The sequence below is a fragment of the Bufo bufo genome, chromosome 10 (assembly GCF_905171765.1).
Source record: "Bufo bufo chromosome 10, aBufBuf1.1, whole genome shotgun sequence".
NCBI lineage: Eukaryota > Metazoa > Chordata > Amphibia > Anura > Bufonidae > Bufo > Bufo bufo.
Genome location: NC_053398.1, coordinates 130,566,495 through 130,705,502, shown reverse-complemented (window position 1 = coordinate 130,705,502; position 139,008 = coordinate 130,566,495). Strand labels below are relative to the sequence as shown.

General features: G+C 45.0%; 1 protein-coding gene across 1 annotated transcript; it reads right to left on the bottom strand.

Annotated features, from left to right (window-relative positions):
- Positions 1-23,798: 23,798 nt before the first annotated feature.
- On the bottom strand, positions 23,799-132,475 carry SLC9A5 (solute carrier family 9 member A5). The gene is made up of 16 exons (XM_040408953.1): positions 132,232-132,475; positions 119,426-119,728; positions 109,001-109,164; positions 97,072-97,150; positions 83,209-83,386; positions 77,907-78,127; positions 77,417-77,619; positions 57,898-57,987; positions 54,441-54,511; positions 52,698-52,827; positions 47,671-47,759; positions 47,349-47,475; positions 47,097-47,261; positions 25,476-25,545; positions 24,761-24,883; positions 23,799-24,268 (listed from the first exon to the last, which is right to left on the bottom strand). The coding sequence occupies exons 1-16, from the start codon at positions 132,473-132,475 to the stop codon at positions 23,799-23,801; spliced, it is 2,727 nt and encodes a 908-aa protein (XP_040264887.1).
- Positions 132,476-139,008: the final 6,533 nt, after the last annotated feature.

Here is a 139,008-nt window from a genome sequence, read left to right as displayed (position 1 = left end):
CGGACCGCAAAACACTGAAAAAGCCATACGGTCGTGTGCAATAGGCCTTACTGAATCTAAGTGAGAGACATCCCTTGTCCAGTTTTGGTAGCGTCATACCTCTCCTGCCTCTGCCTGGCATTGTGACCTCAGACTTGTGCGTTCTGCACTTTGTGGATCTCCACATCCTCCCCTTCGTTAGAAATTCATATTCTTGTCCGCAAAGCGGACAAGACTAGGACATGTTTTACTTTTTTGACTATTCGCCGCTGACAGATGCAGCTGAGATGTCTGAAACCACAAACTGCAAGGGGGTTCACAAACGTTTGGTTAAGTAATCAATATGAGATTGCCGAAGGTCTGACTCCTAGCACACAGTCATGTTTGAGGAAGGTGCAGAGCTTACTGGAGCTCTGGTGAGCACTTCGGTCTACTAGCAGCTTATCAAGCACAGTGTCGTCCATTGTATAGTGGTCGTGTTTGGTATTGCAGCTCAGCACCATTCACTTGAATGAGACTGAGCTGCACCGAGGCCATGTGACTGATGAATGTGATGTCACTGGCCTAGGAAGAGGCCTAAGCAGTCAAGCAGCGCTGCGGCCTCTCCATATAGCTGATCAGCAGGGCTGCCAGGAGATGGACCCCTGCAGATCCTTTTAACCTTTTTACTATTCACACACTAGGACAAAAGACAACACTTCCCAATATACAGGCTGCAATTTAAACATATGTGAGAAGCCTACTTTAAGAAAGTAAATGTTTTAATGCAGAATTTTTGATCAGACCCATATAGATATGTTTAAGATTTAAAGTAGAAGCTGGGAGTTATGGCTGTAGCACCACTGCTACCAGTAATATTCTGCTCTATCACTTTATAGTCAGTCTCAATGCCAGGGATCAGATCAGTCAGTTCTGGGTGTAGTGAGAACCACTGATGCACAGCTCAACACTGCCTCTAGTGGCAGGACAGGAGCACTACATGCTCAGAAGTTTCCAACTAACTTCTCCATCATAACTCTAAGGCCCCTTTCACACGGGCGAGTTTTTAGCGCGGGTGCAATGCATGAGGTGAACGCATTGCACCCGCACTGAATACCGACCCATTCATTTCTATGGGGCTGTGCACATGAGCGGTGATTTTCACGCATCACTTGTGCGTTGCGTGAAAATCGCAGCAAGCTCTATTTTGTGCGTTTTTCACGCAACGCAGGCCCCATAGAAGTGAATGGGACTGCGTGAAAATCGCAAGCAAGTGCGGATGCGGTGCGATTTTCACGCACGGTTGCTAGGAGACGATTGGGATGGAGACCCGATCATTATTATTTTCCCTTATAACATGGTTATAAGGGAAAATAATAGCATTCTGAATACAGAATGCATAGTACAATAGGGCTGGAGGGGTTAAAAAAAATAAAAATAAATTTAACTCACCTTAATCCACTTGTTCTTTCTTCAGGACCTGGGTAAAGGACCTGTGATGATGTCACTGCGCTCATCACATGATCCATCACCATGGTAACAGATCATGTGATGGACCATGTGATGAGCGCAGTGACGTCACCACAGGTCCTGAAGAAAGAAGAGAGAAGCCGGGCTGTGCGAACAAGTGGATTAAAGTGAGTTAAATTTTTTGATATTTTTTTTAACCCCTCCGCCCTATTGTACTATGCATTCTGTATGGGTACCAAACATGCCGATTTTTCTCACGCGCGTGCAAAACGCATTACAATGCTTTGTACTCGCGTGGAAAAATCGCACATTTTCTCGCAACGCACCCGCATCTTATCCGGGCAAAAAACATGACGCCCGTGTGAAAGATGCCTAAGGGTACTTTCACACCAGCGTTTTTCTTTTCCGGCACTGAGCTCCGTCCTAGGGGCTCTATACCGGAAAAGAACTGATCAGTTTCATCCCCATGTATTCTGAATGGAGAGAAATCCGTTCAGGATGCATGAGGATATGTTCAGTTCAGTCACTGAACAGCGTCTTGGACGGAGGAAATACCGCAGCATGCTGCGGTATTTTCTCCGTCCAAAATTCCGGATCAGTTGCCGGATCCGGCATTAATTTACATCGAAATGTATTAGTATATATTAAAAATAACGGAATGCCGGATCCGTCCTTCCGGTCTGCATAAAAATGTGAAAATAAATAGAAACAGATCAGTTTTTCCGTATGACAAACGGATAGACGGATCCGTTCTTGCAATGCATTTGTGAGACGGATCCGCATCCGGATCCGTCTACAAATGCTGTCCGTTTGCATGCAGATTGCCTAATCCGGCATGCAGTTCCAGCGACTGAACTGCTTGACGAATCACTCTCCCGCAAATGTGAAAGGGACAACTCAGGATCACATCACATCAGTCCCTTAAATCCAAGGAAAACTCCTATAACATGGGCATTTTATACCATTAACTCTTTAGGTGGTTATAAAAGGTGGATCCCTGTCTGCTGAATGGCTGAAACTATTCCTCCTCTCTCTTCTGTTCCATCCAGATCCCCCTGTTGCTTCCAGACTTCTCTGTCCCTATCCAGATCCTTCTCTTCCCGAGACTCCTCTGTCCCCTCCAGATCCTTCTGTTCCCTCCAGACTCCTCTGTCCTGATCCAGATCCTTCTGTTACTTTCAGACTCCTCTGTCCACCTCCAGATCCTTCTATTCCCTCCAGACTCCTCTGTCCCGATCCAGATCCTTCTGTTCCTTTCAGACTCCTCTGTCCACCTTCAGATCCTTCTGTATCTTCCAGACTCCTCTGTCCACCTCCAGATCCTTCTGTTACTTTCAGACTCCTCTGTCCCACTCCAGATCCTTCTGTTCCCTCCAGACTCCTCTGTCCCTTTCCAGATCCTTCTGTTCCTTCCATACTCCTCTGTCCACCTTCAGATCCTTCTGTTCCTTCCAGACTACTCTGTCCACCTTCAGATCCTTCTGTTCCCTCCAGACTTCTCGGTCCTATCCAGATTGCTCTATTCCCTCCAGAATCCTGTCTCCCTCCAGATCCCTCTGTCCCATCCAGATCCTTCTGTTCCTTTCAGACTCCTCTGTCCACCTTCAGATCCTTCTGTTCCTTCCAGACTACTCTGTCCACCTTCAGATCCTTCTGTTCCTTCCAGACTACTCTGTCCACCTTCAGATCCTTCTGTTCCTTCCAGACTACTCTGTCCACCTTCAGATCCTTCTGTTCCCTCCAGACTACTCGGTCCCATCCAGATTGCTCTATTCCCTCCAGACTCCCGTCTCCCTCCAGATCCTTCTGTATCTTCCAGACTCCTCTGTCCCATCCAGATCCTTCTGTTCCTTCCAGACTCCTCAGTCTCTCTCCAGATCCTTCTGTTCCCTCCAGACTCCTCTGTCCCGATCCAGATCCTTCTGTTCCATCCAGACTCCTCTGTCCACCTTCAGATCCTTCTGTTCCTTCCAGACTCCTCTGTCCACCTTCAGATCCTTCTGTTCCCTCCCAGGTAAAGGAGTATATCCGTGCATAGGGAATAGGACAGACTTGGTAAGATGGATGTAATTAAAAAGAAGAAACCACAGTTATTACCGGGAGGAAGTGCAGCATTTGTGCAGTGAACTACGGTCTGGTGAAGGCAGAGGTGTAGCTATAGGCCGGAAAGCAGCTGCTTTGGGGCCCGAACTCAAAAAGGGTACATCCAGAAGGAGAACAAAGATTTTATTATCAGGGCCCACTCAACAGTATTATACAATGACATTATAGATAGTAACAGTATATACGGTGACATGACATACAGTATATACGTGTAGGATACAGAGTGGCTGCCTGGCCTGATTTCAAAGAGCGATCTTGACTATCCCAGAAGTGGAGGTTGCATGGGAGGAGGGGGTTGCAAAAAAGTTGCTGGGAAGAGGTCGTTGAAAAATTCACTATGGGGCCCTATGAGAGGCATAACCTAAAGCTCCTGGGCCACCACACAAAATCTGCACCAGCGCCCCCACCTACCATGTGCCATTTATAACTCCAGGTCTTTGCGCCCCCATAAGTACCAAGGCCCCATAACAATTGCCTCCTGTTTACAAGGTACAGTAGGTACACTGCGCCCATGTGATAATGTTAGCCCGTGGTCGTATATCTATAAGCAGTGACTGCCAGCGACAAGTACAGAACAAAGGGATGACCTTGTGTGTCCTCTGCTGTCTGTCACCACCGTCAGATACTTCTGGGACAAAGGCTGTCTGACAACACCAATACAGCGATAAGACGCTCGCTATCATTACCCTCCCAGCATGTCAATGGATTGTTTCTGTAGAAGTTGTCACCTCTGGGATCACTGATGAGACGATGGTAAAGGGTGACCTGGATGAGACCCCAAGACTGCCAAAATACAGATAGAGCCTACTAGATACACCTGCAGGCTCAAGGTCTGATGAGACGCAGTCCTGATACTTCAATGTCAGTGTACAAATACCGGGACAAGACTCAGACGAGGTTATATGTATATCTGTGAGCGACAGAGTGAGACACTTCTCTAACACTGATTCCAAATTGCAGCTTGTACACACCAGAGCTGCATGCCCAATTTTTTGTGGTTGTTACTGGAAACAGTCAGCAAGCTCATTTGCAAACATGCCCCTAACAGCACAGCTGAACTTCTAAAATGCAGGATATTGCGCCCCCCCCCCCCCCACCTGCAGTCCTATGTAACACCACAGATAACACGGTGATAACTCTCTGAGTACAGATAATGTAGTAGATGGGTGTGAGGCCCCAGAATTCAGAACACGCACAGTGTGACCTGGAGTCCGGGGCCAGGATGCGGCAGTGTGGGCCAAATTCTATATCCACCCTCCCATCACTACAGAACATACAGGGTAATACAGCGCCACATACTTCTTACATCCAGTGATGTCTCCTTTGATGTAGATGTTGTCTTTCCTCATCTTCTCCTTTCAGACCAGACCGCCATTTTTCAGCCATTTCTCGTCTCTGCAGTTTGACCAAAAAAAAATCTTAGTTTACTACTTTTCCATCATCCTCCCATCTTCTGGACAAATCATCCTACCATCCCCAATACTCTGCCTGCCGTGCTCCCCAATATTATACTGCAGAAACAGATACACCCCCTGATAATAGTAGTACCATGCAGATAGAGCCCTTTAATATATATTGGCACACAGTGCCCTAAAATAACTGCACCCAGCAAATAGTGCCCCTGACACTAATAGTGTAAACATAACGTCCCCCAAAAATAATTGTGGTAAGCTGATACTGTGCCAAGGGGCCCCCACAGTAATAGTGCTCCCAAAAGTCCCACCAATAGGAATAATTCTCTGCTAGAGCACACATGGTAGTAATAGTGCTCCTACAGTGCCCCCAACATGTCCCCACTGTGCCCCAGAAGTAATAATGCTCCCATAGTGCCCATACTAGTAATCATGTTCCCCATAGACCCCCAGTAGTAATAAAGCCCATCATAATGCCCCCCAGTAGTATTAATTCTCCTTATAATGTGACAGTGCAAAAAATACCCCCTTTTAATGCCCCAGTTGAGCTAATGTCCCCATAGTGCCCCCATAATGTGCCAGTATAAAATACCTCCATAGTGCTCCTCTCCCCCCTTCCTCCTAGTGCCCCCCATAATGTACCAGTATAAAATACCTCTTCTTAGTGCCCCCGTAGATGACCCCATAGTACTCCTTTTTCCCCTCCCCCACAGTACCCACCATAATGTGCCCAAGTATAAAATGCCCCTATACAGAGCCCCCCATATAAAATACTCCTTCTTTGTGGCCTCAGTAGATGTCCCCAATAATGTGCCAGTAAGAAGTGCCCCCATAGTGCCACCCAATAATGTGCCAGTAAGTTGTGCCCTCATGGATGCCCCCGAATCATGTGCCAGTAAGAAGTGCCCCCCAATCGTGTGCCAGTAAGAAGTGCCCCCCAATCGTGTGCCAGTAAGAAGTGCCCCCCAATCGTGTGCCAGTAAGAAGTGCCCCCCATAGATGGCCCCCAATCATGTGCCAGTAGCCAGTATTGTACCATATAAAAAAATAAACACTTATACTTACCTCCATGGCAGCGATGCGATGCAGCCTCTTCCACCTGCACCGGCCTCTGATAGGCTGTCCTGAGGACGGTGATACAGATGACTATGGGGATGAGCGCTTCCACAATGGAAGCACTCATTTCCCTGTGACCTGCCGCCGCGCCGCCTGGGGCGATCGCCTCACTTTGCCTTATTGGCAGTGGGGTCCTGCTGGGGCCCCCTAAAATTTTGCGCCCAGGGCAACGGCCGCTCCTATGCTACGCCACTGCTCTGGAGTATAATACAGGATGTAACTCAGGATCACTACAGGATAAGTAATGTCTGTACACAGTGACTCCACCAGCAGAATAGTGAGTGCAGCTCTGGAGTATAATACAGGATGTAACTCAGGATCACTACAGGATAAGTAATGTATGTACACAGTGACTCCACCAGCAGAATAGTGAGTGCAGCTCTGGAGTATAATACAGGATGTAACGCAGGATCACTACAGGATAAGTAATGTAATGCATATATACAATGACTCCACCGGCAGAATAGTGAGTGCTGCTCTTGAGTATAATACAGAATGTAAATCAGGATCAGTACAGGATAAGTAATGTAATGTATGTACACAGTGACTCCAGCAGCAGAATAGTGAGTGCAGCTCTGGAGTATAATACAGGATGTAACTCAGGATCAGTACAGTATATGTAATGTATGTACACAGTGACTCCACCAGCAGAATAGTGAGTGCAGCTCTGGAGTATAATACAGGATGTAACTCAGGATCAGTACAGGATAAGTAATGTAATGTATGTACACAGTGACTCCAGCAGCAGAATAGTAAGTGCAGCTCTGGAGTATAATACAGGATGTAACTCAGGATCAGTACAGTATATGTAATGTATGTACACAGTGACTCCACCGGCAGAATAGTGAGTGCAGCTCTGGAGTATAATACAGAATGTAAATCGGATCAGTACAGGATAAGTAATGTAATGTATGTACACAGTGACTCCAGCAGCAGAATAGTGAGTGCAGCTCTAGAGTATAATACAGGATGTAACTCAGGATCACTACAGGATAAGTAATGTATGTACACAGTGACTCCACCAGCAGAATAGTGAGTGCAGCTCTGGAGTATAATACAGGATGTAACTCAGGATCACTACAGGATAAGTAATGTATGTACACAGTGACTCCACCAGCAGAATAGTGAGTGCAGCTCTGGAGTATAATACAGGATGTAACGCAGGATCACTACAGGATAAGTAATGTAATGTATATATACAATGACTCCACCGGCAGAATAGTGAGTGCTGCTCTTGAGTATAATACAGAATGTAAATCAGGATCAGTACAGGATAAGTAATGCAATGTATGTACACAGTGACTCCAGCAGCAGAATAGTGAGTGCAGCTCTGGAGTATAATACAGGATGTAACTCAGGATCAGTACAGTATATGTAATGTATGTACACAGTGACTCCACCAGCAGAATAGTGAGTGCAGCTCTGGAGTATAATACAGGATGTAACTCAGGATCAGTACAGGATAAGTAATGTAATGTATGTACACAGTGACTCCAGCAGCAGAATAGTAAGTGCAGCTCTGGAGTATAATACAGGATGTAACTCAGGATCAGTACAGTATATGTAATGTATGTACACAGTGACTCCACCGGCAGAATAGTGAGTGCAGCTCTGGAGTATAATACAGAATGTAAATCGGATCAGTACAGGATAAGTAATGTAATGTATGTACACAGTGACTCCAGCAGCAGAATAGTGAGTGCAGCTCTAGAGTATAATACAGGATGTAACTCAGGATCAGTACAGTATATGTAATCTATGTACACAGTGACTCCACCAGCAGAATAGTTAGTGCAGCTCTGGAGTATAATACAGGATGTAACTCAGGATCAGTACAAGGTAAGTAATGTATGTACAGTGTGACTCCACAGAGCACAATAGTGGGCACAAACCCCTAGTCCCAATTGCATCCATTACAGAACCCCTGATGTTGCAATCACAGGGCCAAAATGAAACAGATGTGTGAGTGCACAGGAACCTGGTCCTGCTAGAAGAGTAAGGAAGGAGTTAATTCCCCAGCAGACTTGAAATAGCAGGTACCAGTTAGTGATGTGATCAATGTGACACTGGGCGGCACCGAGGCAGAAAGAGGATTAAAAATCAGCAGCGAGCCTGCACTAATATCTGGCGTCCCTCCCTCCTTCAATTACATGCTGCTAAAGTTTATATAACCATAAGTGTTCAGAAATGGTTGGAGCCTGGGACAGAGGTCTGGGTTTTTAAGGGAACATTACAGGGACAGGTATTAAAATGATCCTCTCATTATTATTTTTCCCCAGCATTCTTTGCTTTCGACAATGTCTTTTTGTTAGAAACTATGGGGAATCTGGGCAAGAATTTGAGCGCCTCCACAGGAGAAATGAAGAGCTGCATGTATACTAGTGAAATCAATGGGCTGTCTATTTAATGGGTGGACATGCCAGGTCCTCCGGAGAGAGAAGCTCTTTGTATCTGCACTGTCTTGAGCAGGGTGACCCACTCTACTGACGTCCTGATAGGGTACTCGGGAAACTAACCTGATCCAACAGATGGGTTATATTCACATGCTATACAGTGGCGGAAATAATTATTTGACCCCTCACTGATTTTGTAAGTTTGTCCAATGACAAAGAAATGAAAAGTCTCAGAACAGTATCATTTCAATGGTAGGTTTATTGTAACAGTGGCAGATAGCACATCAAAAGGAAAATCGAAAAAATAACTTTAAATAAAAGATAGCAACTGATTTGCATTTCATTGAGTGAAATAAGTATTTGAACCCTCTAACAAAAAAAGACTTAATACTTGGTGGAAAAACCCTTGTTTGCAAGCACAGAGGTCAAACGTTTCTTGTAATTGATGACCAAGTTTGCGCACATTTTAGGAGGAATGTTGGTCCACTCCTTTGCAGATCATCTCTAAATCCCTAAGGTTTCGAGGCTGTCTCTGTGCAACTCTGAGCTTGAGCTCCCTCCATAGGTTTTCGATTGGATTAAGGTCCGGAGACTGACTAGGCCACTCCATGACCTTAATGTGCTTCTTCTTGAGCCACTCCTTTGTTGCCTTTGCTGTATGTTTTGGGTTATTGTCGTGCTGGAACACCCATCCACGACCCATTTTCAGTTTCCTGGCAGAGGGAAGGAGGTTGTCGCTCAGGATTTCACGATACATGGCTCCGTCCATTTTCCCGTTTATGCGAATAAGTTGTCCTGTGCCCTTAGCAGAAAAACACCCCCAAAGCAAAATGTTTCCACCCCCATGCTTGACGGTGGGGACGGTGTTTTGGGGGTCATAGGCAGCATTTTTCTTCCTCCAAACACAGCGAGTTGAGTTAATGCCAAAGAGCTCTATTTTGGTCTCATCAGACCACAGCACCTTCTCCCAGTCACTCTCTGAATCATTCAGGTGTTCATTGGCAAACTTCAGACGGGCCTGCACATGTGCCTTCCTGAGCAGGGGGACCTTGCGAGCCCTGCAGGATTTTAATCCATTGCGGTGTAATGTGTTTCCAATGGTTTTCTTGGTGACTGTGGTCCCTGCTAATTTGAGGTCATTAACTAACTCCTCCCGTGTAGTTCTAGGATGCTTTTTCACCTTTCTCAGAACCATTGACACCCCACGAGGTGAGATCTTGCGTGGAGCCCCAGAGCGAGGTCGATTGATGGTCATTTTGTGCTCCTTCCATTTTCGAACAATCGCACCAACAGTTGTCACCTTCTCTCCCAGCTTCTTGCTAATGGTTTTGTAGCCCATTCCAGCCTTGTGCAGGTCTACAATTTTGTCTCTGACATCCTTGGACAGCTCTTTGGTCTTTCCCATGTTGGAGAGTTTGGAGTCTGCTTGATTGATTGATTCTGTGGACAGGTGTCTTTTATACAGGTGACTAGTTAAGACAGGTGTCCTTAATGAGGGTGACTAATTGAGTAGAAGTGTCTAACCACTCTGTGGGAGCCAGAACTCTTAATGGTTGGTAGGGGTTCAAATACTTATTTCACTCAATGAAATGCAAATCAGTTGCTATCTTTTATTTAAAGTTATTTTTTCGATTTTCCTTTTGATGTGCTATCTGCCACTGTTACAATAAACCTACCATTGAAATGATACTGTTCTGAGACTTTTCATTTCTTTGTCATTGGACAAACTTACAAAATCAGTGAGGGGTCAAATAATTATTTCCGCCACTGTAGATACGCTGCAGATTTTCTACTTTGAAATTGCAGGTGGAAAATCAGCAATGTATTACAGTAGCAGAAAATGGATGCTATTTTGCCCAAGTGGAAATTAAATTTTTAATTTGCAGTATGTCAATATGCAGTATGTTTATGCTGATTTCGCTCCTGGATTAATGCATTGCAAACGGTGAAATCCGTGGCATATGGACAAGTAAGTCGCCACTTTTTGCAGAACTTTAAAATCCGTGGTGGAATTTTCCATGAAGCTGTATACTGAGGCAACAATGGAATTTAAGGCTAAAAAATCCGGTGCAGATCTGCAAGCGAATTTGCAGCAGAAATTTGAAGTAGACACTTGCATTTCTGCAGTGGATATGCAGTGTGATGTGCCCTGGATTCAGCTCAATCTGAAACGGATCTTTTTTCCGCAATGTCTATTTCAAATCCGAAGTGAAATAATCTGCGCTGTTTGAACAGCAGCACGGATTTCCCACTGGGGCCCAGGTACAACTGTGTATGAAATCCCAATAACTGTAATTAAAACCCTGGAGACGACCCTGCCGGATGGCTCCATGTCACTGTGCCATTCTTGGTGCTGGAGTGGAGCACACACATGTTTTTCAAATTTTCAGCTGCTATTGTGGATAAATCCTAAAATCAACATCTCTCAGCAAAAGAGAATTTCCTTTTCTTTCTACACCAAAAGTTGAACGTCCTCAGCTTCTATCTCTCCTAAACAGACTTCCTTTTCCATCGTGTCACTGTGTCTGTGCAGCTACTTGGTAGAACATTTCTACCTAGCTACACATACAGTTGCAAGAAAAAGTATGTGAACCCTTTGGGATGAGATGGATTTTTGCACAAATTGGTCATAAAATGTGATCTGATCTTCATCTAAGTCACAACAATAGACAATCACAGTTTGCTTAAACTAATAACACACAAAGAATTAAATGTTACCATGTTGTTATTGAACACCCCATGTAAACATTCACAGTTCAGGTGGAAAAAGTATGCGAACCCTTGGATTTAATAACTGGTTGAACCTCCTTTGGCAGCAATAACTTCAACCAAACGTTTCCTGTAGTTGCAGATCAGACGTGCACAACGGTCAGGAGTAATTCTTGACCATTCCTCTTTACAGAACTGTTTCAGTTCAGCAATATTCTTGGGATGTCTGGTGTGAATCGCTTTCTTGAGGTCATGCCACAGCATCTCAATCGGGTTGAGGTCAGGACTCTGACTGGGCCACTCTAGAAGCCGTATTTTCTTCTGTTTAAGCCATTCTGTTGTTGATTTACTTCTATGCTTTGGGTCGTTGTCCTGTTGCAGCACCCATCTTCTGTTGAGCTTCAGCTGGTGGACAGATGGCCTTAAGTTCTCCTGCAAAATGTCTTGATAAACTTGAGAATTCATTTTTCCTTCGATGATAGCAATCCGTCCAGGCCCTGATGCAGCAAAGCAGCCCCAAACCATGATGGCCCCCACCACCATACTTCACAGTTGGGATGAGGTTTTGATGTTGGTGTGCTGTGCCTCTTTTTCTCCACACATGGTGTTGTGTGTTTCTTCCAAACAACTCAACTTTGGTTTCATCTGTCCACAGAATATTTTGCCAGTACTGCTGTGGAACATCCAGGTGCTCTGGTGCAAACTGTAAACGTGCAGCAATGTTATTTTTGGACAGCAGTGGCTTCCTCTGTGGTATCCTCCCCTGAAATCCATTCTTGTTTAGTGTTTTACGTATCGTAGATTCGCTAACAGGAATGTTAGCATATGCCAGAGACTTTTGTAAGTCTTTAGCTGACACTATAGAATTCTTCTTCACCTCATTGAGCAGTCTGCACTGTGCTCTTGCAGTCATCTTTACAGCAGGGCCTCTCCTAGGGAGAGTAGCAGCAGTGCTGAACTTTCTCCATTTATAGACAATTTGTCTTACCTTGGACTAATGAACAGCAAGGCTTTTGGAGATACTTTTATAACCTTTCCAGCTTCATGCAAGTCAGCAATTGTTAATCGTAGGTCTTCTGAGAGCTCTTTTCTGCGAGGCATCATTCACATCAGGCAATGCTTCTTTTGAAAATCAAACACAGAACTGGTATGTGTTTTTTATAGGGCAGGGCAGCTGTAACCAACACCTCCAATCTCATCTCATTGATTGGACTCCAGTTGGCTGACACTTCACTCCAATTAGCTCTTGGAGATGTCATTAGTCTAGGGGTTCACATACTTTTTCCACCTGCACTGTAAATGTTTACATGGTGTGTTCAATAAAAACATGGTAACATTTAATTCTTTGTGTGTTATTAGTTTAAGCAGACTGTGATTGTCTATTGTTGTGACTTAGATGAAGATCAGATCACATTTTATGACCAATTTGTGCAGAAATCCATATCATTCCAAAGGGTTCACATACTTTTTCTTGCAACTGTATAACAATAGATTCTAGGTCTTAGCAAAATGTCTCCGGATAGAGATCAATAAAATGTAATGTTTATCAGTGACATCAAGTCTCATGCTCCAGTCACATCTAAAGCTGCATTCATGATTCATCAGCATCCTTCTTTTTGGGCAGGATCTATAGTAAGTGTTCATCCTGAGCTCTTGGGTGCAGGAGTAGAATTAGCAGACACAACACTTCTCTGTCTGGTCAAGGCCTATAGCATTGTTCATCCAGGGCGCCTGGGTTCAGAAGTACAATTAGAAGACACAACACTTCTCTATCTGTGCAGGGCCTACAGTATTGTTCATCCCAAGCTCCTGGTGCAGGAGTACAATTAGCTGAAGCGGATCCCTCCTATCTGGGCAGGACCTATAAATCTTGGTCTCCGAACTGTAACCTTGTAGCTAGTGCAAAACTATAACTCCCAGCATGCCTAGACAGCCTGCATCCTATGCAGGGTACCTCAATGGATGATATTTTTGGGGGAAGGTTCTTTATAAATGTTCTCACTTAATGACAGTCCTCCTCCTCTGCTAGTAAAATCGTTGTGCCCTGGAATTTACCATCCTGGACATGAGCAATTCCGCATCTATATAATCAGCTATAATAAAAGGACAAATAATAACCACGTATTAATCCCCCATGACATCAGATTTCCATGACTTCAGCTGAATTTACAACCAGCCGCTTGTGATGGAACCTGACACCCCGCGAGTTACAAGCTCAATTATAGCCGCAAACCAGGCAATTATGGCTCCGTGAATCAGCAGCCACTCCGCAGTTTGTTCCTGTCTCCCGGATTCAGAGAGCCTGCGGCTGGGGGGAAACTGCCAGAAAAATGTCTTCAGTGTGGACAGACCTGAGGGACTATCTCCTGGGAAGAGGCTGAGCTCATCGTCTGAATGCAGAGGGTTTGTTTCTGCAAGAACTGATTGGGAAAGTTTGTGTCATTAAAGCTTAAAGGAACACTCCAGATAGAGGTGCTATCCCTAGTCCAGGGTCTGAGGGGGCGGAGCATGACAAAGGGATTGCATGATAGCTGTACTCAGTGAATCAGTTTTGGTTGGAGTGTTGTATAAGAAAAAGTTTTAGCAACTTTGTGCTGTTCTTAGTTTTACTTCCTCACCATCTACGCTTGCTGTCAACGAATGGGAGGCGTTGCCCTCAGAATATACCACAAATGAGATCGGTGGGGGTCTGACATCCCACAACCCCACTGATCAGTTGTTTCCTTGTAGCTCCGACACCACCCAGCAACGTCTACTGTGTAGTGGATCGAGCTGGTAATTTAAGTGCTGCTCCTATTGAAGAGAATGGAAGCAGCACTAGGCTGGCACTTGGATGGTTGTTATTTAATGCGGCTAATCCTTGGCTTTTTCCTACAGGATGCCTGGAAATATGTAACTTGCCACTTATCTCCTGCGGTAACTTTTTTTTTCTGTGGAGCGCACAAAAATCTGCATGAAAAATTTTCATAGCCTGTGAATGAGGTTGCAGAAACTGCATTAACATGCATGAAGAAATCCGCATGGAACTCCAAGCTTAAAGGGGTTGTCTCATTTGAGACAATTGGGTCATATCTCTAGGATATGTCCCCATTGTCTCATAAGTGCAGGTCCCACCGCTGCACAGCCGCCCTCTATTTATTTCTATGGGACTGCCGAAAATAGCCAAGAGCTGGCTCTGCAATTTCTGTCGGCCCATAGAAGTGAATGGGAGCGGTAGCCGGTCATGCATGGTGCGCTCCCATTCACTTCTATGGGGAGTGCGCTTGGTGGTCGCCAGACCAGAGTCCTCCAGCCACCACTTTGCCCACTGCGTTCTTGATATAGGTGCGGGTCCCAGTGATCAGACAATGGGGACATATCCTAGCGATGCACTTGTACTCTATTATTCACAGGACTCCTGGAGAGGAGAATGGAACATGCTTGGAATTGTGGTTTCACAACCACTCCGTAGAGGTTGCTGACACCTGATATAGACATACAGAAAAAAAAAAAACTCAATTATTTATTGTAAAATTTACTGAGGACTGTACCGTCGTTTCATCTGAGGACGGGCACTACTTACACGGTCTTTAGCTTTCCTGCAGCCTCATGACACACTGCCCTATACATCAGTTACCAGGTGCCCGGCTGTGATCTCAGCCTCTTCCGGCCTGTGAAGCTTGTATTTACAATGACAACATTCATCATAAAGCCCCCCTACCCCCAGAAACAGCTGCTCCCATCATCAAACACTTCCAGCCTTCACAGCCACTAACAAATACATTCTCTAGCCAACAAGAAGGTAAGTGAAGAAATCCTGCAAACTGCAGCTGAGCGCCCACAAACTTCCGGGAAGCACACTTGTGTGGGAACCCCCCCCCCCCCCCCCCCCCCCCCCCCCTAGAGTGCTCTATTTTTTAAATTTAATTATTTTTTTAAAAAGAAGCTTATTGGATTGGAAGACATGAGTCTGCACCAGTTGCCAAACCAACGTTGAAAAAACGGGGTGTCCTTTAAAGAAACGTGCATTGTTCTGTGCAGGAATAGTAGAAAAACAATAATTCCTTGTGTAATGGATAGGGCAGGCTCTGAGGAGGTGGAGCATGACACAGGTTTATATCTTTGGTGTTCTTTGAATCCTTGGGTTATGTTCCGCCTCCTTAGGCTCTGCACTAAGTAGGACGTAGTATTGTGTGCAGTGTACCTTTAATGCACCACTAGGACCCCTGTGAAAAAAGCAAGGATGTAGAAGGGTCCCAGAGGTATTGGCATGGCAAAAGAGCAGACCTAGGGCAGTTTTCCTTGGGCTGATTTTGCGGTTAATTAACGGGTTGTCCGATTTACAGAACCCATTTCCACATATGCTGTTAGTGAGTTCTGAGGTAATAGAGAGGGACCCTCTGTTTAGGACCCTCATCTCTTGGCAGAGACTGCAGGGAAACTGAAGAGTTACTTCCAGGTTTCACCATAAATTACAGCTGATCATTGGGGGGTCGGAGGAGGAGTGACACTATTGTCAATGGCCCCTTCTAACAAGTAAGAGTTGTCCATAGCGGAGAACCTGTTAACCAGCGGCCCAAACATTTTCCACTAGTTGCCCTGCAAAACTGTGCAGTTCAAGGATTATAAGTGACCAAATCTAAAAGACTCCCTGACGAGCCATTACAATGAAAACCTAGACCTAGGCTTGGTTCACATAACCATTGTTTTCCTATTCTTCTGATCCATCAGAAGGACAGAAATTAAAAGAGGAAAACGGATGTTTTAATTTGAGCATCTGTTGTGCTCATTTTGCATCCGTTTTTGTCAGTTCCCTCAGAGATCCATTATTTTTGCATACAGGACTTTTTCTCCCATCAAAAGTAATGGAGCTCAGCAGATGGACCTGACACAAACGGATGCAGGATGAGCACAACGGATGCTCAAAATAAAGGATTTTTTATAATTTTTTTTATTTCTGTGCTTCTGACAGATCAGAAGAACGGAAAACAAAACCATCATGACTAAGAACAACATCGTTCGAAACGTGTAGATCGTGGGGATAAAGTGGAACTCAGTGTTACTGTTTGCTGTATGCACCTTTATCTTGGTGACAAATAAAGACTGGGATTTTTCACTATGTCCTTCTGGTGCTGGAGCTTTTTTCTATCTTGTGCAAAACAAGACCATGATGTGAATTCAAGGCTTATCTGGAGTTTCCCTTTAAAATAATAAACACTGAGGATGACGATGTGATTATTCTCCAATTCATTTCAACAGCAGAAGACTGCAGAACATATAAAGAGACTGTAAGCAGCAGGGTGGATTTCTGGGATCCTAATGGCCATGATGGCACCATAGGAATGAATAGGATCCATCCATGCACCCATCATGTCATGAAAAGACAAAGTAAATGTCAACGTGTTGCAGCTCAGTACCCACCAATCTATACATCAGTAATAGCAGCCATTCTGCACATACAGTAGACAATACAGTCATTCTACTCTGTAGTCTGGTAAAAACACATGCACAAAGCTATGTTCCTGTCTGCTAGTACAATGTGCACTATCCAAGGACTCATGGAGAGGGCAGACAGGTACGGAGCACTTCAGTCACTCACAGCTCGGTAGATTCTCCAGGCTTCCTCCACGAAGGCTCCAGCTCCTGACGTTTCAGCCCGGCCAAGACTTTGGGAAAACTTTGAATCCAGATATTAAGTCAGCGGCTGAGTAACCAGAGAGGAAACCTCCTCGGGAATAATTGTAGCTCTGACATGAATCACAGTCAGCCCGTGCTTCCCCCTCCTCACTTCCTTCTTCTACACAGTAAGCCTTGCTTTGGCTGAGTACACTGCAAGAGCCGTGCGTCTCTGTGGGTGCAGATCGCTGGGCAAATGGAAAAAGTCATTCTCTAACAATTACACTAATTAATGTTAATGAATTATCATAAAATCTTAAAAAATGACTGCATGCTAAAAACTTTGAAAACTTTCGAAAGCTACTTTCCCTCTTGCATTTAACTTTTCCGGTATTGAGATCCGTCATAGGATCTCAATACCGGAGAAAAACGCTTCCGTTTTGTCCTCATTTATTGTCAATGGAGACAAAACTGAACTGAACAGAACAGAATACACCACATTGCATTCCGTTTGGTTACGTTCCCATAATCTGTCCGGCATGGGATGCGGAGCAAGACGGATCCGGCATGACTCACAATGCAAGTCAATGGTGCTGGATCCGTTTTCTCAGACACAATTTTAAAGATAATACAACTGGATCCGTTCATAACGGATGCAGACGGTTGTATTATCAGGAACGGAAGCGTTTTTGCTGATCCCTGCCGGAGTGGGAAAGTAGCCTAAGATACTTTGTGTTTTCAATATCCCAGCTTCCTGTCACTGAATGAGAACTTTCTATTAAGAGGTTGAAACTGATCATGACCTCGTTCTGCTCACACATTTCTAGTCTGTTACATCAGTATAGACAAGGCTACTTTTATTTTACTGTGTTTTGTAGTCGCTCAGTGCCATTTGTGCCGGTAAAGCTCCTGGGGTGTATGTCAAGCATGCTTATAGCTTATATAAAAGACCTCTCTCGGCTGTATAACTTTATTCTAGGGCTCTGCAACTTCCAGTTCTCCAGCATTGACACTACAACTCCGAGCATGCTCTGTTCACTTCTACGAGGGTTTTGAGAGCAGCAAAGCAAATATGCATGCTAAGAGTTGCAGTGTTGAGCACCAGAGGCTGCTGACCCCTGCATTATTGCACATTGAAGCAAACTGTTACCGTGCGGTATATGTTTTATTTTATCATGGCAGATGCCACTGTAAACAAATTACCGTGGCATCCGTCAGGAGTATCCATTAAGAGTTCCTCTGATGGAAACCACCAGAGGATACTGCAAAATTAATTGTGAAAAGAGCCTATTAGCCGCCCCATGAGAAAGATTAGTGCTGTCGCTTATGGAGGATCGCTTACAGTACACTGATACATGGTAACAGACTGCAGCTGTGTGGACCACCACTGTCTTGCTGCAACAAAATACATGTAGGAGCATGCAGAGCTTCATTAAACGGTGTGGCCAGTGTCTCAGCTTTTGCATGCTGGGTTATGTAGCAGTGCTATGCTCAATAGGGATCACTGATTTTGTATAGCTATTGTTGAATTTGGCATGGTCTGTACACTATGTGAGTGCAGCTCCCGTGGGTGAAGGGAAGTCAGGCTTACAAAGGACAGGGATAAAAGTACCCGTTCTGGTCACACAGCTCCTCAGGGAAGCCCCTGCTGGGTACACAGCGCCTGGCACATAATCACTTTCTAGTCTGCTCTTGTACAAGGTAACTGGCTGTTTTATGAGCGGTGACTGCAGACAGGACAGATGTGTTTGCCATTAAACCTGTAGCTGAGGGTCAGTCAGAAGGAAATGATGAGGGTAGTAGGGATCTTGTTTCACGTCTTGCCATTGACTTCTAGTAAAATGATCTGCTTTCTAGTCATTAAAAGATCCTGTCTGGATTATCCCACACTCCCGTGACGCTCCGGTGAGGAGCTACCTGAAGGAGCTGTATACTGGACAAGAAATGTGAGGGAGCAGCTGTAGGGGTGTCCACGCTCAACTCCATCTCTTAGCCAGGATGGAGAGCTGAAAATTGTTTCCTGATGTGAAGAACCCAAAACAATCTTAGTTGATTGATTTCAATGGTCCTTCACGGGAACTGAATGCAAAAGGGATGCTCCACCACAACAGCTATACTCTGGGGTCCACCAAGGGAACCCTCTGTAGTCAGCTTGTCATTGAAGGAAGCGAAAGCTGGAGAGAAGTACTTTCAAATGAATGGAAATAGCACCAAAGGACTCGCGGAGCTCTAAGAATGCAGGAGGCCGATAGTTTTTCCTAAAATACACAACTGTACAGGGTTTGGACTAAGGATCACACGTCCCTAAATACAAATAGCCAGAAAAAGCTCTATACAGACACTGAATGGTCAGAGAATGTTGGGAGATTTCAGCTAAAAAATCTGCAGACTTGAGAGTGCAGCTCTGGAGTATAATACAGGATGTAACTCAGGATCAGTACAGGAAAAGTAATGTATGTACACAGTGACTGCACCAGCAGAATAGTGAGTGCAGCTCTGGAGTATAATACAGGATGTAACTCAGGATCAGTACAGGATAAGTAATGTAATGTATGTACACAGTGACTGCACCAGCAGAATAGTGAGTGCAGCTCTGGAGTATTATACAGGATGTAACTCAGGATCAGTACATGATAAGTAATGTAAGTACACAGTGACTGCACCAGCAGAATAGTGAGTACAGCTCTGGAGTATAATACAGGATGTAACTCAGGATCAGTACAGGAAAAGTAATGTAATGTACACAGTGACTGCACCAGCAGAATAGTGAGTGCAGCTCTGGAGTATAATACAGGATGTAACTCAGGATCAGTACAGGATAAGTAATGTAATGTATGTACACAGTGACTTCACCAGCAGAATAGTGAGTGCAGCTCTGGAGTATAATACAGGATGTAACTCAGGATCAGTACAGGATAAGTAATGTAATGTATGTATACAGTGACTCCACCAGCAGAATATTGAGTACAGCTCTGAGGTATAATACAGGATGTAACTCAGGATCAGTACAAAGTCATGTATTTATGAAGTGACTCAACTTTGTATGGAGATATTTCTATATGTAAACTTTAACTACAACATACAGTAAATGTGCATCAAAGCTTTGTCTGCTGATCACACTTTCCCTCTAGAACTCCCCTTCCCCAAAAGACATACAGAAATACAGTGACCTGGACCAGAGTAATCCACCACTCACAGCCAAGTACAAACAGAGGTCTGTGCACCAGTCATGTCCTACGTCTACAAGTGAAGTGATGTCCACTGCTGTTCTTGAGGGGCTTTCACTGCCTTACTTCATGCAACCATTTAAAAATATGATATCAACAATAAACTCAATGGGGATCATTTATCAAAGGCCATCTTTTTACGCTGGTCTTTAATAGCCCCTGTGCTGACGGAGGAAGTGCCTAATTTATGCAAGTTGCAGGCCCTGTCATAAATTAGGCGCATCTTCGGTAGTCTGCGCAACTGGAGCGAAATTTACTCCAGGCTCTTGACTAGTGTCGTTTTCACTTTCAGGCATCAAGTGTTAATAAATTAGCCAGGGCCCAAGGCTGGGCCTCGACCTGGCCTCCCTCACACCCCTGTCTCTCCCCAGTGGCGAGGACGGCATAAAAAAGCTGGATGTGACAAAATGTTGTTGCACAAGAGTTAGAGAGTCGCAAAAAGGGAGCTTACAACTTTTTTAACGCCAAATACCGGTGTAGTGCTGTTAGTAAATGACCCCCAATGTTACAAGAAACGAATGGGATCCAACAGATCAGTTACATTAATTATTTACCAAAATGCAGATAAAAAAAGTTAATGAAAATTGTAAACTCAACCCAAACACAGAGGAACGATGCCATGTTGTCAGTGAATGTGAACATTCTTTATTCTAGAGGCTGAAAAGGGTCCATACCTATTACTTCTCCCAGCTGAGAGTTTGTTACAGTTTTATCAAATAGAGGACTCTATCTTGGACTTCAGTCAGATGAGTCTAGGCTGGATACAGTTGTAGCAGACTCTCAGCTGTGAGAAGTATGTGGCTCTAGATTACATTGCAACACATTATCAGGACAGGAGAAAGATTTTTGCTCACAGAGGACTGTGTAGACTGGATACAATTGTAGCAAACTCTCCACTATATAATGGTTTTCAGCCTATAAATGCAAACAATGAATACTCCTGTTTGTTGAAAACAAGCAGAGTTGTTGAAATGATGAGGAATTGAAATAGAAAGTCTATTATAAAGTTGTAGAACTTTTTATCATACAGTAAATGTATAGTATATAGATAAGCCAATCCTACCTCCAGGGATAACAGGTGAAACGTATTCCCAGTCCTCACTATTCTGCACTGATCCGAAAATAGTGTAGACGGAGGATCCTGTGTACCGGCTTCACTGCTCGGTCCTCAGTGTATTTCTAGCTACTGCATGACTTAGGTTCCTAGGACAAGGAGGGGGAGGATTGGTCCGGCTGCTCAAGTCAACACTGCCGCCTTTGTGCAGGTGGTGACAAGGTATTTAACAAGTCCTCTACAAAAGCTTGGGATTTCTATCCACACTGAGTAAGTGGGAGGCAAGAAAAACAATATTCATGTTACTGAGAGTGGCTGCAACCTCTGACTGAACTGCGGTGCAATGACGGTGACATTTACCTGGTCAATTCAAGGGGGGCTGGCACAGGGAATGAGTTAAATCATTCCATTCACCCAAAGGTTTTATGCATGGTCTTATTGAAAGTCACTGGGGGGTCATTTACAAAGACCGGCTTTTTACACAGGTCACTGTTTCTCCCTTGCGCTGGAGGAGAAAGCTCCTAATTTATGACGAGTCTCCGGCCTCATAATAAATTAGGCGCACCTCTGGCAGTCCGGGCATCAGGGGGTGGGATTTACAATGGAGATGAAGGAAAGCATGACTGAAACTAGTGCTCTCCTTTGTGCATAAGATTATAGAATAGGTCTAGATAAGATAACTTCAGGACCTAATAACATTACTAGCATTACTGGAGGCTCAGAACACGCATGGGGTTTATTTGTAATCCATGGAGTCACATAGATATGCATGGGAGCTGTATACTCAGAACTGTAGATGTTTCAAGCCAAGTACATCTTTGAAACCATCTTTGCAACCACTGCATCTAACATGAAAAATTAAGCACTTTGCAGTAGGTCTTGATTAAAAATTCCCTGTTATGTTTAGATAGCGCCCATGCAAACCTATGCCTCTCCATGGTAACAGACAACAAATAAACTCTGCGTAGTCTGATCCTGATCATTCCCCTACTTCTAGGTGACCTACTAAATGCATGCTAGCAAAAAGTTGGGAACAGGTCAGGGGTGTAACTATAGGACGGTTGCACCTGGGCCCAGTAGCCTGAGAGGGCCTACCATGATGTCTCACTTCCCCATATGAGGAGACTATAAATGAAGAATGGTCGTTGAAGATCCTATTAATGATTTTGCATTGGGGCTCAGAAGCTACAAGTTCCGCTTATGGAACAGATGGAGGAAATTATGACTGCAGGGTCAGACTACACGGGGTTTGTTTGTAGTCTGTTACCATGGAGATGCAGGTACAGGTCTGCAGTCTTGTTGACCCAAAATTATAAGATAAGAACCTAAAGCAGTTGCTTAATATTTTATATTAGAATAATAAAATTGCCTGGCAAGGTGTACATAGCAGATGCTCGGAGCATTAAAAGTGGTTGCAAATGTGTGTGTGCATATGTTTTTAAGATAGTAACTAGTGATTGATGTGATACAGCCTTAAGTTTACAATGAACACTTAATGTTACCTGCAAAAATATGATTCTCATGACTCGTGTTGACTTTGCAGTTATTCCATTTCTTCTTCAGTTCAACAGAGGAAAGTCCAGCAGCTGCAGATAAGTCCACATACTAAACTTCCATCCCTAAAATACAAAAGCACAGCTGAGACTTCATCTGATACCGCAGTCTACAGGAAAAAAGACTCCCCAGTACTCACCTGCAGGAGCTATACAGAAGCCTATACAGATAGCAAATTCTTTATACTAGGACTGTCCCTTCAACATATTTCATATTAGCTTTCACCTGGGCGGCACTTTGTGCTGCGCTCATCAGTGCATTTTTTTTTTATCTTATAGGCTTATAATTGCCTGGGCAACATAAAAAGTCCAATCATGAAAGATGACAGGTCTATTTAATACTTTAAATAAAGAAGGAAACGTAGCAATGACGCATTAACAAACTTCTGTAGCAAAACAATAAGAAATAACGATGCCTAAAAAAAGACAAGAACTAAAAATACCAGCAGCTCTTCAGCGATAGCATGGGAATAAATAATACAGAATTAGTAGAATTGTAGCAAGAAAAATAGTAACTATACAAAATGATAGTATTAGAAAAAACAGTCCTTGTAAGACAGTAACACTGTCATCTACAAAGAAGAAGGCGACGCGCTTACAAGATGAAGAGGTTTCCATGAATGGACATGTATATCTGTCCACAATAGGTATACAATAAAAAGCAAATAACGGCAGAATGCAACATGGCAGTTCAGTGGGAAGCAGGATGGCCTGGTGGGCAGCACTACTCTCTTGCCACTGAATACAAAAAGGACAACATCTAAAAGGTGTTTGCATGTTCTCCTCATGTTTTCATGGACTTCCTTTAGGTCCAATATTACTGAAAGTCACCAGGAATGGCCACCATACTTCTTCATTTTGCGTTCTAATGAAGTTTTCAAAACCAATGCAAATGTGAAAAGACAAAGCTGAGATGAATTCCAAGGAAAATCTACAACGATGGACTCATCACCCGAGGATCCTGTCTACTCTGAGAACCTTATTCCTTTAAAATGTAACTAATTAGGGCTATACTGGTGCACATCCTAATGTACTATGCACGCCTATAGTGACTAAAGAACGTCAAGGAACATGGCATCTGCTGATGTCACCACCACAGCCAAGGTTCTCCGTTTGGTATGTGGCTACAGATGCCCCATCAAAGACATGAATCCACTGCCATCTTGGCCAGATTATTAAACCAGAGCCAACCCCCAACCGTAAGAGCTTCAGATTTTGGAAGTTCGATGAAGCTGCAGTCGTCTTTTGTTATGGTTCTGCCTGATAGACACAGGACTCGAACCAAAAACCTCTTCCGGGGGCATTAATGGTTGAAGTTCTTGTTGCTGGATGTCTGCAGAACCTAAATGACTTTTTATACCTTGTGATTGAGAACCAGTGAAAGGAAAACAGCTGCAGGTCTCTGGCAGAGTCTGAAGGGCTGGTGGACTGCAAATCTCCTGCCTCAAACACTTAGCTCCATCTGAGTTGGTGTCAGGAGCTGGTGGAGACCCAATGCTCTCTAAAGAGGAGATGCTTTGCTTCCAGGACTTTTGTAGATCAACCGGGACTATTTTTGTAGTCTCTAAAGAGATACGGACCATGTTTTCATCTGGCTCCCCTTTCCATGGAAGAACCTTCTCAGCCATAGTTGGTGATGGTGGGGCAATTCGAGGACTTTGACAGACTCCCAACATTCCTGTGGATATAATAAAGTTTATGTAGGCTATCATTTATTACATGTGCTTTCAAAATTTCTACTTCTATGGAAGAAGTGGGAGAGAAGAGGCTGTTATATACCCTTGACACCACTTTTGTGGAGAAACAAAGGTCTGAACCTGTGAGTCTGATCTTTGCTTTATCCAATATGTATAGAGACAGTGGGCTGTTTGCATATGCACAAACCACCATGAGTCTCACACTTATGGCTTGTTTAAAGAATTTTCCCACATCCAGTACTTAGCCCCTATCTGCAGGACTGGGGATAAATGTTTGATCAGAGAGGGTCCACTGTGACCCCCTCAGAACATTCATCCCTATGGGACTGCAGAGAGCTGAGTGCTATATATGGCAGTCCCATAGAACAGAATGATAGCAAACTCATGTGACCATGGGACTCGATTCTCGTGATCGGCGGCGCACACAGCAGTTGTACCCCAATTAATCTGGCGCTTATCTCCTATCCCCTTACCTGAGATTTTAACATTGTGGAGAATCTCATCTGTTGCACGAGCAACAAAGGTTATACCCTCGTCCTCTTCTATCATAACATCTGAAAAATCATCTTCTGAGTCGGCAGTGACCACAATGGATGCTGAGAAATTCAGAAACAATATTATTTGCCATTCATGTGCATTGTCTAAGAGCAGCACAGTAAGTATGCATGGATTATAATGAACTTAAAGTGTGCCAAAGCAGGAGTTTAAAGGGAACCAGTTATGGAGAGTAATTTGAATGCAGTGCGACTTTCTAATATACACATTGCTCTGTTTTCTCTCTGTCTTGTTATCAATGGCTGCAGAAAGGTAGATATCGCTCACACAACTGCTTGCTCTGGGGTTGCCATGGTAGTAGTAGCAGCAAACTACCTCTGCAACGATGCATGGTCATGTGACCTTCAGAACACAGGTCACCTGACAGGAAGTCCAAGCACAAAAGAGTTAGTTTGATGATGCTACTATGGCAACCCAAGAGCAAGCACAATATTAACGTATATATAAACAAGGAGTGAACATCACTATTTAAAATATGTCTACAAACCAGAAGCTTCGGGAAGACCGAGGCAGCTTCAGCATCACTGAGGTTTTGAGAAAGGGAGAAACTGAATACGTCTTTTCTGATTTGCAAATCCCACAAATTATGCAGATGCCTAAAAATTCCACTTGATGACGAGATTCAAGTCTTACCGGTATTTTTCCAGCTCACAGCTTTGCTCTGTCTTCCATTTCGTGACTCAAGCTCCATGCTAGTTCTTCTCTATCAAGAGAACAAATTATAAAAAATAAATTACTACATGTATAGCTTATGTTATATGGGCAACTCAGCTTAAATAAATGAGAGTGCACCCCCAAAGGGGTCGTCTCACTTCAGCAAATGTCATTTATCATGTAGAAAAAGTGAATACAAGGCACTTACTAATGTACTGTAATTGTCCATATTGCCTCCTTTGCTGGCTTGATTCATTTTTCTATCACATTATACACTGCTCGTTTCCATGGTTACAGCCACCCTGCAATCCAGGAGCGGTGGTCGTGCTTGTACACTATAGGAAAAAGCGGTCCCAGTCACCAAAGAGTCTGGAACCTTTTCCTCTAGTATGCAAGCACAGCCACCGCTGCTGGATTGCAGGGTGCTTGTTACCCCTGGTTTGCACTTCCAAAGGGAAAAATTATTGGCCCAACCATTACTGGGGCACAGTCAGGAGTGGACTGGCTATAGATCCCAGGGAACCGCTGAGCCCTCCTCACAGCCATCAGCCTGGTAAGTAATGATGTGACGCTTGCAGGGTTAATTAACGCTGGGAGTGTCAAGTACTTATGTACTTGGCCAGCAGCTGTAGATGCTATCCTGACTCCTGAATTCAACTGTATTGCCATCCTGCAGAAACTGGATTAGGAGAACAGAACATGGCAGCTGGTGCCAGCCACCACAGAGGAACAGCTTCAGGGGAGGTATTTTGTGCCGCTGGGGCAGTATATTTGGATGCACTGTGGTATTGTGTTCTGTTGGGGCAGTATATTTTGATGGACTGTGGTATTGTGTTCTGTTGGGGCAGTATATTTTGATGCACTGTGGTATTGTGTTCTGCTGGGGCAGTATATTGTGATGCACTGTGGTATTGTGTTCTGTTGGGGCAGTATATTTTGATGGACTGTGGTATTGTGTTCTGTTGGGGCAGTATATTTTGATGCACTGTGGTATTGTGTTCTGCTGGGGCAGTATATTGTGATGCACTGTGGTATTGTGTTCTGCTGGGGCAGTATATTTTGATGGACTGTGGTATTGTGTTCTGTTGGGGCAGTATATTTTGATGGACTGTGGTATTGTGTTCTGCTGGGGCAGTATATTTTGATGCACTGTGGTATTGTGTTCTGCTGGGGCAGTATATTTTGATGGACTGTGGTATTGTGTTCTGTTGGGGCAGTATATTTTGATGCACTGTGGTATTGTGTTCTGCTGGGGCAGTATATTGTGATGCACTGTGGTATTGTGTTCTGTTGGGGCAGTATATTTTGATGGACTGTGGTATTGTGTTCTGCTGGGGCAGTATATTTTGATGCACTGTGGTATTGTGTTCTGCTGGGGCAGTATATTTTGATGCACTGTGGTATTGTGTTCTGCTGGGGCAGTATATTGTGCTGCACTGTGTATTTGGCTCTGCTGGGGCAGTATATTTTGATGCACTGTGGTATTGTGTTCTGCTGGGGCAGTATATTTTGATGCACTGTGGTATTGTGTTCTGCTGGGGCAGTATATTTTGATGCACTGTGGTATTGTGTTCTGCTGGGGCAGTATATTTTGATGCACTGTGGTATTGTGTTCTGCTGGGGCAGTATATTTTGATGCACTGTGGTATTGTGTTCTGCTGGGGCAGTATATTTTGATGCACTGTGGTATTGTGTTCTGCTGGGGCAGTATATTGTGCTGCATTGTGGTATTTGGCTCTGCTGGGGCAGTATATTGTGCTGCACTGTGGTATTTGGCTCTGCTGGTGCAGTATATTGTGCTGCACTGTGGTATTTGGCTCTGCTGGGGCAGTATATTTTGATGCACTGTGGTATTGTGTTCTGCTGGGGCAGTATATTGTGCTGCATTGTGGTATTTGGCTCTGCTGGGGCAGTGTTTTGTGCCACTATATGGTATTGCTGTCTCCGACTACTTGTGTTGGCCTGCCTTCTGTAAATTTGGACTCGCCTACAAAATGGGGCCACTTTAAGTCCTCAGTTCAACCCTGGGCCCCGTGCTGTTAGGGCTCTAAAGAAGCTACAAAGAAGCCTTTAACGTAGAGATCGGCAACCTCTGGCACTCCATTTGTTGAGAAACTACAACTCCTGGCCTGTTCCATCCACTTCTATAGGAGTTTCAAGAAGAATCAAGCCAGTATTTTCACAACGGTTAGCATGCAGGAGGAGGTTGCTGATAGAACTAGAAAGACCATCTCATATCTTCACCTCAATATCTACAGCATCTAATAGTCTGTAAGGAGGATCATGCGCATGTCTGCTAAGGGGCAGGGGCTAATTCCTGCAAGCTTTTGACCCGCAGACAATGGAAGTGACCCGGAGTCCTGCGTCCAGAAGAAACGTCGATAGACTGATACATCGCCAATGATGGGTGGAGGACGTGGGTCAGACCAGAGCTGAGAATTTTCTATACACAATAGGAAACTTCAATCACAAAGTTAAAGACAAAGATCACAGTTTTCCATAACCCTTAAGACTCGTCGTGGGGTGATACGGTTTTATTAAATTCTGTCTGCAAAACATTGACACTGAGAAATCAAAGCTTTGCAGCTTATGAACACCAGATAGACACTGCTGGAAATAGGGGGCAGCAGACAGTGAGCCGCAGGGTGCTCAGATTTTATCCGAAGACTGGGGGGTGCAGGTATAGGGGTTGCAAAGAAACCAGTTACAATGCAATATCTTGCGGGGCCTATAGTCCACATGACAAATGTGTAGGGACTCCTGCATCATCAGTAACAAATACTAGTTATTATTTTATTCATTTATATAGAGGTAACATATTCCACAGCGCAGTACAGAGATTGTCATCACCCATTATCCCCATTAGGTCTCACAGTCTAAAGCAGGCATCCTCAAACTGCGGCCCTCCAGCTGTTGTAAAACTACAACTCCCACAATGCCCTGCTGTAGGCTGATACCTGTAGGCTGTTCAGGCATGCTGGGAGTTGTAGTTTTGCAACAGCTGGAGGGCCGCAGATTGAGGATGCCTGGTCTAAAGTTACTTCTCAGTATGAGTTTGAGAGGAAATCTGCACAAACACAGGTTTTGCCCATGGTCAGATTTGAATCCAGGACCCCAGCACTGCATAATAAGGGCTTATGCGCACGAACGTGTGCCGGTTGAGCCCGTATTGCGGCCCCCAAACAGCGGGTCCACAATATATGGGCCCCGGCCGTTTTTGCACCACATCACAAATGCAGACCCATTCACCTGTTCTATTTTTTTGCGGTGCAGACGGATGACGGGCCCATTCAAGTTGAACAGGTTTGGATCTGTTTGCGGCAGCCGCACGGATGTTGCCGTGCATTGGGGACAGCAAATTGTGGTCCCTCAATGGACGAAACAGCCAGGCAACAGCCGTGTGCATGAGCTAGCCACTGAGCCTCCTTGTAGATTCCCTACAGCCTGCCATTAGGCACAGCGCCCGCTTGCAGGGGGTGCAAATGGTAGTTCAGAAAGGATTATAGAGGGTCCTTTGACTAGGCTGCCACCTTCTCTACATGCCACAGAGCAGCTGTAGGTGCTGAATCTATAACACACACACACCACCAGATTATGTGGGGTACAGGGCTGGGGTATCTAGTCTGCAACCCAAAACAAAACTCCTGAAACTCTCATAGCCTCCCATGAAGCCCAGCACAATCCCTGCTCCAGTGAATACTCCACTGCACACAAAACCTATTTATCTCTGAAAGCTAATTATCATGATTGGAGCTGCCGGCAGAAGGTCATGCTCCATTTTGCACTAATGGATCCCAAGCTGGCAAGTATGCTCAATAAGATGAAAGGAAGAGGGGTTGAAGTCTTCAGGACCCCCATATAGTGCTCAGCGCTCAGTATAGGAGGACAGAATGAAGTCGCTGAGTGAGCGTCAGACACAATAAACAAGGCAAGAACCAGAACCGAGACCTAATGGGAATGAGGGGAGTGAAGCACTAATCACGGCAGCCGCTCAGACCTCATCCTGTAACTTTTAGGATTGCTTTTACAGCAGCTGCTGCATTCAATCCGGGGATGGTTGCCAATGTATTCAGGGACCGAGGCAAAGAAGAGGTTCAGCCAAGTTGCATCTGTTAGAAATACAGTTAGATCCTGCAGTGAAATAGATGCACATCTGAGCCTGTGCTGCAATGAGCATGGCCAAGGGATGACTACCATGATTTAGGCATCTTTCTAATATACTTTGGGGGAGATTTTTCATCCCCTGTGCAACAGAAAAATGGTGTCAAAAAGTGGCAAAGTTGGCGCACCACCACTTGTGCAAAATGTAGCACTTTTTTCTGGACAGCGGGCAGTGCGGAGCTCCTTTGCTGGTATTGCTTTCAGTTTGGACCAGCAGCGAGCTACAGAGATCCTCCACAATTATTCAAGGCGTGTCCCTCTTAATAATTGTGGCACGTCTGACACCAGCAAGAAATAGTGTAATACTCTGGTCTCAGTAATTGTCCCCATTTGTGTTTAATGTCTCTCAGCATAAGACCTTTATTTGTTGTCAGTGAATGGAAACCTTCTTGTTAACATCCAGAGACTGAAAACACGCTGATACCAAATACTATTACAGATTGTTTCAGTGGCATCTAGTGAACGTAATACGGTGCACATGGTCCGATAGTTTTCTACAAAGCATCAGTGCAGGTAAAGCATATGTCCGTATGTCTGTTCTGCAAAATAATAGAACGTGTCCTATTATTGTCCGCATTATGGACAAGGGAAAGGACTGTTCTATTAGGTGCCGGCTGTACCGTTCCACAAAATACGGAATGCACACGGATGGTATCCATGTTTTCCACAATTTATGGACCGCAAATCATCCAACATCGTGTGCATGAGCCCTTAATTTGGGCCTAGGCTGGGCTCAGTAATCAGGGAGGGCTCTGTGAGAGGGGGTTTGTCTGGGGTCTGTATTATTTTAGGTGTTCTGGGACTGTATTGTTTTCGGTAATCTAGTTTCTGGTCTGTTCTGGGGTCTATATTTATCGAGGGGTCTTTTTTGAGGGGTCTGGTTTGGTGGTCTATTTTTTAGATTATATCTATTTTTAGGGGAGCAGGTGTCTGTAGTTTTTAAGGGGTCTGGTCTGGGTTCTCTATTAGTTTAGGGCTTCTAGGAGTATCTATATAAATTTGAAAAAACTGAATGTGGTACCCAGACCCGAACTTCTTCACTTAAGTTCAGGTTTGGGTTCGGTGTTGTGTAGATGTAATTATTTTCCCTTATAATATGGTTATAAGGGAAAATAATAGCATTCTTTAATACAGAATGCTTAGTACAAGGTCAATTGAGGGTTAAAAAATAAAAAATAAATTAACTCACCTCCTCCAATTGATCCTGTTCTTTCTTCAGGACCTGTCAAAGGACCTGTGGTGACGTCACTGAGCTCATCACATGGTCCAATCACATGGTCCATCGCCACGGCGATGGACCGTGTGATGTGACGTCACCACAGGTCCTTTAGCCGGCAGCTCATGATTAAAGAAGTAAGAAGAGATCGGCAGCTACGCGATCAAGAGGAGGAGGTGAGTTAATTTTTATATTTTTTTAACCCTCAATTAACCTTCTACTAAGCATTCTGTATTAAAGAATGCTATTATTTTCCCTTATAACCATGTTATAAAAAAAAATAATACAGTGAATAGACTGTCATCTTAGCAACCATGCGTGAAAATCGCACCGCATCTGCACTTGCTTGCGGATGCTTGTGATTTTCACGCAGCCCCATTCACTTCTATGGGGCCTGCGTTGCGTGGAAAACGCTGAATATAGAACATGCTGCGATTTTCATGCAACGCACAAGTGATGCGTGAAAATCACCGCTCATGTGCACAGCCCCATAGAAATGAATAGGTCCGGATTCAGTGCAGGTGCAATGCGTTCACCTCACGCATTGCACCCGCGCGGTAAACTCGCCCGTGTGAAAGGGGCCTTAGGCTGGTTTCACACAGGCGTTGCGGAAAAAGATGCGGGTGCGTTGTGGGAACATGAGCGATTTTTCCGCGCGAATGCAAAACATTGTAATGCGTTTTGCACGCGCGTGAGAAAATCGGCATGTTTGGTACCCGAACCCGAACTTCTTCATAAAAGTTCGGGTTTGGGTTAGGTGCTGGGTAGACTGTATTATTTTCTCTTATAACATGGTTATAAGGGAAAATAATAGCATTCTTAATACAGAATGCATTGCACAATACGGCTGGAAGGGTTAAAAAAAAATTTAAAAAAATTTAACTCACCCCAATCCACTTGCTCGCGCAGCCCGGCTTCTCTTCTGTCTTCTTCTTTGAGGAATAGGACCTTTGATGATGTCACTGCGCTCATCACATGGTCCATCACATGATCCATCACCATGGTGATGGACCATGTGATGAGCGCAGTGACGTCATAAAAGGTCCTTTTCCTGTGCACAGCAAAGATGAAGACAGAAGAGAAGCCGGGCTGCGCAAGCAAGTGGATTAAGGTGAGTTAAATTATTATTTATTTATTTTTGACCCCTCCAACCCCATTGTACTATGCATTCTGTATTAAGAATGCTATTATTTTCCCTTATAACCATGTTATAAGGAAAAATAATAATGATCGGGTCTCCATCCCGATCGTCTCCTAGCAACCGTGCGTGAAAATCGCACCGCTTCCGCACTTGCTTGCGGATGCTTGCGATTTTCACGCAGCCCCATTCACTTCTATGGGGCCTGCGCTGTGTGAAAAACGCAGAATATAGAACATGCTGCGATTTTCATGCAACGCACAAGTGATGCGTGAAAACCAACGCTCATGTGCACAGCCTCATAAAAGTGAATGGGTCCGGATTCAGTGCGGGTGCAATGTGTTCACAGGCTGTGCACATGAGCAATGATTTTCACGCATCACTTGTGCGTTGAATGAAAATCGCAGCATGTTCTATATTGTGCGTTTTTTCACGCAACGCAGGCCCCATAGAAGTGAATGGGGCTGCGTGAAAATCGCAAGCAAGTGCGGATGCGGTGCGATTTTCATGCACGGTTGCTAGGAGACGATCGGGATGGGGACCCGATCATTATTATTTAAAATAACGAGATTTTTGTATAACTTACCAGTAAAATCTCTTTCTCGCTCTTTCCTTGGGGGACACAGAAGACCTTGGGTATAGCTCATCTCCCTAGGAGGCGTGACACTAAGTGAAGACTGTTAAGCCCCTCCTCCACAGCTATACCCTCAGCCTGGAGAGAGAGACTGCCAGTTGCGTGTCCAAGTAGTGAGAAAAGGCAAAGTCCAAAAATTGGAACCAACAAGCCAACTACCCAAAGGGTAAAACAAACTCGGAAACAGTCAGAGAAGAACAAAGAATGGGTGGGTGCTGTGTCCCCCAAGGAAAGAGCGAGAAAGAGATTTTACTGGTAAGTTATACAAAAATCTCGTTTTCTCGCCCAGTTTCCTTGGGGGACACAGAAGACCTTGGGACGTTCAAAAGCAGTCCAAAGGGGGAGGGACCACAGCACCAAGGCGAAGCACCCGAAGGCATCAAAAAACCGCCGCCTGCAGACCAGGCGGCCCAAAACAGCATACGCCGAAGCCCGAGTATGCACCCTGTAGAACTCGGTAAGGTGTGCAAGGAAGACCAGTGACCGCCTTGCACAAATGCATGGCCGAAGCCTAATGCCTCCGGCCCAGGAAAAACCCGACAACTCTGGCCAAATGAATGGTGACACCAAAAGCAGAACCCTGCCCTTGGTGCGGCCACCACAACAAGAGCCACTCTGAGAAAGCGAAGGAAAGCCACCCTGGAGGCCGTCAACCCTTTGCGCGGACCTCCTGGAAACACAAGAGACCGAACGTCGACAAGAGTCGGAGATCTCCAAGTAAAAACTGCAAGGCCCAAACAACGTCCAAATCGGTGAAGTGTCCGTTCCCTGGGGTGGGAAGGGGAGGACGACTGCCTCAATGAAATGAAAGACAAACACCACCTTCAGAAGGAAGGAAGAGACGGAATGGAGAACAGCCCTGTCCTGGGGGAAGACAGAAGGCTCGGAACAAGAAGGGCCGCCACTCAGGCACCCATCAGAGACACGATGGCTACAGAAACCCAACTGTACAGGACAGAAGGAGTAGAGGGAACTTCTGTAACGGCTCCAAGGAAAAATTGGAGCGCCAAGAGCCTAGTATGTAGTTCCCAGGACGGTACCGGAGGACAGTACAAAGGAACCCAAGAGCCGCTCCATGGAAGAAGTTCCTGACAGGCCCAGAGGGTCGGGGAACGCTGAAAGAGGAAGGACAGGAATGACACTTGATACTTCAAGCAACAGAGTCCCAGCCCCAGGTCCAGGCCGGACTGGAGAAAGACAGAACCATGGAGAAAGGCAGAGTGGGGGAACGCCCAGCTTCCCACAGAACCCCAGGTAAAGCCCTAAGTCCTACCACAGATCCTGGACGAAAAACTCGGCTAGAAGCGAACACTAGCGAGCCCACTAGAGTCGCCTGGGCAAGCGGGTGAAAACCCAATGATCAGGCGCAGACCAGTAACACGGGTAGAACAGTCGGTAGAACTGGTCCCGTCGGCCCCCGAGCAAGGTTGTCTCGTATCCCCCCAGAGTGGGGAAGCAGAAGGACAAACGGACAGGAACCGAAGGGTCCGCCCAGCAACCGCCAGGACAAGACAGGCTAAAGCCGAAGCCAATGTAGCCACCACAGGAAGACGGACTACAGTTCCGGTGTGGGAGATCTAAAGACAATCCTGACCAAATGGTAGTCCTCCCAAGTTACCGAGAAGGTGAATCCAAAGCAGAAACATTGCCTAGAATGGAAAAAAACGCAATCTGCACCCAGCGGGAGGACAGAAAACGGTAGACCCGGTAACTAGGCACACAGCTAGTACAGCCAGTGTGGACAAGGGAGACTCAAAAGGAACACCAGAACCATCCACATGAACAACCATGCTCTCCCCAGAGGGAAGGGCAGTGAAGGAACAGCCTCTGAAGCGTGGCCGGAACAGACGCCACATCGGAATGATCTGTACCGAGTGGGAGCCAAACAGAGCCGGCGAGAAAAGGCAGGCGAGACAGAGGCCGGTATAACACCCTCCAACCGAAAGGGGGAGTGGGCAACAGAGAGGCCATAGGACAGCTCAAAAGCAGAACACCGCTACACAGAGACGCCCGGTTCACCGCCTCGCAGAAGGCGAATACCCTGAAGAACCCAAGGTGGAGGTCCCCCGGACCTGTATAAGCGAGCACCCAAGAGAAGTTGGGTGACCTTCCCAAGAAGAGCGGCCCGAACCTGGTAGCAGATCAGACTGAAGCACCGAGGGCGCCAATCCGGAAAGAATCATACCACACTGCACCCGAAGAGGAGGAAATGGCATTAGGCGAGGGGACCGTAGTCCCGCCAGAGCCAACATAAAATGCGAAGGGCGCTGCAGACAGCGCTCTTGACCATGCGACCACTAGCACAGGGAAACAATGCCGCGGAAGGACAAATGGGCCAACGAAATGAATGAGTACCACCCAGCTCTGTGCAGTAGCGAACAGTAGAGCCCGTCTACTTAAATATAAGGTATTCATTTGTTGTTTATTGGACAACACCTTAGGCTTACACAGATGGACAGAATGATCTCCTTAGAGAATAGTGCAAGGCTTGCGGCAATCATCGTATCCCAAGAGAAAAAGTATGTCGCAGGAGGAAAGGAGGCATACGTACGAGTAGCCCCGTAAGCAGTGAGAAGGCCAACCCACCTACGGGACGAGAAGGAAACAACGCACAAGAACGTCCGCTCACTGCAAAAATATCACTCAGCGAAGAGGGCCAGCCACAGAGTGCCACAGTATCTACGGGAGTGCAAACTGAAAGGAGTTATGCACAAGACTAGTATGGTATGCGATGGAACGCAAACTGACCGCCCCGAAAAAGGGGGGAAAAGTACCTGGCAAGCTGCAGTGGGCAAGAATGCAAAGGCCTGCCCCAAAAAGGGGGTGATGCCCAAGGCCGTACCTACGTCAGAGAAGTAGGGCATACCATACTTCGCCCAGAAAGGCGCCATGCACATGGCCACACAGTATCCAGCAGGAACGCAGGAGGTCCACCTAGTGAAAAAGGGGGGCATGCACAGGGCTATCTTAGCATTAAGTGAGTGTGCAACAATTCACCCAACCCGAAATTTCGTGAGAGTGTAACTACTCCGCCAATGAAGGGGAACATGTGCAAGTCCAGTACAGCACATACAAGGACAGCCTTGAATCTTGTGAGCGTGCAAAATTCCACCCATGGAATGAGGGGTGGTCACGCACAAGGCCAGCACCGTATCCAATGGAAGCGCAAGCGTTCCACCCATGTTAGAGGCCATGCTCAAGGCCAGCAACGTATCTGGTGAGAGTGTAGTATGCCGCCCAGAAAAGGAAGGGGGGGGGGGGGGGGGGTCATGCACATGGCCAGCATCGCATCCAGGGAGAATGCGAGCAGTCGGTGAGAATGTGTGTATGCCACCGAAGGAGGCATGCCCATGGCCGGCAGCGAATCCAGTGAGAGTGCGTACACCGCCCACGGAAGAGGGGTCATGCATATGGCCGGCCGCGGATCCAGAGAGAGTGCAAGCACCCCGCTATGTATAGGGGTCATGCACATGGCCAACAATGTACCGGCGAGAGAACAACCACCGACCGAGGGAGTGTATGTATGCCGCCACCCGGGAAGGAGGCATGCCCAAGGCCGGCAGTGAATCCAATGAGAGTACATCATACCGCCTATGTAAGGTGGTCATGCACATGGCTGGCAGTGAATCCAGTGAGAGTGCCGAATGCCGTCCACAGAAGGGAGTCATGCCTATGGCAGGCAGCGAATCCAATGAGAGTGCCGTGTTCCACCTATGGAAGGGGGTCGTGCACATGGCCAGCATTGTATCCGGAGAAACTGCAGTAGGCCGCCAATGAAAGGGGGATCATGCACAAGGCCAACCCGCAGTTAGGGAGAGTGCAGTATCCCGCCCAGGAGGGGGGTCCTGCACATGGCAGGCACCATAACTGGAGAGGGTGACGAATGTTGCCTACAGAAAAGGCATGCACTTGACCAGCGCCGTAGCGCGGAGAGGGCAAGAAACCGCCTAGAAGGGGAAAAAAGACCCTGGCAGCGCCGCAGCCGGGGAGCGCGAAACCATGCCGCCTATGGAAGGGGGGCATGTATACAGGCAGCACTCTGAGATGAGGCTGCAGCGTCCTGCGCAGCCCACAAGTCATATATATAATAAATAATTTTTTTTTTTTTTTTTTTTTAAAAACACAGCCTCACTGAGGCAGAAAAAAATAAAATAAAAGGGGGGCCACCTACAGGGCACAGATCCACCCATACAGGCCCATCGGAAGCCGGCCTGTGCCCAAAGGGTTAACAGGGATCCGGCCTGGGGGGCGGCACTGCGATCCACTGGGGGCGGGGGAACCTCCAGGCGGGAAGAATTCGCGCCTGGAGAAGTTCCAGCCCCCTCCAACAGAGGCCTGAATTTTGCGGCCTAGTAGGCCGTGAAGCTGGGGCCTAAATTTTTAGCGGCGCCCGGCTGACCGGGGCCGCACAGTATTTAAAGTACCGGCCGGCCTACGGAGCGGCACGTACCGGCCGCGGGTGCCCACCCCGCGGGCCGGAAGAGCCGGGGACTAAATTTTTAGCGGCGCCCGGATGACCGGGGCCGCACAGTACTTAAAGTACCAGCCGGGCCTACTGAGCGGCACATACCGGCCTTGAAGTGGAACACAAGTTTTGCGGCGCCCGGCCGACCGGAATGTTCCGACGGTCGGCCGGGGCTGTTGAAGCACTCATTTGCAGGCCACGGTGCCCACCCAGCTGTCCGGAAGTGAGGACCCTGCACCCGGCAGCCATTTCGCCCCTGGAGCGGGCCCCTGCCTAGAACAGCGCTCCATATGGCCGGCAGCTACAACCACCTTTCCCCTGGACCGGTGCCCGTGAGAGTAGGGAGGGTCAGTGGCAGCAAGGCGCGGGCCCTCTGGCCCTGAAGTAGTGGCCGGTAAGAGGGAGGGGGACCCTGAGACCGAGTCTGTGAGGGTGGGACGCCTGCATAACCCCTCCGTCAGGGGCAGCTAGATGCGGACCTCCGCAGCTCCCTAGGCATTCCTCTTGTAGGAACAAGGGTGCCAATGTCCTGGAGGCCAGGAGAGAGGGAGCAGAATGTCGCCCTGCGACAGCCCAGGAGCCAGCCTAGGTCTAGCAGGGACAGAAGGGTCCATAGGCCCAGTATAGGGTCAGGCACGCAGGAGACCGGGGGGGACGGGGGGACGTAGGGCTGGAGAAGCCTCTCTCTCACCATAGTCGTCTTCACCCTCGGTCCGTTCCAGCAGGGTCGCCCCTTCAGCTACTGGCACCGTAGTGGCAGGACGCTGGAAGAGGGACTTGGCGTGCGGGCGACCCTTGCGCTGGCGGGATGTAGGGGAGCTGGGCTGCCCTGATCCACCTTGCCTTCTGTGGGGGAGGCAGCAGTGCGGGTGACCGGCACTGGCGCAGCTCAACCCCGGGAGAACAGAGAGGTCTAGTGCGTCTCTGTTATCCCTGATGATCTGGAACAAAAAGAAAATAAAAAAGTAAAAATCTAAAATTGAAACAAGGAGAAAGCAGCCCTGCAGAGCAGGGAGTGTCTTGCCTCCTTGGACACTAAGCAAAAAACTGGCAGTCTCTCTCTCCAGGCTGAGGGTATAGCTGTGGAGGAGGGGCTTAACAGTCTTCACTGTGATGACGTCACTGCGCTCATAACATGGTCCGTCACATGATCCATCACCATGGTGATCGATCATGTGATGGACCATGTGATGAGGGCAGTGACGTAATCAAAGGTCCTTTTCCTGTGCACAGCAAAGATGAAGACAGAAGAGAAGCCGGGCTGCGCGAGCAAGTGGATTAAGGTGAGGTAAATTATTATTATTATTTTTTAACCCCTCCAGCCCTATTGTACTATGCATTCTGTATTAAGAATGCTATTATTTTCCCTTATAACCATAATAATGATAAGGAAAAATAATAAAATCTACACAACACCTAACCCAAACCCGAACTTCTGTGAAGTCGGGTTTGTGTACCAAACATGCCGATTTTTCTCACGCGCGTGCAAAACGCATTACAATGTTTTGCACTCGCACGGAAAAATTGTGCATGTTCCCGCAACGCACCCGCATCTTATCCGGGCCAAAAACATGACGCCCGTGTGAAAGAGGCCTAACAGGGTTATATATAAATAAGGCACAGAATGCAATTAGAGCTGTGACCTGCAGGTGGTGATATAGAGAAATTTCACTCTAGTTGTTAAAGCTTATCCCCAATCCACAAGATAGGGGTTAACTATTAGATCCACTGGAACCCCCACCGATCAAAAGAACAGGTGGGGCATGCAAACTACTGCTTCATTCATTTCTATGGCAGTTCTGGAGATAGCCACCAGGCCGTAGCCGCCGGGTGCCTGCTTTTTTTTAAACAGCAGATGCCCGGGGCTAATGTATGCGATCAATGATGTCGTCGATCGCACACATTTAATCCCTCAGATGCTGTGGTCAAATGTGACCACGTCATCTTGGAGCTCAAAAATCAGGAGCACGCGTTCCCAGCCATGCAGCGGCTACCCCTAGCGGAGATCAGAGTAGCCGGATAGCATGTGCAGCAGCCTTGGTCCTCCTGAATAATCCGAGGCTGCCGCATAGTTTCCTATGGAGACCGTGTCTGTGGCAGGGCCTCATAGGAACATAGTGAAATGCTCATAGACTGCAACGCTAATGCATTGGAGTCTATGAGAGAAGAATGATTGCTTGCTCAAGTTCACTAGGAGAACTATTAAAAAGTGTAAAAGAAAGAAAAAAGTTTTTAAAAATATAAAAATTCAAATCACCCCCTTTCCCGGCACATGAGGGGACATTTTATACTCTTGGAGAACCTCTTTAAGGGCTCATTCACACGACCGTTGGTGTCCCGTGCTGTGAACCGCAAATTGCGGTCCGCAATGCACGGGCACCTTCCGTGGGGCAGGCTCATGGGGATCGCAGACCCATTCACTTGAATGGGTCCGCGATCCCTCCGTTACGCAAAAAGATAGAGCATGTTCTATCTTTTTGAGGTGCGGAGGCACGGAACAGAACCCCAGAAAGCACTCCGTAGTGCTTCCGTAGTGTTCCATTACGTGCTTCCGTTCCGCATCTCCGGGTTTGCGGACCCATTGAAATGAATGGTTTCGCATCCGTGATGTGGAATGACAACAGAACGGTGACCGTGTATTGCGGATCCGCAAATGCGGTCCGCAATACGGGAACGGGACACCAACGGTCATGTGAACGAGCCCTAAAGCTCAAGAAAAACTATATAAATGTTGCATCTTTGTAATCGTACTGTAAAAACAAAGCACATAAAACTGTGGTGGAATTGTGTTTTTTTTTTATAATTCCACACCATTGTATGCAACTGTAAATGGTGCCAAAAGAAAGCACAAATCCTACAAAAAAAACAGCCCTCATATGGCTATGTGAATGGAAAAAAAAACCGTTATGGTTCAGGCTGGTCTATGAGTAAAAAATTAAAGGGGTCCTGAAAGGGTTAATCATTGAAATCTTGTACTCTCTTCATAGGCAGCATTAACGTGTACCTGTGTGTGACGTTTGCATGTATTATCTATGTAATATCCAAACCATGGGTACCATTCATTACAGTAGGATTTGATAAACTCCCCTGTGGACATTAAACAGGGAACCCTGGAGCAATTATCAGCCTGGCAATAATACAATGTCTGCTCTAGAAGGAAAAGAAACAAAGGGTTCTATAAAAGCCAGACTGCAAAATCTATCACAATCTCACCATACCGCAGCACTTACTGGAAAATATAAATCAGAGCAGAGCAGAGAGCTATGGATTATTTAAGCAGCAGCCTCCACCACACACCACCTATTTTCTAGCTTGTAAAGTCTCAGAACCCATAGGAAATTGGAGTTTGCAACCCGAAGAATGATTGGAAAAACTTGGTCTGAGAAGTTATGTTGGCACGAGACATGCAGGACACGTCTCCCACTTCAGATCAGATTCGCTTTCTCTGTTTTCTTGCGGTGCTGGCAGACTTCGGGTAATGGAGAATTTGGATTAATGATAAAAGTGTGTGCAGCAGCAGAATGCTGACTGGTATTTTTCTATTAAGACACAATGTGGTGGGTCTATTTACTAGAATATCAGCCGTGTACGATCTGCATCATCACTTGTGCAGATATCCCATACATTTTCAGCAACATGGGTACAATCACTCAACATACAAAGAAGCGCTATGTTCTACCTATCCATGCACTAGACCTTACGGAAGAATCTCAGCAACTTCCTTTAAAGGTTCTTAAAAAAAAAAAAAACTCTGTTTCAATTATTCACCTCTGCTTGCTACCAGAAGCTAAAACCCAGTACAAACCAATATTTCTCACAGAGAAGGATTTTCTACTGTGCATCCATTAAAGTCAATCATTTGATCCTGTAAGCAAAGAAAGTGCACAGTGCCGCTTCTCTAGGCATGTACTGCGCAGTAGTCAGTAACACTTTTCTGAGGGCAGTGACTGGCTGCAGTGGTCACGTGTTGTCAACTAGAGATTCTGGCTGGGAGACCTAGGGTGGCAGCAGGAGATCTCTCCATTAAGTAATTATCACTTCTTTATTGCACGTGGATCCTCCTAAAACTAGAAACAGGAAATCTTTGGACATGTAAAATAATTATGCTTACTTGGTTACCTTGAGTAAAAGAAAAACTGCACCAAGTTTAAGTCTGCAGTCTTCATTGCTCCTTTCCGTTTACAACCAGCTCTTAGTTTAGGACTTCTCATGTGGATGAGTCCCATGCCATAACACTTGCTAGATGTGAGATCTGTGCGTCCAGGATAATGCTGTCTTCAATAGCCCTCGTGTTTCAGCTTCATTCTTAGACTGATTTCCCTTTCTACATATCCATGATGAATCTCCTCTCACAGATGTTCAGAAGTGTGTGATTCCCCCTCCACTGTGTGGGTGCCTTCCCTTATTAACACTCATACACGCTTGTAGTATTCACCCCCTGCAGATTTCCATATGTTTGCTGTAATCACATCTACATTTTGGATACAGTACAGTCTGTGTTTATCGCCATAACCATTCAGACTGCCTTTCTCCCTATCTACTGCCTGTGTGATCTGCTTTTCTTGGATGGTTTCCTCCCTTTCCACTCTCTGATCTGCCAGGTCCCTACTGTTATTTCTAAGACTGAGAGGAAGAAAGGATAGAACAGAGTCCTTATATCTAGTATCTACGGTAGTTCCTTGTCTTGTTGTTTCTTGTCTGTGCAGTTTGGTTCTTGTTTCTGAAGTTGTAGTTAGTATTTTTAATGTTTGAATCTGCTTTCCAGCTCAGCTATGCTCAATTTTGGTTTCCTGTCAGTGGGTCCTAGCATCCTCCTGCTGTTGACTTAGGGTCAGTATTGCAGATTATGGTTTTCAATAGGGATATCTTTAGGGAGAGTAAGGCCCTTTGCAGTAAGGCCCTTATAACATTGTTATAAGGGAAAATAATAGCATTCTGAATACAGAATGCATAGTACAATAGGGCTGGAGGGGTTAAAAAAAAATAAAAAAGTATTTAACTCACCTTAATCCACTTGTTCGCGCAGCCGGCATCTCTTCTGTCTTTAACTGTGAGCAATAGGACCTTTGATGACTTCACTGCGTTCATCACATGGTCCCATCACATGATCTATCACTATGGTGATGGATCATATGATGAGCGTAGTGACGTCATCAAAGGTCCTATTGCTCACAGTTAAAGACAGAAGAGATGCCGGCTGCGCGAACAAGTGGATTAAGGTGAGTAAAAAAAAAATTTCTTTTTTTTTTAACCCCTCCAGCCCTATTGTACTATGCATTCTGTATTCAGAATGCTATTATTTTCCCTTATAACCATGTTGTAAGGGGAAATAATAATGATCGGTTCCCCATCCCGATCGTCACCTAGCAACCGTGCGTGAAAATCGCACTTGCTTGCGGATGCTTGCGATTTTCACGCAACCCCAATTATTTCTATGGGGCCTGCGTTACGTGAAAAACGCACAAAGAGGAGCATGCTGCGATTTTCACGCAACGCACAAGTGATGCGTGAAAATCACCGCTCGTGTGCACAGCCCCATAGAAATGAATGGGTCAGGATTCAGTGCGGGTGCAATGCGTTCAACTCACGCATTGCATCCGTGCGGAATACTCGCCTCGTGTGAAAGGGGCCTAAATCTTTCTCCAGTCAATGACTCCTGGTCTACCCAGGACTAGATAATGACCAGGGATGCCTCTAGCCTTTCTGCTGCCTGAGGCGAAAACTGAAATGACGCACTCACTGCCCAAGGCCTTTCCGCTGACCCCCACTTGTCCCTACCTGGTGCTGCCTAAGGCAATCGCCTCACCTGGCCTCATTGGCGGTGCACCCCTGATAATGACACATTATCACCATATGGATGTGTATAAAGGTCCTTTTACACACGACAATATTACTGCAGATAGCTGGGAAAGAAGCGTTCCTTCCTGACAATCTGCTGATCGCTGGTGGAGGAGACTCCTGCATTTACATGCAGCGATCTCCTCTAGAGTATGGGGAGGAGTGAATGCCAATGCCATCGCTCTTTCCCCTTCCCATACAGACTTGTTGTTTGCCGGCAGCACAGTATGTTAGTAAGTTTTAATTCTGCAATGGACATCACCTTGCTAATTAAAGCTACTTTTACCACTTGCAGTACCACTCAACGCCACAATTTGTGCAAACATTTCTCGTAGACACCAGCGCAACATCGCCTCCAGCACGATGAATAACAAACACTAAGGGGCAGTCATCTATCTAGATCAGGGGTCAGCAACCTTCGGCACTCCAGCTGTTGTGAAACTACAATTTCCAGCATGCTCCATCCATTACTATGGGAATTCTGAGAACAGCAGAGCAAGTATGCATGCTGGGAGTTGTAGTTTCACAACAGCTGGAGTGCCGGAGGTTGCCGACCCCTGATCTAGATCAATGTCAGGATCCCAAGGAAAAGCACTGAAGGGGTTAAACTAAAGACTCACTAGTTATATTCAGGACCTGGCTTTCATTCTGTTGGCTCTGGCTCTAGTCCTGATTTTTTTTTTGTTTTTTTTATTACTTAGAGGAAAAATCTTGACTTGAGTCTTATTTGATAACCATCCGAGGATAAAATTACCCGGGATGGTGGGACAGTGTACACGGCTCAGTTACGTCAATAGAAGCCGCTTGTAAATACATACAATCTAGATGTTTCCACTCGCCGAGAAACTCAGTTTCGGAACAAGAAGCTCTCAATATGATGTATCTCACTGCCAAAGTAAGCGGAAAATACCCTCATAAACAACCGACACCAAAAGTACAGATTCTGCTGAGAGAGGAGCCGGCTGAGGGCTGGGACAGCTGCCCCAGAGAAGCTTCTACGGTTATCAGGGCTATAGTTCCACCCATGTACTCATGATCAACTTCTTAAAGGGGCTTTCTCATTAAATACAAAATGGTCTATAAATGGTCCAGTTGTACGGCCCAAAAAGTAATGAGCGTATGGTGGAGTATTTTTACTAGAAAAATCTTTATATAATAGGTTTAAAATCCTATTTTTCTTCTAAGGCTACTTTCACAGTAGCGTTCTTTGTGGATCCGTCATGGATCTGCAAAAACGCTTCCGTTACAATAATATAACTGCATGCATCTGTCATGAACGGATCTGGTTGTATTATGTCTTCTATAGCCATGACGTCTTAAACACCATTGAAAGTCAATGGGGGACAGATCCGTTTTCTATTGTGCCAGATTGTGTCAGGCAGCGCTTTGGTGTCCGCCTCCAGAGCGGAATGGTGACTGGAGGCAAACTGATGCATTCTGAGCGGATCCTTTTCCATTCAGAATGCATTAGGGCAAAACTGATCCGTTTTGGACCGCTTGTGAGAGCCCTGAACGGATCTCAAACAGAAAGCCAAAACGCTAAGGCTACCGTTCAGGGATCTCACAAGCGGTCCAAAATGGATCAGTTTTGCCCTAATTCATTCTGAATGGAAAAGGATCCGCTCAGAATGCATCAGTTTGCCTCCGTTCTGTCACCATTCCGCCTGACGAAGCGGAGCCAAACGTCCTGGCACACAATGTAAGTCAATGGGGACGGATCCGTTTTCTCTGACACAATCTGGCACAATAGAAAACGGATCCGTCCTCCATTGACTTTCAATGGTGTTAAAGACGGATCCGTCATGGCTATAGAAGACATAATACAACCGGATCCGTTCATGATGGATGCATGCGGTTGTATTATTGTAACAGAAGCGTTTTTTGCAGATCCACGACGGATCCGTAAGAAATGCTAGTGTGAAAGTAGCCTAAGAGAGAAGGAGCTGTATGAGACCTACAGGTAGTGAACGGCCAAACTACGCACATTCAGGGTTTTGGAGCATGTATTTTAATAAAAATCAAATAAAAATGAAGCAACTTTTTTTTATTATTTTTTTTTGTTTTTCACGCCCTGCCTTCAGGAGTCATAACTTTTAGAATTTTGTGTTCACATAACCATATGGGGGGGGGGTTTGTCTTTTGTGGGCCAAGTTGTATTTTGCAATGGCACTATTTAATATTACATACAATGTAGTGGGAAACTGGAAAAAAAATCCATATGGAGTGGAATTGGCCAAAAAACACAATAGTTTTATCGGTTTGATTTTTTTATGGCTTTCCCTATGCGGTAAAACTGAACTGTGTCCTCCATTCCTAGGGTCAGTATGTTTACAGCAATAATACCACATTTACGGTATATAGTTTTTCTGGTGTTTTAACGCTAAAATTTTTTTTATTTTTTTTTAATAAATAAATCGATGATCAGTTTTTTCTTTGCATCGCCATATTCTGACCAACCTTTTATATATTTAAGTCTATACAGCTGTGCAAGTGCTCATTTTTCGTGGGGTAATCTATAGTTTTTATTGATACCATTTTCAGGTGTCTACGGCTTTTCATTACATTTTTATAAGGAGGTGAAGTGAGGAAAAAACTCTGAAATGGACATTTCGATTTTTTCCATTACGACATTCACAGTACAGGATAAATACGTTTATATTTTGATAGTTTGGGCATTCTGGGACGCGGAAATACTAGTGATGTTTATTTTTTTATTGATTATTTTTAATATGGAGAAAGAGGGATGATTAGAATTTTTATATATATTTTTTTTGTTTTTTAAAGACGCAAGTTAAGCAAAAGTTTATATCGGTGGAGGTCTTAGCGCACTCTCTCCCCTCGCTGCACGAGACGTGCCCATAGACTTTCTATTGAGTCAGTTTCGCTTACTGTCCTGCAGCAGGGAGAGAGTACACGCCAAAGAAACTGAACGGCTCCTTCGATCTTGGCACAGGGAGTCGTTTGGGCCCCAGGAACACAGTGCTCCTAGGAAAAGACCTCTCAGATGCCATGGTCGCAACTGACCACGGCAGACTTTGTCTGTCTTCATTGTAAAACAGCAGAAACTCGGGTGCCATCTTTAAAGACCCGACATCCACCGTATATACAGTATGTATGGTCAATGTCGGTAAGGGGTTATAAATGCGTAAGTCCTTCAGCTAGTTGGTGATGCAGAATATAACATAAATGCATCAGAGCTTTGCTTCTGTTTCTGATGGTTATTTGTGCTCCGCCCGTTTCTCTTCAGTGTTAGATAAAGCACCAGGGAGAGGGAATATGTTGTACACAGTAGATCAGAGTGTGGAACGGGGGAAAGCATCCAAGGAAGACAGATCACACAGGCTGTAGTTTGAGAGGAAAGAACACACAAGGCAGTTTGTGAAGGAGGTGGGGGAGAGTGGATCACACAGGCTGTGCATGTCTTTATAGAGAGAGAGGTAGACTCTGCAGAAGGAGTGATGGGGAATCAAATACTTCTCAGTATCATTGAAAAGAGATCCATCATGAGCTGTGGAAGAGGAAATTACTCCAGGAATGAAGCTGTGCTGATACATGAGAGCTAGTGAACACAGTAACATCCTGGACAAACATACCTTCCATCAGGGGCGTAACTACCATAGCGGCAGACCATGCAATTGCTATGGGGCCCGGGGCAAGAGGGGGCCCAGTCTCCTCTCCTCTGAAAACTTGGTCAGGACTCTACCGTCTAAAGCAGGCATCTCAAACTCGCGGCCCTCCAGCTGTTGTAAAACTACAACTCCCACAATGCCCTGCTGTAGGCTGATACCTGTAGGCTGTCCGGGCATGCTGGGAGTTGTAGTTTTGCAACAGCTGGAGGGCCACGAGTTTGAGATGCCTGGTCTAAAGGAACAACTTTTAGCAAATGAGGCAGTGGAAAAATGGCCCAAGGGTCACTGAAAAGGGTTTAGGCAGAAACCCTTCTGTCCTCTGTGGGGGGCCTGGTTTGATCCTTGCTATGGGGCCCTTACTTCTCTATGTACGCCACTGCCTTCCATCTAGCATACATTACTGAGAGGGACACCCCCACAGGAGAAAAGTCTGAAATTAGGAGCCACCAACAAAGGTAAAAAAAAGAATTTCCATGACAAAGACTAAGAAACTAGAAGCAAAATTCATCCCATCCTTACCTTCTTGCGTCCATCTTTCTTTAGCCGTGACTTGGATGAGCAGATGTTGTGCTTTGTGGATTTAAAAGACTCCAATCTTCGTTTCATGTTTTGCTGGAAAACCTCTTTTTCCTGCCGTTCTTGTTCATCCTGGGTCAAAAAGTGGCGACTGTAGCTGGCTTTGCACTATAACGAGAGCATAATTTCTTGTGAAGGTCAATGTGACAACGGGAACCTTTACAGACATTTTACAAAATGTGTGACAGATCGCACCATCCTGCGTGGTTTGTAGAGACTGCCCCTCAGCACATGATGCATAACTGCGTCTTCTCTGTCCCGCCCACTGCGCACAGTGTCAATAGCCTGAAGATCCAGACACGCTTTGCTCCCGTTCTCCCGCCTGGGGATGAAAGAAGAAAAAAATTGATATTAATAGATGTACAGGACCTTACGAAATTTTGGAATGATTGAGTGATGTCATGTGGTGATGTCACCAGGGATCTCCTTCTGCAGATGTAAAGGCAAATTACAGAGTGGACTTTTACAGGAACAGATGATTGAGGCAATGCAGACAAGATGACATATGGCTCCTTACAGAAGGTTGGTCACTGATGTCTCCGACATGGATGCTCGGCTTGGCATGGATGGCAACGACAGTCTATCCGGTGATACTATATGACCTCCCTATGAGACAGGGTAGTTTATAGGATTAGTGTGAAAGAGATGAAAAGTTAGTGGATTCAGGTGATACCTTTCATTGTAATCCTAACTATTATGATAATGAGATGACTGTTGAGAAGTGATCTTTACAGAACAGAAGAATCAACCAATTATGAGGATCAGTGGTCGAGGGGAAACTTTGAGATTTCAGCATTATTTATTAAAGGGGTTTCCCCCACGAAAAATATTGTACAGTTTTCAAACCAGCACCTGGATCTGAATTATCCACTGAGCTATTCCATAAAATGTATCTGTATAGCACCAGAAGGCCGCACATGCTCTGTTTCATCCTTCAACTGCCCCCTGAGCTGTCATAGGGAGAGTATGGACACGCCCCCTGAGCTGTGATAGGGAGAGTATGGACACGCCCCCTTAGCTGCTGCAGAAAAGACACTCCCCTTGATCTGTCAGCTTGATATAGATCTGGCAGAGCAATGAATGGGGAGATCTCTGGATCCATGTGAGGTACAGACAGGGCCAGCGTTAGCACCCGGCATACCCAGGCAAGTGCTAGGGCCCACTGCTCCTGGGGGGGCCCACTGTGCTGCTATGAGTGCTTCCATCAATACAGATGGAAGTGCTCATTGCTGGAGCGCAGTGAGCCAAGTCACATGAAAGCCTTTTTCAGCAGCATGCAAAGTCCGGTTGCCGCTGTCCTCCTTACAAGCTTCCGTGCTGTGGAGCTTCAGACACGCCCCCTCTTCACTCCAGCAGAGCAGCACATTACCTTACCAGCTTCAGACACGCCCCCTCTTCACTCCAGCAGAGCAGCACATTACCTTACCAGCTTCAGACACGCCCCCTCTTCACTCCAGCAGAGCAGCACATTACCTTACCAGCTTCAGACACGCCCCCTCTTCACTCCAGCAGAGCAGCACATTACCTTACCAGCTTCAGACACGCCCCCTCTTCACTCCAGCAGAGCAGCACATTACCTTACCAGCTTCAGACACGCCCCCTCTTCACTCCTGCAGAGCAGCACATTACCTTACCAGCTTCAGACACGCCCCCTCTACACTCCAGCAGAGCAGCACATTACCTTACCAGCTTCAGACACGCCCCCTCTACACTCCAGCAGAGCAGCACATTATCTTACCAGCTTCAGACACGCACCCTCTGCACTCCAGCAGAGCAGCACATTACCTTACCAGCTTCAGACACGCCCCCTCTTCACTCCAGTAGAGCAGCACATTACCTTACCAGCTTCAGACACGCCCCCTCTTCACTCCAGCAGAGCAGCACATTACCTTACCAGATTCAGACACGCCCCTCTACACAAGACCTGCTTCCTGAGGAGGAGAAAGACCCCAGCGCTGGAGCGGAAGTGTAAGGAGATGCAGACAGTCTGTGAGTATGCACTGTAACTGTCCCTTCTCTGTGGGACAGAAGAAGGGGGGGGGATGTCAGGGAACTCTTCAAGCTGCTGCTGGATGCTGTAGACCAGCAGCTTCATGCTATTTAGTTGTTTTACTGCCTCAGTAAGCAGTTTACCTCCATGACACCTGCCCCCCAAATCCTGTTCTTCTCTTATGTCACTCATCCTCATGGATCCCCTGCTGTCTCCTTTCCTCCCTCATGTATCCAGAGCTCTTGTTCCACCCTCCTATCTCCTATTGTTGCCCTGCACAGACCTCCTGCCACTACTTCTTGTGTGAATCCTCCTCAGAGCCCCTTCCACCTACTTGCTGTGTCCACCCCTCCTGTCCATCCAGGGCCCCAATCACCTTTCTCACTTCTCTGCCTCTCATTATGGTGGTGTCTATCCAGTCATTGTATGGCGGTGCTATCCAGTCACTGTATGGGCGGTGCTATCTAGTCACTGTATGGCGGTGCTATCCAGTCACTGTATGGAGGTGTTATCCAATAACTGTATGGCCATAACTGTATCCACTTCCCTGCCCATGCCACCTTTTTTAGACCCTGCATGAGTGGGGAAAAGATGCAGTTTGCTGACCACTAGGACCAGGCTGTGATCTGTCAGTACATGGCTGCCTCCCCTCTCTGTTCCGCTTTGTACTATTGCTTATTCTGGCACTAAGGCTGGGTTCACATCACATTTTTGCCATCTGTTTAATGTATACCAAAAACTTATACATTAACAGATGCCTCAGACTGATGCTACACAGTGGCGGCCGTTCACCATACAGTTCCATAGTAAAAAAAAAAAAATTGTTAACATATGTATTTACTGGACTCATACTCATACAAAAATTTTCTGTGGGGCCTAGTCAGTTCTAGTTCTAGTTCTATAATGTCCCCCAAACAGTATAATGACCCCCAATGCCCCCTCCATATAGTAAAACCCGGTAATTATTCTGAATGGAGGGCCATTGTGGGGTCATTATACTGTGTAGGGGCCCACTGAGATTTATCGCCCAAAGGCCCACATGAACCTGGAGCCGGTCCTGGGTACAGGGCTGGTTTAGCTTTGTTAGAATTAGACTATCATGTACTATATGGTGTCTGATTTTAATTTTTTACATTACTCATGAGATAACCCGTTTAATAAACAAAAACAAAAAAAAACACACACTCGCAATTCTTCAAAAATGTGTTTCACATAAAAACTGGATTTAAACAATGGGTCATTTTCTGATGGCACATTTCCTTTAAATATAAATCACTCAACTTTTCCAGACTTGAACATTGCAAATCTGCCTAGTTACAGTACAGACCAAAAGTTTGCACACACCTTCTCATTCAAAGAGTTTTCTTTATTTTCATAACTATGAAGGCATCAAAACTATGAATTAACACATGTGGAATTATATACATAACAAACAAGTGTGAAACAACTGAAAATATGTCATATTCTTCCTTTTGCTTTGATTACTGCTTTGCACACTCTTGGCATTCTCTTGATGAGCTTCAAGAGGTAGTCCCCTGAAATGGTCTTCCAACAGTCTTGAAGGAGTTCCCAGAGATGCTCAGCACTTGTTGGCCCTTTTGCCTTCACTCTGCGGTCAAGCTCACCCCAAACCATCTCGATTGGGTTCAGGTCCGGTGACTGTGGAGGCCAGGTCATCTGGCGCAGCACCCCATCACTCTCCTTCATGGTCAAATAGCCCTTACTTTCAAAGTTTTCCCAATTTTTCGGCTGACTGACTGACCTTCATTTCTTAAAGTAATGATGGCCACTCGTTTTTCTTTACTTAGCTGCTTTTTTCTTGCCATAATACAAATTCTAACAGTCTATTCAGTAGGACTATCAGCTGTGTATCCACCTGACTTCTCCTCAACGCAACTGATGGTCCCAACCCCATTTATAAGGCAAGAAATCCCACTTATTAAACCTGACAGGGCATACCTGTGAAGTGAAAACCATTTCAGGGCACTACCTCTTGAAGCTCATCAAGAGAATGCCAAGAGTGTGCAAAGCAGTAATCAAAGCAAAAGGTGGCTACTTTGAAGAACCTAGAATATGACATATTTTCAGTTGTTTCACACTTGTTTGTTATGTATATAATTCCACATGTGTTAATTCATAGTTTTGATGCCTTCAATGTGAATCGACAATTTTCATAGTCATGAAAATAAAGAAAACTCTTTGAATGAGAAGGTGTGTCCAAACTTTTGGTCTGTACTGTATGTAGCGGTACAACTCCAAGGTCACTTTCATGCGTACGTATTACTTTGCATAAATATTCGTAAGCCAAAACCAAAAGGGGGTAAAAAATATGGAATATTGGGGCATTTATCCATTCTTTGTAGGTACCACTCCTGGGTTGGTTACAAATACTGATGCAAAATACTGACCAAATACTGATTGTGTGAAAATGGCCTGCTACCAGTCCAGCTAGGTAGATCAGCAGTTCTAAAAAAAACATTGTCAAAGCTGAAATGGTGGTCTGGTTGTTTTTCACCCAGTTTGTGCCAAAACATAAGACACATTAAGATATTTTTAAGATTTTTTTTTTTTGGGGGGGGGGGGGGGGGAAGGGATAGTTGAAAATATCAATATTAAAATTATACACCAAGTATGTAGTTCTGGGAACACTCTTCATACATGATCCGGTGTTCTGTTAATGTTCTCTGCTCCCCTCACCGCTCCCAGCCCTGACTCATTGTCCATCTGGCCAGGAAATCTATTTTTGAGTTGGTATAACTGGGGATGGATGGGACCTGTGCTGTTCTGGGAGCACAGATGCAGGATTAATGCATACTCATCAGGTTTTGCCGACTCCTTTATATTCTGTTTTCTGAATCTCTACAAATTGCAGGTTTAATTTCCACCATTTTTATAAGGTTCTTTTGTGTCTCATTTTGCATACCATTGTAGGATGAGAAGAGCTGCAACTTTCTAATATATTTTCTGTCCTAATTCCAAATCATTGTCAAGTTTCCTGCTTGCTGACAGTGAATGGAAACATTCTTGTTACATTCAAAGAATGAAAACCTGGAATATCGGCGACCACGACGGATGGGTTTGTTAAAATATATCCTAGTGGTCCAGGATGGGGTTGGGGAGCCCGTTCTAGTTAGTTGGGATACCTGTCAGATATGCCATAAGTTGAGAATGCCCCTTTAAGCACTACTTACATAAAAAAGGAACATTGCTAACATAACATGTGTAATATAAATAGCGTGCCTAACACAAAGTAAGTTCTCTATGTATCTCAAATAAATGTGACTAGTTACCCTCTATGGAATCAGTCGCAGAAAAGTAAAAATGACCACAATAAGCCATTGTTCACATAAACATTGCTCCACAATGGTAAAAAAAAAAGCAGCTTTAGAAAAGGAAATAAAAATACTTACCGTACATCATTCATATCGAAGTGCTGGCCTTCTCAAAAAGGGGAAGGAAGCGAGACCCCCTCCGACCACATATTGATGACCTATCCTGAGGATAGGTCATCCCAGAAAACCCCTTTAAGATAAAGTGGAGTGCTTTGTGCGTACCTGATCTGCCAGACTTAATGCATCCCGAATGTTCAGTTTGTAGCAAACCTCCCATATCTCATCCTTGATCCGATATGCAGATTTCCTCATCAGAAGCTGACTCAGGTAATTCTTATCAAACTTCTCCCACCTACGACACCCAAAGAAAATGACAATGCAGGACGAAAAACACAAATATATATTGTCTATGTACAGTACAGACCAAAAGTTTGGACACACCTTCTCATTCAAAGAGTTTTCTTTATTTTCATGACTATGAAAATTGTAGATTCACACTGAAGGCATCAAAACTATGAATTAACACATGTGGAATTATATACATAACAAACAAGTGTGAAACAACTGAAAATATGTCATATTCTAGGTTCTTTTAAAGTAGCCACCTTTTGCTTTGATTACTGCTTTGCACACTCTTGGCATTCTCTTGATGAGCTTCAAGAGGTAGTCCCCTGAAATGGTTTTCACTTCACAGGTGTGCCCTGTCAGGTTTAATAAGTGGGATTTATTGCCTTATAAATGGGGTTGGGACCATCAGTTGCGTTGAGGAGAAGTCAGGTGGATACACAGCTGATAGTCCTACTGAATAGACTGTTAGAATTTGTATTATGGCAAGAAAAAAGCAGCTAAGTAAAGAAAAACGAGTGGCCATCATTACTTTAAGAAATGAAGGTCAGTCAGTCAGCCAAAAAATTGGGAAAACTTTGAAAGTAAGGGCTATTTGACCATGAAGGAGAGTGATGGGGTGCTGCGCCAGATGACCTGGCCTCCACAGTCACCGGACCTGAACCCAATCGAGATGGTTTGGGGTGAGCTGGACCGCAGAGTGAAGGCAAAAAGGCCAACAAGTGCTAAGCATCTCTGGGAACTCCTTCAAGACTGTTGGAAGACCATTTCAGGGGACTACCTCTTGAAGCTCATCAAGAGAATGCCAAGAGTGTGCAAAGCAGTAATCAAAGCAAAAGGTGGCTACTTTGAAGAATCTAGAATATGACATATTTTCAGTTGTTTCACACTTGTTTGTTATGTATATAATTCCACATGTGTTAATTCATAGTTTTGATGCCTTCATAGTCATTAAAATAAAGAAAACTCTTTGAATGAGAAGGTGTGTCCAAACTTTTGGTCTGTACTGTATATCGTTCACAAGATGAATCATTGCAACGTTTGTGTAACTTTCTGATACACTTTGGTTTTGAATTCCACATCATAGAGGAAGGTATAGATTCCTTTGATACACTGGTAACAAACCCTCAGCTATGAATAGTATGTGTTTTGCTAAAATTGTGTTGCATGGGTCCACTGATATAATCATAAATCTCTTGTCAGGCCTCAAATTCTAAAGGCTGGTTTACACGGGAAGAAGCGTTCCTTCCTGATAACTGCCTGCTCATCAGTGGAGGAGAAAGCTTCATTTACATGCAGTGATCACCTCCACTGTATGGGACAATTGCTACTGCCATTGCTCATCCCCGTACATTGTCATTGTTTCTGGGCAGCAGAGTGCTGTTTAGCAGCACGATCTGCTGCGCACAAACAATGATTTAAGCGTCCACATGAACGATGGTTTCATCCAATAAACTAGCGTTTCCCTTGTTCATCTGGTGATCGGCGGCACCTTTCTATGGGAAGATTATCAGGAACAAACATTCATCCCAGATAATCTGCCCGACAATTGGGCAATGATAGATGTGCAAGCACTTATTATATAATCATTCAGGGTGCAGTGTGTCAGGGTTCACTTACTTGTCTCTCCAATGATGGTAGCCATGGTGGCCTATGATGTCCTCAACGGCTGCCATTATGTGGTCAAAAGCCTTAAGAAAAGAGAAAACAACAACACATTTCATGACTGTAAGAAAACACTTACTAGTTAACCGTTTTATCACAGTTTTATTTTTTTTTCCTGGTGATGAATTTTTTTTTTTTTTAAAGGTTCGTGGAGTTTAGCAAACCAATTTCATATACCATATCAAGGAGGAGTTCTTGTGTTCAGGATCCTTATCCCTTGGACAGAGCGGAGAGTGGATACAATGAGTGTTTCCTGTCTTACACAGAAAACCTACTGATGTGAATAGTAACTGTGTAACTCTTAAGGCGGGTTTACACTGCACGATGTTACAGCCGATTGTCGGGAAGGAAGAGTTCCTTCCCGACAGTTGGCTGCTCGTTCAGTGAAGGAGACCACTGCATTTACATGCAGCAATCTCCTTCACAGTATGAGCATGAAGGATCGCTATTGCTATCCCTAGTCCTCATACAGAATCATTGTTTCCGGGGCAGCAGATCACCGCTTAGACCACACGATCTGCTGCCCAGAAATGATAATTGGTGTGCCTGCACGATCAACAGGATCAGGGTGATCGACGGCACATTTAGACGGGCAGATTGTCACCAGAACAGTTGTTTCTAAAAATCGAGCAGTTTAAATCCACCTTTAGTCTGTCCTCTCTTGGTCCACCAAAATAGTCGAGTTTCATCTAATGTGTACAGCCAGCTACAGAGTCATTGTGTTGAACCCAATCACCATATGGGCAGCCAATGTGGATGGTAATTTGGATCCAATATACATTTCCATGGACACTGCCCAGAAGAGTAAGGCCTCATGCACACGACCGTTCCTTTTTTTGCAGTCCGCAAATTGCGGATCAGCAAAACACGCAAGCCGCCCGTGTGCCTTCCGCAATTTGCAGAACGGAACAGGCAGCCCATTGTAGAAATGCCTATTCTTGTCCGCAAAACGGACAAGAATAGGACATGTTATATTTTTTTTGCGGAGCCACGGAACGGAGCAACGGATGTGGACAGCACACGGAGTGCTGTCCGCATCTTTTGCGGCCCCATTGAAGTGAATGGGTCCGCACCCGAGCCGCAAAAACTGCGGCTCGGATGCAGACAAGAACAGCGGTCGTGTGCATGAGGCCTAACCCTGAGGACACCAGAGCAGAAATTTGGACCGGAATTCCAATTCAATTTTCAGCAAAGAGGTAATGCTACTAGTAGTTATCATTTCAATTTGTAACCTGAGATCTTGCAAGTGGTAGAAAAAATGATCATTATACAATGAGTTTTAGGATAGAGACCTGCAATAATGTGACTGACAAATTAGCAGCATTTACACCATGATCTTGATCAAACAACTGTTAGCCAGGTTACCGAACTGCAAGACTACAGACCTTGTCCTGCATGATCAACCATGAGCCACCACTGGTCCTTTCATAGCCATACCCAAAAATAACTCTTACCCAAAAAAGCACTCATACATCTATTTTGAAAGGGCAACCTCTGGACAGGACACTGAGCACGTGCACTCAACTTCTTTGGTCAACCACGGCAAGGCCTGTTCTGAGTGGAACCTGTCTTTTTAAACCGCTGTATGGTCTTGCCCACCATGCTGCAGCTCAGTTACAGGGTGGCAATCTTTTTATAGTCTAGGCTAGGGATGCTCAACCTGCGGCCCTCCAGCTGTTGCAAAACGACAACTCCCAGCATGCCCTAATAGCTGCAGGCATGCTGGGAGTTGTAGTTTTGCAACAGCTGGAGGGCCGCAGGTTGGGCATCCCTGGTCTAGGCCATCTTTATGTAGAGCAACAATTCTTTTTTGCAGATCCTCAAAGAGTTCTTTGTCATGAGGCGCCATGTTGAACTTCCAGTGACCAGTATGAGACAGAGTGAGAGCGATAACACCAAATGTAACACACCTGCTCCCCATTCACACTTGAGACCTTGCAACACTAACGAGTCAAATGACACAGGGGACATAAAATGACTAATTGGGCACAATTTGGCCACATTCACTTAGGGGTGTACTCACTTTTGTTGCCAGCGGTTTAGACATTAATGACTGTGTGTTGAGTTATTTTGAGGGCACACCACATTTACCGTACACTCTTATTCCAGCTGTACACTGACTACTTTACATTGTATCAAAGTATCATATCTTCAGTGTTGTCCCATAGAAAGGAATAATGAAATATTTACAAAAATGTGAGGGGTGTACCCACTTTTGTAAGATACTGTATAGGGCTGAAACGATTACTCGATTGAATTGAGTAATTAGACACAAAAAAAATCATTGATGCAAATTTTTTGCATTGAGGATTCGTTTGTGTCATGTGACCATGGAGCAGGAGTGAAGCGCTGGCTATTACTTACCGCTCCGTGGTCACCTGCCGGCCCGTACCGCGCTGCACTGGATCCTGACTCATCGTCAGGTCATTGTGCACGTAAGCGCTCACTATGACCCAACGCTGTGTGACGTCAGGATCAAGTACAGCGCGGGGAGAAGAGGAGGAAGGAGCTGTGGAGTGGCGCCCCTACAGGAAAGGTAAGTATTTTATTTCACTGGCGCTGGGGACATGGCAGCAATGGATGACATGGAGGGGCTGACTGATGGCAGTGGGGGAGTGGGGGACATGGAGCCGCTGATCTGATGGCACTGGGGGAGTGGGGGACATGGAGGGGCTAATCTGATGGCACTGGAGGACATGAAGGGACTGATCTGATGGCACTGGGAGACATGGACGGGCTGATCTGATGGCATTGGGGGACATGAAGGGGCTGATCTGATGGCACTGGGGGACATGAAGGGGCTGATCTGATGGCACTGGAGGACATGAAGGGGCTGATATGATGGCACTGGGGGACATGAAGGGGCTGATATGATGGCACTGGGGGACATGGAGGGGCTGATCTGGGGGACATGGAGGGGCTGATCTGATGGCACTGGGGGACATGGAGGGGCTGATCTGATGGCATGCAGGGGATGATGGCACTGGGGCAGTGCAGCTGAAGGCACTGGGATGGGGGACAGCTGAAGGCACTGGGGTATAGTGGAGCTGATGGCACTGTAGGGATAGTGGAGCTGATGGCACTGGGGGAACTGATGCACTTGGGCTGATCGCACAGGGGGGAACTAATGGTGTTGGGGACTGATGGCAGGGGGTCTGATAAGTTTTTATAAAGGAAAACAGTCAATTAATTCATTTTATCATATTGGATTACTCGATTAATTGTAAAAAAAAAAAATCAATAGAATACTTGATTACTGAAATAATCGTTTACTGCAGCCCTAATACTGTATATACTGCCCTCTTTCCTCCAAACCACAGAAAACCTGACCCTGGCTCTGCGGTTTACTGAGGATACTTAATTAGATGGCAATGGATGGAGGATGAACAGCTGCTATGGCTGAAGATCTTACATGCTCATTCAGTTCTTCACTCAGCGTAGGCTTGTGGTGGTCTTGCCTCTTCACTTTTAGCCACTTGACAAGAGGTTTGATGGTCAGACCCTGAAACAGAACAGAAGAGGGGGCATTTTTTATTTTAGATCAAGGATCAGGTTCAGTCTTTTTAGTAATAAAACTTCACCTACTGCTAAGCTTTCCAAAAACCTAATTTCCAGGTCATGTAAGGAGAACATGTGCTCGCCAGAACTTCACAGACCAGCGACATATGAAAAGCCATAATATATCATAAAACAACTGGAGATATCAGAGAGGGATATGGACTAAGGAATACTAGAGCACAGTAAGCTGAGGAATGACACCCAATGCCAGGCAGCTGCTGTAAAGGCTAAGATGATCTTGGTTTAGGACCACTGGAATGTGCAAGCTTTGTATGATCTGTCATTAAGCTCTAATAGGACTATATGGCAACACGGAAATGTGAAGTACAACGTCCAACAATGGTATCATGATAACATGATAATCAGGGCTAGCTCAGCTGAATGTAATGATACTTTTCACTTAAGAGATCCTTCGCTTCATTCTAGAGAAAAAGTACTTTTAATTAATATGCAAATAAGTAGACACATGCATTGAAGGCGGGCCCAAGCCACTATGTGCACCTCTGCTCCTCCCGCTTCCTTTGCTAGCCCCGCCCTCTCCTTCCTGATTGACGGCGATGGGAATTATAACTATGCAGGAACCTGGCCGTGTCAATCAAGAAAGAGAGGGATGAGATCGAAGAGGAAGTATAGGTATAGCAAGGCCCGCCCTCAGTGCACATAACTGCTCATTTGCACATGGATTAAAAGTTCTTTTTCTGCAGAATTAAGCAATGGATTACTAAGTGAAAGGTGTCATTACATTCAGTTGAGCTAGATCTACAAGGCATTGTGCTGGGTGTAAGGGTGCATTCACACGACTGTATTTTTGGTCTGCAACCGATCCCCACATTTCTTGCGGATAGAATGCGGACCCATTCATTTCAATAGGTCTGAAAAAAATGTGGAGAGCACACAGTGTGCTGTCAGCATCTGTATGTCTGTTCCGTGGCCCCACAAAAGAGAAAGAAATGTCCTATTCTTGTCCATTTTGCAGACAAGGATAGGCATTGTTACAATGGATCCGCAAAAAAATGCATGCAACAGGGATGTCACATGGATGTCATCCGTATTTTTTGCAGATACGTATTTTGCGGACCGCAAAATAAATACGGTCCTGTGAATGCACCTTTACAGTGAATCGCCTCCAAGATTTCTCCTGTGCTTCCCCCACACTCTGGAACTCGCTACCCCAACATATCAGACTCTCACCTACCGTGGAATCCTTCAAAAGAAACCTGAAAACCCACCTCTTCAGACAAGCCTACAACCAGTGACCCTGCTGCCTCTATACCGCCATGACCAGCTTCACCCGCACCTACTGCGTCCTTCTCCCATACCATGTAGATTGTAAGCCCTCACGGGCAGGGCCCTCTCTCCTTCTGTACCAGTCTGTAACTCGTCTTGTTTATGATTAATGCAATTGTCTGTATTATGTAAGTGCACCGCTTATCATATGTACAGCGCTATGGGATGAATGGCGCTTTAATAATAAATAATAATAATAATTTCCTAGTGACAAATCCCCTTTAAAGGGATTGTGTGGCCCTGGAGTCGACCACCCCTGGGGTCCTATTCTGTGTCTCTGAAAATAAGTGGAGTGGAGTAAAGCTTTGATAAATCTTGCATTTCATATTTTGGGACTCTGAATAGTTAGGGTTCACATAGGACTAATTGTTCCCAATGATCAATTGTAATCTGTGGAAGAATCAGGCACTTGTTCAATTTCTTTGCAGCGCCACCACAGGTTAAATAAAGAATTACACATTTACCACTGAAATCAATGATACTGCTTGAGTAATACAAAGAACTGCCGGGTCCTCCAGGGAGAGAACACTCTTTATAACCGCTTTCTACGCCAACTCTAAGTCTATTTGTCAGTATACTGAGCCATCCACGTATTACACGTGTACACAGGCTTCCCAATTTCAGTTGTTGATATTTGCTGAACAGCCACAATTATTGTAACATATGTCTTATTAGTGTAGATTGTCAGATCCTAAGGGTAGAGCTCACACCTAATGAATTTAGTCTACACTATGCTGTCAGCTGTGTGCGGCTTTGTGTACTTATTATGTACATGAGTGGTCTCCAACTTATGGCACTTGCCCTGTGACAACATCCGGTTGTCTGCATGCTCAGCCATTCATTATAATAAGTTGACCATGTAGCCTATGGCAGAAAAACAAGCAGATACAACTGAAGACTAAATCCCCCTAAAGCCTCATTCACACGTCCCTGTCTGTACTCAAATCCGTGAGCAGGTGGTCAGTGATGCATCCGTGAAGCTTTCCGCGAAGGATCAGTGTTGGGTTCGTGTGTCCGTTTTTTGCTGTCCGTGTTGCATCAGTGTTTCACTGACATTGAACAGATGAAAAATAATTTTCAAAGCATCTCTTCTTAATGATCTGTGAAACATGGATGCAACACGGATGGCATCCGTGGTTTTCACGGACCTATAGACTATGGCCTCATGCACACGGCCGTTGTTTGGGTCCGCATCCGAGCCGCCGTTCTGTTGCTCCCAGCAATCCAACAGTGCAGAAAACTGCAGCCGGATCCATGAGATGAGGGATGCAAATTATGACTTGCGCCGTATTTGCACTATTAAAGGCGAGAAAGGTGGTCACGACATTTCCAACAGAAAATGGTACGAAAAAGTGACACATCTACACCTGCTCATAGAAGGCATAGATTTCATTTCCTAGATTAAATACAGACCAAAAGACACCAACATACTAATTGCATGCGCCTCACCTCTTAATAAATATGCTGCATTTTACATGGTAAATGAAACACCAGTCTTATTAAATCTGTCCCAATATATCATACACAATCAATAGAAGATACACAGTCACATGGGGTCTTTCTCCTCCTAGGACCCGCTGTATTTGGGGCCACAGACTGCTAAAGAGATTCGCATTACTTCCCCTGTCCCTACTGTCTGCGATGATAACTAGATATGTGACACCCACTGATACTCCCCGGACAGGAGAAGTCTCTGATCTGTAAACAGGTTAGCTATGGTCAAAAACTGAACTTATTACAGAAGGCGGCTGCTGGAACCGCAAAGCAAGAGAACAAAATGAAAAAAAACTAATAACATGATTAACCAAATAGAATTCGATATAAAGGAGGCTTTATACTGAGAGCCACAGGAACAAAGGAATAGTATATGTCGTATCCTCAAAAGCTTTCCAACCGAAAGAAACAATGATAGTATCGTACCAGAGAGTATGTCTCACATAGCGGTTACTACCGAGCTTCACCACACCCCGGCTACACTGTGTTATTTGGTTCTGCTGGGAAGATTTGGGCCTCCCTAGTAAATGGGGCCACCTTTAGTTTGTTTTTTTTCCAGGGCCACTTTAAGTTTCCAGTCCGCTCCTGATCTCCTGTATATAATTATATATGTACAGCTGGTATAACCTGGGCATCTCCTGTATATAATTATATATGTACAGCTGGTATAAGTTATACATCTTCTTGTATATAGTGATATGGACCATGCTGGTATAACCTGGGTATCTCCTGTATATAATTATATATGTACAGCTGGTATAAGTTATACATCTTCTTGTATATAGTGATATGGAGCATGCTGGTATAACCTGGGCATCTCATGTATATAATTATATATGTACAGCTGGTATAAGGTATACATCTTCTTGTATATAGTGATATGGACCATGCTGGTATAACCTGGGTATGTCCTGTATATAATTATATATGTACAGCTGGTATAAGTTATACATCTTCTTGTATACAGTGATATGGACCATGCTGGTATAACCCGGGCATCTCCTGTATATAATTATATATGTACAGCTGGTATAAGTTATACATCTTCTTGTATATAATGATATGGACCATGCTGGTATAACCTGGGCATCTCCTGTATATAATTATATATGTACAGCTGGTATAAGTTATACATCTTCTTGTGTATAATGATATGGAGCATGCTGGTATAACCTGGGTATCTCCTGTATATAATTATATATGTACAGCTGGTATAAGTTATACATCTTCTTGTATATAGTGATATGGACCATGCTGATATAACCTGGGTATCTCCTGTATATAATTATATATGTACAGCTGGTATAAGTTATACATCTTCTTGTATATAGTGATATGGAGCATGCTGGTATAACCTGGGTATCGCCTGTATATAATTATATATGTACAGCTGATATAAGTTATACATCTTCTTGTATATAGTGATATGGAGCATGCTGGTATAACCTGGGCATCTCCTGTATATAATTATATATGTACAGCTGGTATAAGTTATACATCTTCTTGTATATAATGATATGGAGCATGCTGGTATAACCTGGGCATCTCCTGTATATAATTATATATGTACAGCTGGTATATGTTATACATCTTCTTGTATATAGTGATATGGAGCATGCTGGTATAACCTGGGCATCTCCTGTATATAATTATATATGTACAGCTGGTATAAGTTATACATCTTCTTGTATATAGTGATATGGAGCATGCTGGTATAACCTGGGCATCTCCTGTATATAATTACATATGTACAGCTGGTATAAGTTATACATCTTCTTGTATATAGTGATATGGAGCATGCTGGTATAACCTGGGCATCTCCTGTATATAATTACATATGTACAGCTGGTATAAGTTATACATCTTCCTGTATATAGTGATATGGACCGTGCTGGTATAACCTGGGCATCTCCTGTATATAATTATATATGTAAAGCTGGTATAAGTTATACATCTTCTTGTATACAGTGATATGGACCATGCTGGTATAACCTGGGCATCTCCTGTATATAATTATATATGTAAAGCTGGTATAAGTTATACATCTTCTTGTATACAGTGATATGGACCATGCTGGTATAACCTGGGTATCTTCTGGTACATATTGTATAAGGGGATACATTATCATACGCATGGATTGTGATGTAAATAGTACAAAAGAAGTTACATTAAGCATGTCCACCACAAGCTGCGCTCAGATAACATATTGGATTATTGGATTATAAACCGTACTAATGAGTGACATTTTGCACCCTGTAAGAAATTTATTCTCACCCTAATGGGCCCAGAATTGTAAATGCAGGGCACCAGCACTGCCAGCTGTCATTAACCCTTTACAGGGTTACCTTCAGAACCTGCTCTGCGTCTTACAAACCTCCCTCTTGGACATAACCACAGCAGTGAAAGTGTTAACAGCGGCTCCAGCTCAATAATAATTGAATCACATCAGAAAGTTCAGATGTAAATAGCGGGCGCATTAGAGGCAGATCTGATTGGACTATCCCGGGCTATAGAGATGTTATAAGTGGCGCGTCTGCTGGCTGGGGCTGCGGTGCAGCTGATGTATCCGAAGCGGGTGGTGAATAATGAGGCGCATTATACAGACAATGTGTAAGTGAATTATACCCTGAAGAGAAACTAATGGACCTGTCACATTATCATCTTAACCCAATCTTCCCTGTCACTTCTTTAATGGATTTGTCTATTCTTATGTCAATACAGTTGTTTAATGAAAGTTTTGCAACTTTGTGTTTCAGTTGTGCTTGCTGTCAGTGAATGGGGCTATTCAGAGACTGAAAACTCACACACAACTAAGGCTACTTTAACACTAGTGTTGTTTGAATCCGGCGTTCAATTCCATCACCGGAACTGCCCGCCGGATCCTGAAAAACGTGTGAAAACGGATTACATTTGAATCCTGATCAGGATTTTGATCAAAGTGAAAAAATGCATTGGAGAAAACGAATCCGCCATTTATGGACTTTAACTTTTTTTTCACATTTTTCGGGTTTAACATGCAAAATCCGGATCCGGTTTGACGGAACAGGCGTTAATGCAAGTCAATGGGAAAAAGGCCGGATCCGGCGTTCAGTCAAAGTGTTCCGGATTTTTGGCCGGAGGTAAAAATACAACATGCTACGGTTTTCTCTTTTGCCTGATCAGTCAAAAAGACTGAACTGAAGACATCCTGATGCATCCTGAACGGATTACTCTCCATTCACAATGCATGGGGATAAAACTGATCAGTTCTTTTCCGGATTTGAGCCTCTAGGACGGAACTCAGTGCCGGAAAAGAAAAACGCTAGTGTGAAAGTACCCTAAGGGCTCTTTCACACTTACGTTGTCCGGATCCGGCGTGTACTCCACTTGCCGGAATTACACGCCGGATCCGGAAAAACGCAAGTGAACTGAAAGCATTTGAAGACGGACCCATAGTAGGAGCGGGGAGCGGGGGAGCGGTATACTTACAGTCCGTGCGGCTCCCCGGGCGCTCCAGAATGACGTCAGAGCGCCCCATGCGCATGGATGACGTGATCCATGCGATCACGTGATCCATGCGCTTGGGGCGCCCTGACGTCATTCTGAAGCGCCCCGGGAGCCGCACGGACGGTAAGTATGCTGCTCCCCCGCTCCCCACTACACTTTACCATGGCTGCCAGGACTTTAGCGTCCCGGCAGCCATGGTAACCATTCAGAAAAAGCTAAACGTTGGATCCGGCAATGCGCCGAAACGACGTTTAGCTTAAGGCCGGATCCGGATCAATGCCTTTCAATGGGCATTAATTCCGGATCCGGCCTTGCGGAAAGTCTTCAGGATTTTTGGCCGGAGCAAAAAGCGCAGCATGCTGCGGTATTTTCTCCGGCCAAAAAACGTTCCGGTCCGGAACTGAAGACATCCTGATGCATCCTGAACGGATTTCTCTCCATTCAGAATGCATTAGGATAAAACTGATCAGGATTCTTCCGGCATAGAGCCCCGACGACGGAACTCTATGCCGGAAGAAAAGAACCCAGGTGTGAAAGAGCCCTAAGGCCTCTTTCACACGGGCGTTGCGGGAAAATGTGCGGGTGCGTTACGGGAACACCCGCGATTTTTTCGCGCGAGTGCAAAACATTGTAATGCGTTTTGCACTCGCGTGAGAAAAATCGTGCGTGTTTGGTACCCAAACCCGAACTTCTTCACAGAACCATGTTATAAGGGAAAATAATAATGATCGGGTCTCCATCCCGATCGTCTCCTAGCAACCGTGCGTGAAAATCGCACCGCATCTGCACTTGCTTGCGGATGCTTGCGATTTTCACGCAACCCCATTCACTTCTATGGGGCATGCGTTGCGTGAAAAACGCAGAATATAGAGCATGCTGCGATTTTCACGCAACACACAAGTGATGCGTGAAAATCACCGCTCATGTGAACAGCCCCATAGAAATGAATGGGTCGGTATTCAGTGCGGGTGCAATGCGTTCACCTCACACATCGCATCCACGCGGAATACTCGCCCGTGTGAAAGGGGCCTAAGGCCCCTATGTAATTACTGTATAGTGTATATGCCATACGGAAAAACGGAACGGAAAAACGGAAACACAACGGAAACAAAAAAACGGAACAACGGATCCGTGAAAAACGGACCGCAAAACACTTATATGGCCATACGGTAGTGTGAAAGAGGCCTTAAGGAGAGGATTGTGGAACATCTAAAATCCTATGGATTGAAAGATGAAAAACAGCATGGGTTTACTTCAGGGAGATCATGTCAAACTAATCTTATTGATTTTTTTGATTGGGTGACTAAAATAATAGATGGAGGAGGTGCAGTAGACATCGCTTATCTAGACTTTAGTAAGGCCTCTTTCACACGGCCGTTTTTTTTTCCCGTTTACTGGCCGTTTTTTGCGGTCCGTATACGGTCCGTATACGGAGCCATTGATTTCAATGGGTCCGCAAAAAAAACGGAATGTACTCCGTATGCATTCCGTTTCCGTTTTTCCGTTCCGTTTTAACATAGAACATGTCCTATATTTGGCCGCAAATCACGTTCCGTGGCTCCATTAAAGTCTATGGGTCCGCAAAAAAACGGAATGCATACGGAAGTGCATCCGTATGTCTTCCGTATCCGTTCCGTTTTTTGCGGATCCATCTATTGAAAATGTTATGCCCAGCCCAATTTTTTCTATGAAATAACTGTATACTGTATTTGCCATACGGAAAAACGGAACGGAAAAACGGAACGGAAACAAAAAACGGAACAACGGATCCGTTTAAAACGGATCGCAAAACACTGAAAAAGCCATACGGTCGTGTGCAATAGGCCTAAGGCTTTTGATACTGTCCCACATAGAAGGCTTATCAATAAATTGCAGTCTTTGGGCTTGGACTCCCATATTGTTGAATGGATTAGGCAGTGGCTGAGGGACAGACAACAGAGGGTTGTAGTCAATGGAGTATATTCAGACCAAGGTCTTGTTACCAGTGGGGTACCTCAGGGATCTGTTCTGGGACCCATATTGTTTAATATCTTTATCAGCGAAATTGCAGAAGGCCTCAATGGTAAGGTGTGTCTTTTTGCTGATGACACAAAGATTTGTAACAGGGTTGATGTTCCTGGAGGGATACCCCAAATGGAAAAGAATTTGGGGAAACTAGAGGAATGGTCAAAAATCTGGCAACTAAAATTTAATGTTGATAAGTGCAAGATAATGCACCTGGGGCGTAAAAACCCAAGAGCAGAATATAAAATCAGTGATACAGTCCTAACCTCAGTATCTGAGGAAAGGGATTTAGGGGTCATTATTTCAGAAGACTTAAAGGTAGGCAGACCATGTCATAGAGCAGCAGGAGATGCTAGCAGAATGCTTGGGTGTATAGGGAGAGGCATTACCAGTAGAAAGAGGGAGGCGCTCATGCCGCTCTACAGAGCACTAGTGAGACCTCATTTGGAGTATTGTGCTCAGTACTGGAGACCATATCTCCAGAAGGATATTGATACTTTGGAGAGAGTTCAGAGAAGAGCTACTAAACTAGTACATGGATTGCAGGATAAAACTTACCAGGAAAGATTAAAGGACCTTAACATGTATAGCTTGGAAGAAAGACGAGACAGAGGGGATATGATAGAAACTGCTAAATACATAAAGGGCATCAACAAGGTAAAAAAGGAGAGAATATTTAAAAGAAGAAAAACTGCTACAAGAGGACATAGTTGTAATTAGAGGGGCAAAGGGTTAAAAGTAATATCAGGAAGTATTACTTTACTGAGAGAGTAGTGGATGCATGGAATAGCCTTCCTGCAGAAGTGGTAGCTGCAAATACAGTGAAGGGGTTTAAGCGTGCATGGGATAGGCATAAGGCCATCCTTCAAATAAGATAGGGCCAGGGGCTATCCATAGTATTCAGTATATTGGGCAGACTAGATGGGCCAAATGGTTCTTATCTGCCGACACATTCTATGTTTCTATGTTTGTTGGGGGCCTCACTAATCACCAGAATGGGGATTCCAAGCCCCCCTCTTCCTCCTCACTGTCTTGCTAAGCTCAGCTGTCTTTTTCAGTCCCATATACTCTAAATGGAGCAGCATCTCACATACTCAGGCCTCTTGCACACGGCCGTTGTGGTTCCGTTCCATGCATTGGGGACCTCAATTTAGGGTCCCCAATGCACAGGCAACGTCCATGCGGCGGCCGGGATGGATCCAGACCCATTCAACTTGAATGGGTCCGTGATCCGTCCGTTCCGTAAAAAGATAGAACAAGTTCTACTGTTTTGCTGAACAGAAGCACGAATCGGAACCCCATGGAAGCACTCCGTAGTGCTTCCGTAGGGTTCCGATCCGCACTTCTGTTCTGCACCGCATCTTCGGATTTGCGGACCCATTTAAGTGATGCGGAATGCAGACGGTCGGTGCACTGTGTATTGCGGAACCACTGTATGCGGCCCGCAATACGGCCAAGAGAGCACAATGGACGTGTGCAAGAGGCCTCAATCGAAGCTTCTCCAAACTGCTCCATTATATTTATTGGTGGGGCCCCAGCACACTGACATTTATCAGCTATCCTGTGGATTTGGGATAATTATGGAAATACCCCTTTAATCATGGAATATAAAGTATGCCCAATTCGGATAACAGTAATTTCCATCCATATGCTATCCGGACTGCACTCACATAGCTCGTGGACACATTAAAGGGGTTGGTCACTATCTACTACTAGCGGCACATATGCAGGGAACACAACATGCATACAGCTAGGAGTAGGCATTAATAAACTGTCGTCACCGATATCTCAGGGTTTAATATGCCTAATGTTTATTTGCAGGTCTGCTTAGGCTGAGTTCCCACCAGTTATTTGATCAGTTATTTCCATTAGTTATTGTGAGCCACAATAACTGATGAAAATAAATGAGTGTGAGCTAGGCCTTACCTGAGCTCCAAAAACCCGCTACTGACGGCTGTACCATCCATCTGCAACCACCATTCACTTACATTGGCGACGGACCACACATGAACTAGTTCATCAGTGTAAGTGAATGGGACCCTGAATCAGCGGCCAATTTTGAAGCGCAGGGCCACAAAGCAGGTGAGCAAGCCTGCAAGCAAACACAAATTGGGCATATTGTACCATTGGACATCGGTGCTGACGGTTTAACACCTTAAAGACCCTGCCATATTTCACCTTAAGGACCAGGCCATTTTTAGCAAATCTGACATGTGTCACTTTATGTGGTAATAACTTTTAAAAGATTTTACTTATCAAGGCCATTCTGAGATTGTTTTCTTGTCACATATTGTACTTCATGACAGTGGTAAAATGTAGTCAAAAAATTTTAATTTATAAAAAAAATACCTAATTTACAAAAAATTTGAAAAAATTTGCAAATTAGCAAATTTCAATTTCTCTACCTTTATAATAGATAGATTAGTAATAACTCCAAAAATAGTTATTACTTTATATTCCCCATATGTCTACTTCATGTTTGGATCATTTTGTGAATGCCATTTTATTTTTTGGGGACGTTAGAAGGCTTAGAAGTTTAGAAGCAAATCTTTAAATTTTTCTGACAATTTCCAAAACCCACTTTTTAAGGACCAGTTCAGGTCTGAAGTCACTTTGTGAGGCTTACATAATAGAAACCACCCAAAAATGCCCCCATTTTAGAAACTACACCCCTCAAGGTATTCAATTCTTGTGGAACACGTAAAGGGTTAACAAAGTTTGTCAGTTTTACAAACTTTGTTAACCCTTTACGTGTTCCACAAGAATTAATGAAACATGGAGATGAAATTTTAGAATTTCACTTTTTTGGCAGATTTTCCATTTTAATAAAAAAAAATCCGCTAACAAACAAGGGTTAACAGCCAAACAAAACTCAATATTTATTGCCCTGATTCTGTAGCTTACAGAAACACCCCATATGTGGTCGTAAACTGCTGTACGGGCACACGGCAGGGCGCAGAAGGAACGGAATGCTATATGGTTTTTGGATGGCAGATTTCACTGGGATAATTTTAAGCTACCATGTAACATTTGAAGACCCCCTAATGCACCCCTAAAGTAAAAACTCCAAAAAAATACCCCATTTTGGAAACTACGGGATATGGTGGCAGTTTTGTTGGTACTATTTTAGGGTACATATCATTTTTGGTTGCTCTATATTACACTTTTTGTGAGGCAAGATAAAAAATTGCTGTTTTGGCACTGTTTTTATTTTTTGTTATTTACAGTGTTCATCTGACAGGTTAGATCATGTAATATTTTTATACAGCCGGTTTTTACGGACGCGGCGATACCTAATATGTATACTTTTTTTATTTATTTAAGTTTTACACAATAACACAATTAAAGAAAAAAAAAAAAAAAACATGTTTTAGTGTCTCCATATTCTGAGAGCGAAAGTTTTTTTTATTTTTTATGTGATTGTCTTAGGTAGGGTCTAATTTATTGCGGGATCAGATGACGGTGTGATTGGTACTATTTTGGGGTGCGTATGACTTTTTGATCGCTTGCTATTACACTTTTTGTGGTGTAAGTTGACAAAAAATAGCTTTTTAAAAAAATTTTTTTTTTTTTTTACAGTGTTCACCTGAGGGGTTAGTTCATGTGATATTTTTATACAGCAGGTTGTAACGGACATGAAGATACCTAATATGTATCTTCATGTAACAGCATTTTTGAATTTAAAAAAATCATGTTTCAGTGTCTCCATATTTTGTGAGCCCTAGTTTTTTAATTTTTTGGGCGATTGTTTTAGGTAAGGTATAATTTTTGCAGGATGAGATGACGGTTTGATTGGCACTTTTTTGAGGTGCATATGACTTTTTGATCGCTTGCTATTACACCTTTTGTGATGTAAGCTAACAAAAAAATGGCTTTTTTGACACCGTTTTTATTTTATCTTTTTTACGGTGTTCATCTGAGGGGTTAGGTCATGTGGTATTTTTATAGAGCAGGTTCTTACGGACGCGGCAATATCTAATATGTCTACTTTTTTATTTTTTTTACATTTAACACAATAAAAGCATTTTTGAAACAAAAAAAAATATGTTTTAGTGTCTCCATAGTCTAACCCATAGTTTTTTTATTGGCGATTGTCTTAATTAGGGGCTCATTTGTTGCGGGATGAGGTGACGCTTAGATTGGTACTATTTTGGGGGACATACACCTTTTTGATCGCTTTGTGTTGCACTTTTAGTGATGTAAGGTGACAAAAATATATATATTTTTTTAGCACTGTTTTTATTTTTATTTTTTTGACGGTGTTCATCTGAGGGGTTAGGTCATGTGATATTTTTATACAGCCGGTTTTTACGGACGTGGCGATACCTAATATGTTACTTTATTTTGGGAAAAGGATGCTTTTTTTTTTTACTTGGAACTTTTATCATAAAAAAAACTCAATTTTTCACTTTTTTTTACTTTTTATATTTGTCCCACTGTGGGACTTCACCTTTTCAGAGTTTGATCCCTGTTTCAATACATTCTGTATTGTACTGAATTGAACTGTCAGGTCTTAGGCTGGGTTCAGACCTGAGCGTCTTTGATATGCGCGTTTAACGCGCGTTTTTGACGCGCGTTTTTGACTAGCGTTTTTTGCAATAGTAAACGCGCGTTTGACGCGCGTTTGTGTGATTGACTGCAATGTCCTATGGCCACAAACGCGCGTCAAAACGCCCCAAAGAAGCTCAAGTACTTGTTTGAGCGTAGGGCGTTTTACAGCGCTCAAGTGAGAACCAGGGCCATAGGGAAGCATTGGTTTTCATGTGTTGAGCGTTTTACAGCGCGTTTGAACGCGCTGTAAAACGCTCAAGTGTGAACCCAGTCTTACACAGTAAGACGCTGACAGTTGCCTAGGAGACCCAGCCCTCAGGCTGGATCTCCTGGGCTTCCGTAGCTGGCAGCCCCGATGCCTGTGTAAGGCATCGGGGCTGCCATGGCAATCATCAGGTCCCCGCCATCACAGCGCGGGGACCCGATAGGGAAGGGCAGGGAGCGCATACCTCCCATATGCTGCAGTCAGCGCTGATTGCGGCATATGAGGTGTTAATCCACCGGCATCGTGTTATCACCGATGCTGGTGGATGCAGCACGGATCCGGCTGTTAGTAACAGACGGATCCGTGCTGCTGATTGCGGCGCCGCAAGTGGGGGAGAGGAAGGACCTGGAGCGCTAAGTGCCGGCGATTTAGGGCTCATTCAGACGGCCGTATGCTGTCCGCAAAAATACTGAATGCTATCCGTTTTTTTGCGGATCCGCAAAAAAACGGATCCACAAAAAAACGGATAGCATTCAGTATTTTTGCGGACCCATAGACTTCAATGGGGCCATGTCCTGATTTTCACGGACAAGTATAGGACATGTTTCATTTTTTTTGCGGATCCGCAAAAAAACGGATAGCTATCAGTATTTTTGCGGACAGCATACGGCCGTCTGAATGAGCCCTTAGGATGAGCATTCTCGTCCTGGGTCCTTAACGTGTTAAGGGTGCCTTCACACTTGTTGGGAAATTCCACCAGAAAATCAGCAGGTGCCGATTTTTACAAAGTTGCGGATTTTTTTTGCGTGAATTATGGTGCGGATTTCATTGCAGATTTTTTTGCAGTGTGTTCCACTGTAGAATCAATTTCCCTATGAACTGAATGGAGATATTTTCATACAAGAAATCCGCAACATAACATTATTTAGGCTGCAGAATGTAACTTCCACCGCAGAATAAAACAGAAGACAATTTCCAGCCCCCCTAGGATAACATGAGGAAAGTCTTGGTGCTTCATTTATCAAAACTGTCTAACAAGAAAATTGTCTTAGTTGCCCATAGCAACCAGAGTTCACATTTCCCTTTTTTAGAGCTCTGATTGGTTGCTATGGGCTTTCTGTTGTTTTGGAAATTTCCACCATGTGTGAGAGCTCTGTAATAATGCCTATTACTAGCGGCATGCATGTGCTGTTCCGGGCACATGTACAGCTAGAAATAGATAGTGGCCGAACCTCATTAAATGGTGCAATTAGCACTATGGGGCACATTTAAGCCCCCTTCACATGAGCGAGTTTTCTACGTGGGTGCAATGTGTGACGTGAACGCATAGCACCCGCACTGAATCCTGACCCATTTATTTCAATGGGTCTGTGTACATGAGCGGTTTTTTTTCACGCATCAGTTCTGTGTTGCGTGAAAAACGCAGCATGTTCTATATTCGGCGTTTTTCACGCAGCCCTGGCCCCATAGAAGTGAATGGGGCTTCAGTTTTTTAATCACACATGTGAAAGACGGATCAAAACGCATTGTACCCGCGTCGAAAAAACTGAACGCAATCGCAGACAAATCTGACTGAACTTGCTTGCAAAATGGTGCGAGTTTCCCTGAACGCATCCGGACCTAATCCGTCACGCTGTCCTTTGTTTCCCCCTGCGCTGCTGGAGGATAAGCCTAATTTATGACAAGTCATTCCCCTCATCATGAATTTTGCTATCCTCCAGCAGCCATGTGCCCCAGCATTGCCCCTGCCCAACTGTTGAAAAGTTTTTGACACCAGCTGTGTGACTTATTATTGTTGTATGGGCTGTCAAAAAGGGAACTTGTGACTATTTTTTCGTCTAAGGCTACTTTCACACTCGCGTTTGGTGCGGATCCGTCTGGTATCTGCACAGACGGATCCGCACCTGTAATGCAAACACTTGTATCCGTTCATAACGGATCCGTTTGCATTATTCATTAAAAAAAAAGTCTAAGTCAAAACGGATCCGTCTTGACTTACATTGAAAGTCAATAGGGGACGGATCCGTTTTCAATTGCACCATATTGTGTCAATGAAAAACGGATCCGTCCCCATTGACTTACATTGTAAGTCAGGACGGATCCGTTTGGCTCCGCATCGTCAGACGGTCACCAAAACGCTGCAAGCTGCGTTTAAGTGACCGTCTGAAAAACGCAACGGAGACCAAACGCAGTCAAATTGATGCATTCTGAGCGGATCCTTATCCATTCAGAATGCATTGGGGCTGAACTGATCCGTTTTGGGCCGCTTATGAGAGCCCTGAAACGGATCTCACAAGCGGACCCAGAAACGCCAGTGTAAAAGTAGACTAAAATAGTCGCAGGTCCCTTGATAAATAACTCCCTACAGCGTTTTAGTCTCAGAAAACTGCAGCATTCTTTTCGGTGTACATTTATTTACTTATTCAAATGAATGGGTCCAGAAACCAAAGGGATGCATCCGGACTCTATAATGACATATCCATGTTTTGTGAAAGGAAAGGGACGGTTGCTTGAATCTAGCATTACAAGGTGTTTGGATGTGTGACCGTGAACAGCTAGTCTGCAGATTTTAGTGACTTCACTGACTTCAAGGGGAAGCCGGGCTTTGTTCCATTGTGCATGTCACTGTTTAGATGTAGACATGGCTGGTCAGCGAGGGAGGAAGCATCTGTAGTTTGCTCGCTTACAATGTGCTTCCTTCTCTATCTGCTTATTAGATTTGTGATACAAGAAGCACATACAGGTGTGCACTAGGCAAGTTATGGCTATGATGAAGTGTCAAAGGTAGATCTCCCAGGTGTGAAGCAGAAAGCTCTTGGTCCATACACAAAAGCTATACCTAGTACCCACACAATAACCCTATATGATGACTTCACACTACATTATAGTCATTTCCAACTTCTGGCTCTATAGCTACCGTAAAGTCACAGGCTGGAGGCCACTGCCATATAGGATCTATATACAATATAAAAATCCAGCTATAACGAATATATTAAGAGCGCTCTATATAGAACGACCCCATCGCTATGCAATCATTAGAGCTTCACATATAAAGCTGCTCATTGGGGGCTACGAATGGGTCGTGTCCACATGTGACTGCTACTGCTGCACCCGGTATAACTAGGACTCTGGATGGGTCACAGCTCAATGATCAAAAATCACAGAAGTAGACAAGAAACAATTACCGGTACAAAGAAAGAGTAAAGGAGTTCAAAGAAAAAGAGTGCTTTTTCCCCATTTCTGTTCCCCATATCTGGCATCTACTTGGCCACTTTCATACCAGATTAAAAGGAAATTTACTTTACACACTCCCATCTATAACTAGGACATGAAGTGTTGCAATGTAATGCAGATTCTGCCACCTAGTGGAAATGTTGTTGAACTGCAGGGCTATAATGACCAACGAGCTGTAGAAAAATATCAAAAAATAAATGAATAAATAAAAAGGGGGCAAAAACCAATTTAGTCTCTATATAACCCACGTATATGCTAAGAGCTAGTTACAGTATTTTGCCTATAAAGTACTGTAGTCTATGAACAGGGCTCACCATACGCTGGCAAGTCGACGTATCATTGACAGATTACAGGTATAGTAGGAGTAAGATTTCTATGGCTGTACTGTGAACATTGGTTTGAAGATAGATTCAGACCTAACAAATGCAGAATCTCCGTCAAAAATCTGCAATTGCAGAGGTGACCAACCTCAACATTTTCACATTAGGAAAAAACTGTATGAAAACTGCAATAATGGAGGCTGGATGCAATTCTCATTAATGCTATGATTTTACTGTGACTGACAGATATTTACTCAAGAGCTGCACTCACTATTCTGCTGTTGCAGTCACCGTGTAACATACATTACTTCATCCTGTATTATACTCCAGAGCTGCACTCACTATTCTGCTGGTGCAGTCAGTGTACATACATTACTTATCCTGTACTGATCCTGAGTTACATCCTGAATTATACTCCAGAGCTGCCCTCACTATTCTGCTGGTGGAGTCACTGTGTATATACATTACTTATCCTGTACTGATCCTGAGTTACAGTGTATATACTGTATTATATTCCAGAGCTGCACTCACTATTCTGCTGGTGGAATCACAGGGGCACATTTACTTAAGTGTTGACATCCTTTTTTAGTATAAAAAATGCTGTTTTAGACAGTATTATTTTTAGTTGCATTTACTACTGAAATTGAGCCTGTTTTTGAGGCTTTTGCGCCTTCTTTGAATACTTAGATTTTTTTAGACTAATTGAAAGTTTTCTAATTTTTGTGATTTTTTTTTTCTGACCTATTTTTGTAGGTGTGCCTTTTATGTACCTAAATTTGTCTCAAAAACAGTCTATTCCACCCCAGGGCTCTCGTACTTTTCTTTGTTTGTTTTGAGTAGTGAAGTGCGACTTTTTTTGCATTAAAAGTAGCACTTTCCTGGAGACATGCAACTTTTTGCCGTAAAGATATGACTTTTTTCATGCGCAAATAATTGTGCAGAGTATTTGTTAAAAGTCACCCATCAGTTTATGAATGAGACGAGGCGTACTTTTTTTAGTCTGAACTCTGATGGTTCTTTTTCAGTTAGGGCTCTTTCACACGAGCGGATCCCGTGATGGGTAATCCACTTCGTAAAAGAGAGCCAAGTCCCGCTCCGGACAGCAGAGACATGGAGCATTAACATGATTGATAATGCTCTTTACCTCTCTGTGACTTTTGTACTACAAAATCACAGTGCCAATTTTATCTCACTGTGATTTTGTAGTAAAAAGATCAGAGAGGCACGGAGCATTATCAATCATATTAATGCTTCGTGTCTCTGCTGTCCGGAACGGCGCTTGGCTCTCTTTCATGCAGCGGATTACCCGCACGGCATCCACTCATGTAAAAGAGCCCTTAGGCCCCTTGCAGACGAGCGTGTCCGGATAAGGTCTGGATGCGTTGCGGCAAACCCGCGCGAGTAGGTACGCAATTGCAGTCAGTTTTGACTGCGATTGCGTTCCGTTGTTGTTCAGTTTTGCACGCGCGTGATAAAAAATGTGGTATAATGTGGTACCCAGACCCGAACTTCTTCACAGAAGTTCAGGTTTGGGTTCAAGGTTGTGTAGATTGTATTATTTCCCCTTATAACATGGTTATAAGGGAAAATAATAGCATTCTGAATACAGAATGCATAGTACAATAGGGCTGGAGGGGTTAAAAAAATAATAATAATAATTTAACTCACCTTAATCCACTTGATCGCGCAGCCTTCTCTTCTGTCTTCTTCTTTGAGGAATAGGACCTTTGATGACGTCACTGCGCTCATCACATGGTCCATCACATGGTCATTTACCATGGTGATGGATCATGTGACGGACCATGTGATGAGCGTAGTGACGTCATCAAAGGTCCTTTTCCTGTGCACAGCAAAGAAGACAGAAGAGAAGCCGGGCTGCGCGATCAAGTGGATTAAGGGGAGTTAAATTTTTTTTAATTTTTTTTTAACCCCTCCAGCCCTATTGTACTATGCATTCTGTATTAAGAATGCTATTATTTTCCCTTATAACCATGTTATAAGGGAAAATAATAATGATCGGGTCCCCATCCCGATCGTCTCCTAGCAACAGTGCGTGAAAATCTCACCGCATCCGCACTTGCTTGCGATTTTCACGAGCCCCATTCAATTCTATGGGGCCTGCGTTGCGTTAAAAACTCAGAATATAGAACATGCTGCGATTTTCACGCAACGCACAAGTGATGCGTGAAAATCACCGCTCATGTGCACAACCCCATAGAAATGAATGGGTCCGGATTCAGTGCGGGTGCACTGCGTTCAACTCACGCATCGCATCCGTGCGGAATACTCGCCCGTGTAAAAGGGGCCTTAGACAGGTTCTTATTCATTTAGACTGCTCTAATTAGTACGTGCATGAAAAAAGTCACATCTGTGCAGAAAAAAGTTGCATGTCTCTCGGAAAGTGCGACTTTTAATGCAAAGAAATCGCACTTCACTCCAAACAGCCAGAGAAAAGTATGCCAGCCCTGTAGTAAAGTAGAAATTAGGCTCTTTTTGCAACAAATACAGTCGCAAAATAAGACACAACTACATAACTGGGTCAGAAAAGACAGAAAACTTCTGAATTTGTTTAAAAAAAATATCAAAATAGGCAAACAAGGCACAACACCCTCAAAAAGAGGCTTAATTTCAGTAGTAAATGCGACAAAATAAGACTAAGACAGAATTTTTTAGACGAAAAACAGGCGCAAACACTTGAGTAAATGTGCCCTATTACCTTCCCTGTATAATAGTAATAACACAAACCTAACAGAATCCTTATAAAACAAGTAGCACAGCTATAATTCACCTACCTGAAACATGACTGTAAAAAACACCACCACAATCGTAGTTGCCACAAAATAGTCTTTAGCTTTCACTTTTCTCCCATCTAGCAAAATGACTAGAGCAAAGGCGACTGCGCCCCGAATGCCACCGTACGACATCACAACTTGGTCTATCCTGTCCAGTGGGAGGAGTCTAAAGTGGTTTAAAACGCATGTCTGCAGCACAACACCTAGGATAGAAAATGTGATTATTTCCTAATTTGCTTCGCTTTAACTTCCGTCATCGTCAATTCTGGGAGAATTTTAAAAGGCCTTTAGGAGGCCAGCAAGAAGACATCCCCCAACGTATTACTTAAAATGTCCAGCCTGCATCGTACTCCAGAGCTGCAGTCAAAATTCAGCTCTGAAGCCTGCAGAATTAGTGAATACAGCTGTAGACTACTATACTATACACATAGTAATTATGAAAATGTATGCATTTAGAAATATTTAAAGGGAAAAAAATGCAAAAACTCACCAACAGCCCTGAACACAAAGATGAAGAGGAGTGTGGACAGCACCAGGGCCGTGTCCCACATCCACTTGGAGGTGTCCACTGCTGATATTCCAAGGAAAATGAAGATGATCGTCTCAGAGCTGCTGGCTAAAGTCTTCATCGTGTACTTGACAGTGGTCCTGGACTTGTTGGAGATGTTTGCTTCAACATATTTTTTGCAGCACAAGCCACAGAATGTCACCCTGTGCAGAGATTATAAAGATTTCTACCATTACGTAGCTTTCACTATACATATAACCACGAATCTATGGTAAAAAAAAACTACATCTCTCATGATTAATGATTAACCAAATGGAAAAACATGAACCACCAGCAACCCTCTACCCAGAGCAAACAGATTACCTGTATTTTCCAACTGTAACACTAGATGGAGCTCCGACTTTGCACTTTCTTTGGGCCTCACATTTTTTGATGTTTTGATTATAACTTGCAGCATATGGAACATTTATTGTGTTGTGAACCCCATTACTCAAAAGTACAGGCTCTAAAACTGGCAGATCTTCTAGAAAGGCAGCTCAAGCATAATCACCGTGTAGTGAAAAATTCTGACACCTCCCCACTTAGGCCCCTTTCACACAAGCAAGTTTTCCGCGCGGGTGCAATGCGTGACGTGAACACATAGCACCCGCACTGAATCCTGGCCTATTCATTTAAATGGGGCTGTGTACATGAGCGTTTTTTTTTCATGCATCAGTTCTGCGTTGCGTGAAAAACACAGCATGTTCTATATTCTGTGTTTTTCACACAGCCCTGGCCCCATCCGCAAGTGCGGATGCAGTGCGTTTTTCACTGATGGTTGCTAACGCATTGCACCCGCGCTGAAAAAACTGAACGCAATTGCAGACAAAACTGACTGAACTTGCTTGCAAAATGGTGCGAGTTTCCCTGAATGCACCCTGAAAGCATCCGGAGCCAATCCGTCACGCCCATGTGAAAGAGGCCTTACTTTGTAGTTTAATTGCTCGCCACTTTCAAGATCTCTGCTTGCTCATTTTTGTTTACATTCTGAGACTAGAAACCTGAAATGATCTAGCTCTGATTAATAGCTGCAGGGTTCATAACAGTGTCTCAGAGCTGTTAATGTTTTTCTGGGTTCTCAGCTGCTGGAGGCAGTCAAGGGTTTTTATATTATGACAACAAGCAAAGATATTGAAAAGTTAAAAAAAAAATTTTGTTAGGCTACTTTCATATCTGTGCTTTCCCTTTCCAATATTGAGATCCATCATAGGATCTCAATAGCGGGGAAAAACACTTCCGTTTTGTCCCCATTCATTCTCAATGGGGACAAAACTCAATTGAACGAAACGGAATACACCAGAACGAATTCTGTTCCATTTATTTGCATCCCCATTGTGCACAGAATAACGCTGCAAGCAGCGTTTTTATATCCACGATGTGGTTCGAACAAGACGTCAGGACTCACAATGTAAGTCAATGGGGACGGAAACGTTTTCTCTGACACAATAGAAAACTGATCCGTCCCCAATTCACTTTCAGTGGTGTTCATGACAGATCAGTCATTGGGGCGACTGGCTTTTTATTTTTTAATTTTTTTACGGTATTCACCTGAGGGGTTAGGTCATGTGATATTTTTATATAGCAGGTTCTTATGGACGCGGCGATACCTAATATGTCTACTTTATTTTTATTTATGTAAGTTTTACACAATGACTTCATTTTTAAAACAAAAAAATCATGTTTTAGTGTCTCCATAGTCTGAGAGCCATAGTTTTTTCAGTTTTTGGGCGATTGTCTTAGGTAGCGGCTCATTTTTTTGCGGGATGAGGTGATTGGTACTATTTTGGGGGGCATACGCCTTTTTGATCACTTGGTGTTGCACTTTTTGTGATGTAAGGTGACAAAAATTGCTTTTTTTTTTACACCTTTTTATTTTATGTATTTTATGGTATTTATCGGACAGGGTGGATCATGTGATATATTTATAGAGCCGGTCATTACGGACGCGGCGATACCTAATGTGTGTGTTTTTTTTTTCTTCTTCTGTTTTTTATTATAAAATAAGGGCAAAGGGGCGTTTTTTTTTCTTTTTTTACTTTATTAATTTTATTACTTTATTAATTTTATTAAAAACCCATTTTTTTTTACTTTACTGTATTGTAATGCATTGCCTGTAAGTGTATGAGTCACACACTAACAGGTTGCCTAGGAGACGCAGCCTGAGGCTGGATCTCCTCAGCTCCCGTAGAAGGCAGGTCCCGATGCCATGCAAGGCATTGGGCAGCCTCTGCACGGCATCGGGCTGCCTTCTGAGACATCGAGTCCCCGCCACAGCAGTGCGAGGACTCGATAGGCTCCCTCAAACACAAACCCCTTCTATGCCGCGGTCAGCGGCATAGAAGGGGTTAACCCGCAGCGATCGCCGATACGAGAAAGGGGGGGGGGGGTCACAGGATTTCAGCAGGCACCCAGTTCCGATTACCACCCGCCGCGCGCCGGTGATCGGAAATACACAGGGAGTACAGGTACGCCCTGTGTCCTTAAGTACCGGGACATCAGGGCGTACCTGTACGCCCTATGTCCCCAAGAGGTTAAAGTAACTACAACCGGATCCATTCATAACGGATGCAGACTGTTGTATTCTCATGACGGAAGCATTTCTGCTGATCCATGCCTTACATACACTTTTGCCCCCCTCCTACGTCATGCCATAATCATTTTTTGGACGTGTACAGGACCCCTGCAGTGCATACTGCACATTACTGCAGACACGTGGGCTCCAGCTGATAATGCTTTGTATTTGCAGAGAAGCAGGTCATGCGATGAGTCACGGAGAAGCTCTGATTTCACCTTTTCCTTTTCACATTGCTTGTGACTCAGCTTTTCCATTATTATTTTTTTTTATAAGGCAGAGAGAAAGTGAGGAAAAGCAAGAACGGGTGCGATATGGGGAAGCGGCTCCACATCTGACTCTACACTGAGATGCTGTTAATGGAATTTTAAATAAAATTTTTTAATCAAAGTCGTTGCTCATTCTGCACATTGTACTGGAAGCGTCCATCCCGGGGCTAGGACCATAAGAACATATATCAGATCTCATCTGGATTACATATTAAGTCTGCGCCAGGATTAATTGGGCCATTGAAAGACACTGGTCCCCCTTTGTAAACCACTGTCTTAGAACCACTTACCAACCCATCTCTTCTATACTTCCATACACATCTCTTACGATGTCTGCCATAGTTTACATACTGGTAGCATCCAATGTTGTCTGATTGTTTCTGTGATGCTGCTGGGGCCGATGCCGTCACCACATGGTGACATTACCAGAAACCAACAAAGGTGACTTTTTTTCCTGCTATCCTTTCGACGGTCATCTATAGAGACCTGCAGAGCACTAGAGCTTGTACAGCACTTTCCTGACAGCAGAATTTATTTATGTGCTGCATCAGAGAAATCTGGACCTTTACACAGTTATATAGTAAGATAGCTGGTATAGCATACCATTTTTTGTTTATATTAACCCCTCCAGCACCCCTGATATCAGCATGGGAGCATTTTTTTCGTTTAGATTATTACACTGCTAGGGAGAGGCTTCTGGTGCCGTCACTGGCTCTGATGGGCAGGCTTTAGCGCTGCCCTAGCCATTTTATACCCTAGGGCAGCACTAAAGCCCGCCCATTAGTGCTGGTGACATCACTAGGCCCACTGCTCGACGAAAGCCTCTGCCTAGAGGTCCCCATGGAGATCTCTGTACGTCACCGGATCTCCAAAAAATGCCTTTCCCCTGTGCGATTTAACGCAGGGCAAAGGAGAGCATCGGAGCAAGAAATAATCAGAGCTCAACCCAGACAACCCCTTTAAGCTTGTCTTTTTTTAAAGTAAAAAAAGACTGGGGTATTTCAAATACCTGTCTTTAAATTGCCTCAAATTTATGATCTCTTAATAAATCAGCTTAGGCTACTTTCACACTAGCGTTTCTATTATCCGGTATTGAGATCCGTCATAGGGGCTCAATACCGGAGAAAAACGCTTCCGTTTTGTTCCCATTCATTGTCAATGGGGACAAAACATAACTGAACAGAACGGAGAGCTCCAAAATGCATTCTGTTCCGTTTGGTTGTGTTCCCATAACGGACAGCAAACCACAGCAAGCTGCGGTTTTCTATCCGTCATAGGATGCGGAGCAAGATGGATCCGTCATGACCAACAATGCAAGTCAATGGGGACGGATCTGTTTAACTCTGACACAATAGAAAACAGATCCGTCCCCCACTGACTTTCAATGGAGTTCATGACGGATCCGTCTTGGCAATGTTAAAGATAATACAACCGGATCCGTTCATAACGGATGCAGATGGTTGTATTAACAGTAACAGATCCAGCAAAAACGCTAGTGTGAAAGTAGCCTTAGGCTACATGCACACGACCGTTGTTCTGGTACGCATCCGAGCCGCAGTTTTTGTGGTTCGGGTGCGGACCCCTTCACTTCAATGGGGCCGCAAAAGATGTGGACAGCACTCTGTGTGCTGTCCGCATCCCTTGCTCCGTTCCGCGGCCCCGCTAAAAAAATATAACATGTCCTATTCTTGTCCGTTTTGCGGACAAGAATAGGCATTTCTACAATGGGCCGCTTGGTCCGTTCTGCAAATTGCGGAAGGCACACGGGCAGCTTCCCTGTTTTGCGGACCGCAAAAAACTGAACGGTCGTGTGCATGAGGCCTTTGTGGTATTTGGCTTAAGTCTGACCTCTAGTGGTTGTTTTCTTCTAAGACATGTCCATATTCGCTAAGACTTGTCTCATTGGTTTGCTCATGAAAAAAAATCACAACTCTCTCTCTTTCAATGCAAAAAACTGCGCACGTTCCCCCTCAAAACACACATGAAAAATAAGCCTGGTCAGGAGCAGAGTAGAAATAAGACTGTTTATGCGCCTAATTCAGGTGCACAAAAAGGTGCACCAACATAAATACATCAAAAATAAGGCGCAAAACAAAGACCACTCCAAAATTAGTCTCAAAATATGAATTAGACTAACAAGGTCTGAAACAGCTTTTAACTCCTGAAAACAGGTGCAAACCCTATAGTAGTAGTGCCCCAAAGTATTTATTCTGTATGTATAGATAGGAGCATAGCCATTGTGACCCATTCGTTACACTTCACGTTGCATCAAGAAAATGATGCAAAAATAGAAACAGGGTCACTAACCCCCTCATTAAAGTACCTGTCCGATTCTTGATTGCTAGCTTTTAGATCCAGTCATATACTAGTACAGGTCTGCCTACGGCTGGTAGAATGCACTCACGCTAATATAGAAGAAAGCGACACCATCTCTGCGGTGAGGTGGGCGAGATAGGCAATCACGAAGATGAACAGAGGTTCTATGATGCGGACACGCTTTGTAAACCGGGTGATGAGGGCGAGCAGGAAAGCAAACACTAAACCAACGGCTGTTCCTCCAAGACTCACCACAAAGAAGGAGCCTGAGAATGCAGTAAGATATAGAGAAATGGAACAAGAAAGCAAAGGCAAAAGGTCACAACATCACGTAATCACACATGGTCATCCTGTCATATACACTTGTGGTATGATGACAGACAGAGCCTGAAGCTCCTTGGTCCTTCAGTACTGTCTCTACAGGTCAGCATGAGGATTCATGAAAGGATGGTTTGCTGAGAACTTCACTGCACATACCCTGTAGTCATGACCTCAACCTTATTAACATTAGAGCCAGTCAGAACATATCCAATTATCAACCATGTTTTCAAAAACGAATGAAAGACTAGGGCTACACGGTGACATTTATTGCAATGATAGTCTATGGTGTCGCACTGCAACATGCTGCGACTGCGAAAGTTGCAAAAATCCATCCAAGTTTGATTTTTTTGTGACTGTCACGTCACAGTATGTCGAAGTGCAACACCATACACTATCGTTACAATAAATGTTGCATTCGTGAGACACATGTTGCAATGTAGTTGTAGCCTTTTTGTTTCGCAACCGTGTAGCCCTAGCCTAAATCATGGACCTTATACGTAGGCAGATTCTGATCGGATCACCTTGACCATATATACTGTATATAATGCCTGTCCAAAAAAAAAAAGTCACACCCAAAAAAAAAATACTCTTTCACAATTTGAGCACGATGAATCCTGGCATTGTCATCTTGGAATATGTCCGTGCGATCAGAGAAGAACAAATCCATTGATGGAATAACCTGGTCCTTCAGTATGTTCAGGTAGTCCGCGGACCTCATTCTTGGAGCACATACTGTTGCTGAACCTAGACCTGACTAACTGCAGCAACCCCAGATCATAGAACTGCCCCCCACAGGCTGGTACAGTAGGCACTAGGCATGATGAGGGCAACACTTCATCTGCCTCTCTCCTTACCCTGATGCACCCATCACTCTGGAACAGGGTAAATCTGGACTCATCAGACCACATCACCTTCTTCCATTGCTCCAGAGTCCAATCTTTATGCTCTTGAAGCCTTTTTTTCTGGTTTGCATCACTGATTAGGGCCATTCACACGTCTGAAATTTCGTTCCGCATTTTGCGGAACAAACATTGCCGTGTCCGTGTTTTGCGGATCCGTGGATCCGCAAAACACATTGCGGATGTGTGAATGGAGCCTTAGTGGTTTTCTTTTGGCTACACAGCTGTTCAGTCCCAATCCCTTGAGTTCCCTTCGCATTGTGCGTGTGGATATGCTCTTACTTTCACTATTAAACGTAGCCCCGAGTTCTACTGTTGTTTTTCTTCGATTTGATTTCACCAAACGTTTAAGTGATCGCCGATCACGATCATTCAGGATTTTTTTTACCGCCACATTTCTTCCTCGAATACGCCACATTCCTTCCAGTTTTTAATAATGCGTTGGACAGTTATTAACCCAATTTTAGTAGTTTCTGCAATCTTCTTAGATGTTTTCTCTGCTTGATGCATGCCAATGATTTGACCCTTCTCAAACAGACTGACATCTTTTCCCACGACCACGAGATGTGTCTTTCGAAAAGTTTGTTTAAGAAATGAGAAGCAACTCATTGCACCAGTTGGGGTTAAATAACTTATTGCCAGCTGAAAGATAATCGCCCATGCAGTAATTATCCAATATGAGGCTCATAACTATTTGCTTAGTTAAATCCAGGTGGCGACTTTTTTTTTGGACAGGCAGTGTATGTTCCACGGGACAGATAGGATGAGCATTTTCTGCCATGGAACTGTGTGTAAAATCCACAGTGGCAGTAAAGTGTATGAGATTTAACAAATCTCATCCAAATGTTGCAGAAAAGTCCACAGCAGAAACTGACCTGCAGAGTAGATTTTGAATCTGCAGCATGGCAATTCGTGCAACTGTGGATTTCACCTCTTTAATTGCAGATTTTGCAGTGGATTTGCAGCCATATCCAGGCAAGAAATTAGCTGCCACATGTGAACTTATAAATCACTGTAGTACGGAACGCTATAGGAATTAGATAAAACTAATACTTTATTAAATTTACAAAAAATTGTGTGAGGAAAGGAAACCTACTAACTATATAAAAAATTCTAAGTGACCAGATCCATCCACGGTTCCTGAGGCGGATCGAGGTATCACATGGGAAGCCACGATCAGCGGTACCGCTCAGGTGTGGATAAGGTCACCAAGAAATCCACTTCTGGTGCACTACTAATGGTTGCAGCACCACGCCATTAGGCTGTAGTAGTCTGACACAACCAAAAGTGTGTACCGTGGCACGGACGAGGTGCTCTGCTCAAACACCCAGTTTAGATGGCCCTGGACTAAATTAACAAACTAATCCATTGATAAACATCTACTCATTGGACCCGACCATGATCAAGAACCACCTGTTCAGGGATATGACCCAGATGTCTGAATGTCGGCCCTGTGAGCACGAATCAAGGGACACTAACTACCTGGGTGTAAGCAAAAGGCTTGAGTGCACCTGTTCACATACTACAGAGGGCTGGATTGACGCAGACCACTTCTGTTGTGTAAACGCAAATCAAGCGCAATTAAAAAAACATGGGTTTGGCCCCACTAATCGCTTTGACGCGTTTCGCCATGTTTGGCTCGTCAGGAGCATAAAATGTGGGTAGAAGGACAAACAAACAAGTGAGCTGCTGACCTCCGTGACAGAGGCTGCAGCTATCAGCACTGAATGGCCGTACGCGGCCGCAAGGACACGCGCTATATAAGGAGGAGACTCCTCCCCTCTTCTGGATCAAGCCCCTGGGGCGGCCAATAAGGAAGCAGGAGGCGCGGCAACGCCACAGCAACCAACCCGCCCCACTTACCCGCCCCCTCTGTGAGACGATCACAGGCGAATGTCAAAACATTTGCATACTTAAGCTGGTTTCACACGGGCGTTGCGGGAAAAGGTGCGGGTGCGTTGCGGGAACATGCACGATTTTTCCGCGCGAGTGCAAAACATTGTAATGCGTTTTGCACTCGCGTGAGAAAAATCGCGCATTTTTGGTACCCAAACCCAAACTTCTTCACAGAAGTTCGGGCTTGGGATCGGTGTTCTGTAGATTGTATTATTTTCCCTTATAACATAACATGGTTAGAAGGGAAAATAATAGAATTCTGAATACAGAATGCATAGTACCAGGGCCGGCTCCAGGTTCATGTGGGCCCTTGGGCGATAAATCCCAGTGGGCCCCCATGAGGCATTTTTTTACATTGACATGTCCCCCTGTGGCTCCTACACGGTATAATGACCCCCAGTGGCCCCTATACAGTATAATGACTACTAGTGGCCCTTCACACAGTATAATGAACCCCCAATTCCCCCCCCCCCACTGTATAATGACCACCTGTGGCCCTGCATTCAGAATAATAACCCCCAGTCGCCCCCATTTAGAATAATGACCCCCAGTAGCCCCCACACTGGGGGAATACTGTATGGAGGGGGCTCTGGGGGTATTTATACTGAATGGAGGGTCATTGGTGATCATTATACTAAATGGGGGACACTGGGGGTCATTATACTATGTAAAGGGCCCTCACAGTATAATGACCCCACAGTGGCCCTCCATTCAGAATAATGACCCCCAGTCGCCCCCACACTGGGGGTTATACTGTATGGAGGGGGCACGAGGGGTTATTATATTTAATGGGGGCTCTGGTGGTCATTATGCTAAATGGAGGGTCAATGGGGATCATTATACTAAATGGGGGGCACTGGGAGTCATTATACTGTGTAAGGGACCCTCACAGTGTGATGAATGACCCCCCAGTGGCCCCCTCACATACCTATCATTGCAGGGGAGCTGGTGGTCCTGTCATTCACTAACCGCAGCTCCCTGCGCTCCTTCTCTCCTCCGGCCCGCTGCAGCAGTGAGCCAGGCCTGGAGGAGAGAAGGAGATGTGCAGTGATGGAGCTAGAACTGACTGGGCCCCACAGCGAAATTTAGTACGCCCCCCTCCCCCCCAATGTGTGTTCACATTACGTTTTTCCTATCGGTTTGATGTATACACATGTGCAGCACTCCACGTTTTTGTATCCTGCAGAGTCAAGTAAAAAATGCATACGTTAACGTATATGTTTTTTTACCATGGAACTGTATGGTGAACGGACGCCACTGTACGGCATCATTGAATGATTATGTACTCTGCACACCTTGGGTCCAGTGTGGGTGCCTGTGAGAGTGGTTTAGACAATATAGGTTAAATATCCACGGCACTCCAAAAAGTTTTTGCAAGAATAATTTCATTTAATTCTTAATAAACAGAATGCTGTTAATATACATCCAGTGCAAGTTCATTTACATATAGTAAGTATTTTATGCCATATCAGATAGAAAAATCCCGAACGTTTCGGTCTGTACGGCCTTCTTCAGCGGGGTCTGAAGGCAGAGAGAATAGGCATGCGCTGGATGTCTTTCTTTTCTATCTGATATGGCATAAAATACTTACTATATGTAAATGAACTTGCACTGGATGTATATTAACAGCATTCTGTTTATTAAGAATTAAATGAAATTATTCTTGCAAAAACTTTTTGGAGTGCCGTGGATATTTAACCTATACTGTACGGCATCAGTCTGAGGCATCTGTCAATGCATACATTTTCAGTATGCATTAAATGGATGGCAAAAATGTGATGTGAACCCAGCCCTAGTGTCAGAATAAGCCCCAGTACACAGCGGAGCAGCATGGAGGAGAGGGGAGGCCGCCATGTACTGACAGAGCGCTACCTGGTCCTGGTGGTCAGGGATGAGGACTGTGCTTCCCAAGGATCATTATCTACTGGGAAATACAGGGCGCAGTATACACTAGAATCTATATAATATAAAGATATTAGCCCCACCCCCCGAATAATCATACGATTAGGGGGTCATTTATTATATAGAAATACGTCTATGTTAGGCGTATTTCTGACACAGATGTGGCGCAAAGGTCCTTAACACCGCAATCTGTATCTTTTCCCGCTCATGCCAGGTCTAAAAAAAGTGGTGTGGGCAGAAAGGGATACAGTTATGGCCATCCAGTTATTGGATACCACCGCCATATAGTGATAACACCGCCATATAGTGATAACACCGCCATATAGTGATAACACCGCCATACAAGGATAAAACCACCATACAGTGACCGGATAAAAGGGTATAAGAGGGCACAGTACAGGGAATGACTATGGGCACTGCACAGGGTGTGGTAGGAGGGCACAATGCAGGGTATAAAGGGGCACAGTACGGGGTGGGGGGCACAGTCACATGACCCTGTGATGTTAGAAGGTCCTTATGGTGAATGCGGTTCAGATGCCACCATAATGAGAGGCAGAGGAGTGAGACAGGGGCCCGGGGCCCTGGATGGACAGGAGGGGTGGACACAGCAAGTAGGTTGAAGGGGCTCTGAGGGGGATTCATACAAGTAGTGGCAGGAGGTCTGTGCAGGGCAGCAATAGGAGATAGGAGGGTGGGACAGGAGCCCTGGATACATGAGGGAGGAAAGGAGACAGCAGGGGCTCCATGAGGATGAGATAGGACAGGATATGGGGGGGGGGGCAGGTGTCATGGAGACAATCAGCTTAATAAAACAGTAACACAACTAAATAGAATGAAGCAGCAGTGTCCCCCCCCCTTTCCTTCTGTCCCACAGAGAAGAGACAGTCACAGTGCAGACTCACTCACAGACTGTGTTCACACTTCTCTGCTCCAGCTCCAGCCCTGCGGTCTCTCTCCAGTCTCCTCAGGCAGCGTGTGTCCTGTGTAGAGGGGGCGTGTCCTGTGTAGAGGGGGCGTGTCCTGAGTCTCTGCAGCTCAGGGGGCCCACCAGAGGGGTACTGCGTATGTGAAATGACAGCAGTGAGAGCTCCCATCTGTATTGATGGAAGTGCTCATAGCAGCTCAGTGGGCCCCCCCAGGAGCATTGGGCCCCGGCACTTGCCCGGGGATGCCGGGTTATGACGCCGGCCCTGCATAGTACAATAGGGCTGGAGGGGTTAAAAAGAAATCAATTTTTTTTTAACTCACCTTAATCCACTTGTTCGCGCAGCATCTCTTCTGTCTTTAACTGTGAGCAATAGGACCTTTGATGATGTCACTGCGTTCATCACATGGTCACCATGGTGATGGATCATGTGATGAGCGTAGTGACGTCATCAAAGGTCCTATTGCTCACAGTTAAAGACAGAAGATATGCCGGCTGCGCAAACAAGTGGATTAAGGTGAGTTAAATTTTTTTTACATTTTTTTTTTAACCCTTCCAGCCCTATTTTACTTAGCATTCTGTATTTAGAATGCTATTATTTTCCCTTATAACCATGTTATAACGGGAAATAAAAATGATCGGGTCCCCATCCCGATCGTCACCTAGCAACCGTGCGTGAAAATCGCACCGCATCCGCACTTGCTTGTGGATGCTTGCGATTTTCACGCAACCCCATTCACTTCTATGGGGCCTGCGTTGCATGAAAAACTCAGAATATAGAACATGCTGCGATATTCACGCAACGCACAAGTGATGCGTGAAAATCACCGCTCGTGTGCACAGCCCCATAGAAATGAATGGGTCATGATTCAGTGCGGGTGCAATGCGGGTGCAATTCAACTCGCGCATCGCATCCGCGCGGAATACTCGCCCGTGTGAAAGGGGCCTTAGTGTTAGAGTGACCAAACGGCGGCTTAAAATCAATAAGGCAGCATAGCAATGCAGGCACAGGGATCGTTGTCTTATTCTGGTAGGTGGTTAAGTGTAGTAATTATGATAATTAACCACTGTAGTTGTTATCACTGAGTCAGGATAACCCCAAGTCATGAAAAGTCCTGGATGGTCTTGAAATATAGAGGTGATGCATCCTGTGACTTGCCATAATGTTCTCCTTAGGTGGGACAGTTGCCACCCCTTGCCCCTGAAGAGAGGAATTCCCAAAGGACAATACCTTAGGGTAAGGTCGAGTTCACACGAACGTGTGTGACCCGTGCCCGTGCTGCGGCCCGCAAATTGCGGGCCACAATGCACGATCGCCGACCGTAGGTCAGCCGCATCGTATCGCGGACCCATTCACTTTAATGGGTCCGTGATCCGCCCGTTCCGCAAAAAGATAGGACATGTTATATCTTTTTGCGGAACGGAAGTACGGGACGCAACCCCACGGAAGCACTCTGTAGTGCTTCCGAGGGGTCCCGTTCCGTGCAGCCGTTCTGCAATTCCGGATTTGCGGACCCATTGAAGTGAATGGGTCCGCATCCGTGAACTAGGCCTAAGGTGCAACTGTTCTAGGATGTCTGCAGTCAAGATTCAGAAGTAGGGGATACCCACAACATGTGTTAGCCAAGTCCTATCAACACTCCTTGGCCTTGAATCGGGACACCTTGCTGACACCCAAATCTGGACCATCTGGGCCTGAACAATTGCGCATTGTGGCCACTTATGACGAGGCACACGATACGGTAAGAAAATTACTCACCAGTTATTGGGGCATTTTAAAATCTGACCCCGATATTGGGCATCTGGTAGGAGATATACCACTGATAACGTACCGACGTGGACGCAACCTAAGAGATCGTCTGGTCCACAGTTTCTTTCAAGCCCCCACTACAACCACTTGGCTGAGTACCAACCTCAAATGGACCTTCCGTTGTGGAGGATGTGTGGCGTGCTCTGCTGTTCAGTTAGGTGCTACATTCACCTGCAGCGTAACAGAGCAAACGTTCACCATTAGATCCTTTGTCAATTGTAGGACTAGAGGGTTGGTATATTTGGCCACTTGTATTTGTGGAAAACAGTATGTGGGGAAAACCTTTATGGAATTCCGTAGAAGAATCGCAGAATATCTTAATGACATCCGCAAGGGTGCCGACTCCCCAATTGCGAGATATACATCCACCTTACATGGTGGCAATGCGGATGTGATTACATTTCAGGCCATAGAGGTGGTGAGAAGATCTCCAAGAGGAGGCGACTTTGACAAGCGATTGTTGCAAAAAGAGACACAGTGGATTTACCGCTTGCACACACTCCAACCGCAGGGACTTAATGAGTATAACTCTTTTGTTTGCTTTCTTTGAGTCCCGATGCATATACGGTAGTTTGTCTCACACCACTATGGGGAGTGCTTTTGGCTTGTATTTAAATGAGGATACGATATATCCTGCACCACTCTATATTTTCTTCTTAGAGTTGGGTACGCTGTGCGTCACCTTGCAACATTATGGCAAGTCACAGGATGCATCACCTCTATATTTCAAGATAATCCTGGACTTTTCATGACTTGGGGTTATCCTGACTCAGTGACAACAACTACAGTGGTTAAATATCATAATTACTACACTTGACCACCTACCAGAATAAGACAACGATCCCTGTGCCTGCATTGCTATGCTGCCTTATTGATTTTAAGCCGCCGTTTGGTCACTCTAACACTAAGTATGCGAATGTTTTGACATTCGCCTGTGATCGTCTCACAGAGGGGGCGGGTTGGTTGCTGCGGCGTTGCCGCGCCTCCTGCTTCCTTATTGGCCGCCCCAGGGGCTTGATCCAGAAGAGGGGAGGAGTCTCCTCCTTATATAGCGTGTGTCCTTGCGGCCGCGTACGGCCATTCAGTGCTGATAGCTGCAGCCTCTGTCACGGAGGTCAGCAGCTCACTTGTTTGTTTGTCCTTCTACCCACATTTTATGCTCCTGACGAGCCAAACATGGCGAAACGCGTCGAAGCAATTAGTGGGGGCAAACCCATGTTTTTTGAATTGCGCTTGATTTGCGTTCACACAACAGAAGTGGTCTGCGTCAATCCAGCCCTCTGTAGTATGTGAACAGGTGCACTCAAGCCTTTTGCTCACACCCAGGTAGTTAGTGTCCCTTGATTCGTGCTCCCAGGGCCGACATTCAGACATCTGGTTCATATCCCTGAACAGGTGGTTCTTGATCTTGGTCGGGTCCAATGAGTAGATGTTTATCAATGGAATAGTTTGTTAATTTAGTCCAGGGCCATCTAAACTGGGTGTTTGAGCAGAGCACCTCGTCCGTGCCACGGTACACACTTTTGGTTGTGTCAGACTACTACAGCCTAATGGCGTGGTGCTGCAACCATTAGTAGTGCACCAGAAGTGGATTTCTTGGTGACCTTATCCACACCTGAGCGGTACCGCTAATCGTGGCTTCCCATGTGATACCTCGATCCGCCTCAGGAACCGTGGATAGATCTGGTCACTTAGAATTTTTTATATAGTTAGTAGGTTTCCTTTCCTCACACAATTTTTTGTAAATTTAATAAAGTATTAGTCTTATCTAATTCCTATAGCGTTCCGTACTACAGTGATTTATATTTTTGATGGTGGAACGTATACCATTACCAGCTTGTCAGTGATTTGTCACATGTGAACTTAGCCTTAGGGCTCATGCACATGACCGTATGTATTTTGCAGTTCGCGAAAATTACAGATGACGTCCATGTGCATTCCGTATTTTGCGGAACGTAACAGCTGGCCCCTAATAGAACAGTCCTATCCTCAGGGGTGTGGAAATCGTATCACCCGACGCCAGGGACATGCAGTACCGGGCAGGTAGTTTGTTCAGTAGCTTAGCCCTGCTGCGGGCAAGTAGCCCTCCTCCCTACCTCTGCTGTCTGTGTTTCTTTCCTCCGCCTCCCTCACACAATCCATCTTACTACTACCCCCATCATTCTAGATAAGGTTCTGGCTGCACACACAGGATGGCCGCCATTTACTCGCGGCTTCTATTTACACCACTGTACACCGAATAAAATAGCACTTCCCTAACTGGTCTAGTCACATGGGCGTGACGTCATCATGGCCAATTCAAGTACACCCCTCTTCTCCACTGCTGAGCTCCGCCCCTTCCTGTTCTGACCACATGGCGGTGACGTCATCTCAGGTCCTTCAGCTCTTGCAGCAAAACCAGAGAAGGTCGTGGTAAGTGATCACTGCTGTGTCTGCAGCCTCTTCTCTCTGGTATCAGCCATTATATCATATACAGTACAGACCAAAAGTTTGGACACACTTTCTCATTCAAAGAGTTTCTTTATTTTCATGACTATGAAAATTGTAGATTCACACTGAAGGCATCAAAACTATGAATTAACACTTGTGGAATTATATACATAACAAACAAGTGTGAAACAACTGAAAATATGTCATATTCTAGGTTCTTCAGAGTAGCCACCTTTTGCTTTGATTACTGCTTTGCACACTTTTGGCATTCTCTTGATGAGCTTCAAGAGGTAGTCCCCTGAAATGGTTTTCACTTCACAGGTGTGCCCTGTCAGGTTTAATAAGTGGGATTTCTTGCCTTATACAGTTGCAAGAAAAAGTATGTGAACCCTTTGGAATGATATGGATTTCTGCAGAAATTGGTCATAAAATGTGATCTGATCTTCATCTAAGTCACAACAATAGACAATCACAGAGAATTAAATGTTACCATGTTTTTATTGAACACACCATGTAAACATTCACAGTGCAGATGGAAAAACTATGTGAACCCCTAGACTAATGACATCTCCAAGAGCTAATTGGAGTGAGGTGTCAGCCAACTGGAGTCCAATCAATGAGATGAGATCGGAGGTGTTGGTTACAGCTGCCCTGCCCTATAAAAAACACAGACCAGTTCTGGGTTTGCTTTTCACAAGAAGCATTGCCTGATGTGAATGATGCCTCGCAGAAAAGAGCTCTCAGAAGACCTACGATTAAGAATTGTTGACTTGCATAAAGCTGGAAAGAGTTATAAAAGTATCTCCAAAAGCCTTGCTGTTAATCAGTCCACGGTAAGACAAATTGTCTATAAAATGGAGAAAGTTCAGCACTGCTGCTACTCTCCCTAGGAGTGGCCGTCCTGCAAAGATGACTGCAAGAGCACAGCGCAGACTGCTCAATGAGGTGAAGAAGAATCCTAGAGTGTCAGCTAAAGACTTACAAAAGTCTCTGGCATATGCTAACATCCCTGTAAGCGAATCTACGATACGTAAAACACTAAACAAGAATGGATTTCATGGGAGGATACCACAGAGGAAGCCACTGCTGTCCAAAAAAACATTGCTGCACGTTTACAGTTTGCACAAGAGCACCAGGATGTTCCACAGCAGTACTGGCAAAATATTCTGTGGACAGATGAAACCAAAGTTGAGTTGTTTGGAAGAAAAACTCAATACTATGTGTAAAGAAAAAGAGGCACAGCACACCAACATCAAAACCTCATGCCAACTGTGAAGTATGGTGGTGGGGGCATCATGGTTTGGGGCTGCTTTGCTGCGTCAGGGCCTGGACGGATTGCTATCATCGAATGAAAAATGAATTCCCAAGTTTATCAAGACAATTTGCAGGAGAACTTAAAGCCATCTGTCCACCATCTGAAGCTCAACAGAAGATGGGTGTTCCAACAGGACAATGACCCAAAGCATAAAAGTAAATCAACAACAGAATGGCTTAATTAAACAGAAGAAAATACACCTTCTGGAGTGGCCCAGTCAGAGTCCTGACCTCAACCCGATTAAGATGCTGTGGCATGACCTCAAGAAAACGATTCACACCAGACATCCCAAGAATATTGCTGAACTGAAACAGTTCTGTAAAGAGGAATGGTCAAGAATTTTTCCTGACCGTTGTGCACGTCTGATCTGCAACTACAGGAAACGATTGGTTGAAGTTATTGCTGCCAAAAGAGGTTCAACCAGTTATTAAATCCAAGGGTTCACATACTTTTTCCACCTGCACTGTGAATATTTACATGGTGTGTTCAATAAAAACATCGTAACATTTAATTTTTTGTGTGTTATTAGTTTAAGCAGACTGTGATTGTCTATTGTTGTGACTTAGATGAAGATCAGATCACATTTTATGACCAATTTGTGCAGAAATCCATATCATTCCAAAGGGTTCACATACTTTTTCTTGCAACTGTAAATGGGGTTGGGACCATCAGTGGCGTTGAGGAGAAGTCAGGTGGATACACAGCTGATAGTCCTACTGAATAGACTGTTAGAATTTGTATTATGGCAAGAAAAAAGCAGCTAAGTAAAAAACGAGTGGCCATCATTACTTTAAGAAATGAAGGTCAGTCAGTCAGCCGAAAAATTGGGAAAACTTTGAAAGTAAGGGCTATTTGACCATGAAGGAGAGTGATGGGGTGCTGAGCCAGATGACCTGGCCTCCAGTCACCAGACCTGAACCCAATCGAGATGGTTTGGGGTGAGCTGGACCGCAGAGTGAAGGCAAAAGGGCCAACAAGTGCTAAGCATCTCTGGGAACTCCTTCAAGACTGTTGGAAGACCATTTCAGGGGACTACCTCTTGAAGCTCATCAAGAGAATGCCAAGAGTGTGCAAAGCAGTAATCAAAGCAAAAGGTGGCTACTTTGAAGAACCTAGAATATGACATATTTTCAGTTGTTTCACACTTGTTTGTTATGTACAGTATATAATTCCACATGTGTTAATTCATAGTTTTGATGCCTTCAGTGCAAATCTACAATTTTCATAGTCATGAAAATAAAGAAAACTCTTTGAATGAGAAGGTGTGTCCAAACTTTTGGTCTGTACTGTATATATAGCTGGCTGTGGCCCCAGGATACATTCACACCAGTCCATGTATACAGAGGATATTTATATATACAGCCTTCACTAGCTGTGGCCCCAGGATACATTCACACCGGCCCTGTAAACAGAGGATATATATATATATATATATACACACAGCCTTTGCTGGCTGTGGCCCCCAGGATACATTCTCACCGGCCCCGTATACAGAGGATATATATATATATAGACAACATAGTGAGCCGGCCCCGATGTAGTGCATTCTGGACAGAATCATCTGGTGTGAACGAGGACTAAACTTAGAGTCATTTTACACCACAAAGACTGGAACGCAAGCCAGCCACCTCCCTGCATAAGGAAGCGTGGCGGTGCATTGAAATACGGTTTTGATTTTAAATTATTTTTTGTATCAGGACAAGTAGATTGTCATGAAGGACAAGTAGATCGAGTCCCCGCTTTAGTCCTTTGACAAATAGTTTTTTATTTTTATTTCCACACCCCTGTATCCTTGTCCGTAATGCGGACATGTTCTATTCTTGTGCGGAACGGACATACGGAAACGGAATGTACATGGATTAACTTCAATTTTTTTGCAGACCCATTGAAATGAATGGTTCCGCATATGGTTTGTAAAACAGGGATAGAAAATACGTTTGTGTACATGAGCCCTTAGTGTGGTTTTACTGAAATGTTACTTTATTTTTATTTTTGGAAACTTGCTCCTGCAGTTTAGTGCAGCTTTTGATGCAGTTTATTTTTTTAAGCCAAAGCCAAGAATCAAAAATATAAAGGAAGAACTTATAGTACGCCTTCCTGCTGGGTCCATTCTTGGTTTAATGTTCTTTTTCCAGAAAATGCTGGGGTAGAATTATCAAAACTTGTGTAAAAGAAAACTGACTTAGTTGCTCATAGCAACCAATCAGATTCCACCTTTCATTTTTCAGAGCTTCTCTGGAAAATGAAAGGTGAAATCTGACTGGTTGCGATCGGCAACTACCGGTAAGCTTTCCAGTTTTCATTTGCACTAGTCTGATTAATGTACCCCGCTGTGTGTGAAACCACCTTTATAAACCACTCTATTATGGGTTACTTACTTAATGTCCACTGCCGCAGGCAGAAAATATGACCAGCTAAAGTGCCTGATGAATAGCAACTCCTCCATTACTCACCCACACCTTTCATGTAATCAGCCGCCTGGATGTTCCCTGGTCCCATCTCAACAAAGCAATTAAACACTTTGTACAAAACCTGAAATATGTAAAAACAGAAGATAAAAATAATCAGAGTCAGACTTTATATCTGGCACTGAGAAAAGAGACAACAACTGAATTTGCAAAAAAAACTAAAACTGTGCTAATTACAGAAAACCCAACAAGAACCATCACAGCGGACATCAACAGATGTAATCTGTGGCTACATACACATGACTTTACCATTTTCTTGCTTAGTACATTAAGATTAATGATAATTTAGTCATTGACTAAACTGTTGCACAATGAGAAACAGAGACAATTGCAGGCCAAAAAAACATACAGTATGTCCACGTAGCGATTTGGGGTGCAACACGTGTTGAGCGCCCGTGTCACACCCAAGTATCGCAGTGTGGCGTGGCTGCCATGGGAATCAATGGGGTCACAGTGCTGGATTTTTTGTGACTCTTATATCGCGGTGAGTCGCACTGCAATCTCATTCATTACTTCTATGGCAGCCCTGCTACACTGCGATCTTTTGGTCTGTCATGGCCAAAAATCGCTTTATCCTAAGTAATGAGTTCTTTAGCATTGCTTCTAGTCTCAACAGGCAGCGGTGGTCTCCAACCTGTGCCTCTGCAGCTGTTGTAAAACTAGAACTCCCATCATGCCATGCCAGCTGCAGCCTTTCAGGGCATGATGGGATATGTAGTATTACAACAGCAGGAAAGCCACAGGTTGGGGAACATTGCTCTACAGAAGTGTTCCTCAACTCCAGTTCTTTAGGGCCCACCTGACTGCCATGTTTTCAGGATTTCCTTAGTATTGAGCAGGTGATATAGTTATTGTTAAAGGGAACCTGTCACCGGGATTTGATGTATAGAGCTGAGGACATGGGTTGCTAGATGGTCGCTAGCACATCCGCAATACCCAGTCCCCATAGCTCTGTGTGCTTTTATTGTGGGAAAAAAACGATTTGATCCATATGCAAATTACCCTGAGATGTGTCCTGTACGTGAGAGGAGTCCAGCGTGAAGGAACGCAGTACCGCCTTGCATCCTCAGAATCTTCTCCTTGCTCCCCGACGTCAGACAGCCAGAGCGTCGTAATCTCGCGAGGTAGCGCATGCGCTGTTCCTTCCCTGAGGCTGATGCCAGCACAGGGAAGGAACACTATGAGAACACTGCGCATGCGCTAGCTCACGCATCGCGAGATTACGGCGCTCTGGCTGTCTGACGTCGGGGAGCAAGGAGGAGATTCTGAGGATGCGGGGCAGTGCTGCGCTCCTTCACGCTGGACTCATCTCACGTACAGGACTCATCTCACGGTAATTTGCATATGGATCAAATCGGTTTTTTTCCACAATAAAAGCACACCGAGTTATGGGGACTGGGTATTGCGGATGTGCTAGCGGCCATCTAGCAACCCATGTCCTCAGCTCTATACATCAAATCCCGGTGACAGGTTCCCTTTAATGCTTCGGGACATACCTCAGGTATTCAATCTGTAGAATATTCTCCAATCATGAGCGGCAGGAGAGTCCTGAGGACTGGAGTTGGGGAACACTGCTCTACAGGATAAAAAATTATCATTGTGCTACAGATATGCAGAAATGTGCCATGGACTAGAGATGCCATCACATGTTGGCAGCCAAGCTGCAGTAACCACACAAGCATTACTGCTAATTGACATGATTTCAAATTGCAAGTACAAGTGCAGCCCGATTACCGTGGCTCATCCATGTGTATAATAGCTACCAGAATGGTAGCGATCCCAGAAAACTGAATCAATAATCTGATTTTATGCAAAAAAATTCTATACAAATCAAGAATATTTCAAATGATATGTGCAGATTAGCAAAATCTTTTTTTGTCAAAAAAAAACAAAAAAACTCCACTATTTTGCGTCTGCAGATCCTACTCTTAGCTATGTGTCTTCATGGCTACTGTCTACAAACAAGCCATGTTGTCTGATCCTGCAGCTGTGTTACTCCGCACCCGCACCCCCTGTCCTAACTTCCACTGCCTGGGGGATAACAAAATGGGGAGCCATATGTGACTGCCGGAAAAAGGAATCAGTGTGGTCCTGAAATGCAGAGCATTACATGTATTCCAATATGACCTGTGCCTTATGCACCCTGCAGCAGGAGACAAGGTAGTCACATAGAAGCCCATGTGATTTTATCCACACATTTAGGGCTTATTCACATACACATACCCCATGTGTATTCCCCATGGACTACATGTTAATGCCTTATTGCGGCACAGACCCATTAACATGAATGGGTCCGCAATATACAGCAAAAGATAGGACATGTCCTATCCGCTCCGCACCACATCTTGAGGATTGCTGACCCATTCATGTCAATGGTCCGCAATACGGGCACGGGTGGCCTATGGTTGTGTGACTGGACCCTTGGGGGATTCCACTTTTCATTTTTCAAAGCTCCTTTGGAAAATGAAAGGTGAAATCGGATTGGTTGCTATGGGCAACAAAGCCAGTTTTCCTTTACATCACTTCTTTAAATCTCCCATTAAGGATCTATGCAGATTTTTGTCCGTGTCACAGAAAGAAAAAAAAATACATGAAAGTACATGGCTTTCTCTACCAAATCCATGATGCTACTGCTCATGGAGACCTGCACAGGAAACAGCAAAAATCGCATCCTGTAGTAAATATCTGCAATTTGCTAATCTGACACGTGGCTATACCCTTTGTAAATATTGCTGTAAACAGGTGTAATGAGGTTGAAGGTCAATGGTCTGAGCAGCTGCAGCTAAACCACATACCCTGCGATACTTTTCCTGGTGTTGTTCCAATTGAGGGTCTTAGACCCTTCATCGAAGTGGGTTATGCAATTGCAATAAACCATTTTGTAACTAGGGCGCAGGTTATGGAAGCTTCCACAGGAGTCTGCGCAGCTTCACACCATGTCCTTGCAGTTATCGAGCCGGATTTTTGTGACGAACAATTATGCTACAATACATTTTATCTGTCTTATTATCTGTAGGCACAAAAGCACCGCGAGCACCAAGACAAGGCAGAGCGCAGTCATGTTGTGCACAATTAGACCTGATGACCTATAATGGGTTGAATGAAGCCCAGTCATCTCCTGCTGGGTTTTATATCTCGTTATTGTATCTGCCATCAGCAATAGAAAATTACGTGAAGAAGTCATAAAATGTGTATCTTACATAAGAACCATTATGCAGGGAAACTAAAATATGTACAGTATTACAAAAATTTGCTTTGACAAATATATTAAACGCTTTGACCACCTTAAAGGGGTTGTCACCTCGAATATTGGTGGCTAGGGATGAGCAAATCGACTTCGGATGAAACATCGGAAGTTGATTCACATAAAACTTTGTTCCAATACTGTACGGAGCAGGAGCTCCGTACAGTATTAGAATGTATTGGCTCCGATGAGCCAAAGGTATTACTTTGCGAAGTCTCATGAGACTTCGGTAATAACTTCATAAATTAATTTCTACTGTAAAAAAACATTTCCCGAACTCGGTACCTTCGAACCGAACTCGAGTTCGGGAAATGTTTTTTTACAGTAAAAATTAATTTATGAAGGTTTTGCGTGAAGTCTCACGAGCAATAACTTCGGCTCATCAGAGCCAATACATTCTAATACTGTACGGAGCCCCTGCTCCGTACAGTACTGGAACTAAGTTTTAGGCCTCCTGCACACGGCCTTTCTTTTTCCCATTTACTGGCCGTTTTTTGCGTTCCGTATACGGAACCATTCATTTCAACGGTTCCACAAAAAAAACGGAATGTACTCCGTATGCATTCCGTTTCCGTATTTCCGTTTTAACATAGAACATGTCCTATTATTGCCCGCAAATCACGTTCAGTGGCTCCATTCAAGTCAATGGGTCCGCAAAAAAACGGAACACATACGGAAATGCATTCGTATGTCTTCTGTTTCCGTTCCGTTTTTTGCTGAACCATCTATTGAAAATGTTATGCCCAGCCCAATTTTATCTATGTAATTACTGTATACTGTATATGCCATACGGAAGAACGGAAAAACGGAACAGAAACGGAAACACAGCGGAAACAAAAAACGGAACAACGGATCCGTGAAAAACGGACTGCAAAACACTGAAAAAGCCATACGGTCGTGTGCAATAGGCCTTATGCGAATCAACTTCGGATGTTTCATCCAAAGTCGATTCACTCATCCCTATTGGTGGCATATCACTAGGATATACTACCAATGTCAGATAGGTACTGGTTCCACCTCTGGGACCAACACCTGTCTATAGAACCGAGCCCCAAAAGTTCGGGAGAGCGCACTGTGCATGAGCAGCTATCCTCCATTCAGTTCTATTGAATCGCCGAAAACAGCCAAGCGGAGTACTCGGCTATTTTCGGAAGTGCCATGTACTGAGAATGCACCTCGCAAGCGCAGTCACTGCTCTATTCACTTCTATGGAACTGCCGGAATTAGCTGAAATCAATGGAGGGTGGCCATGCATGCGTAATGCGCCCTTGTTCTGTTTGAGGACTTCATTCTAGAGGTGGGACCTGCACCTATCTGACATTGTTGGTATATCCTAGCAATGTGCAACCAATGTTTGAGGTGGGACAACACCTACCAGATAGCGGTATAATATTTGTAACTACATACACTGTTTCAATGTCCTATAGGTTCATTCAGTCCAGCCGTGCACTACATGACTGCTCATTAGATTGCAAGCTCTTCAGCACAGTCATGGTGCCAACACAGTACTGTACCATACATCTGCTACTCACTACGGCTCCATATGAAATTAATGCTAATAACGGCAGCAGTTGGTTTTTAGTTCCTGCACCATCTGATCCGACTAATGATCCTATAGCCGCGCAGCCAAGACAATGTTAGAGAGAAAGGTCTTCATGTCAGTGGCAGCTGCTAAATAAGCAATGATGCCAGCATGGCCGCAGAGCCTACCCCCAATGCTTACCAGTCAGGACTTCTGGAAAGCTGGGTATCAGACACTATTTTGATGTCCACCCAGCTTTTGCAGAAATAGTTTTTTAGGATACCACATTTTTCCAACTTGGAAACAGAATAAGGCCTCATGCACACAACCGTGGTTTTAGTCTGTATCAGATCCTCATTTTTTTTTCCGGATCAGATGCGGACCTATTCATTTCAATTCCCATTTTGCGGACAAGAATAGGCAGTTCTAACAGAGGGCAATGTCAAACGCACACGGCCGGTATCCATGTTTTGCAGATCTGCAGTTTGCGGACCACAAAAACAGCTACACAGCAAGAAAGATGAAACGGCTCTCACCTGCTCTTCATCTACTTTAAGTACGGAACAACCACACTTGGATGCGGGTAAGTAGAAATCCAATAAAAAGGGAGCAATCCAGCTCAATACGTAGACGGTGCAGCGATTAAAAATTACATCCAGTTTGACAAATCCTCATCAAAACTGCTACAGCCATGTGCATAAGGCTTAAATTAATAAGGAATATTTACAGAGAATTTTTTAAGGGACGATTACTTTCTGAGAGTGCCGATCATAAATGTTCCTGACCATCAATACCTCAGACATAATATAATCTGCTGGAAGAAAACCAGACCTGCTCTATTGATTCGTCAGAATAAGAGATGTGAATTTCTGTGTCGGACTGGAATAATGCAGCGACTGCCGGTTACCATAGAATCGTCTGTGATGATCACTCATCACTCTATGGAGCGTTAGGAACATTGTCACAGGTCCTACAGGTCACCACCCTGCCTTCCCTCTCTGTGATGACTTACCGTACATCCCTATCACTGCTTTGCCTTAGGCCTCATGCAAGTGAAATGTTAAATTCTGGACAAATGTGACAGACAAATCATGGTATGCTCAATGAATGTTATTCTACAAGTGTTGCTTCTAGGGGAGAATAGCAAGGTCCAAACATCATCCAACACAGCATAGTACAGCAGCATACAGAAGCAATACGGTGCAAAATAGGGACTTACACAGTTTTAGTGAGCGGTCGGCCAAGCTCTGGTGTGTGCACGGGACCTTAGCAAAGTGTTTCAACTCCCCAAAACTATTTCAGCTAACCTGTTATCAACATTTCATTGATCCTGGGTTACCTCCTGTAATATATTCCAGAGCTGCACTCACTATTCTGCTGCTAGAGTCACTGTGTACACATATTACTTATCCTGTACTGATCCCGAGTTACATCCTGTATTATACTCCAGAGCTGCACTCACTATTCTGCTGGTGCAGCCACTGTGTACACATATTACTTATCCTGTACTAATCCTGAGTTACATCCTGTATTATACTCCAGAGCTGTACTCACTATTCTGCTGCTAGAGTCACTGTGTACACATATTGCTTATCCTGTACTGATCATGAGTTACAACCTGTATTATACTCCAGGGCTGCACTCACTATTCTGCTGGTGCAGCCACTGTGTACATACATTACTTATCCTGTACTGATCTTGAGTTACATTCTGTATTGTACTCCAGAGCTACACTCACTATTCTGCTTATCCTGTACTGATCCTAAGTTACATATTGTACTATACCCAAGAGCTGCACTCACAATTCTGCTGGTGGAGTCACTGTGTACAAACATTACATTACTTATCCTGTACTGATCCTGAGTTACATCCGGTATTAGACTCCAGAGCTGCACTCACTATTCTGCTGGTGCAGCCACTGTGCACATACATTACTTATCTTGTACTAATCCTGAGTTACATCCTGTATTAGACTCCAGAGCTGCACTCACTATTCTGCTGGTGCAGCCACTGTGCACATACATTACTTATCCTGTACTGATCCTGAGTTACATCCGGTATTATACTCCAGAGCTGTACTCACTATTCTGCTGGTGCAGCCACTGTGTACACATATTACTTATCCTGTACTAATCCTGAGTTACATCCTGTATTATACTCCAGAGCTGTACTCACTATTCTGCTGGTGAAATCACTGTGTACATACATTACTTATCCTGTACTGATCCTGAGTTACATCCTGTATTATACTCCAGAGCTGCACTCACTATTCAGCTGGTGGAGTCACTATGTACATACATTACTTATCCTGTACTGATCCTGAGTTGGTTATTCTCTTGACACCATGTAGCCAGATGTTGTACTTCCCCTCTATACTTAGACTCATCATTGTCCCAAATGAGTCCAATGACTGTGGTGTCATCGGCAAACTTGATAATAGAATTGCCACCAAAAACTGGGACACAATCATAAGCAAATAAAGAGTACAGAAAGGGACTCAATACACAACCATGTTGGGACACCAGCACTTAATCTGATCGATGTAGAGAAATTATCAGCAATCTTCACCTTTTGCACTTGATCTGTCAAGAAACCCAAAATTCACCTGCACAAAAATGCACTAAGACACCAAGATGCACACGCTTGATTATCATTAGTGTTGAGTGAATCAAAGTGAAGCAAATTGACTTGGATCTGAATTTCAGGAAAATTTAATTCACCACAAAGATGAATTTGCTGGTGCTTCTTGGTAATAAATCCATTTCTCCTGAAGTGGTGGTGAAAAAAACATACTCACCTTATCCATTTGCTGGCAGAGATGCTGTAACGGCCATCTTGATTAGGGTCCATTCACACGTCCGTTTTTTCTTTCCTGATCTGTTCCGTTTTTTCAGGAACAGATCTGGACCAGATCTGGACCCATTCATTTTCAATGGGTCCTGGAAAAAATCAGACATTGAGCTGTCCGTTTTTTTTCAAGACCCATTGAAAATGAATGGGTCCAGATCTGGTCCAGATCTGTTCCTGAAAAAACGGAACAGATCAGGAAAGAAAAAACGGACGTGTGAATAGACCCTTAAAGAAACCGCTCAAAATCTTGCGTGCAGTGATGTGTGACGTCACCACGTCAGCGCGCTGGCCAAGAACGTGGCATGTGAGGGGGGCAGCGCAAAGTAATTTGTAACTAATCAAATTGTTTTGTGAAATTCAGCGAAGCAGCCAAATCAAATTTTTTATAACTTTGCTCGTCTCTGATTAATCAGCTTACAGGTGAAACTCGAAAAATTAGAATATCGTGCAAAAGTCCATTTATTTCAGTAATGCAAATTAAAAGCAAATTATTGCAAAGGGAACCTCAAAATTGAGACTTTGGGGTTTCATAAGCTGTGAGCCGAATTATCCAAATTATAACAAATAAAGGCTTGAAATATCTCGCTTTGCATGTAATCAGTCTATCTCATATATTAGTTTAACCTTTTAAAGAGGACCTTTCACCTATTATTACACTGTGAACTAACTATAAAGACATGTAGAGCGGCGCCCGGGGATCTCACTGCACTTACTATTATCCCCGGGCGCCGCTCCGTTCTCCCGTTATGCCCTCCGGTATCTCCGCTCACTAAGTTATAGTAGGCGGAGATTCCAGTCACTAAGTTATGGTGGGCGGAGTCTGCCCTTGTTCTGCTCTAGCGCTGGCCAATCGCAGCGCAGAGCTCACAGCCTGGGAGGTTATTTTCTCCCAGGCTGTGAGCTCTGCAATGCGATTGGCCAGCACTACAGAAGAACAAGGGCAGACTCCGCCCACCATAACTTAGTGAGCGGAGATATCGGAGGGCATAGCGGGAGAACGGAGCGGCGCCCAGGGATAATAGTAAGTGCAGTGAGATCCCCGGGCGCCGCTCTCCATGTCTGTATAGTTAGTTCATAGTGTAATAATCAGTGAAAGGTCCTCTTTAAGTTGCATTACTGAAATAAATGAACTTTGCACGATATTCTAATTTTTCGAGTTTCACCTGTAGATAGAACCACCAGATTAAACGCTGAACTAAAACCAATAAGCAATAATCTAGCATGTGCATCTTGGTAATCTAAATGTATTGCAGGAAGAATAGCATCTTAATTTGAACTACCGTATGTTGCCAACAGACAAATTGATAAGGATCTAATGCGCTAGGGAAGCTGGAATTAGGTGAAGAACTAATCTTTCGAAACACTTGGCAACAATTGAAGTTAATTCTACGGGGCGATAATAATCATTTAGTCCCAGAGCTGAAGGCTGTGACATTGGAACCACAGCCAAGGCCACCAATAAATTAAAGATGTCTCTAACGACCCCAATTAATTGAGTAGCACAGGTCTTCAATACACGGTCAGGCACCCCATCGGGCCCTGCTGCCTTCCGTACGTCCACCTTCTTCAACACAATCTCAACATCACATATAGAGAACGTAATCTGATGCTCGTCACTCAGGGAAGCTAATTTGCCTACGGCTTGTTTATTTTCTCTACCAAAACGAGCATAAAAACAATTAAAAACAATTAAACTCTGTCACTAAGAAAAAGGCCCTCTGAAAAACTCACCTTATGTGATGTTTTAAAATAGAGCGTACCCCCTGCCACATGCAATGAGAATCATAGAATTAAAAATACTCCTCGATCTTACATCCTGTATTAGGCTACTTTCACACTGTCGTTTTGGCTTTCCGTTTGTGAGATCCGTTCAGGGCTCTCACAACAAGCGGTCCAGAAAGGATCAGTTTTGCCCTAATGCATTCTGAATGGAAAAGGATCCGCTCAGAATGCAGTTTGCCTCCGACCAGTCTCCATTCCGCTCTGAAGGTGGACACCAAAACGCTGCCTGCAGCGTTTTGCTGTCCGCTTGACCAAACTGAGCCAAACGGATCCGTCCCCATTGACTTACATTGTGTGCCAGGAAGGATCCGTTTGGCTTAGTTTGGTCAAGCGGACAGCAAAACGCTGACACATTAGAAAACAAATCCGTCCCCCACTGACTTTCAATGGTGTTCAAGACGGATCCGTCTTGGCTATGTTACAGATAATACAAATGGATCCGTTCATGACTGATGCATGCGGTTGTATTATCTGAACGGATCTGTCTGTGCAGATCCATGACGGATCTGCATCAAACGCGATTGTGAAAGTAGCCTTATACTCCAGAGCTGTACTCACTATTCTGCTGGTGGAGTCACTGTGTACATACATTAATCATACCGAACTGATCATGAGTTACATCCTGCATTATAAAGAGCTGCACTCACTATTCTGCTGGTGGAGTCACTGTGTACATACATTACTCATACTGAACTGATCCTGTGTTACATCCTGCATTATAAAGAGCTGCACTCACTATTCTGCTGCTGCAGTCACTGTGTATATTACATTACTTATCCTGTACTGATTGTACATTATAATCTGAATTATACCCCAGAGCTGTATTCACAATTTTGCTGGTTTATTTAGGAAACACTCAGTATTGCTGTTTATCAGGCAATTTCGCTGTACACACACAGTACTTTTTGGAAAAATGCTGTTGTTTTTCTGGCAGTATTTAATGCATTTTTAAAGGGTTTCTGTCACCAGATTTAACCCTATTAAGCTAGCTGACATTAGCGATGTGCTAATGTCAGCTGCACCTAAGGCCTCTTTCACACGGCCGTTTTTTTTCCCCGTTTACTGGCCGTTTTTTGCGGTCCGTATACGGTCCGTATACGGAACCATTGATTTCAATGGGTCCGCAAAAAAAACGGAATGTGTTCCGTATGCATTCCGTTTCCGTTTTTTCCGTTTTTCCGTTCCGTTTTAACATAGAACATGTCCTATATTTGGCCGCAAATCACGTTCCGTGGCTCCATTAAAGTCTATGGGTCCGCAAAAAAACGGAATGCATACGGAAGTGCATCCGTATGTCTTCCGTATCCGTTCCGTTTTTTGCGGATCCATCTATTGAAAATGTTATGCCCAGCCCAATTTTTGCTATGAAATTACTGTATACTGTATTTGCCATACGGAAAAACGGAACGGAAAAACGGAACGGAAACGGAAACACAACGGAAACAAAAAACGGAACAACGGATCCGTTTAAAACGGACCGCAAAACACTGAAAAAGTCATACGGTCGTGTGCAATAGGCCTAACTAGCCTATTCCTACTTTTATCTGTGCCCCCGTTACGCCAGAAATATAACTTTTATAATATGCTAATTTGCCTCTAGGGGGGGGCGTTGTTCCTGCTCCTAGAGGCTCCGTTTGCCCATCTTTGTCGCCTCCCTCCAAGTCCTGATTGACAGGGTCAGGCAGCGCTCGCATCTGTCTGCCAGCCCTGTGCTCTGGTGAAATCAGGTGCCGTTCAGCATTCGGCACAGGCGCAGTGATGGAAAAAACGTTCGCAGGTTGCCAGCTTCCTCACCGTGCCTGCGCCGAATACTGAATGGCGCAAGATTTCACCAGAGCACAGGGCAGGCAAAAGGATGCGAGCGCTGCCTGGCCCTGTCTATCAACACTTGGAAGGCGTGACTTGAGGTGGAAGACGGGAGCCTCTAGGTGCAGGAGCCACGCCCACCCTGCTCCTAGAGGCTCATTTACATATTATAAAAGTAAGAATTCTACAGTAACGGGGGCACGGATACTCATTAGAATAGCAGAGTTAGGTGCAGCTGACATTAGCACATCGCTAATGTCAGCCAGTTTAATACTGAAAATTCTAGTGACAGAAACCCTTTAAACCAAAGTCCTTCCTTCATATGTGGCATTCATTTTGAATCCAGATATGGCATTGCTTAATAAAAACTTACAAAAACAAATGCTGTGTGAAACCACTGAAAAACTAGTGTGAAGGAGGCCTAACAGTCGGGTTTCTAAAACACATGGGGGGATATTTTCTGTTTAATCAGATGACTGTACAGTGCCTAGTTTTAAATTTTCCCATGATGCAAGTCACCAGAGCTCTATGTAGACATTCAGTAAGCATGGAATTATACGAGATTTCAAATCTGAAGGCTGCAGAATTGTGAGTGCAGCTCTGCAGCATAATATAGAGTTTCAATTGTTTTGCAAATTTGTTGATAAAATGTAAAATCATTGACGACTTCTTTACATGTACCATGAGACACTAGTGTGTGAAGCACGTACCACAGTGACGGCATCGTTAAGCAGCGATTCTCCAAATACTATGATGAATAGGGTCTCATTGACATGAACCTCCTCAAACACCGCCAGCACAGCGACGGGGTCAACAGCTGAAATAAGGCTGCCGAAGAGCAGGAAATCCATCAGACCGGCCTCCACCTGAGGGTCTGCAGAGAAACAATATCACACAAATGGGAAACTCCTCTTTTTACAATATTAGATACTAGATTACCATATATTAGATAGCAGTACAGTTTCAAATCTCCGTTTTTTGTCCGACTGAAACCCGTCACTTATGCTAGAAACTGTCCGGATCTCCACCGGATCCCACTATTGTCAATGGGGTCTGGCGGTGAATGGCAATCTCTGGCTATGCTGGACACAGTGAACTCCAGCATGCTGTTCCTCTGTTGGGTCAGGTAAACAAAGATGTGAAACTAGAGAAAACAAGACTAGAGAAAACAATATGAAAGAAAACCAATAAAACCAAATGATGCAAAGTTACTAAATTTTTAGTGCCGTGAAACATTGCTGAAAGTGAATGGCTTTCATCAATCCTGAGAGGACACAACAACAATAATAATAATTATAATAAAAACAATAATACAGCTGCAACGTGTGACTAATACCAAAAGCACTGTCAGAAAGACCTTGGGAGAACCTACTGGGTTGCTGTACGTTCCACCTATGGAGAGAAGCTAATTACAGAATGATCAATACACATTGACCTCAGTCTTTCTTCATCACTTCTGGGCCACCTGGGAATGAGTGTCATCTATATTTCATGGACAATCTTCACCTGAAAATAAATTTCTCAGCAACAACTGTGAAACAAGGACGAAATACGGATGCCGTCCATGTTCCATCCGTGTCATGTCTGTGTTTTTCACTGATCCATAGAATAAAATAGGGCATGTTCCCGTGAAGTAACCACAGCTCCACAGACTGTAGAAATTCACAAATGTGTGAATACACACATTAACCACTTCACATCTGGGCCATTTACCACCTTCCTGACAGAAGTGTCACTTTATGCGGTATTAACTTTGGAACGCTTTTACTTATCCAAGCCATTCTGAGAGTGCTTTCTCGTGACACATTGTACTTCATGACAGTGGTAAATTTGAGTCGCTATACTTAACTTTTATTTATAAAATAATCCAAAATTTAACAAAAATTTCGAAAATTTAGCAAAATTTCAATTTCTCTGCTTTTAAAACAGAAAGTGATACCTCATAAAAATTGGATTTTTTGTACTCACCGTAAAATCCTTTTCTCGTAGTAGGCATTGGGGGACACAGCACCATGGGTATATGTCCAACTACCACTAGGAGGCACTAGACACAAAAAGTGTTGGCTCCTCCCCGTTGGGCTATACCCTCTCCACAGGCACAAGGCTATTCAGTTTGTACAAAAAGCAGTAGGAGAGAGAAAAAAAGCAAGGAACCAACAACTCCCGTACCGGGAAAAGATCAAGAGACCAGCCCGGAAAATCGGAAGTAAAAACATAGGGTGGGATCTGTGTCCCCCAATGCCTACTACGAGAAAAGGATTTTACGGTGAGTACAAAAAATCCAATTTTCTCGTGCATGGCATTGGGGGACACAGCACCATGGGACGTCCCAAAGCAGTCCTCGAGGGTGGGAAAAGAACAGCCATGCCACCGGTTGGGTATACAGGTGCAGGAGAACCATGTGACCCAACAGTAGAAAACACAGAATGGGCAAGAGGTTCCATAACAAGGAAGAAACCTCAAGGAAGAATCAGAGAAGACTGATAGCACCCCAGGAAAAATGCCTGGAAGAAAATCCCAAATGCAAGAAGGCGGCAAAAGGGAACACCGAGCTCAGCCAAGGGCTGGAGAAAAAATTAGGACAGCACCGCGTGTTGGGACTACCTAACGCTCTAAATTGTCTGAGACCCAAAGAGCGAAAAAACCTGTGGCCAACCCCTGACAGGCCAGGGGAGAAAGGAAACAAGGAAGTACTGGAAGCCAAACGAGTGAGTGAAGCCATAGCAAGGCTCACATGTGAAGGGAGCAGGTCTCCCCTCACCGCAAGGCAGATGATGAAGTTATGCGCCCTATTTAAAAGGCGAAAACCCAAGGCTGCTAGAGGAAACCGCCAACCCTTGGAGAAGGAGGGGGTTGTAGGTAAAAGCCAGGAAAAAAGAGTAAGACCTGCGTCCCAAAAACAGGAGATGAGGCCCGAGCCTCGGAAAACAAGATATCACTGTGAAGCGTAAGACCAGAGGAAACTCTGGGCATGTGAAGCATCAGGGAAAAAAGGAACCAGATACAGGCCCAGGAAATCTCAGCAGGACACACTGGACTGAAAGACATGGAAGTAGAAGGAGAGTACTCCAACCGCCTAAGGAGGAAAGGTTCTACAACAGGAGGAGGTCCCTCCCGAAGGAGACCATACGGCGGAATTGCAAACCGTTGCGCTAAACCACTCAATACCAGGTACTTGACGTGGGAGGATGGGAAAAGAGACACGAATCCCAAGAAGACCACAAGGCTATTGGAACCCATAAAGGGAACAATCAATCCAGGCCCCGATCCCCCCAAAAAAACGATTGCCATGCAGAACCTGAGTGGTCAAATAAACGGGGACCAGGGACTCCAGAAGGAGTACCCGGGATGGGCTCACAAGGAACCAGGAGCTGAACCACCAGAAGACAACGCAAGCCAGAATATCCAGGAAAGGAGAGATGAAACTACCATAGGGGAAGGGACATTGGCCATGGACAACTACCCATTCCAAGAACAGTGACTAGCAAACTGTATACATTGTCCCAGAGAGGACAAGTACAGCAGCTCGGGATGTACCACTAAATTGACAGACATCCATATGCATAAGGAATGCAGAAGTCGCCATGAAAAAGCCAGGTGAGACTACACAGAAATGTAGAAACCAGCCGCGACCGGCGTACTGAAAACTCCCAGGGGGGAGAAAGTACCTGACAGGTGCAAACGACGGCAAGGTCTAAGGGGACTGCCCCTCTGACATGTAGTACAACTAAGCAGAGAATATAAGGGAATACCGAGAACACCTGGACCCAGAAGGAACTACGGGACCCTGTCCGATGCCAGAGCAACCAGCTGAAAAATTACCTACCAGGCAGGTGTGTGGCGCTCAGTGGTCCTGTCCCTGATCCGTCAGGGAGGACGTCCAGCGATGAAAAATGCTGATGACCCCAGAAGGATTCCATGTGGCAGAGGACATCCAGCGATGACCGAAAACTGCTGCAGCGGCCGATGCTCACCAGCTACGTGCCCCAACAAGGTAGAAGATCCAGTGGAGATCCCTGTACTCCACCAGGAATGGGCCACTCTGTAATAGGAAACAACGCGAGTACTCCTCTATAACATGGGGTAACGCGAAGCGCAGCAAACCGTAGTACCTTATAGAGATGGCAAGAGCAACCCTAGCACAAAGGCCAACAACCACCTGACCATGGTGTAGGGAGCATGGTTGTATGTGGACCACCCGCCAGATCAGATCAGCCATATACTGGAGCTACAATAAGTAGTACTAGACCGACAAGGTGGGGGTTGGGCTGGCCCACCCCTGCCAGATATGGAAACCATGCACATGCAGAACCAGGAAGGCCTGTTGTAGACAGTGCCCTGAGAAGTACAAGGAGACCATTGAGCACGACAGAAACGGAGTGGAGATGTATGGAAGAACCAAAAGGGTGAAACCAACATCCGCAGCACAGATTAGAACCTGGGGGCAGAAAGCACCCAGTAATACAGAAACTGTATGGGCCACAGATTGCACCATAGGGCCCAGCACCTTGAGTAATACAACCACACGCCTAAAATATAGGGAAAGTGGCTGCATGTCTAAGGAGAGTGGAAACATAGCCACAGAATCTGGGAATGCTACTGCATTTGGAGGGTACAGGTACTCAACCTGTAAAGTAGAAATGTGGCTGCGTAGTGCAGAAAACGACCAGAAAGGTGTAATGGGTACAGCATCTGGAGATGGTAGAGGTACTACCTTTAAGATCGGAGCAATGTGGCCACATGGTGCACCCTAGAACCAGAGAGGTGCAACAGCTACCGCGTTAGCAATGGTACCTATATTCCGCCCGGGACGGGGAAAATAGGGCCGCACGGTACCACAAAGAACAAGACAGGTGCACACTACAATCAGGTAGGTGAAATGGCAACTGAAGGAGGCCCTCTATTTCGCCTGAAAAAAAGGGAAACAGGGCCGCATAGTACACCATAGAGCCAGACAGGTGTAACGGCTGCAGCATCAGAGACGGTGCAGGAACTCTACCTATGAAGGGAGTAAGATAGCCGTTTGGTGCACACTATGATGAGGTAGGGGCAATGACCACTGCAATTGGAGGAGGCCTCAATATCTCGTCCGGTAAGGGAGAGAAAATGCCACATAGTACACCATAAAGCCAGACAGGAGCAACAGCTACAGCATCAGGAGATGGTGCAGGTACTCTACCTATGAAGGGACCAAGGTGGCAGCTTGGTGCCGACTAGAACCAGACAGAGGCAATTCTACGGCAATTGAAAGTGGCCTCTATATCTCGCCCGTAGGGAGAAATGTTGCCGCATGGAACACAATAGAGCCCGCCAGGGGTATTGGCTACAGCATCGGAGATGGTGTAGGTACTCTACCTATGAAAGGGATCAAAAAAGTCTGGGAACAGATAGGAGCAATTGCAACGGCAATTGAAGGCGGCCTGTATATCCCGCCCGGAAGGGAAAAATAGTGCCGCATGGAACACCATAGAGCCAGCCAGAGGTATCGGCTACAGCATCAGGAGATGGTGTAGGTACTCTACCTATGAAAGGAGCAAAGTGGCTGGGAACAGACAGGTGCAATTGCCAAGACAATTGAAGGCGCATGGAACACCATAGAGCCAGCCAGGAGTAATGGCTTCAGCATCTGGAGTAGGTGTAGGTACTCTACCTATGAAAAAGAGCAAGGCGGATGGAAACAGCCATATATAATTGCTTTTCCTTACCAACCAACAGGAGGCGCTTGCCAAGAACAGGGACCCCCTGTTATGAGGTAGAGTAGGCGAACACCAGCACCAGGATGGGGACCCGGTGGAAACACTCTCAAATGTGTAGAGCATAGCCCCTGGTATAGGGGAACCAGGAAGGCTTGTCAGGTACAGCCTATGGCAGTGGTGCAGGTACCCCCCTGTTAAGGAGAAGGCGTACGTACCAGAGACACCAAGTAGGTGACTCATTATGCTAAACACGGGGACGGCTGCCTTACCTGTGCGGTTGAATACCTGTGCAGTCAGGGGAGCGCCATCCGAAAATCCACTAGAGGGGATACCAACCCTGGGTAGGAGAGGTTCCTCCGTGCACGTTAGTCTTGACCTCCCAGAGGCTTCTGTATGGAGGAAGACCGCCTGATGCTCTGTTCCGAGGGAATCGGTGCAGAGGTGTCCCCCGAGGCAACGGATGGGGTGACGGGAAAGGATTCGTCACCAGCCTCAGGCCTGTCCTGGGGAGGACCCGAGGATGCCGAGGAGGGGTGGAATCCTGTTGAGACCACCCGAGGTTGTACTGTGAGCTACCCCTTGCCGGACCCGGTATCTGAGCATGCCTCATCTGCAGGGAGGACCCTGGGAGGGCATAGGTGGCCGCAATTGGATAGGTAGCGGTCCAGCGACTCCGCCAGGGATTGGGAGAGTCGGACAAGGTTCCCATGGCTTTGACAAAGAGGGAGACCATTCAGAAGGGACCTACACAAAAGGATTTGGTCAGGGGACACAATGGGGTCTGGGAAGAGGTACTGCACACAAGCAGGGACAGGCCGACCGCATGACAGCCTTCGCAGACAGCGGACGCACGTGAAAAGACGTGGCGATCCGAGGAGAGGCTGGGAGAGGAGACCCTCATAAAGCAGCCAGCAGAGGCTGTCATATCTGGACCCGGATGCCATGTTCCCCAAAGAGGTGCTGCAGCAGCTATAGAGGCTGCAGGAGAAATGAAGCAATTGAGGAGGGGTGGGGGGGGAACGACTTGAGTGATCCCTATGTACAGCTTTAGCTGCCTTCACACAGTACATAGGACAATGACCTAAAGGGGGTCTGCAGTTCTTTTAAACTGAGGATCTATCCACTGGATAGATAACCCACGTTAGACCAGTAAAGGGTGGAGGAGATAGCCCCTCCCGAGGGCCGGGCGGGGTCAGAAAAACCCGGGAAGCAAGGAGGAGGGGCCAGGAAGATCGCGGCCTAGCAGGCCCAAAAGCCGGGGCCTCGATTTATGAGGCGGCCGGGACTGGAGCGAGGGGGGGCGGGACGAATCGCGGCCGACCGAGGGGCCTCCGGACCCACAAAACTAGGTGGGGGGGGGGGGGGGGGGGGAGCGACGCCTGGGGGTGGGCGGAACAGGGCAAACAGAGCACCTGTGAGCCGGGAACGGGCCATGGAAGATGAGGCCTAGTCCCTGCAAAAGCCGGGGACTAAAGTAGCGGGGAAGGCCCAGGAGAAGCGACGCCTGGACTGTGTGGCCAGGGAGGAGAGAAAAAACCAACCAAGGGGGAAGAGAAAGATGGAGGAAGATGGAAGCTTCCCAGGACCCCCAGCTAAGGTGGATCCCATCCCCCTGGCCACAGGAGGGAACCTAACCCTGGGGCAGGGACACAGGGACAGGGGAATATACTCACCATCTGGACAAAAACTAAATAGCCTTGTGCCTGTGGAGAGGGTATAGCCCAACGGGGAGGAGCCAACACTTTTTGTGTCTAGTGCCTCCTAGTGGTAGTTGGACATATACCCATGGTGCTGTGTCCCCCAATGCCATGCACGAGAAATATTTATTACTTAACATTCCCCAAATGTCTACTTTATGTTGGCATCATTTTGTAAACGTCATTTTATTTTTTTAGGACGTTAGAAGGCTTAGAATTTTAGAAGCAATATTTAAGAAAATTTCCAAAACCCACTTTTTAAGGACCAGTTGAGGTCTGAAGTCACTTTGTGGGGCTTACATAGTGGAAACCCCCCATAAATGACCCCATTGTAGAAACTACACCCCTCAAGTTACTCAAAACTGATTTTAAAAACTTTGTTAACCCTTTAGGTGCTCCACAAGAATTTAAGGAAAATGGAGATGACATTTCAAAATGTCACTTTTTTGGCAGATTTTCCATTTTAAGCCATTTTTTTTCTTTAACACATTGACGGTTAACAGCCAAACAAAACTCAATATTTATTACCCTGATTCTGTGGTTTACAGCAACACCCCATATGTGGTTGTAAACTGATGTAGGGGCACACGGCAGGGCGCAGAAGAAAAGGAGCACCGTATGGTTTTTGGAAGGCAGATTTAGCTGGACTGGTTTTTAGATGCCATGTCCCATTTGAAGCCCACCTGATGCATCCTTACAGTAGAAACTCCCAAAAAGTGACCCCATTTTGGAAACTAGGGGATCCGGGGCCAGTTTTATTGGTACTATTTTGGGGTACATATGATTTTTAATTGCTCTATATTACGTTTTTTGTGAGGCAAGGTAACCAAAAAATTGCTATTTTGACACTTTTTATTTTTTATTTTTACAACATTTATCTGACAGAGTAGATCATGAGCTATTTTTATAGAGCAGGTTTTTACGGACGCAACAATATCAAATATGTCTACTTTCTTTGTTTCAGTTTTACATAATAAAGCATTTTTTTATTTTATTATATTTTTGTGTCTCCATTTTCTGAACACCATATTTTTTTTATTTTTCTGCCGATCATCTTGTGCAGGGGCTCGTTTTTTGCAGGAAGAGTAGACGTTTTTATTGGTACCATTTTTCGGTACATATGATTTTTTGATCATTCATTATTACACTTTATGGGGCAAGGTGACCAAACAATTGGTTGTTTTAGCACAGTTTTTATTTATTTATTTTTACAGCGTTCACCTGAGGGGTTAGTTCATGTGACATTTTTATAGAGCAGATCGTTACGGACGTGGCAAAACCTAATATGTATACTTTTTCTTATTTATTGAACTTTTACACAATAATAGCATTTTTGAAACCCAAAAAATAATGTTTTAAAGTCTCCATAGTCTGAGAGCCATAGATTTTTTTTTTTTTTGACCGATTGTCTTAGGTAGGATCTCATTTTTTGGGGGATGAGGTGATGGTTTTATTGGTACTATTTTGGGGGGCATATGCCTTTTTGATCGCTTGGTGTTGCAATTTTTGTAATGTAAGGTGACCAAAAAATAGCTTTTTTTGGCACTATTGATTTTTTTTTATATGGTGTTCACCTGAGGGGTTAGGTCATGTGATATTTTTATAGAGCTGGTTGTTACGGACGCAACGATACCTAATATGTATACTTTTTATTTATTTCACTTTAACACAATAATAGCATTTTTGAAACAAAAAAATTATGTTTTAATGTCTCCATGTTCTCCCAGGTGTCACCTATTTAGACAAATTGTCTCCCTTTATATTCCCTCCCATACTGCCTCACTTTGTGGTTTATACTACTTCCTGGATGAGGTGTTCACTGCTGGAGGCTGCTGCTGCTGTTTGCTCAGATAAGTCCTTTCCTTTATTTGTGTTTCCTTGCTGGTTTGATTCTAGGTGACCCTGACTCCGTCCGTATTAAGTGCAGGGAGCCGGTGGTCGTGTCCCCTCACTATTATAGGGTTTTCAGGTGTCACAGTCTGAGGTACGTGGGCATGCAATCATCTACCATTGAGACCCTTGCATGGGCATAGCAGTCAGGGAGAGCTCTTAGGGTTTTTATATGCTCCTTAGTTTGGGATCAAGCCAGTCGGATGTTTATTTATAAGTTCCAGCTATCTGCAACATCATCCGTGACATCGGAGAGCTATAGTTTTTTTTATTTTTGAGCGATTTTCTTATGTAGGGGCTCATTTTTTGCAGGATGAGGTGACCACTTTATTGGTACATACGCCTTTTTGATCACTTGGAGTTGCACTTTTTGTGATGTAAGTTTTTACACAGTTTTTATTTTTTATGGTGTTTATCGGACGGGGTGGATCATGTGATATATTTATAGAGCCGGTTGTTACGGACGCGGCAATACCAAATATGTCTATTTTATTTATTTTTTTTCTATTTTTAACATTTTTTTAAATTACTTAATTGGGGATTTTTTTTTTTACATGTGAAACTTTTTTTATTTTTTAAACACTTTTTTTTTTTTTTTTTTTTTACACTTTGCGTCCCCAATAAGGTCATACAAGACCTCTGGGGGACATTTAACTTCACTTTTTTTTTTTTTTCACTATTGATTTCTCCTGTAACTGTGGCTGACATAGTAACCCCAGTTACAGAGAAATACACCCCCCAGAGAGGCTGTACAGCAGAGTACGGCGCTGACCCTGATTATAAGGAGTGAGCCGTCTGAACTTTTCTATATACTTCAGGGCTGATCGAGGTCTATGGAAGACCCGACAGCTCCTGCATTCTTCCGGCCCCGGCAGTCACATTACCACCGGGCCGGGACAGCATAGCGCTTCCTGATCTGTTGTGTATACAGCGATCTAGAAGGCAGGGACACCTGGGAACTGTCCCTGCCTTCTCTCTGGGGTACACTGCTGTCACTGACAGCGGCCCCCAGCTCGGCAGCTGCACAATTAGCGTGCAGCTGCCATCTCTGAATGGACGTTCCAGAACGTCTATTCAGAGATAAACATTCACCGATAGGACGTTTATATCCAATGGGCGGATATGAAGTGGTTAAAATCAATGGGTACTTGTGCTGTCCAAAAATTGTCTCCTCATCAGTGGAGATGAAGAGCTATATTTACATGCAGCTATCACTCCACTGTATGGGGACTAGAGATAGTTACTGCAATCACTCGTCCTCATACAGATTCATTGATTCTGGGCAGCAGACCGCTCTTTACACAGGTCAATGTGCTGAATAAACTGCAAATTCACTCAATGAATGAGTGTTTGCTCGTTCATTGGGTAACTGCCAGCACATTTAGGCTAGGGCTACATGGCAATCTTGGTCACATGACAACTGTCATACCCAAGTATCACAGTGTAGCAGGGCAGCCATAGAAATCAATGGGGGCTTGCAGAGCGACTTGCAGGTTTTTTTTTTTACCCTCACCCCAGATTCCAATGGGAAGAATCAAAAGGCAAATCCCACACATTACTATTTGTTTATTGCTATGATTGACTTTCCATAAAAGCAGGCATGCTTAACCTGCGGCCCTCAAGCTGTTGCAAAACTACAACTCCCAGCATGCCTGAACAGCCTACAGCTAGCAGCCTACAGCAGGGCATTGTGGGAGTTGTAGTTTTACAACAGCTGGAGGGCCGCAGGTTGAGCATGCCTGCATAAAAGTAACCCACGACTAATATCTGAAACTCAATTTTTATAAGGTTTACTCTTATAGACTGTTATTATAGGCTCCACTATCATAAGATGCTGAATTTCTGCACTTACCCATAAGCCCCAACAGCTTTACGCCCCACAGGGCGATTCCAGTGGCGAAGGAATTCCATACTGTGCCCACCACAGCGTACATGAGAATGGCACCAATATTGTCGAAGAAGAGGCGAGTGGGCATGAAGTAGCCGGAGTCCAGGACGATTGGGGGGAGCAGAAAGAGGAAGAACATACTCGGCTCTAATTGGAACTCAGCCCTTTGGGCAATGGCCAAGACAATCCCTCCAAGGGCCAGTCCCAGGATGATCAGCAGGCAGCTCTCGGGAACGACGGTGGTCACCTTCCTGGACAGGTGGAAAACTGCAAACACAAAGCAATGGAGAAACACTATTCAGTACCCTCTAGACCAGTGACCTAGACCTGTGGCTCCTCAGCTGCTGATAAAACTAAAATTCCCATCATGTGCTGATAGCCCAGGGTTACTGGCGCTTGATGGGAGTTGTTGTTCTGCGATAGCTGGAGAGCGACTGGTTGGGAAACATTGCCCTAGACCAGTGATAGGCAAACTGCGGCTCTCCAGCTGTTGCAGAACTACAACTCCCAGCATGCAACGACTGTCTACAGCTTTCAGCCTACAGCAGGGCATGGTGGGAGTTGTAGTTTTGCAACAGCTGGAGATCCGCAGTTTTCCTATCACTGCCCTAGACCAACAGCCATGGACTTTAAAGGCTATGTACACCTTTTGGGGGAATTTTTTTTATTTATTATTGCATTATACCGTACTTAATTTGAGCTAAAAATAATTTTTTTAGTTGGTCTTTATTAACAATATGGAATCCTTTTTTGTGTACAGAGCTGAGATGCTCTACTAGCTGCCTGTGGATTTTCTGTCTTTTCCGTCATTTGAGGAGCAGACTGACTCCTTATCTCTGCTCTCTCACATTATAAACACTCATCATAGCTCAGTTCTTACCTTACTGATAAAAATGTGGCTTAAATAAGTGTTTATGACCTCTCAGTAGTTTAGAGGTAAGGCTTATTAGATGACTGGCACAAAGTGAAAGTACCAGTCACACAGTTAGAAAAACTGTTAACCCTTTGTGACAATGGCTCAATATTTTTAATAAAGGCCAATTGAAAATATGATTTTAAGCCAAAAATAAGTTAAATGCAATCATACAAAATTTGACTCCAAAGGTGTACATAGCCTTTAAGTTTTATTTGTATTGCTCTATAAGACAATATACACTGCGGAGATGTTCAGAGAGTGTATGAATCCCCATAATATCTCCACAGGAGCTTACAATCTAGGTTACCCATTACCCAGCAAAAGTACAAGTACCACATAGGCAGCCCATAGGGGAACCAAGGAGTAAGGGGGCTGATCACAAGGGAGGCTGACTGGACTTTGAAGGGTTTTACCACCATATTGTTTTCAACTGAAATGAACGAAAGTCATGCAGACAGACAAGCCCCATTCATTGCAATGGTGAAAGACTGCATCAGAGTGGCATACTTATCCTTTGGCAAAGTAGAACAAATCCAGTGATCTGACCCTCTCAAAATTAATGATTTATGAGCCATCATATTGATATGTCATGAAACATTTTGATGGAAAAGCCTCTTTAGATGACAAGCAGTTGGGCTGTGAATGAGCCTCCCTGTGTCTCAGCCTGATAGGCCCCTGGGGCATAAAACTCACAATATATGCAGCGAGTCTTATACAGATTACTACTAGAATACTGTGGTCCCCCTTTAGGTTGATTACACCACTCTCTAATTAAAGGAGATAGTTCGGAGTGATTTGTGCCAAATTTCTTAAAAGGTGCACGCTTGGTAGGATGTATTCAGAACATATTTGCAGTGTGTGCTGAGCATGCACGCTGGGAAAGCTTATTTATTATACTCACTTATATAGCCCTGCTCTATCACGCAGCGCTTTACAGACACTAGCATCAGGCTGCCCCCAATGGGGCTCACAATTTAAGTTCCCTATCAGTATGAATTTGGAGTGAGAGAGGAATCCAGAGTACTTGGAGAAAACCCACACAGACACGGGGAGAACATACAAACTCCATGCAGATGTTGTCTTTGGTCGGATACAAACCTAAGACCCCAGTGCTGCAAGGCACCACTGAGCCACCGTGCTGCCCAAGCTGCTGGAGTATATGCCAAACCTAAAGCAGTGCACATGCATGACCACAGCTACATTCAAAAGGGTTATTGATGGACGCCCAAGTGGTTGGACCCTTACCCTTGTAGTTTTACAACAGCTGGAGGGCCGCAGGTTGAGCATGCCTGCATAAAAGTAACCCACGACTAATATCTGAAACTCCATTTTTATAAGGTTTACTCTTATAGACTGTTATTATAGGCTCCACTATCATAAGATGCTGAATTTCTGCACTTACCCATAAGCCCCAACAGCTTTACGCCCCACAGGGCGATTCCAGTGCAGATGTTGTCTTTGGTCGGATACAAACCTAAGACCCCAGTGCTGCAAGGCACCACTGAGCCACAGTGCTGCCCAAGCTGCTGGAGTATATGCCAAACCTAAAGCAGTGCACATGCATGACCACAGCTACATTCAAAAGGGTTATTGATGGACGCCCAAGTGGTTGGACCCTTACCCTCCTCTGGATAGGGCATAAGTGTAACTAATGCAGAAAGTGAAATCTACATTTTCAGGCTTCCTAATTAAAGTGGTTGTCCCATTAAAAATATTCTACTGTTTTAAAACCAGCACCTGGATCTAAATACTTTTGTCATCGCATGTAATAAAAAATTACCACTGAGCCACTGAGTTATTCAATAAAATGTATCTGTATAGCGCCACCTGCTGTTTGTTTTTTTCTTCTTTCTTTGACCTGCTCACTGAGATGGCCGCACATGCTCAGTTTCATCCTTCCACTGTCCCCTGAGCTGTGATAGGGAGAGCTGAGACACGCCCCCTGAGCTGTGATAGGGAGAGCATGGACACGCCCCCTGAGCTGCAGCAGAAAAGACACTCCCCCTGAGCTGCCAGCTTGATATAAATCTATCAGAGCAATGAATGTGGAGATCTCTGGATCCATGTGAGGTACACGGCTGGTTCTAGCTTTGTTAGAAAGAGGTTGTCATGTATTATATGATGTCATTTTTTTACATTAATCATGGGATAACCCCTTTAATAAGCTAGACTAAAATGACTCCGTGGAGACCACGTCCCCTTTTGACGTCACATTTTGGAGATGAGAAAAGATGCAAATCTTTAAGCAAATTAGTTTCAGGTCATTATCTGTGCCTTTAATTGACTCAATGCACTGCTTATAGTTAATGTGGGCCTAAGTTCTCAAGATTGCAATATGGCTCCACTTGAAATGCCACTTATGAGAATAGCTCTTGTCTCCCTCCATGACGACATCTTATAAAAGGAATCCCACCTCCAGTGTGTACTGGTGAAGTCCTGGGAATGAATTTGCCTCCAAAAAATTTATTACAAGGACTGGTATCACCAGGCAGACATGTTCCCTGCAAACAGGCAGTGTGCTAATTACAGGCTCCTAAAATAAGACACGGTCTCCTTAGTTACTGAAGACACTGTAACCAGAGAATCCATTTTTTACAGAAGAGAATCCCTTCTAACAGGAGAAGTGATCGGGTACTTATAACGATGAGGGTACGGCCACACGTGCGGATCCACCATCATTTCACCCCCTGTTACACTGAACAGGATGAGATCCACCGTGACAGTCAATGGCAACTCTGTGTGGACGTATCCTACAATGACAATTATAGGACCAGACCACATCCTCTATACACATGAGAGGAAGATATCCTTCCAAAAGTCAAGACTACACTGCGTGCAGAATTATTAGGCAAATGAGTATTTTGACCACATCATCCTCTTTATGCATGTTGTCTTACTCCAAGCTGTATAGGCTCGAAAGCCTACTACCAATTAAGCATATTAGGTGATGTGCATCTCTGTAATGAGAAGGGGTGTGGTCTAATGACATCAACACCCTATATCAGGTGTGCATAATGATTAGGCAACTTCCTTTCCTTTGGCAAAATGGGTCAAAAGAAGGACTTGACAGGCTCAGAAAAGTCAAAAATAGTGAGATATCTTGCAGAGGGATGCAGCACTCTTAAAATTGCAAAGCTTCTGAAGCGTGATCATTGAACAATCAAGCGTTTCATTCAAAATAGTCAACAGGGTCGCAAGAAGCGTGTGGAAAAACCAAGGCGCAAAATAACTGCCCATGAACTGAGAAAAGTCAAGCGTGCAGCTGCCAAGATGCCACTTGCCACCAGTTTGGCCATATTTCAGAGCTGCAACATCACTGGAGTGCCCAAAAGCACAAGGTGTGCAATACTCAGAGACATGGCCAAGGTAAGAAAGGCTGAAAGACGACCACCACTGAACAAGACACACAAGCTGAAACGTCAAGACTGGGCCAAGAAATATCTCAAGACTGATTTTTCTAAGGTTTTATGGACTGATGAAATGAGAGTGAGTCTTGATGGGCCAGATGGATGGGCCCGTGGCTGGATTGGTAAAGGGCAGAGAGCTCCAGTCCGACTCAGACGCCAGCAAGGTGGAGGTGGAGTACTGGTTTGGGCTGGTATCATCAAAGATGAGCTTGTGGGGCCTTTTCGGGTTGAGGATGGAGTCAAGCTCAACTCCCAGTCCTACTGCCAGTTTCTGGAAGACACCTTCTTCAAGCAGTGGTACAGTAAGAAGTCTGCATCCTTCAAGAAAAACATGATTTTCATGCAGGACAATGCTCCATCACACGCGTCCAAGTACTCCACAGCGTGGCTGGCAAGAAAGGGTATAAAAGAAGAAAATCTAATGACATGGCCTCCTTGTTCACCTGATCTGAACCCCATTGAGAACCTGTGGTCCATCATCAAATGTGAGATTTACAAGGAGGGAAAACAGTACACCTCTCTGAACAGTGTCTGGGAGGCTGTGGTTGCTGCTGCACGCAATGTTGATGGTGAACAGATCAAAACACTGACAGAATCCATGGATGGCAGGCTTTTGAGTGTCCTTGAAAAGAAAGGTGGCTATATTGGTCACTGATTTGTTTTTGTTTTGTTTTTGAATGTCAGAAATGTATATTTGTGAATGTTGAGATGTTATATTGGTTTCACTGGTAAAAATAAATAATTGAAATGGGTATATATTTGTTTTTTGTTAAGTTGCCTAATAATCATGCACAGTAATAGTCACCTGCACACACAGATATCCCCCTAAAATAGCTAAAACTAAAAACAAACTAAAAACTACTTCCAAAAATATTCAGCTTTGATATTAATGAGTTTTTTGGGTTCATTGAGAACATGGTTGTTGTTCAATAATAAAATGAATCCTCAAAAATACAACTTGCCTAATAATTCTGCACTCCCTGTAGAGCATGTCCCATTCTTGTCTGCAGCTGCGGACAAGAATACGACTTCTCTATTTAGTGCAGGCCATGTGCGGCCTGGTGTATTGCGCGAATGCCGTGCGTGTCATCCGCAGCATGAATGACAGCCAAGCCCCACACTAAACAGCAGAAACACGGAGCATTAACATGATTGATAACGCTCCGTGCCTCTCTGTGATCTTTTTACTACAAAATCACGGTGACAACTTTATCTCACCGTGATTTTGTAGTAAAAAAGGTCACAGAGAGGCACGGAGCATTATCAATCATGTTACTGCTCCGTGTCTCTGCTGTCCGGAGCGGGATTTGGCTGTCTTTCACGCAGCGGATTCCACTCACGGCATTCGCTCGTGTGAAAGAGCCCTTAGGCTACATGCACACGAACGTTGTTTGTTTCCGTGTCCGTTCCGTTTTTTTTGCGGATAGGATGCGGACCCATTCATTTGAATGAGTCCGCAAAAAATGTGTGCTGTCCGCATCAGTATGTGTGTTCCATAGCCCCGCAAAAAAAATAGAACATGTCCTATTCTTCCATTTTAGGCATTGTTACAATGGATCCGCAAAACAAAATCGGATGGCATACCGATTTTTTTGCGGATGCGCAATTTGCGGACCGCAAAACACATACAGTTGTGTGCATGTAGCCTTAGATGTATGTCAGCTGAACCCACCAATATCCAGAGGTGAATATGTGAATAGGGGTCTCCCGACTCTCCCTGACAGCAGATGTTGGGGGATGTATTGATCAGGTAGTTTGATAATTTCCTTCTTGGGGAGATAAGACACCAGAAGTCTCTGGCAGAGTCTGTCCCCCTTCCGATTCACAATACATGCAGGTTTGGCAGAGTCCATCAAGTATGTGTATGGGGGAATTGGGATACATGTGCATGGCCAGCTCTAGACCTTCCCAGATGTGCGGTGGTTATACAGCAGTCCTCACTGTTGTACTATTTATTTATTTTACACACTTATATAGCGGTGACATATTCTGCAACATATTCCGCCCATATGCAGTTATGAAGCCGCTAGCTCCAGAGTCATCATATGATGTGAATTAACACAGCAGCAATATATGTTATTTATGTAATGTACCCAGAGCCGAGTACAGAGCGGGGGCCCCCGCAGGCACCATTCACAGGCCACAAGAGAGAGTCAAGAAATACTGGATGAGCTAAGATATCAGTCCTATGGCCAGAAGACTGGAGGAGAAGTGTGACAAATATCCAAGGTAGTAAAGAAAGAAAGAAATAAGAAGAACATGAGAAGAGGACGCTACAATAATCATAAAATTATCCCAATGACACGCTGACACTTGGGGTACAGGGTAATGACACGCTGACACTTGGGGTACAGGGTAATGACACGCTGACACTTGGGGGGACAGCAAAATGACACGCTGACACTTGGGGTACAGGATAATAACACTCTGACACTTGGGGGACAGGATAATGACACGCTGACACTTGGGGTACAGGATAATAACACTCTGACACTTGGGGGACAGGATAATGACACGCTGACACTTGGGGGACAGGACAATGACACGCTGACACTTGGGGGACAGGATAATGACACGCTGACACTTGGGGTACAGGATAATAACACTCTGACACTTGGGGGGCAGGATAATGACACGCTGACACTTGGGGGACAGGACAATGACACGCTGACACTTGGGGACAGGACAAGGACACGCTGACACTTGGGGGACAGTACAAGGACACGCTAACACTTGGGGGGGACAGGGACACGCTGACACTTGGGGGACAGGACAATGACACGCTGACACTTGGGGACAGGACAAGGACACGCTGACACTTGGGGGACAGTACAAGGACACGCTAACACTTGGGGGGGACAGGGACACGCTGACACTTGGGGGACAGGACAAGGACACGCTGACACTTGGGGGACAGGACAATGACACGCTGACACTTGGGGGACAGGGACACGCTGACACTTGGGGGACAGGACAAGGACACGCTGACACTTGGGGGACAGGACAAGGACACGCTGACACTTGGGGGACAGGGACACGCTGATACTTGGGGGACAGGGACACACTGACACTTGTGGTACAGGACAATGACACAAACATCTTCTATGGATTACATTCAGGGACCTCATGTTCATGTTTCCTACTCCTGCATTATTCCCAGTAAATTATATGATATTACTCCCCTCCCCCATGGCTCTATATACTCTTTTCTGCGGTATAGTGCTATTAACCCCCCTCCCATCTCCTCGATACCACCTCGGCACTGATTTCCCTCGAACTTCTCATTATCTACTAAGTCACTTACTAAAGCAGCTGATTTACCTAATAGGAGGCAATAAATAGTGCTCCAGCCTGCTGAATGTGCACCATGGTAACACGCGCTGCACAAGGACATCATCTTCGCACTCATAAATCTGTGACAGAAGTAACAAATGCAAGATACAGCACAAAATGTAACCGCGTTGTGCCCAACGCTATATGCACATAATGATGATATATCTGGTGCACGAGGGGCAGCAGTATTACCAATGCATAAAAGGACTGCACAGGGAAATCTCGAGAAATCAGTTCTCACATATACTGTACACAGTGTAAAGGAATGGCATAGCTCCTTACAAGTTTTTTTTAACCTTTTATTATACTTTATTATAACACTGCCCAGTTCCAGCTTCCTGGTGTCACAATGTAAGGGGAGGGGATAAACACCAGAATGACAACAGAAGGAAAATGACCAGGAACTAGGCCTCAAGGCTAAGGAAAGGGAACAGGTGACCACCTACAAAACCCTAGACCTAGCCCTGACTCCTGTCAGTATGAATAGACCCTGAGGGTGAGAATATTCATATACCGTAAACCTAGGCCCTAGTGACCCCGAAGAGTCCTAGGAGTAGTGACAGGGTCTGAGACTACTGGTTCCTTCCCAGATGAACGAACCAGCATCTTCATGAGGCCTATTAAACGAGCAATAGAGAACAACAAAATACAAGCGAAGTACACTTATCTTCAATAGAAAATGCATGAGCAGGAACTCCGATGAGAACCACACAACAGCTCCTCCAACTCCAGGCAGATAATATCAACCGCATGGTATGAAGTGTGAGTCCAGACTAAATAAAGAGCAGTAATGACCACAAGCTGCACCTGGGATAAGAGGTGTGGTCATTACCAACAACAACACTGCAACAAGTTAAAACAGAGAGACTGTCAATTAACCTCACGTGCCGCCAGTCTCTCAGATCTTCTAACCTCTGTGATGGGTCCCGAGCCGCACTTCACTGGACTTCCGGTGCCCACATGTAGCCTTCGTGCATGGACGGGCTCACATGCACAGCGGCAGCCAATAACTGGCCTCAGCAGTGGCACATGACCTGGCAGACCCATACGTACTGTACCTTGTGAAATTCACAGGTTATACATGCGAAAACACAGAATCCCATTTGGGGCGGAAAAATACCCCCTGTTTGCAGGTAACATACAAACTCCCTCCTGTCCTACCATGTATCAGTACAATGTATCAGTCTGGTGTCTAAGCAGTTCATCTCATAGAGGATTGTCTAGAATGGATATACTGTAACAAACCCTCAGCTCTGAGAAGAACCAGGTCAGGACAGGTTCTCTTGCATAACCATGTACACAGACTGGCCATAGACCCTACAGTGAAACTTCCTGGTGGGCTGATGTCCAGGGGGCCGCCTGATCCCTCCTCATGGCTGTTTGAGGCTGGTAAGTAATGATCTGACGCTCCCCTTCTGACTCCTCAATTCAACTGTATTGCCATCCTAGGCAACTGGAGTAGGAGGACAGAATGTGGCAGCTGACTCTAACCACCACAGAGGGGCAGCTTCTGGGGATGTACTGTGTTCTGCTGGGGCAGTATATTGTGATGCACTGTGGTATTTAGCTCTGCTGGGGCAGTATATTGTGATGCACTGTGGTATTTAGCTCTGCTGGGGCAGTATATTGTGATGCACTGTGGTATTTAGCTCTGCTGGGGTAGTATATTGTGATGCACTTTGGTATTTGGCTCTGCTGGGGTGGTATAACGCGCCACAATAAGGTATTGCTGGTCCTGTCTACTTGTGTTGGCCCTGCCTTCTATCAATTTGGACCCAATTACAAAATGGGGCCACTTTTAGTTTTGTTTTGTTCAGGGCCACTTGAAGTTCCCAGTACACGCCATCCACTTACTACTTCATGTCAGAACCAACAGGACGGTGTAATTCAGCGTCTTACTGTAAGTTACAGGCAGGGCGCAGATTACTGCCGCCAGAGGGACGCACGGTCACATGAAGGAGAAATAAATTTACAGAAGATCACAGTGACAGAAAGGGATGAATTCAGCTGGGCAGGGATAAAGAGATTTAAGTATACATTTAATTAGACCAGCAGTGCAGGAATGAATGGGCAGATTAAGTGACCACAGTCTCCAAAGTGACATGAACTGATCCAAGATGCCCAAGCCTTCTGCACGGCGCGCAGATCTACACATCCACCTCTACCGGGTGCTGAGCACAAGCCATTCCTCTCTGTAGATTTCCACTGACCCTGGATTTCACAGAAATACTGTGTGAGCAGGACAAAGGCTTCCTGGAGAAAGGCACTTATCTCCAATAAGAGAAAGTACACCTAAGAACTGCATTATCAGCAAATCGCTAATATTACAGCCTGCAGCAATAATAACGTAAGGAGGAATTCAATTTTCCATCACCATATAAGATCAGCCGTGTGTGCACCAGACTTGTACCAGACATCTACCCGCCATATTCGCTCTCATGGGGCTGCTTTTTACGTCATCCAGTCACTCAAACAGATCTTCGGAGACCATGCATGGGTGGGCACCTTCTGAAGCCCCTCCCTGGGGAAACATGAGAGCATGATCTGGTATCATGGAATATATACCAGGGACATCCAGTCCAGATTAAGATTACAAGTGCAGGGATAGCGAGTTCAGTGAGGAAGGAAAAAGCTAGCTTCGCCCCTACTTAATGGGGTTTTCCGGTAACTAAAGGTTATTCCCGAACCACTTGATGGGGTAACTAATTGATTAGTGCGGGTCCGACTGCTGGGACCATTGATCCCAAGAATGAGCATGTTCCCTGCCCTATTCCCAGGATAGGGGGATAACTATCAGATCTGTGGGGCCCTAAACCCTGCAGAGCTCCCCTGAAATGGATATCAGGCTATCTCCGGCGTTGCCGTAGAAATGAATGGAGTGGCGGCGCACTTTTCCGACCAGCCGCTTCATCCATTCCAGGAGGGTTCCAGAGGGTAAGGGGACCCGTTCTCTTGATCTGTTGGGGTTCCAGCAGAGGACCACCACTGATATGATAGTTATCCTTTATATAGGGGTTAACTTGTTATAACCAAAATACCCCTTTAAGGCTTTATGCACACGACAGTATGTGTTTTGCCCTATTGAAATGAATAGGTCTGCAGCCGTTCTGCAAAATTGCGGAATGGACGTGAACCCATTAATACGGTCGTGTAAATGAGCCCTAAAAGAAAAAAAAAAAAAAATATATATATATATATATATATATACATATACATATATATTATTGTTTTTGTTTTCCCCAGGGATGTTAAAGGGAAGTAAAAATGTGACAAATCCAAGATACAGTATTAACGAGCAAATTACATGTAGGATAAAGGGCAGAAGTATAGGGGAGTATGATACTGGGTATAAGGGAGCACAGTACAGGGTATAAGGGAGCACAGTACAGGGTATAAGTGAGCATGATACAGGGTATCAGGGAGCACAGTACATGGTATCAGGGAGCACTATACACTATATGGGAGCACTGTACAGGTTATAGGGAAGCACTGTACAGGTTATAGGGGAGCACAGTACAGGTTATAGGGGAGCACAGTACAGGGTATAAGGGAGCACAGTACAGGGTATAAGGGAGCACAGTACAGGGTATAAGTGAGCATGATACAGGGTATCAGGGAGCACAGTACAGGGTATCAGGGAGCACTATACACTATATGGGAGCACTGTACAGGTTATAGGGAAGCACTGTACAGGTTATAGGGGAGCACAGTACAGGTTATAGGGGAGCACAGTACAGGGTATAAGGGAGCACAGTACAGGGTATAAGGGAGCACAGTACAGGGTATAAGGGAGCACAGTACAGGGTATAAGGGAGCACAGTACAGGGTATAAGGGAGCACAGTAAAGGGTATAAGGGAGCACAGTACAGGGTATAAGGGAGCACAGTACAGGGTATAGGGGAGCACAGTACAGGGTATAAGGGAGCACAGTACAGGGTATGATGGAGCACAGTACAGGGTATAAGGGAGCACAGTACAGGGTATAAGGGAGCACAGTACAGGGTATGATGGAGCACAGTACAGGGTATAAGGGAGCACAGTACAGGGTATAAGGGAGCACAGTACAGGGTATAAGGGAGCACAGTACAGGGTATAAGGGAGCACAGTACAGGGTATAAGGGAGCACTGTACAGGGTATAAGGGAGCACAGTACAGGGTATAAGGGAGCACAGTACAGGGTATAAGGCAGCACAGTACAGGGTATAAGGGAGCACTGTACAGGGTATAAGGGAGCACAGTACAGGGTATAAGTGAGCACGGTACAGGGTATAAGGCAGCACAGTACAGGGTATCAGGGAGCACAGTACAGGGTATAGGGGAGCACAGTACAGGGTATAAGGGAGCACAGTACAGGGTATAAGTGAGCATGATACAGGGTATAAGGCAGCACAGTACAGGGTATCAGGGAGCACAGTACAGGGTATCAGGGAGCACAGTACAGGGTATAAGGGAGCACTATACACTATATGGGAGCACTGAACAGGTTATAGGGAAGCACTGTACAGGGTATAAGTTAGCATGGTACAGGGTATAGGGGAGCACAGTACAGGGTATAGGGGAGCACAGTATAGGGTATAAGGGAGCACGGCACAGGGAATAAAGGGGGCATAGTACAGTATATGACTAGAAGCACAGAATAAGATATGATGATAGGGCATAGTACAGGGCAGGGGGCACAGTACAGGGTATAAAAGGGCATAGTACTGGGTATGATAATGGGGTATAGTACAAGGCAGGGGGCACAGCACATGGTATAAGGGAGCACAGTACAGGGTATGAAAAAGAGGCAGAGTGCAGGGTATGAAGGAGTACAGTAGATCATAAGATATGATAATGGGGTAGAGTACAGGGTATGAACCGTATGATAATGGGGTAGAGTACAGGGTATGAACCGTATGATAATGGGGTAGAGTACAGGGTATGAACCGTATGATAATGGGGTAGAGTACAGGGTATGAACCGTATGATAATGGGGTAGAGTACAGGGTATGATAAGGGGGCACAGTACAGGGTATGATAATGGGGCACAGCACAGCATTGCACAGGGTACCAGTCAGTGCTGTGTGGATGGTTATCAGGGTGCGGTGTTCTCTCTTCTGCACCCCAGGACTCACCGATCTTGGCCAGGCTGGCCACAAAGATCCACAAGGCCACCAGATAGGGAGTCTGCACCATGTGCCATTCCCAGCGCACCACCTGGAAGCCGCCGGTGCTCCGAGCCTCCTCCTCCTCCTCCCGGTCATCATGTGAGCAGAGCACCGGGAGCCCCGGGATCAGAAGCCCCAGCAGCAGCCGCTCCATCTCTCCGTGATCCTGAAGGAGCCGGAGAAGATGCTGAAAGCCGGGGAAACGTGACATCATCCACCAATCAGGAGGCAGGTGAGTCCAGTGACGTCACCCACCATGTGCTCGGACTGTTGGACAGTGGCAGTGAGAGGTGTATAGCCCAGCGGTGTGCGGCACAGGATGACAGCTCTCTGGGTATACAAGTGTGTAATCCAGCACCAGTCCTATCGGCGATCACGGCCTCGCCCTGCAGCCGCTGGCGCAGGTTTTTCTGTGGAGCTTTTTCAGGATGGGTTTGTCCCCGTACACATGATGGTCCCTGTCCCCTCTGCAGGAGGAGGTCACTGACAGGTGGCAACTGATCAGTAATGGAGCATGCCCCCTTCACACCAATGTCAGGGTGGGGAAGGGGATATTGGGGATACACATACCCTATATTACTCAGGCTTCTGGGTAATATTGTCATTACCTATTCTCTTCCTTAAAAATAAAGAACCTGGAAACCACCAACAAGCTGCTGTTGATGGATCTGTCATAATCATGTGCCTCATTAACACATGAAGACCCAGCACTGATGCCCAGTATTAGACCAGGGCTCAGATGAAACATCCAAAGTCTATTCGCATAGTACTTTATTTGAATACTGTAGGGAGCGAGCGTACAGTATTAGAATGTATTGGCTCCTATGAGCCGAAGTTATTACTTTGCGAAGTCTCGCAAGACTTTGCATAATAACTTCATAAAATAATTTCTACTGTAAAAAGCCATTTCCCAAACTCGGGTTCGGTTCCAAGTGTTTTTTTTTACAGTAGAAATTAATTTATGAAGTTATTTCGCGAAGTAATAACGTCGGCTCATAGGAGCCAATACATTCTAATACTGTATGGAGTGCTCGCTCCGTACAATATTCAAACATATCACGCAGCGATCGCCTCCACTGTATGGGGGCTATACTGCCATCACTGGTCCTCATACAAATTCATTGTTCACACAGCACAATCTGTGTGCCATGAATGACTAATTGACCCTATGAACAAGTGTTCTGCTCGTTCATCAGGTGATCAGCAGCACATGTACACGGGTAAATGGAGCGTTCCTACAAGCGCTTGTTCCCGATAATCAGCCCAAAAATTGGGCCGTGCAAATCCTGCATAAATCATCATTTCTGCTTGTAAGGCAATATAGACTCTTATGCCTAACGTGTCCCTGACACATGATTCATGGAGTTACTTATAGCCCATCACTGCTGCTGTGTGAACAGTGATCTGCTGCCCAGAAGCAATGAATCTGTATGTGGACAAGTGATGGCAGTAGCCGCCATACAGTGGAGGTGAGCTCTTCCCCTCCACTAATGAGCAGGCAGTTATCAGGAAGAAACAGCCCCTTCCCAATAATTGCCTGTCAGTGGGCCATGTAAATACCAGACAGGGACAGCCCTCTACTGTCATCATGCATAGTGCGGAGACACACACGACCAACACCACGTGTCATGTTGTGGGGCACCATTAGTTACCATGGCTGTTCCCATCTGGTATTACCTGAGGGAACATTAACCAGCCTTCATTATGTTCAGGATATCGTGGATCCAGTCCTACTGCCTTTTGTAGGAGATGTGACTACTACCACAGGAGAATATCCAGCATCTATATGACCGATACCACAGGAGGATATCCAGCATCTGTATGACAGCTACCATAGGAGGATATCCAGGATCTGTATGACCGCTACCACATGAGAATATCCAGCATCTGTATGACAGCTACCATAGGAGGATATCCAGGATCTGTATGACCGCTACCACAGGAGAATATCCAGCATCTGTATGACAGCTACCATAGGAGAATATCCAGGATCTGTATGACCGCTACCACATGAGAATATCCAGCATCTGTATGACCGCTACCATAGGAGGATATCCAGGATCTGTATGACCGATACCACAGGAGAATATCCAGGATCTGTATGACCGCTACCATAGGAGGATATCCAGCATCTATATGACCGCTACCATAGGAGGATATCCAGCATCTATATGACCGCTACCATAGGAGGATATCCAGCTTCTGTATGACAGCTACCATAGGAGGATATCCAGGATCTGTATGACCGCTACCATAGGAGGATATCCAGGATCTGTATGACCGATACCACAGGAGAATATCCAGGATCTGTATGACCGCTACCATAGGAGGATATCCAGCATCTATATGACCGCTACCATAGGAGGATATCCAGCATCTATATGACCGCTACCATAGGAGGATATCCAGCATCTATATGACCGATACCACAGGAGAATATCCAGCATCTGTATGACCGCTACCACAGGAGGATATCCAGCATCTGTATGACCGCTACCACTGGAGGATATCCAGCATCTGTATGACCGCTACCACTGGAGGATATCCAGCATCGGTATGATCACTACCACAGGAGGATATCCAGCATCTGTATGACTGCTACCGCTGGAAAATGTCCAGCATCTGTATGACCGCTACCACAGGAGGATATCCAGCATCGGTATGATCGATACCTGTCACGGACGTTCCCGCGACAGGTGGCAGGAGATCGGTGAGGCTGGCAACACGTGGTTTGATCTGACATGTTTTCTGTTTGGATCAAATGACGTCTGTGGTGTTTCTGGTGCTTGCCGCACCGTTTTTCCACAGGTGTGGCTATTAGGGTCATTTGACCTTCTCTATCTATAGTTGCTTCTCCCACAATGCTGTGCGGTTTATAGCTTCTGTTTGGACCTTTGGATAGATTGTGGTTCGATCTCGGCTGAGTTCCTGGTGCTTCCATTGCTCCTTTGCCTTTCCCTTTTGTATTTTGTTTGGGTTTTGTGTGCTGCATTTCCCTATTGTTTGTATTAGGCCTGAAGGAGACTCCTGTTCGTCCTTCCTTTTGGAGGAACAGGTAGTCTTGTCCCTGCCATTAGTACCAGGGTCCTATAGGGCTTGATAGGACTCTAGGTATTCCTGCGTATAAACTCACCTACCTTTGGGATCTGTTCATACTGGTAGTCAGTCAGGATTTTGGTTAGGGTTTTCACTAGGAGGTGTCCATTTTCCTTCCCTAGTTCTCAGGCCTGATTGCCTGTCCCCCCCCCCCTTCCCTCCTATGCTCGGTGTGGTGTTTCCCTCACACACTGACGCGTGACATTATAAACCGCCAAAACTGTAATTTTTTGTTTGTGTGCAGCCATGGATCCTATTGCTGCACTGGTAGGTCAGCTGCAAGGGCTGTCTTTGAAGGTAGCTGACCTCCGCACGACTGTCTCGCAGATGCAGAGATCACAGGCTGTTGGTCCTGGTGGTAGTGGTGGAGACCAGGCCTATCTAGAGCCTAAAATTGCCCTCCCAGACAGATTTTCTGGGGGACGTGATAGTTTCATTTTGTTTAGGGAGGCGTGCAAACTATATTTTAGGCTACGTCCACACTATGGTTGAGCGAACCCAAACTGTAAAGTTCGGGTTCGTACCGAACTTTAGGATTATTGGACCCCGGACCCCAACCCGAACTTTGCAGTAAAAGATCGGGTTCGGTGTTCGGTGAGTTAATGGCGCTTTTTGAAAGGCTGCAGAGCAGCCAATCAACAAGCGTTTAACTCGTGTGCACTTAGAAGCCATCACAGCCATGCCTACTAATGGCATGGCTGTGATTGGCCAGTGCAGCATGTGACCCAGCCTCTATATAAGCTGGAGTCACGTAGCGCTGCACGTCACTCTGCTCTGATTAGTGTAGGGATAGGATGCTGCTGCTGTGAGGGAGAGAATAGGAAAGAATCTTTTATCAGAATCAGCGATCTACAGCGATTTTGTTTTGTGGGTGCAGTGCACAATTTTTTTACCCTGCCCTGAGCCCAGTGACACAGGAAAATAACTTTTATCCTCCTGTTAGTTAGGTGGGCGTCGGCGACCATTTCATGCAAGTTCAGTGCACTAGCACAGCATATGTGCATTTGTGACAGTCAAGTACAATCTAGAAATCAGGGGCGTACATACAGGGGTCGCAGTTGGGATCGGGCCCGGCCGCCTGTGGACCCCTGGCCCCGCCCTGCAGACTAGTAGTGCTGTGCCTGTGTTTGTGTAGCACGGCGCCGCTGTAAACCGTATAATGCGGGCCGCCGGCCCAGGGCCCTCCGCCCAGTGTTGCCCGCCCTACCCTCCCTTGAGTCTCATCCCCGGCTGGTGTTGAGTCGTGTGGCGTGCCTCGTCACTTCCTGTTGGGCGGCCGCATCGGACATGACGTTTCCCTGCGCAGGCGCACAACGACGCCGAGACGCAGGGAGAAGGCGCTGGAAGAAAGGGAGAGGAGCAGGGGGCGCAAAGAAGCCGGAAGAAGAGGGAAAAAAATGGTGAGTTCAGACTGATCTGAGGTCTGATGGGGGCTGAGTGGGGGTCTCATCATGGGGGTCTTTGGGCTGATCTGAGGTCTGATGGGGGCTGAGTGGGGGTCTCATCATGGGGGTCTTTGTGCTGATATGAGGTCTGATGGGGGCTGAGTGGGGGTCTCATCATGGGGGTCTTTGGGCTGATCTGAGGTCTGATGGGGCTGAGTGGGGGTCTCATCATGGGGGTCTTTGGGCTGATCTGAGGTCTGATGGGGCTGAGTAGGGGGTCTCATCATGAGGGTCTTTGAGCTGATCTGAGGTCTGATGGGGGCTGAGTGGGGGTCTGATGATGATGGGGGTCTTTGGGCTGATCTGAGGTCTGATGGGGGCTGAGTGGGGGTCTTTGGGCTGATTTGAGGTCTGAGTTGGCTGATAGGAGGTCTCTCTGCAGTGGCAGAGAGACTCACTGAGGCCAGCAGCAGCCATTTTAGTCAGATTGCAGCCCCTCTGCAGCTTTGGCTCTAATCTGACTGAAATGGCTGCTGCTGGCCTCAGTCTCTCTGCCACTGCTGCTCTTAGGGTGACCAGACGTCCGGTTATTAGACTCCTGGTCCGGCGCAAGGCCAGGACGGACGACCAGAAGTCCCCCTTTTTTGTTGTTATGGATGATGGGACGGCGGGTCTGGCTCAGGCATGGTCACTTAAAGTACCAATGGCAACAATATAATAACATTTTACCTCAAGTACCCACCCCCCACCCTTTGGAGAGAGAGAGAGAGAGAGAGAGAGAGAGAGAGAAAAAAAAACACACAACATCCGGCCCTAGTGCAACCATTTTTTCCATATTTTATCAGTTTTTCCTACTCTCTCACTATATCTCTCGGACACCCGTTCCAATTTAATCAAATTAGTAACAACTTCTTGCCACTGTCCCACTGTGGGGGAATCTCCATTTACCCACTTCCGAAGTATGAGAAGTCTGGCTTGAAATAGTACTTTGCCTAAAACCAATCGTATCTCTTTATTTAATTTAAGATGTTCTGTATCCCCTAATATACAAACTACTGGGTCTTCAAAGACTTGAACACCCAGAAATACTGATATAATCTCTGCAATCTCTTTCCAATACCTAAAAAGTTTAGGGCATCTCCAAAAGCAATGTATTAGATACGCCTTCTCTCCCTTACATTTTGGGCACTTATCAGAAGTTCTTACCCCCATTTTCTTTAACGCCCAAGGAGATCGATGTAACCTGTGAACTATAAAAAACGGAGAGATTTTATGTGAGGCCCTTTCCGACACCATAATATAACTTCTAAGAGCATCCTTCCATTTTTCTTCTGTAAAAAACGGAAGCTTAGGTGTATACTGCAAATAACCTTTAATATTTAATATTTCTTTAACTTCCACCCATATATATTCCATTGAATTCAATATTCTATTTTCTGAGATATTTTTCCCCAATGTTCCTGACTCCAAAACCTGTAAGTGATTCATTTCCCCACTCCACCCCATTTTCGTTAACTCCTCCCTTCCCGCTAAACCATTTAAACTTCCTTTTATCTGACTATATTGTGTTATTAAATAATTAAAAAAAACAATTAGGAACTGCTAATCCACCCTCTCTTACTGTGAGCTGAAGCACTTCTCTCTTTAACCTAGGAATGGCACCTTTCCAAATAAAATCCCCCATTAAACTATCTAATAACCTATTGTTGATTTATGTAATTTGGATCTTTGGATGGTCTGATTTTGTATATGTTTCTTATATAACAGATAAAAAATAAAAAATGTATTTAAAAAAGTACCAATGGCAGGGGGCAGGGCCCGGCAGCATGTCCGGATCATACTGCGCGCTTATGTGATGTCACAAAGTTATCAGCGCTGCAGGTCTGGCAGGAAGTTGGGAACAGAGGAGCGCGGGAGCCACTGCTAGTCTGCCACTGCCCACTTGCCCAGTAGTCTGACTCTATACTACAGTCACTCACCCCACCTCGCCTCCTTCTCTCTCTCTCTGGCAGACATTTCTGCCAGCCTGAGCCAGGCCTAGGAGCAGCACTTATTCAGCCAGCCAGAGCCCCACACTGAGCCCAGCCAGCCTCCAGCGTTCAGCCTTGCCAGTTGCCACAGACTTTCAGCAGGTCGATTCAGCAGCTTTCATCCAGAGCCAGCTCAGGTAAGAGTTACTATCTGGCCTTGGCATGTTCTATATATATATATATATATATATATATATATATATATATACACTCACCTAAAGAATTATTAGGAA

Excerpts from the sequence above, each read along its gene's own strand:
- SLC9A5 (XM_040408953.1), bottom strand. The coding sequence starts at position 132,475 with ATGTCACGTTTCCCCGGCTTTCAGCATCTTCTCCGGCTCCTTCAGGAT. Across the intron at positions 47,760-52,697 it reads CATTAAGTCTGGCAGATCAG|GGAGGTCATATAGTATCACC; the intron begins GTACGCACAAAG and ends CCTGTCTCATAG. Across the intron at positions 47,476-47,670 it reads ACATCAGTGACCAACCTTCT|GCGGGAGAACGGGAGCAAAG; the intron begins GTAAGGAGCCAT and ends TTTCATCCCCAG.